This window comes from Chlamydotis macqueenii, chromosome Z, assembly GCF_036417535.1.
Source record: "Chlamydotis macqueenii isolate bChlMac1 chromosome Z, bChlMac1.mat, whole genome shotgun sequence".
Classification (NCBI taxonomy): Eukaryota; Metazoa; Chordata; class Aves; order Otidiformes; family Otididae; genus Chlamydotis; species Chlamydotis macqueenii.
Genome location: NC_141593.1, coordinates 50,865,765 through 51,009,126, shown reverse-complemented (window position 1 = coordinate 51,009,126; position 143,362 = coordinate 50,865,765). Strand labels below are relative to the sequence as shown.

General features: G+C 43.0%; 2 protein-coding genes across 7 annotated transcripts in view; one reads left to right on the top strand and one right to left on the bottom strand.

Annotated features, from left to right (window-relative positions):
- Nucleotides 1-43,174: 43,174 nt before the first annotated feature.
- ABCA1 (ATP binding cassette subfamily A member 1) lies at nt 43,175-136,483 on the top strand. 6 transcript variants are annotated; one of them, XM_086770229.1, is made up of 51 exons: nt 43,175-43,223; nt 43,583-43,661; nt 59,443-59,589; nt 63,550-63,643; nt 67,142-67,283; nt 68,172-68,293; nt 86,496-86,617; nt 90,568-90,759; nt 97,998-98,084; nt 102,588-102,825; nt 103,400-103,539; nt 104,229-104,345; nt 107,226-107,414; nt 108,294-108,499; nt 108,592-108,768; nt 109,365-109,587; nt 109,933-110,154; nt 110,784-110,988; nt 111,548-111,661; nt 112,147-112,318; nt 112,850-112,981; nt 113,490-113,629; nt 114,635-114,772; nt 115,301-115,521; nt 115,987-116,059; nt 116,604-116,806; nt 117,830-117,878; nt 118,794-118,907; nt 119,279-119,430; nt 119,873-119,997; nt 120,372-120,470; nt 121,672-121,861; nt 122,019-122,113; nt 122,520-122,552; nt 123,122-123,227; nt 123,946-124,020; nt 124,422-124,591; nt 125,268-125,445; nt 125,992-126,107; nt 126,202-126,346; nt 127,578-127,701; nt 128,307-128,436; nt 128,570-128,690; nt 128,880-128,942; nt 129,452-129,558; nt 129,991-130,132; nt 131,423-131,557; nt 132,303-132,406; nt 132,534-132,626; nt 132,802-133,045; nt 133,254-136,483. In XM_086770229.1, the coding sequence occupies exons 3-51, from the start codon at nt 59,524-59,526 to the stop codon at nt 133,392-133,394; spliced, it is 6,786 nt and encodes a 2,261-aa protein (XP_086626355.1). In that variant the 5' UTR covers nt 43,175-43,223; nt 43,583-43,661; nt 59,443-59,523; the 3' UTR covers nt 133,395-136,483. The 6 variants fall into 6 exon arrangements, with proteins under 6 accessions (XP_086626355.1, XP_086626357.1, XP_086626354.1 ...); XM_086770231.1 differs by lacking the exon at nt 43,583-43,661 and having other exon boundaries at nt 119,282-119,430; XM_086770228.1 differs by lacking the exon at nt 43,583-43,661.
- Nucleotides 136,484-138,123: 1,640 nt separating this feature from the next.
- The window catches only part of NIPSNAP3A (nipsnap homolog 3A), a 6,625-nt gene continuing 1,386 nt past the window's right edge, over nt 138,124-143,362 (bottom strand). Inside the window, exons 2-5 of the mRNA XM_010123552.2 lie at nt 141,277-141,438; nt 139,566-139,715; nt 139,094-139,180; nt 138,124-138,983 (exon numbers count right to left, since the gene is read on the bottom strand). Of these exons, the coding sequence (XP_010121854.1) occupies nt 138,907-138,983; nt 139,094-139,180; nt 139,566-139,715; nt 141,277-141,438 (476 nt within the window). The 3' untranslated portion in view covers nt 138,124-138,906. The remainder of the gene's footprint in view (nt 138,984-139,093; nt 139,181-139,565; nt 139,716-141,276; nt 141,439-143,362) is intronic.

The following is a 143,362-nucleotide window of genomic DNA, read 5'->3' as shown; positions in this document are numbered from 1 at the left end:
AGATGAAGGCAAGTAGGATTCCTCTTTCCTGGCTGCCTCAGAGGATCTGCATGGACACAGGGAAGGCAGTGCTGGGGAAAAGCACATCCAAGGGATTCTCCTGCAGACTGGGCACAGAAATACAACTGTTTTGGATAGTTCTGCCATGGGTAGTCTATGGAGTTTGGATTTTTTTTCAGACACAGAAGGTTTGGAAAATATTTACTGATTTGCTTTTAATCTGTATTTATATATTTTTAATATTGCATTAGGAAGAGATTTATTTTTAAAAATCTAACTCACTAAACATTCACTTGGGACTAGAAAGGTGAACAGGGATGGGTTAACTGCTTGTACTTATGTACATTGAATTCACGTGGTTTTCTGAACAGATGTAAAAATGTGAACCTGTGATGCTGGCCCCTTTAGATCCTGTTTATTGAATCAAAATAATTAGTTCCAGAAGCAGCAGAATTAATAAATCCTGGTTTCTTTGGATGGGCGTCTTACAGTTCCTTGATTTTTTAACAGTTATATCAAAGCTGCTTTGTCAACTCGCTCCTTAATAGACATCAGTAAATGGACTGCAGAGTGAGTTTTTCTGGTCAGTTAAGTATGGCTCTGACTAGAGCTTTCCAGTGGTTGGGGAACCGGTAGCATCTCTGTCCCATGTGCGTCCTTTGCTGTTAGTCACTGTTTAGTGCAGCCTTTCCCTTAGTAAACGTGCTGATAGAGTCACTCTGCCACCCATTCACCTATTTTCCTCAAATGTGAAGGAATACTGTATCTTTGTGATTGCTCTCTCTGTAAAGTTTGACTGTAATTGGACTATAGGTTCAGAAGTTATTAATGAAAAGACACACAACTGCAGCATGTGACTGCTGAAACACCATTTTCATAGGACGCCATGAGAATACATAGACCAACAGATGGGCAAACAGGGTTTCCTACTCATTTGGGCACACTTCCAACTTCAGCCCAGGGTTTCTTTGTCTTTCCAGGGCTCCACGTCCATGCCTTGATAAACTCAGCAGTGTGCTCTGGACTTGAGTGTTGTTAAAATTCACCCGTCCTTTCCCCATCACTTTGCACACCTGGTTGTCTGCAGCCTCTTTGGTCAGAACTTTGTTGCTGCTTCTAGAAGGAAAACTCTTGGGAGTCTTTGGTATCTGCAGGTGTATATCTCCAAGCAGAAGAGGCACACCAGACTCAGTCTGCAGGCAGCCTCCTCACAAAGTTGTCATTATGCAGCAGGTACACTGTCAAAGATACCAGGCAAGAATGTACAGAAAGGGAAGGGCATCTTGAATGTATTTGGTTGCAATGAGATTCCAGATAATTTTTGAGTAGAAGGTACCTCTTTAGCCCACATGTGCTTGAATATTTACATCCTTAAAATGTGATTACATTCTTCATTCATTTCCTAGTTCATGTGGAATAGGTGATACAGCTAGGAGAAGGTATATGTTGAGAGAAGATCAGTGTCGTCTTCTACAGTAGATACCAGGAACTTCTCATTAGTGTTTGTACAACTCACCATTCCTGTCTCCTGCTCGTCTTAGACATGGATAATAATAGGTATCATTGGGATTCTTATGGAGTGCAATTAAAACTTTGAAGATGTACATGTTTAACATTGTTTACAGTCCAGCTGGCAACAGGAAATGCCAGAAATTACATAAGCTCTCTAGGTATGAATAAGCTCCATGTAAGCATCTGCTTCTCTTCTTCATTATTTTTTTTGGCAGTACCTTGCACAATAAAGCTCTGATTCTGAGTGGGAATCAGTGGGGGTTGCCTGATTATACATGACATTACATGATAATCTGAACTGTTGGCATTTGTGTGTATCCATGGCCAGGGCTGTAGTTCCCTGTCTCCTTGGCACTGTCCTCATAGTATGGAAATAGGGAGAGAGACTTTTTCTCTGGACATTACATCTGTTATTTCCTTATTGTATCCTCTGAGGAAAAATAAATATAATCCAGACAAAGTACACATTTTCTGTCAAGGGAGAACATCAAAAGGCAGCAGCAAAATGAGCATTTTGCTGTGGTCCTCTCAACAAGGGAAAAGATATGCTGATGTTTGTCTGCTCATGGAGCATTGTTATAGGGAGAGGCATTAAAAAGAAATGTGATACAAAAACTGTAGGAACTGGTAAATGTTTGCCAGGACTGGATGATGTTTACCTGGGAGTTCCTAAGGAACCAAGGAATAAAATAGCTATGCTGGTGACAAAAATTATGCTTTATATCATTCAGAACAGCTGCTTGGCTAGAGAGTCGCCCATGTTATACTACTTTTCTGAGAAAAACAGTTAGAAGGAAATATTCTGAAGCAAATCATTAGAGATGGAATTATGTAGCATTGTGATGTGAACAGTATAATAGGGGGTGAAGTAGTCCTGCCTTTATAAATCATGCTTCTGAAGTAGATTTCTTAGGAAGACTAGTGGAGCAGATTCTTGTCTGCTAGGTTCCCAATCTGAAACAGCAAAGTCCCCAGGCTTCCGTGGTGTAAGGCCAAGGGAGCATGAAAAAAAACATTCATGATAAAAAGAAGTGAAGTTTTCTAAATAGGTTTTTTTAAGTGCCTTGTTAGAAGGTATTAAGAAAGGCTGAAATCCGCAGGCTGAGAAAGCTTTGAGAAGGATTAAAAATTGGTTATGAGTTAGAAAATAAAAGTCCCTTTGTCATTAAAGCAGCCAAACCTGCTGAGAATGCAGAATTATTTAAGGTAACCAAGACTACAGGAGAGTAGGAATGTTCTAGAAAGGCTAGGTAATAATATAGTATAATATTACTTCCCCTTCCTATGTTTCCCTTTCCTATGGCTGACTGCACACTCCTGCAGTTTCCCCTTGTGCCAGCACAGGCAGCCACACAGCCTTTATGAACAGTTTTGGCTCATTATAAAAAGAGAAAACTACTCCAGGAACAAAATCCAAATATAAATGGGGTGGACAAGTTCTGATTAAGGCTAGAAGGAAAGTGACCACAAGCAGCAGTAAAGGCAACCTATACATTACCTCCGGCTGCAAGCAAAATGGGATGGTTCTCAGAAGAAACCTTCTGAGAGGACATCTTATGTTGGTGCAAGGTGAGAATGGCATGATGTGGAGAATTTTCTTCAAGAGTCGTGTCTGCAGATATAAATTACTTCACAAGCTACATGGCTGAGGTCTGCCAACTTGTAACACATAGGTTAATGTGGATGAATACCAGAGGTGCCAATGATCCTCTGCCCTGCTCCTCTGCCTTGAAAGAGCCAAGATTGTCCTCCTGGTTTACATGTTCAAACTGCTTCAGAACTGCAGTTTGTTAGCTGCTTATGGCTTGTAGTATTAGCAATAATCAGGATATGCTGACAGTTACCAGCCCCAGCCAGGTGGTAGCCCTGTTTAACCATGGTAAGCGGCAACCATCACAGGTACACAGCTCTGACCACATAACTCCCAAATTTCATGCGCAACTGGGGAAAGGCACACTTTTATTTTAAACAAAGCTTTTATAAGATACATCTCCTGTAAGTTTGCATGGAGCCATTGACACTGATTTTTAAATACAAATTATTGAATGACAAATGGATGTTTATGTTTGAAGTAAGGTGGACCCAGACCTGCTTGTTAATCAGCAGGCAGGCAAAAAACAAGTATTGCTGCTGGTCCTTTTATCTGTGGGACGAGAATTTCACAAGCACTGAATTGGTAACAGACAGTGTTAAGCCATTCTCCAAAGACAACATTGATAAAAACAGCAAGTGGCACAGGATGAAAGCTCCATCCTTTCCTAGGCACTGAAAGATTAGCCAGTAGCCAACAGGGAAGTAGAACATCTTCCTCTGTATTGTCAGCTTTTATTGTGGCTCATGGCCTGAGTCATCCTGTTTAGAGCGAAATAATTGACAGACAAAAGACATGTCTTGTTTCTGGTGCTGTTCCACCCTTTCAGGATCGCAAGCCCTTTCATTAGAATGAATATGTTGATCAAAATCTCAGTTCTCTTTCTGTAATTAAATACTTCCTAGCAATAGCAGCCAAACTCATTGGGATATATTTCATATATTTCGCTGAACACATATTTTTTGTATGTTTTCCTGGAAATTTAAGAGTTTACAACAATACTAATGCTGGGGGAAAAAAAAAATGGACTTCATGCTTGAATAGAAATTCTGCAAGTTTTTTAAAAATCCCACACTGATAGCTTGGGTTTTAGGTTTCTTTTCTCTTTCTTAGCTTTACCATTCTGTATTCCTTATATGTAGAGAATAAAGAGCAAAACTCTAGTATCAAGGACCTGAAGCTGAAAAAATTAGCAAAAGTACTCTGATTTTCAAATGATGAGTATGTACATTTCACAGAGAGCCTAGTGACAGCTACATGTGATCATCAGCTCTGGAAAACTGTCCTTCATTCAGAGTTTTTAAAAAAAAGGACTTTATATTTAGGTCCATATACTTAAACACACAAATCAGACATGTTCATGCAACCTTCAGTGTCTTTGAATACAGTATTTGAGACAGTAACATCTAAACCTAATGGTGCATCTGGCTGAAATCCTTCCCCTTCCTCCTCCTCCCCTCCAATAAAAAATTGGCCAAAGTGCTGAATTAGGAACATGAGCAATTTGTGTGAAAGTGTTTCCTGCTTGAAATGTCTTGTGCTTAAAATTTATACTAATAACAATAACAACAAAAAAGAACCAGACACCTAAAGCCCTTTAAAGGCATTAAAAATTTGGTCAGTCATCTCATGTAATAACTTACATACAAGAAAGAGAGAAAGTATAGCAGCTGCGTTTGCTCACGCTTTCTTTCCGGCATTATGTAAATTCAATGTGAATGGTATCTGCCACATCCTGGATTAAACAAGGGTCTTGTGTACGGCAGATTGGACTAATCTTTTCTTCCAACATTTGCATAGCCCGAGGACAGGTGAGTGTCCCTGCAATTGTAAACAGTGTTTCCCATCAAAAGACAGATTGTTGAAAGTACGAAAGTGAATCACTGAGCTGATAAGTATTTGTTCCTTGCTTTAATAGTTTTGGCCTTTTTTTTTTTTGTAAAGAGTTTATGAACACTTGCAGACTATTGCCTGTAGAGGCTTTATTTTAAAGACATGGATTCAACACCAAAGATGATGAACGCAGCACCCACATCAAAAGGTAGTGATAATTTAGTCTTCCCAGTTTAGCTGAGGAGATGACAGCCATCTTCTGTTGAGACAGGACAATGGAAGAGGAAGTCTTCACAGCAAACAGCTGTGCAAATCAGTAGCTTCCAACACTCCTTATGACAATACTCTTCATGTGTAACTCAAAACATAGGTCACAAGGGTAGGTCACTCTGTTGGTATGTTCTTTTGAAAACAAGAACAACCAGCCAAAGCTCAGCTTTGGAAGATTATCAACAAAATGGGTGATGCCTTTATTTATAAGGTGTGTCTAGAACAAGGTCCAGATTTACGTGGGGTTACAGTAGTGTTAGCTCTTCTCCACATGAACGTTTCCCAGTGCAGTGTGTGTTCTTATGTCACACATGATGGTGATGCTGCATCACCCCTAGGTACTGATGGCAATTTGTTTTAAATTTCATTAGATGAATTAACGGAAGTTCATCATGGGGTAATAAACACAAAGGTGAGGATAGAGTTTCTCCCTGTCTTTTGGTTTGGGTTGAACCAGAGTGATTATTTCCCCAGCCTTTGGTGTCATCATCAAGCCAAAAACACTGGTAAAGTGCACATAAATAGCTATAATGTTGCTGGATGTAGGTCTGGTGGTATTGTTAATAACTACTTCATTAATAAAAACATAAAAATAAATCACAGAGAGATTGCAATTATATTTTTTTTCTTGGTGCTTTAATGCAAATTGCTTTGATTGAGAGAGAATAATGTGTTGTTCTTTTCCCAGGGAACCACAATTTCTCATTGAAGTTTCCCCAGACTTGAAAGATTCATGGACTCCTAGAGTAACTGAGGTAGAAAGGAAGCTCTGGAGCTCTTTGGTCTCATTTCTTGCTCAAAGCAGGTCAAGTTGCTCAGGGTCTTACCCAGTTGAGTTTTGAAGACGGGAGATCCCAAACACACCTCTCTGGGCCCCCTCTTCCAGGTGCTGACCACCTTCATAGTGAAAAGCGTTTCCTAATATCATATTAAGAGTTTCTCAGGCTGCAGCTTGTGCCTGTTACATCTCATCCTGTTGCCCTGCACTTTCATTCCAATGTACTTCACAGCCCTTATTGTAGACCAATGCAGGAGCCAGAGTCCTGGAAGGCAGCCATACATAAGCCATCCTTCCACTTTGCAAATAAGAGAGCTGATAAAGAACTTTCCTACAGTCCAGGCTTTTAGTTCAAATCAGACCTGGCATACTCTTTCACCTTCATGTAAATATGCTTTTTTTTTTTAACACTCTCTATAACCATTAAACTCCTCTTCAAGGCAAGCTTATTCTCCTTAATGCTACAGCTGTAGTCCATAAATCCCCACAGAAGACCCAGTTCCTCCTATAGGAGCTGAAGGAGATTGGGAGGAATTATTACTGCAGTGTATACTGTCAGTAGAACAGACTTAGACAAGTTTCAAATTCAGCCAACGTGCCAATGAGGACTTTCTGGCTTTAGAGTATTAATTTTTTTTTTAAACTTAAACAGACTCTGACATCCCTGAGTTTTAGGTCACTGGAGATCAAGAGGTTATGCCAGCAAAGTACTGCTATATGCTTGCCCTCTTTTTATATTCTTCCTTAGGTGCCTGCTACTGCCTTCTGGACACTGAGGGAGACAGAGCTCTGATGTAACTGGTGCAAGCATCCTTATGTTCTTCTGTTAACACACAGACTTGGAGACCTTCAAAGTTCTCATCTGAAAATTATGGCACAATGGCAAATCATCAGTTAGATTTTACTTATTTACTTAGAAATTCCAGATTGTCACTGAAATAAACCATCTTCTCACCAGACCAATACACTAGGTCATTCCACACTGAGCTAAAGCTAACCAGACTAGGACAATATATACATAAAAACCTTGACATTAACAGCTGTGGTCTACATTTCAGTATTTACCAGCTCAATAAGCGAGGAAATACCACACCAAGAGAAAAGTTACTAATAAGAAATGCCCTTTGAGTCTTATTGCTTTCACTTTGCTGCAGCAAACAACCCTCAGCGTGAAACTGGAGTTCTCTTTCCCTGCACAGGATTGTGATAAGCTCTGATATTGTCTTATCAAGGATGCAGTTCAAATGCTCTGAGACTTTCACTTCCTCTTCTAGCAGCACAATACATAGATCAGTCTTCTGCTGACTTTATTACAAAAGCATTTGAGGTCACTGCTCAAGTTCAGTATTAAGATAAGCTTGATGAAGTGTCGAGTCAGTTGACAATGGGAAGAGTTCTTGGCTGCATATCCTAGCTAGCTGCATCCAGCTCCTGGCCTTCAACTCAAGTGATGTAGAGTTATGTCCGCAGTTGCTGGAGATTCTAGACCAAGGGGGTCAAATGCACACTGCATAAGCATTGGATGTAGTGATGCCTCGTGGCCATAAGGCAGATACTGTTTTCTGTGGTGGTCAGTGTTTTTCCAGCCTGGCAGCATAGTGGTTTTTTAGCATGAAGCTGAAATGGTATATTGCATGCCTTTGGCTGTAGCATGAGGACATGCAGAGGTGTTCTGAGGGTGCAAAACTTTCTGGGATATGATTAAAAGATTATATATGGCAGACCTGATGCTGTCTTATCCAGGCTGCCTTTTGACCAGAGTGAGATACCTCCATGATTATGCTTAAGTCTTATATAAAAGGGAATTAATTTGCTATCTCAGAGTAAAAAAAAACCAACAAAACTCACAAACCCAACAACAAACCAACCAACCAACCAGAGAACCCTGCCAAAACAAAACAAAACAAATAAATACATTCCAGAGGATTACATAAACTAACATTTATTTAATGGAGATGTCAGGGAATCAGGATATGGAGTACACTAGGCAGCTGAGTAATTCAGTGTAGATGTGTACGATCAGAGTTATTCCAGATATTTTTATGGAAAGAGGAAACAAGGGGACAGTTACTGGATGAACAGACTTTCCCAGGAGACGATTTATAGACAGAAAAATATTTCAATTACTCACATTAATGTAAGGTTGAAAGCAAGGGTAACCCCTGGCAACATGAGACATAAACCAGTCGTCATGTGGCAGAGAACCAGAAGCAACACACCACACACCACAGAAGATCAAGGAAGCAGGGTTTTCCAGGGCTGTTCATAGGCAGGAGATAGTACTGGTCACCAGCATCCTTTTATGCCATTATAGGTGGAGTTAGGGTGCGTTAGCTTATAGACCTCAAGGCAGAGACACACTGAGACACTTGTTGGTTCATTTCATCCTTTGATGAAATGGGGGCCTGGATATGAGGCGGTCCCCACTTGTGCAAAATATTACTATCTGTGGTGCAAGAACTGCACCTAGAATGTGCAACGTATTGAAGGACTTAGATTGGTCACCCCTTGCTTAAAGCATTTGTAGGTAGAGGGGACCCAGGTTTTCAACTTCTTATCAATTATTCAAAGTAAAATTAATTCAACTTTTAAAATGGCATGTACAGAAATGGTTAAACTTACAAGTTTTACCAAAATGACCTTCTCAAGACAGATTCATCACTGTAAATAGTTCAAGACAAGCTAAAAACTTTGATTTAATTGTAAGAGAGTAGGAAGAGCTAAATATAGTATGTCTTGGGGGGGAAGTTTGTATTTTATTTTTTAACTTTGTAACCACCATTATCTCATGGATCACTTGCAGAATCATTTATCTTTGACATGTAGGCACAAACTGATCTTGTTGATCTCAGTAAAATGAACAAATCGGGTGATTAAAGATAATTGCATATTTCTGTCATTAAATGATTGTCTCTTAATAGAGCTGGTCAAATAACTCAGTGGAAAATTCTGTGGTGAAAAAAAAGTTATCAAAACTAAAAATTCCTGTCAGAATATATCCACTTCTGTACTGTATTTAGTTATGACAAATCTCCAGTTATTTGTGGATTAGTTATTTATTCTCTCCAGCTAATATTACTTTTATAAAGCTGTGAGTTTACTATTTGCTATAGATGTATTCATTATGAGTTTTTAATTTAGACATATTAAAGCAGCTTGAATATGCAGTACTTCTAAAACTGAAAAAGTGGAATAGCTGATAGCAGAATTAAATGCAAATAATAAGGTAGTGTTTATATTGGTCTATGTCAAACAAAAGACAGCTGTTAGACTTTGGCATACATTAAGATTGTATGTTTGCTTTTTAGAGACAGACCAAAATCTCCTTAGATAATAAGCTAAAGAATGAAAGTCATTATGGGAATATTAATTACTAATAGCCAAAAAAGCAAAGCTTGAAAGGAAAGATAGTTCCTAACTAAGCTTTGTCTGTATTTGTGACGTTTTCCTCACATGCATCCATTTTGTAAACCAAAAGAACCACCTCCAATTCAGAACTTCACTTAATACTTCATGCATAATGATTCATGGAGGAATATTAATACTAAACCACTGATATGGAAGATGCTGAATTTTGTGATGGTTGTGATTTTTTTTTGTTGTTTGCTCTTTTTCCTAAAGAAACTGTAAAAATCTCATCAACCTAGATTGTTGCTTCAGACCTTCTGCAGAGCAGTACGCCAAACTGCCCACATGTTGAGAGTTTACAGAGACAGTTTGGGGTTGAGTATGTGCCAATCCCTCTTCAGCTGTGAGCATGGAATCCTGCACCAAAATTCCTGTAGGCCTTTCCAGGGATATATGGTGTCAGTATTGATTTCTAGCCATTTTATTTAAAATTATTAAATCATTCAGTAGTTATCACTCATTATCACTCTAAAGTTTTCTATGTCTGGGCAACCAACATGGAATCTCTTGCAAGTCCCTGATTTTCAGAGGCTGGTGCAGATGTCACATCTCTGCAGAATTCTGCATAAATTCAGAGGTCTGGGTGTTAGTGTAATGCATGTCTGACACATGGCACTTCTGCAGATGTGCAGGGTCCAAGGGCTTGGAACTCACTACAAGTGTCCTGTTTGCTTTAGGGATAGGGTTAGAATTAACCCTTACAGGAAGGTCTTCAAAGTCTTCCTTTCATGGGGACTGTACCTTCTTTTAAATGCAATCAGCACTGGCAGATTACTTTGCCATGCTAAAAACTTGATTTCATTTTGCATAGGAAACCGAGATAATACATCCTGAACGGACAGAGGGGTCTCAGGAGTGAGCCTCACCTCACAGCTGAGGTGGGTTTTGTAGCCTTGCAGCCTCATAATGCAGTAGTGTGGTTGCTAATAACATGTTGCAGGATTTGCAGAGAGTTTGCAAGGCCTCAGGACTGAAGCTTGTCAGGCTTGCTTTGCTGGAAATTTTCTTGAATTTTCTGGTGTGACAACACAGGAGGTAATTTTACATTGGTTCAAAATTTTAGCAATATACCCCCTCATATGACTCTGCTTGATTTCCACTCTAGCTTTTTTCCTATACAGCATTATGCAGGAGGACTTCCTGTGACACTTAAGGTACAAATCAGAGTGTAAATACATATCTATTTGCTTCTCTTTGTCACTGGCTCTACCTACCTGAGTTTCCTCAGTTCTCCATTTAGTTGCCAGTAAATTCTGAATACTACCTGTTTGTGCATGAGTTTTTAAAGCATCACACACGGATTTAGTGCTTTGATTTCCACTAAAATTAATGGTTGTTGTGTGGCTAAAACACTGCATGAGAAATATGAACAAATTAAAATATGTCTGTCATCCTAAACATTCCATTTATTTTTTTTTTCAAATGTATATACAGCTAGAAAAAGACTGAGTATCACTGTTTCTTTTATGGGTTACTAGTAATAGTGAGAAGCTTTTACCACTTGTGGTCTGTCTTAATGGCATTTTTTTCTATGGAACATCTAAAAAAAAGTTGGTCTTTATGCTATTTCCAGTCTCATGCTGATCAAAAACAATAATAAAACCATTTATACAGAACTTGGGATATAACTGTCTGTACAATTATATATTCCTGTAGGATCTAGAGGGCTATTAAATCAAGTCCTCACAGTGCTAGCTGCTGTATAGAATAATAAGACAGCTAAAAGGGGATGAGTTGGATAGCAAAGATAGGTGTGAGGAAAAGTAAGGCACTGAAGTGACATCCATTGTGCCTTCTCAAGGCATGCAGTCTTGTGCTCTGTGTACTGACTTACCTTAGACAGCCCTACATTCCTAAATCTTTTCTCCTGAATACCAGAGCTGAATGAATAGCCAGGGCAAAGGAGAACTCCAGGAACATATCTTCAAAGTCTAAGAAAAACTACTTTTCAACATATTCAGAGTCGTTTTTTCATCACTTCCCAGAAACTTCCTCACAGTTAGATGTTCATAGAGTGACTAGTTGCAAAATCTATGATTCACTTATTTCCTAGAATGGAAAATTAAAAGCTTGTTCATAGCAGTTGTCCAGACTGTTCTCATAGAATATTAGTGGGCCTACTTACTCCTGATAGACATGGATAAACTTACTTTGATGCTCTACATGTGTACAAAATCAGAACTCTGTTATAATACCATAAACACAAGCCTGTGGTAGCTAAAATAACATTCTAGAGTCAGATATAAGATCTGAGACATATGTTCCTGTTGCTTAGTTACAGAAGTTCTCCAATAGAGAGAACAAACACGAAAATATAAATTGAATATTTATCAAATTAATCCTTGGCATTCATGCCACCTGCACCCCAGGTATTCAGGAGACAGTGAATAAAACTTCGAAATATTAAAATTACTACTGAGGGTTAATGACAGAAAATGTGCAGAAGCTGAGTTCATGAGCCTATTATTTGTTACAGAAACAAGGCTGACAGATGGCAAAAAAAGTACCATGAGTTGTTCTGTAGTGCTCCCTCTGGCTGACACTGGGAACTGTGGCTTCAGTTCAGGGGAAACACCTTTACAGCTGGAAAAGGGAAAATGACAGAAACTTAGATGAAGTGAAGGGCAAAATGTGAAAGATAATAAAACTTCCTGAAAAGCCTAAGGTGTTACTTTTCCTTGGAAATAAAAGCTTCTTAGATGATCTCAATGGGAGGTGACATTCAAACCCATTGAAATAGAACCTGTTCCAAGAGTAAACTTGACTGCACACACACAGGTCTTTAATGTATGATTAATGAGCCATGATAGACCAGTGATGCTGACACTGGCAGATGGAGATTTTTTTTAACAGAACTCCTTGAATAATGGTATGCCTGTGGTAAGTGCTGCAGAAAGGATTACATTTAGTTTAATGCAACTGGTCGTGAAAAGTGATAGGAATTTGCTTTAGGGGATTGACTCATTTACTCAGTGAAGGAAATTATCATAATCTATTTTTTTTTTATTTAGTATCCATAGACATGCCAAGACTTACCTGAGTGTAGGGCAAACCTATTTATATGCTTGAGACTTGTGAAATAAGCCAAGCACATGATGGGCCAGAAGAGAAGAAAACCACAAATTTATGGGAACTTGTTGTTCATGGAAACTCTGGAGTTTATGGTTAAGTGGCTCTTTTTCTGCCCACTTGATAAGCAGCCAGAGGCCCTGGCCCTGTTCTGGCATGCTTCTGTGCTGGCACCTGTAAAGGATTATGTTGGAGAAAAGAAGGTTATGTTCTGTGCAGGTAATTCCAGAATGCATATACATGAAATAGAAAAGTCTTGAGGGGCTGCAGCAAGGACCAGAGCTTCCTCATTATATTTTCTAGCAGGTTTTTTTTTTTGTTGTTGGTTTTGGTTTTGGTTTTTTTGATGTTTTGTTTGGAATATAAAGAGACTCATCTCAGCAGCACCAGGGCAGCACAAGAGGCACTTACACCATTCTTCCTGTTCTAGCCTTCTGATTCTCTACCCGTGATACAATTGTTCATTTCATTTTAAAAACCAGCAGCAGTGGCCAGATGTATCAATGCAACTCAGAAAGAAGCCAGAGGGCACAGGGGAGTCCTTCATAGCCTTGTTGCAGCAACATGCCGTCACTACATACCCTTCGTTTACATGCAAAAGCTTTACTACTCTTAATCTTACACCGTTCACCAGCTTGGTGAAGGCACTGGGTGAAGCCCTTAGCTGTTTGGACAACCGGTTATTGTCTTTGCAGCAAAGAAGTCTGATGGCGCCATTCAAAGCAAAGAGGTTTGGAAGCCTGAAGGAGAGTGGCTGAGACGAAGGCAAGGATATAGGTCAAGTGACTGTGGGATGCCACATGTGAGTCTAGCAAGTATAACCAGTCTCATCCTCTTCTGGAAACAGTTTGCCTTGGCTGTTTGGCTTCAACTCTTATTTCCACTGTGAGTTTAGAGTCTTTGAACTAAAGTTTTGCCTCAATCTCATAACATTTAAGGGATGATGCCTATCACTGTGGCACTCCTGAACTTCTTGGAGTAAACAGCTTTACGTTTCTAAAGGAGGATCAGGCAGCTGGCTGCAGGATGCCCTCAGTCTTTGGAATCACTCTGTGCAACAAAGCCACTGAGCCTTCTCCAAACTGTTCTCTCCATGAATCCTGTTTAGATTTCAAAAGGCTGTTCTTCTGGTTTGTTTGGAAAATCACATAGTAAGAAAAAACCCTAAAGGAAAGAGCTATTACCTTGACTTGGTAGGTCTCTGACTGAATCAGGATTGATATTAGAAAATGTTGCAGTAAATTTAGGGCTAAAATCTTGCCTGAGGTGAGATCAGGTGAACAGAGAGATTTAAAAGCCCCTGTTTCCATACTGCCTGGTGTGTTGCTACTGCAAAGGAGGCACTTCAAAAACTCTGGGCTACTAAACTAATTTTGGATTTCATTGTAGACGACAGCCTTTAAGATTCTGACAGCCTTTAGAGACAGATTAAAACCTCTGAGCAGTTATGTCAGTGAAGTCGTGTTGGTTCACCCACTGCAAAACTCCTTGAATGGTCCCATCACAATTTGCTGAAAGCACTCTCAAGATGGGCATCACGAGATGATCCTGCTAATACACTAGGAAGAACTACAGGAACACATTCTCTGAAATATCTCCATACCCAGGCTGGGGAACCATGTGTGCCTCTGGGTGAAAGGGCAGAGTGTTTAAGAGACTGAAGAGGTTGATAAGATCTTAGTGAGATTTTCCTTAACATTGCAATAGCTTTTAAAATTTGGCCTTTCATCTCTGGAAAATTCCTTATATTTGCACCTAACAGCTAGGTCCTAGTTCCAAAATGATGCCAGCATCTTTCAGAACCAGCTGTCTCTGCCCTCGCTACCATACATTACTTTGCAAACTAGATACCTTTTTTGGTTGTCTAATGCTGAAAACAGAATTTTGCATTTCCCTATTTCTGTGACTCAAGGCAGGAAGATCTGGTTCTGCCCTGTGGCTTCTTCCAGCACTTGTAAATGAAAGAGTTCTCCAATGGGGTTACTTCAGTTCAGAATCATTACCCAAATGCAGTGTGCTGCTTTATCGCCTAGCAAAACGCAGCCACTTCTAGGCTGAAATGGATGAAGTGTTTTAACAGCAGAGCACAGCGGATACCTGAAAATGTAAGGTATCTGAGTTAAAAAAAGAGAAACAGTCTGAACATCTGAGGGTAGCGCATGCCTTCTGCAACAGTCTGCCAGCAGCAGCTACAGCCAGAACCAATAGTAGCTCAATGGCAATTTATTTAAAAGCAGCAGTATTTGGGGGTTTTGTCAAGGAAGGATCAGGAAAAGCTAAGTCAGTTTAATAAGAACAAGCACACTCAGTGCAAGTGAGAGCTCCCAGTCTTCTGGGAACAACTTGAAAAGATCAGAGATGTAAAATGTGAGGAGCAGTTCCAGCAGAGCAGATACCTGCATGTTAGATCGATGAGGAGAAGCATGAAAGTACAGCTGCTTCTAACGCAGCAGGCATGTGAAGGTCAGGGAACTGGTGAATTCCCAGTGTGCAGTGGTCCTTAATATAACACATTTTGTGACTGTCAGACAGGACATTCTGGTAAGAGCTGAAGATAATCTAACAGAACAGCTGTAATTATGGTACAAATACTTCAGAGAAAAGGTAGAGACTTGTTTCCTTTTCTTGTTTCCTAGGTAATGCTAAAGTGAGCAGACATCTGGGATAAGCAAAGTCAGAGCAATGGAGACAGTTTTCTTACCATCTCCACTGCCATCCACTTTAGTTCGATTACTTGCATTTCAGTCTCATAGAATCATAGAATAGTTTGGGTTGTAAGGGACCTTTAAAGGTCATCTAATCCAAACCCCCTTTGGGGGGATCTAGCAGGGACCTCTCCAGCTAGATCAGGTTGCTCAAAGCCTCATTCAGCCTGGCCTTGAATGTTTCCAGGGATGGGACATCTGCCACCCCTCTGGGCAACCTGTTCCAGTGTTCCACCACTCTCACTGTAAAATAAAATAATTTCCTAATGTCTAATCTGAATCTACCTCCCTCTATTTTAAAACCATTACCCCTCGTCCTATCACAGCAGGCCCTGCTGAAGAGTTTCTCCTCATCTTTCCTGTAGGCCCCCTTTAGGTACTGGAAGGATCTAACTAGTCTCTTCCCTAAAAAGTACTGTGGTAGGTATCCATGCATGTGTAGGACTGGGAACACTGTACTTTTTTTTTTAAAAAAAAAGCAGATGTCTCAAGAGAGATGTAGCCAGTGGGCATCATAAGCTCTTTCTACACTGAACTCACTCGTAATGGGATGATTGTCTCAGCAAGTATGGACTGGGGGTAGGCTGAAGAAAATTAAGTGCAGGTGCTCACCAGACTCCACCTATTTATATCAGTCAGACTCCATCTATTCATAACAAACAACAAGATGACAGTTTTGCAGCTCTCCAGAATGGAACTATCTGTCTGTCTTCTTTTGTCAGCAGTACACTAGGGCTCTGTGTTAAATTTGAAACCTAATGATGGTGAGTCTGCTCTGCTGAGCTGACTGGAGTGTGGTTTTGAAATCTGGTTCACATTTTTTGAAACCATAAAAGACAAGGAACCCATGTAAGTTCTGGGTTATGACAGATGACCATGAAAGAAGAGTGTTGGCCTGCTAAGCCACTGCAAACTTCTAATGATCTTGGAGATACAGCTCCCTAAATAAAAGGGAGATTGGGTGAGAAAGCAGCAGTAGAGGGGATGGGTGTAGCTTCCCTAAGGTAAGAGCGATGCTCAGTTTCATCTAGTAGATTAAGGGGGAGAAATGTTTGAAGGTGGATGCTACTGTAGTAGTGTTGTTACACAGACGCATGGTGTGAGATTATAGCCCCTTCCTTATGTTTGCTACACATACAGGAGATTGTGGTCTGCAAGAGCTTAACCCAAGCACAAGTAGCAGATGCATGACTCACCCCGTTTTTGCTACAGAATTAGTTCTGTGCCTGTCTTGTGTCAGCCTGTTCTGTGAAACCACTTCCTTAATTTACTTTGTCTAGATGTCATGGCTTAATCACTCCATGTTGAAACCAATCCGGGGTTACAATAAGTCATTCACCTTTTGTTTGAAAGCAGGCTGCGTATGCAGAGTAAATTAGAGGCAAATCTTCAGCCTAGCATCCTTATGACTTAATAAAGAATAATGCTCTGTGTTGCGGAATACATTTACATTGTGTAGGACAGATTTGTTTAACAGCTCAGCACTAAAAAACTCCACAAAAATAAAATTGCCAGATTTCCCTTGCAGCAATCCCCACTGAGCAGTAGGTAGCTGCACATTTAGAGGCGTATGAAAAGAGCTGCACCCTCTCTCCTCCACTTCTCCTCTCCTTCTCATGATGCAGTGAGCAAGACTCAACAGGGGATGAGGAGCTAGCCTGTAAGTCTAGCACTTTTCAGCTGCTAGATAAGAAAAGATACTTGAATTTCATTTACATTAGGTATTCTTCTGCACACTTACTTACCTTTCTTTCTCATGCATTTCCAAATATTCTCCTGTGACTGCCTAGCTCAATTGTCAACATAAAGGACAGACATGTGAGTGCAGGTCACTCTTATATTCCAGGGGCCTGCCAAGTGCCAAAACCTGGAAAGACGCCTTTGTGCAAATAAAATCCTGTTTTATGACAGCTTTGTGAGGACCATGAAAGAGCAGGTGGGAGAGGAAGAAAAGCTCTCAGGGGTACTCAGGCAGTCTGTGACCCTGTGTATGTGGAAGGCCTAATTAGCTGGATGCTACAAAAGGCTGCTTGCAGCTGGCAGGAAGAATTGACTATTGGGAGGGAAGAAGCAAGAAGGGCTGTTTCCAGAGCAGCAGAAAATTTCTTGAGTTCTGAGGCTCAGACGCACAGCTTTGGACTGAAGGCACTGGGATCCTGTGAAGAAGAATGAGGCAAGATTAGGACCTGCTGAAGGCAACCGAATGACAGGTTTTATGTGTCAAATGGAGCAGATGATCTTTGCCTATGTGGCTAGAAAGCTGGAAGAAGTAGTGGCCTCTGTGGCACACGGTCTTGCAGCAGCTGTGGGCAGCCTACAACAAGCCTAGTAAAAGTACATAAAATAATGCTCAGTGAATCCTGTGTTTTCAAGAGTTTATCCTCAGATACCAAAGTGAGTAGCCGTGAAGTCTAACTTACAGATCAAGACTTCTCTCCTGCAGGGGTGAACCACTGAAGCTCAAAACAATTGCAAATTATCCTGTGGCTGTCTCAACTTTGGTCCTATTTGAAAAGGCCCAAAATTAGCTAATCTGTCTGAAAACACTGGCCTTTAGGTTCTTTAAGGTGGATTTGAGAGTGAATGGGCTAGCCAGGGGTGCGTGCAGAACACTGGACACAGAGATACCAGCTTCTGTCACTGGGAAGCACTCGCATGCTCACCGTTCTGTTCTCTGAGCCTGTGAGGTTTCTCCAGCCTGACACAGGGACTACCCAGAGTGGATTGGTTTTCCCTGTTTTCCCAGAAATGTGCTAAGCAAGGGGGAGCTGAGGCTAAAAATGAACTTGGAGAGCCACAAAACAAATGCCTGTTCTCCAGTTTCTGCCTCCACTTTTGGCCCACATGAAACAAAGCCAAACATATTTCAACCACTTCATTCTCACCAGTGTTTTCTCACCAGGAGAGCACTGAGTAGGTCTGGCCTCTGCCAGCTACAAAGAACACTCAAAAGCACAGTTAGTTTTTGAAGAATTCAGGTGGCTGAGAGCAGATATTTTCCTGTTGTCTTGTTTCAGGCATAAAAAGTGGGCAGGAAGAAGGGCAATGTCTGACCCTCAAAACAGAGTTTATCTCTCCAAGTATACTGCTTGCATCAGCCTCTCATGGCAGTAAGGAAAATGTGTGCCAACTCCATTTTGTCCCTGTCTGAATATTTGTGGAAAGCCTCTAACACTGAGAGAAGTCATAGCAGGAAAAGGTTTGTCGGAAGGCAAAACCAGCAGCACTACACTTAAGTAGCTGAAATGAGGCCTGATCCATCTTCAGGTGATGGAAACAAAGCTCTGCTTAAACTAAACTTACTGAATGGAGGGTCTGAGTTTAATGGGAGAGGCCAGGTCAGGCTTTTGTTATGTAAGAGGGATGACAGGTCCTAAATGGTAAAGTTGGGGTGCTACTTTACTGGTATCCAATTGGTAAACTTCAATTCTTAATGTTTGAGATTTTCATCAGTAACTGGGACCAGATCAACTCCTCTCTTACCAACTTTGATGAAAATTTAACCATAGATTCAGGGAGCAAAACAAGGTGAGCATTTGGAGAAGTGGCTGCCCAAATATTGTGCAAACTCAACACCAAATCAGTGCCTTGAAACAGAATGCCAGAATGTCTCCTATTTACCACCTTGGACTGAATTTAACATCAGCTGCTCCAGTGGCAGGAAAATGGCTTGTAAACACTTTAAACCAGAACTTTTTTTCAAATTGTACCATGAGGTATCCAGCATTTCTGAGAGTGCCGTAAAACAGAAATGGTATGCTTTTAGGAATGCTATTGTCCGACTGCCCGGACAAACATAAAAAGTATTGAAATAATACATTCTTTCCTTGCACACGTTGAAGGTTCATACCAAACTTATCTTTCCTTCTCTACTGAAATACACTTGCAGCCTCTCTGTGCTGTCCTCTACAACAGCTGTATTCTATTGTGGGAAAGCAGCATGTTCTGTGAGGTTAAATACATTTCTCTTCCTTAAGGACTGGGCCACACAGTCCACTTCTATCTGTAACTACTGTTCCTGGGGTTGTTCAGAGGCATCTGCAGAGAAGACTAGTATATCTAGGGAAAAGAAAAGCCAAGTGTATAGTGAGTTTTCATTAAAGAAGAAACAAGGTGACGTTAGTCTTGGAGAAATGTAGAGAGTCTCTCTACGCTTAAAACAGAAAATGGAAGAAATTCACATACATGTAGTTGAAACATAGACTTAGAAATCTACGGTGCTGAGCAATAGCATCATGTTTTCTGCATGTTATTACTGTCATCACACTCACTGCAGTTTAAGACAGATAGTTAGAGTTATATCAGATCATGTCCTCAGATTCAGTCAAATGTGTGTTTCAAGCCGAAATCTGCCTGACGATCTCTTTCACCTCGTGTTTACAAAAGGTGGAAGTGGTGACACAGGATAAACCCACTGAAGTTTTCACTCATGTAGTTTTATGTACAGCTGTAAAGCACCTGAAAAGTCCCTTGCGCTGCAGTTTTGTTTGGTTATAATACTCACTATCTCCTATCTCTGGGCATACTCAAAGCTCAAAAAATTAGTATTTACTAAACACCCGTGCTCATTGTGGTCTGTAAACTGTCATACAATTTGAAGCTTGCAGGAGCCGCAATAAATTATTCACAGTTTATGGGAATTAAATTCCAGAGGAGGCAGAGGAGATGAACACAAATTGTGAGATGCTGCAAGCCTCCCTCTATTGAGGCATCTGTGCTGTGCCATTCTTGACATTAACCACCCTCCTCCTGTTTCACAAAACAGAGGCCCCGTACAATGCTGTGAGGGGAAAAAAAGGAAAAAAGCTGGAGATTTCTCAGCTTTCTCGTGGGGACTCCAGGTTCCTTGCAGAGCTGTTTACAGAGCAGGCGGCTTCCCAGCCGTGGCACTCTGGTCCTGCCTGGGGCAGGATGCTGGTGCTGGGTCCCATCCCTTGCTCTTTGGCTGGCCCTGGGCATCCCTTCTCCCTGGCAAGGGTTCCAGTCATTGACCAGTGTCCACTAGGAAGCTGTGCAGGACTACGAATGCTAGCACCTCTGATGCTAATTTTTTTTTTATATATATATGTATGTATGTACTCTCTCATATATATATAATCAAGTACATTTTGTATATATATGAGAGTTGATGACTCTCTCTCACATGCTGCAAACAGTAATATGAAAACACAGCACCTGTCTGGGTTAGCACCCATATGAATTACCTAAATTCCTTGAATGAGATCATAAAAGAGATAGAAAGCAAGAAGTCTAAAGTGAAGCTATTTGGCCTCTTGTCTCTGTCACCCTGGAGGTCAAAAATCAGATAAAATACCCATAGATTTGTTGAAGTGACTAAATACCATCTTACCATTAGTAATAAAGGTCTGCAAAAATTAAGCCATAGATGAAAGGCAGGAGCAGCTTCTGCCCGCCTCAGTGCTTTGTGATCTGGAAGGCTGGGTTTTGTTTTTAATGGCAGTCACACATTGCAATTTAAGGGTGATTTATGTCTGAGGTGTGTGACAACACTTAATGCTTCTGCAGTGCCTATCAGCCGTACAGCTCCCCGCTGCTGGGGGGGGGGTAAGAAAGCTGTAGAAATACAGCAGCCGTGTCAGGGAGCTAAGTTTCGCTCCCTCCCTCACCCCCACCAGCAGCTGAGAGCACCCTCAACTGCGCGGACGGCTGCGGAGGGGCCGCAGGCCCGCAACGCCTTTGCGCTCCTCCAGCCGCCCGGGCCCCGGCGCGGCCGCCCGAGCTGACCGACAGGCGGGGCGCGGGGGGAAGGAGGGAGAGCGCTCCCGCGCATGCGCACGGCGCCGCCACGCATCCTGAGGGCGCCGACACCGAGTTACCTTTCCCCTACTTCGCCGCGGCGTGTATCGGCGGGGTAACTGTCGGTCAAGCGCTGGGCGCTCAGCGCGCCTGCGCCGTGTCCGCCTCCCCCACCCGAGACCCGGGCGCTGCTGCGGGGTGGGTGCATGCTGTATTTTCCGGCTGCTCCCCCCTCCCAACCCCCCTCCGCCTCTCACTCCCCCTCCCCCTCCTGCCGCCGCCGGGAGGTTCTGTGCGCGCCGGGCTCGCGCTGTGGCTGCCCGCGCGGGGTTACTGCCGGTCAGGGCGGGCGGGTGCGCGCCGGCGGCCCTCAGAGGGATACGGGGCAGGCGGGGGGGTGGGGAGGTTCCATGCCTCCGGTCCTTCCAAGGGATTTTTAGCGCGGAAGGATTACTTCTAATGAGGATTTTGATCTTGATTGAAGCTAAGTGCTCAAAAAGAGACTTGCGAAACCTGTAGGGCAGCGCCGAGCGTTTCTCCCTAAGCCGGCAGCACGTGAGGGAGGAAAGAGTGGGGAAAAACACCCCGATTTTCTGTAGGCTTTTTCTAGGAGCGAATGGAAGTGCTCGCTCGCTCTGGAGGAGCTGGGCACCTCGACAGCGTTTAAATGACAGCGCTGAGGCGTGCGGAGCCGTTTTTAAAGGAGCTAAAATAAAAGTTTTACGTTGCAGACGTGTTCACGGAGTCCAGAATCCCGCAGCCGGCGTGAATTTTGCGCTCGGAAGGTGCTGCGCACACACTTTTCCTAGGTATAACTGACACGGTCCCAGTTTGGCCTCTTGTATTTCTCCCGTAAATTCCCCCTGTGGCCGTTAAAAAGCGGGCGCGAGCCGCGTGTCCCCCTCCCCCTGCGGCGCGCAGCGACAGCACCGCCGCTCCCGTGTTCCGGGATGTGCGGTGAGGCTGCGGGGAGGGGGACCCTAACCAGCCCCTGAACTGAACCCTTGGGTTAGCCTTGTGGGTTTTTGGCTCAGTTTCAGGAATGTTTGCACCATCTTCCTGACACTGTAATCCCTTTTTTTCCTTTTTAACTGCCTTGAACAGCAGGATAGGCTCTCAAAGCACAACCCAGCAGTCTTCCCTTGGTCTAGCAGAGAACAAAACTGAGGGAAATTTAATGCTGCAGGAATTTGTAACATGATACACTTTCCCATTTTTTGTAGACCACTGCATAAAAGCAAGTTAAGTACAGTTTAACTGTCATTAAATAGCTACTATGTTCCTCCCCCCTGCCTTGTGGGGTTTTTTTTTTGGTGTTTTCTACTGGAATCCCACCCGTTGTCCCCTTGCAGAGTTTCTTCTCTCAATTTCTAAAGCACTGATTGATTCCTGTCTTCTTAGTACTCTGTTGTTACCAGGCTGCCGAGTAAACTTGTTTGCTGATCATCCCTATGCTGTACAAAGGCACAAATAAATTGAGGGGAAATATCTAGATTAAATAAATGAGGGAAGTGCGGTGGTAGGAAACCAACCATTTTATCACTTTTACAGCGTTTGAGGTTATTTCCTGTGCGCGCGCGCACACACACACACACCTCTGTGTCATCATCCCCACCTCCCCCCCAGCCTCCCCCTCCCCCTCCCCCCCCCTCCCGCCTCCCCCCTCCCCCGCCCCTTGTATTGCCCACACCAGTTGATGTACATAAATTTCCACCTGCATTTGTTATCTTTCACTTCAGGAGCATTTAAGGGAAACTGCACAAATGCTGTTTACTAAGTACTGAACTGTCTGGGGGCCCATTGTACATACCAGTGAATCTTCTGACTTCCTCATGAATACAAAGTTCACTAAAGGTATAATTTTTCTTTCTCTAGTGGAGTAATGATAATATGTTACTTACATTTATTCACACAATTTTATTATCTCTTGAATTTTGTAGTAGCTGTGGACTCACATATGTACTAGTGAAGAAAGAGGTTTTGTACTTTAAAGATAAAAGCAGTGTCAGCATGCTCAAGAGGACAGACTCATGAGCTAAGATGGGTTTAGATAAAATAATCTTTTGAAGAGTAGCATATCAGAGCTGGTATTGCAGTCCCTTCCAAAACAGCCTGCCTTCCATGGATGGTTTTCTGGATCTGTTCTTATGAGCGCTTGCACTTCCTGTGCTTCCTTTCCCGTCTTCCTTCTCCTCTGCCCTTGCTCTACAGGCCTTTGCCCCTCTACTTGTGACTTCACTGGGGACTCAGAGTTGCAGCCAGAAATCTCAGACCGTGGCATCGGAAAATGTTGTACTTCAGGCAAGAGCATCTCTCCTCATCTGTCTCACAGTGATTGTGTGTGGAAAGTGGATGGACACATACACAGCATTTTCAAGCAGCATTCCCATCCTGCTGTATTTTGAGATGGTTTTACATTCTAATCTGGACAGCTTAAAGTGGAAAAGAGTTGTTCTTGAAAAGGGTATTTTCTGCCCAAGGGTAGAAAGCTCGTGCTTCTGCGGTGTTTCTAACAAGACTGGACATGTCTCCCCAGCTTGGAAACTAAGCCAGTTGAGCTGGAATTTTATTGTAAACTGTATTGTCTTTAAAAATAGCAGAGATTTCCAATTCAGTTTCCTTGGAAGTATAATTGGAGCCTTATTTAATGGAATATTAATTGTAGCTTGCCTTGTCTGGCCTACAAGAACTCCAGTTGATACTGTGATGTAGGCCGAAAGAAACTCTCTAAGACTCATTTTGAAGTTTTAGAAAGCAGGCATTCTTTATTGCCACGCTGGGTGCACAGGGGATAGTTCCTCCTAGCGTGCATGCCAAATGTGGTTTCAGTCAAAGTTTTTATTGTCCTGTTACATACATAGGTAATAAGTTTTCCAAGAAAAAAAAAAGTATATTTTTTATTTTACATTAATCATTTTATATTTTATATTCATCACCTTTCCTGGAACTATTTGGCATATTTAAGTGTCCTTTGCACAGGTGTAGTGAAATGGGTCGGTGGTCCTCTGGGGGTCTTGTCTTGACTCATCGCTCTGCTTATAAATTTCTTAAGCTCCTTATCTTGGTTTCAGCTGGTGAGTGCTGTTTTATCTGTACTTCTTCAGGGTGTGCCAGTCACTGTTGCGAAAATCTTATCTTAGCACCTCCTGGAGCATCCTTTAAGGAGCTTTGTTTTGTCTCACATTAAATTTTACAACTCTGTCGTTCCCTTTCTCAACGTTAGTTTACATTTTCACACATTGTTAAGTTATTACAATTAGAGCACATCATCCATGAGCTAACTCTATCAATTTCCTCTTTTAGTCTGGTATCACAGTTACACCGCATGTTGGGACACCCTCATAAGTCCTGCACCATAAAGACAGCAGAACAACACCTTAAAGAACATCTTTAACTGTTCATTTTCAGCTTCCCTTTTAGAATTAGAAATTTAGGATTAGGAAGTAGGCTGTTCATCAGGGCCTGTTGCGATTGGACAAGGGGTAATGGTTTTAAAATAGAGGGAGGTAGATTTAGATTGGATATTAGGAAAAAATTTTTTACAATGAGGGTTGTAGAACACTGGAACAGGTTGCCCAGAGAGATGGTGGAAGCCCCATCCCTGGAAACATTCAAGGCCAGGCTGGATGAGGCTCTGAGCAAACTGATCTAGTCGGGGATGCAGGGGGGTTGGACTAGATGACCTTTGAAGGTCCCTTCCAACTCTAACCATTCTATGATTCTATGAAATATGGGAGTTTTTTGGTCAGATTTTTTTTCCCTATTAGCAGAAATATTGTTAGCCTCCTTGGGCATAGGTTAAGACTTCAGTCATGTAACTGGGATTTCATAAATAGATTTCTGAAATGATTTAATGAAATACTATGTGTGATAAATGAGGCAGGGTATGGAACTAAAAGAACTTAATTTTTTATAAGACTTTCACAGTCTGCAAATACAATGCGCCAGCTATGTGAAAAATGTTTGTATGCTGCAACAACTATTTTCATAGTTGGTGTTTACACAATACCTGATTACAGGCTGGAAGTCTTGTGTGTTACTGCCATGCAAAAAATAAAATGTTTGAATTATCACGCATAACAAATGATAATAAAGGCTTTTGCATGAAGTTGGAGGTAAGATCATAAAGCAAAGTATTGTGAAGAACACAAAGTAAAAAAAAAAAAGAGCATAGGTAGAAGTTAATTGTTGTACCACAATTTGAGTTCTCAGTTTCCTTGTTTTCAAAGGGATATTCAACATAGGATTAAACTAAGTAGTGACTGTTTCTCTGTATGTGTGAGAAATCTGGGTATTTTTCTCAACTGAGCTCACTTTAAATTTTCTTTAAATGCTCAGACTGTCTCCCGCAGGGTACACACAGGTGCTGCAGGCTAAGAGACTGACAAGCGCACATCCGCTTGCATTTGATTGCAAGAGTAGAGATTTCAAACAGAGTGGAGTTTTAGTTGTGGCCAGCTACTGTTTGGGTTTGTTAGCACAGTGATTGGCACTGGACAGGTCTGAAATAACAGTGAACTGCGGAAGCTTGGCTATGGAAATGTTGTACCTTTTTAATAATTCTTCTGTTAATACTGTGCAGCTTTTCTTTTGCATGCCAAAATGGTAACACACACTGATGAGCGCAATGAACAAGCTAAATTCTCTGGCACTAACTGTACCTTACAGCTTACAGATCACCACTGTCTCTAAACAGCCTTGTGCTCTGAGCAAAAGCCTTCCTATTGAAGATGTAACTCCCTTTGACTTCAAGAACTGCTCTGACTTCAATAACCTCTTCCTGTTTTATGGTTGAGAAATTTAGAGGTTTAATATTGAAAGAAAACAGACAAAAAAAAATCTCTGTAGCATGGCAATTTAAAAACACATAGTTCAATATTGAAACATGGGGATTCCAGTCCTCTACCTAGGAGAGCAAGCATGCTCATTTTTATTACAGCAAGAGCAGGATTATTGCTTTGCATCATATGCTGGTTATTACATTTTCCCTTCAGAGCCTGTACCATGATCTGGGCCCTATGCAAATAGCCATTATTTCTGTATAAAAGAAGTGCTGTTGTCTTTTCATGTGTAATTACCCATTAGCAATAACTCAAAGCCTCTGCCTGGGTCTGAGACCTGGCTTTCCAACCTCAGCTGGCTGAAGAGACTAACTAGAAGGCAGACAATAAATGCAGCTGTCTAGAAGTTAGGAAGACTGGGATATGGCTGGGATTTTTCTTTCCTATAAACATAATATTGTCTTGATAATTCTTCTGATTGCTATTAAAAAATAGAAATTGGCTGTTTCAGAGTTGAACTGAATACACCTCTAAATAATAGAGGCTGAATCACTGTTCTTTGAATTCATTCCAGAGCCTGCAATATAATATAGACTGAATCGAGCAGTCTCAAGCTTTCCCTTTGTTTCCATGATTTCAGTCTTTGTGACATTGGTCTGAAGTCGTCACAGCTTGTCTTACCTTTCCAGGGTCTGTATTAGTTCAGCTGTTCCTAAAGGAAATACTGGATAGGTGGAATGGAGGTAGAACGCCCATGCTACAGAAACACCATTTGAATTTTTAAGATTTGTGTGTTTAATGTATGTTTCTCCTTTTTCTATTCAGTTGTTGTGGAAGAGGGAGGATATCTATTGTTCCTGCTTTTATGTTACCTCATCATACAGCATATGAATCCTAATATTTGATATAGTCCAGATGCAGGACATGGGGCTTGGCTAGGAGGACTGTTTTCTATGCTAATGTCAGTGCCATTAAAAGAAAGGTGCAGCATATACATTTTTCCAGACCTGATACTGAGGGTGCTATGAACCCCAGTGGAAATGGGTGCAAGGAGTCTGGGTTGGGCTGCTGAACTGCACACTTGTGATCCTGTTTAATCAGGAATGTAGAGGTGCTCTAATCATGAGTAATTTTTGGTATTCTTGACTTATGACCGAAGCAGTTCTCTGAATTGTCCTCTAACATGTTAAGAAGTGTTACAGTAGACTACACAAACAGCCTTTCCAGTTGTGTCCCCCTTGGGGTCACCTGTAGCTTTGCAGAATGCAAGGCAAAATCCTTTTCCTGAAAATGAAAAAAAAAAAAGGGGGGAAGGGTTTTGTGGAGGTCTTTTGGTGCCAGCAAAACTTGTCTCACCTGAACATACCTCACGGAGGAAACTGATGCTTTTTCTGTGATTCCTGCTTATGAAGAAGGATACTGACTTCTGGCTAGGGATGTGGGTAATCTGTCAGAATGATTCTACACTGCCAGGAGGTTTTATTTCTGTTTTAATAGTAGCCATGCACACTTTGAAAGTGAAGTTCTGTCCAGTTTTAGTCTATAGGCACATCTTGAATTAAGTGATGCCCAAACCTTTGGTGGCAGTTGCATTTTGCCTTTTACAGCTCGATGTTTGTTCCATGTGTACACCAAACGAAAGCAATTTTTGCTTTGCTTTGTATTTCTCTGCCCATCCTAGGAAGCATTCAACTCATTTCTGCTCAGGCACTGTCAGAATAACAACAAAAAAAAGGCTGTTAAAAATAACAAAAAAAAAAATATCCCACCCAACAACAGCAGGATTCAAAATACCTTTGACTTTGCCTGGATGGTGGAGCCTCTGCTGCACTGTAGGAACTGTACTGCATCAGCAGGTGAGATCCCTGTGAGAGGGGGACAAGGACCTACAGCTCCAAACTCCAACTGCATCTCCTTCACCTTTAAAAACAGTGGCCTTGCCCAAGGCTTAAAAGGGCATGTGCAGATTAATAAAAGAGACATAAGTCATAGAATCATGGAATCCTAGAATGGCTAGGGTTGGAAGGGACCTTCAGAGGTCATCTAGTCCCACCCACCTGCAAGAAGCAGGGACATGATCAACTAGATCAGGTTGCTCAGAGCCTCATCCAACCTGACCTTGAATGTTTCCAGGGGTGGGGCATCCACCACCTCTGTGGGCAACCTGTTCCAGTGTTCCACCACCCTCATAAAAATTTTTTTCCTAATGTCTAATCTGAATCTACCTCCCTCTATTTTAAAACAATTACCCCTAGTCCTATCACAACAGGCCCTGCTGAACAGTTTCTCCTCATCCTTCCTCTAGGCTCCCGTTAGATACTAGAAGGCCATTATAAGGTCTCGCCGGAGCCTTCTCTTCTCCAGGCTGAACAGCCCCAACTCTCTCAGCCTGTCCTCATAGGAGAGATGCTCCAGCCCTCTGATCATCAAGTCTTTTAATTTCTTCCTGTAAGTTATTTGGAAGTTTCTCTTCACATTATTTTAAAGTTTCCTTTGTTTAGCCTGGGCAAAGTGTTTTTTGTTTGGAGTAAGGGTGTTTGTAAAGGAGAGACCTAAACCTATCTTCTTTTATACAGTGTTGAGGGATCTGCATTATGCATGGAGCTTAACCTGTACATAGCTTTCCTGGCAGAGGAAACCAGATGTTGTTCATAGTAATTCATACTAGACAGTTTCATGTGCATCTAAACACACATGAAAATCTCAGAATCACAGGGGCTAAGCATGGGACTCTTTAAGAAGTTGTTCTAGTCACAGTCTAGTGTTGGCAAAGGCGTTCAAGCTGAATCTTTTATTGCTTATGGATCACTTAGAAAGGCAGCCCCATGTGTAATGTGTGTGTGAAATCTGAGTCTACATACTTTGAAGCTGTTAGACGATTGTCATGATTCCAAACTTCTATTTAAAAAAGTAATAATGGGGAAAAACTCTTCAGTAGGGCTTGTTGTAATAGGACAAGGGATAATGGTTTTAAAATAGAGGGAGGTAGATTTAGATTAGGAAAATATTAGGAATTAGGATTTTTTTTTTTTTAAATGAGGGTGGTAGAACACTGGTAGATTGCCCAGAGAGGTGGTGATTGCCCCATCCCTGGAAACACTCAAGGCCAGGTTGGAGCAACCTGGTCTAGTTAAAGATGTCCCTGCTTCTTGCAGGGGGTTTGGCCTAGTTGACCTCTGAAGGTCCCTTCCATCCCTAACTGTTCTGTGACTCTCTCTATATATAAAAATACAATTAATGTAACTAGAAGTGGCTTTATCTATTTCAAATTGACCATCTTAGCTAGGAATGGAACTAGACTCTTCACTTGTGATGGGTACGCCAAGACCAAACAAGTGATGCCAGTTTTTATGATAATTTAACATATCCGTAGCCTAGTATTGTGTGTGTTTCTCTGGGTGAGAATGAAAACTTCTCCATAACTGATAGTGCTAGAAGAGGGATATTTTCAGAGTATGCTGTCATGTCTCAAAATTATCACCTTCCCACTGAGTATAGGTCTTTCTTTGTAGCCTTGTTTCAGGAAGGTTTAACTGCCTTAGTCAGTGTTAAATCAGAAAGGATGGGACAAGAAGTAGCAAAGGAAGAATGGTACGTCAAATTGGACAGAGAAGAGAAGAGCTGATGGGTAGACTAGCTGAGCTGAATGTACAGAGAGAAGAGCCAGACCAGTAAGAAGAGGTTGGTTGACGAAGAAGTCTTGAGGTGAGTTTTAGGAAAGAGAACAACAGGCAGCCAAAGGATTTTGCAGCACAGCATGGAAGAGGAAGTGAAACATCAGGAAAGCTTTGAAAATGCAATAACTTTGAAAATGTCATAGTTGTGTTGACAGCTGTCTGACTAACAGGAGAACCCACCTCATCAGTGCCTATGTGTGTGATACAGTGAGAGCCTTTGCCCAAGTTGTTTAGGAGCTAACCTTCCAGCAGTCAACCTACCACCTCTTTGGCAAGCTAAAGAATGATATCAAGAATAGATTACTATGAGTAATAACCATAACTTTGCAGGAAAGCTGTGGGTTTTTTTCTAGCTTTTTTTTTTTCACTGGTTCTTTCTGCATATTCAGCGTGTTCAGCGTACTTATCTTCACTGGGTCTCACAAGGCTGATCTGCATTGCACTGGATAGTCTTCCAGGAATCATTCCTGGGGCAATATTCACTCAAAGCTTGACCAAATAATAATTTGCTTCATGCACACTGAATGTGTCCAGAGAAGAAGAATAGTGCTCAGCTGTAAATTCACTTTCTTCCTTACCAAGAAGTAGCTTCCTTGTGTAGACCAGCTCTAAGTCAGTTTGTGTTTAAACTAGCGATATAATGGTCTATGCAGATGGAGGAATGCCTTACAGTAATTACACATATTTGCAGCATGTCCCAGCAATTCAACAATTTGCTGACTTGAAAAATCAAACTCTCAGTTTTTATGAGCCAGGCTTTCACGCTGATCTGCAGTGGTGTAATGTGACTGAGGGCACTGGAGGCACCCTGGTTTATCCTGTCAGAGAGTCTGGCTTCATGGGCTGCTGTTAACTAGCAAAGAATGTTTGTATGGGCTGGGGACAGAGAGAGATAAAGGAAGTCTTTTTTTTTTTTTTCTGTAGGGAAGAAGATAGGAGAAAAGTGTAAGGGAGGATGAGGTCTGAACTGGCATAGGCACTGAATCAGGTTAGTTATTCCGTGGAGATAATTCTCTCTGTCCAACATGGAAGCTTGTTGATACTTGCTTTTGTAGTACACTTTTCCTCAGGATAAATACGGATTAGGTGGTTTAGAAACCAGTCTCATCAAAGAGAAAAGAGATAAAACGGTGTGCTCCAAGTAGATTCTCACTCATGGGTAATTTGCATAGTTGTATTAACACCCAGCAGATGAGGATTTATCCATTTATTTAAAGCTCATTAATCATGTGAGTAATTAATTAAGCTTATGAGAATTTGAAAAACACAGACTTTGCTATGAGGGACTCCCTTTTAACCGTTTCTAATGTTGTCTTGCAGCTAGCCATAGGTGTGCAGGATTTGGATGTCATTTGTATGTGGCAGAAGAAAACTTTTCACACAGATTGGTTTGACAGAAGAGTTTCAGAAGCTTTTTCCTTTAATAAGTGCATGCAAGGCCCGTATTCTCTAATACAGCTCCATATAAATCAGTAGTATTATTGTAGCTGATGACACTGTAATCTCTAACCAGCAGAAAATACTGCCATCTTGATCCATGAATATACAAAAAGCCAAAATGAAGTTTACTCACAGTTTACCAACTGGACTTGGACTGATTTTGTAGGAGAGATAAGGGCTGATTTTGTCCTGTCCATGACTGGGGACTCTGCTTTATTTTGTATTTATATGGAGCTGAGCACAACTCAGCTTTGGTCTCCACTGATATAAAATAATCACTCCTCTGATGCAGAGCAGTAGGGAGGAACTTGACTCAAAGGTGAGTGACAGTAGTTTGTGGAAGTGTCAGAAGTGGGGTCACGTAGTGCATTGCTTCGCAGCACCTCTCTGCTGCACCATTATCTGGATGTACTGTTGCATTCAGTCTCTACTTCATGGCCATACCTGGCTCCAAGTTGGTTGGTGCATCTTGAAGAAAGGAGAAAGACCTGCCATCTGCTCTGTGCTGCTGGTGCCGAAACTCCACAGAATACTAACAGCAAGACAAAGCTTAGCTGCTGGCAGTCTCCATCTAGGAAGCTCCAGGGAGTGTAAGTGAAAAGATGCAAATACAAAACTGACTGTCTGCAAATCAGTCCCAGGAACAAAAAGCTGAAAGAAACAAGGTTTTGAGATTCTGAGGAAGGTATGGGTAAAATAAAAGTATGCAAGATTTGCCTACGTTGTAATAACTCATGGTATGTAAGGGAACATGTAGTTAAGTGCAAATTATATTACTGTTGATATTTGAAGACACAGCTCAAAGTTTAGTTGATGTTTTTCATAAAATCAGCCTTGCTTTTTCTTTTATTATCTTCACCAGATTTTTCCTCAGCAAATTATTTAGGCATGCGGGCCCACACATTCTCAGACCTTAGACACATGCCAGAAAATTGGTCAATAAGGATGTTCTTTTCTAAAATTGCAATATAAGGAGCAAAGTGCTTCTATTACTTGCTTATACTAAGCAGATTAATTCCATCCATCAAACAATTTTTTGTGCATGGCAGTTAAACAATCAAACAGGGAGAGCATCTACGAACAGCAGTGGGCCGGTGAAGTCTCTAGAGTCATTTCTGTTTGGTAGGGGAGCTAATAACTTCTGTACTCCTGGAAAATTTTGAAACCTGAAATGCAGTGGCTTGCATAAAGCTCTGCTAGCAGTGGCAGTACTGCCAATACGTTTACATTGACATTCCCAAGGTGGCTGATATGGTGCCTTGAAACTCTTGACTGCTGGTCTTCCTCTAAGCAGTTATATCATAGTGGTATTTTTGCTGTATGTTTTCCTGTGAGAACAAGGCTTCCAGCCATGGCACTGTAGTTGCTTTGACACCTCCTCCGTCTCCCCTGTGGCAATGTACGCAGATGAGCGTGTTTGTGATGCAGCATTATGCAGGTGTATTTTCTAGTTGCACTCTGTTCCTTTGTGGGGAGAGTAATGTGGAAAAACAGGGTGGGAAAATCCCTTAAGAAGTAATTTTCTGCACCATCTTTTTCCAAGGTACCATCAACTGAACTTAAACTTTTCCTGACAGAATAGATGGCCAGATTTCCCCAGAGTACTGCCACTAGCTGACACAGTGAGGGAATTAAAGATATATCAACATAAAGATAGTAGTCTAAATAAAAATGAATTCTTCCTTCATGCCATCACTCAGTGGTAGGTTGCAGTCAGTTTTTCAGATTGGCAGTATATAAGAAGGGTTATATTCCACTTGTAGACTTCAGGGTTTACCTGCTCTGGGGCAAGAGCAGCTCAGCTGCTTAATGCTCAGAGGATGCTCAGTTCTCCTTGAAAAATTACCCAAAGAAACCCCTGAAATAAAGAGCATTTCTTTTTTCTCTGGAAGCAGTTTGTTCTTGTGTAGGCAGGATCGGAATGCGTCCACAAATCTCAGCGGTGTTATTTGTTCACATGCAACAAGCAAATGAAGAACAAGCTAATCAAACAGAGCTGATAAAAATTGATAATTACTCTCTCAAAGCTCTGATTTGTGGTTGATACGAAAGTGAAAATTTTATTCTTTTTAGTGGCATTTCCTGTTTGTTTGCTGTCTTACACTTTTTTTCTAGTTCTTCCTAGCTTTTCTTCTTTTTCTTTTTTTTTACTTCCATTGAAAGGGTGGCAGCAAGGACAATGCAGAGAAAAAACGAAGAAGGTGGAGTCCTTTTGTGCTTGAGTTTAGGATAAGGAAAGATTCTTTTATTCTGTAGAGAGCAGATATTTTTTTTCATTCTTATTTTGCTAGGAAACCTATCTCCCATTTTAAAGGCCAGTTCTGGGGACAGAAAAGCTTCAGTGAATTTCCCAGGTAGCTCTACAACCTTGGTTCTATATGTGCAGCCTGAGATTTCCCAGCTATAATACCCTACAGCTTACATTGCCACATACGATCTTCTATGCAGGAATCTGTTCGGGGCACAGTGTGACCTCACTTGTGCAATGTTAAGTGCTTATATGTCTAAAGTGTAATTGCACAGGGAGGAGTTTTGCATAAGCTTTCTGTCATCAGAGGTTTATTTATCATGAATACTGGAGCATGTATAAACAGATCATTAATATTCCCTTTAAACAGTACCCTAATCATTGTGCTCAAATTTTGGAAGTAGAAGAGGAAAACAGGTAAGATATTGTGGCTCCAGAGCTCTCTCTCCAGAGTGTCCCAAAGAAATTCTAGCGATTATTGGCAGCTTTGAAGGTACTCATCAGTGAGAAGTTGACTCGATCTTTCATTAGAAATGAAAACAACCTAGGAAAATTAAGCCTGAATGCCCAAACTCAAAGATTTCAAAAGCAGTCTTGGAGAGCAAGAGCAAAATTCTGAACCTATTGCTTTGAGTGAATCTATTGTAAACAAGATCTCTTCTGTATGTTAATAGGCATCTGTGTAGTTTCTTGTCTTTTTAAGGCTGAACAGTGGTAGTGGAATGGGGAAGAGAAAAATGAATAATGAGCACATGGACCTGGTTCACTGTGAAATATACTTAGTGAAGAAACTGTGAATCTGAAGTTGAGCTACTGAAGTAACACCCAGTTAATTAGCCCAGTGTGTGTTTCAAGGGAATACAATCCTGCATGGATGGATGAGACTCAAAGCCCATCTAGTTCATCTCTAAATGCAGTCATAACCAGATGTGTTACAAAATGGCGTGTGAACGCTGAAGTAGCTCTACAAAGCTATTTTAACTCCTAACTCCCTATGATTAGCATAACATCATATATGAACTACTAAAAGCTCTAATGAAAAAAAGGTTTTTACAGAAATGAGATTGTATAGGTTTCCTATATATTTTCTTCATCATAGCTTCTTATGAGGTAACACTGTTTCTGGCACCTGTATTGCAATAATTTGTCAAGGTTATTCTTCATTGATTTTAATAAAGAAAATAGAATATACCAAAACCTAAATTCCCTGTTCATCTTCTGGCTAATGTTGGGAGAGCTTTTAATAATAGCACAGGAATTAAAATTGTCTTGTATTTATCTGTATGGTCTGCATCCCCTCCTCTTTGTGTACGTACGCATCAGTTTTCTCATGCCTTCCATTTCCTTATGTAGCTGTTTTGGAAACTAGCAGTTTGGGGCTAATTGCTAGGAATGATTTTCCCTGCAGATTTCTTTCTGGTAGACTACAATTATTTATTATGCCATACATCACCAAAGAGGAGCTCTGGAAATCTCAGTCAAAAAACTTGTCATAACTTCCTTTAGAAAGATGTGAAAGTCAACACTGATGAGCAGCTTAGAGAGGAAGCCTGGACAGAGATCACAGGATACAGCGATTGTAATAAAACTCTTTCCTGCATGTGCAGTAAGAAAGTGGACAAGTTATTACAGCTATCAAGAAAAACAACACAAACAGATATTGCATGTTCTGTAATTCTTATGGGGCTAATGCTGAAGACATTGCTTTTCCCAAGGAAAAGAAAATATTTTATTGGCTGCCAAGGAAAGGCCTGATTTAGTGGATCCTGACTTGGGAGAAAAATTACAGGAGTGTTCTGTTCCTTTTAAGCTAGTAGAGTTAGTAAAGCTAGCTAAATCCTGTACAGTTATATGTGATACTTTGAGTCCTAAGAAATGGAGGAGACACCTAATAAGAAGCTCCAGTTTTTATCAAAAGTTTTGCTAGCATGATCAGGAGCAAGTGTGGCAGGACAGAATCATAGAATCATAGAATCTTTAAGGTTGGAAAAGACCTCCAAGATCATCTAGTCCAACCATCAACCTAACACCACCTTGTCCACTAAACGATGTCCTGAAGTGCCACATCTACACTTTCTTTGAACACCTCCAGGGATGGTGACTCCATCTCCAAGGAATGAGTGTGTAAAGACTTGAGGACAGAGAAGTGGAGCTTGATTTTCTTGTCCTTCTCCAAAAGCAGAGTGCCTCCAAAGTGCTGCATTATTTCTGCTACACAGGCAGGTGGGAATGTGCTGAAGCAGAAGCATCAAAGTGAGAAGGAGGCCCTCTAAGCTGAAGAGAAACATAAATAACTTTGCAAAGGAGAGGCGTGATCTGGATAGTGAAGTCAGCAAGTTTTGATGCTAAAAAATAAAGAGATAGCATTTCACACTTGAGCATGCCACATGGGGATAAAGACAAAAACTGTCCAGGAACAATAAGAAATTACATAGCTTAGGTACTGGAGCCTCTGTGGAAATGTACGATAGACTGTGAGTCCACTGAATGCCCAGGAAGATTATTGATACCTGACCAGTGGCTGGACAGTCTCTAGCACCAGCACTGGAGGCAAGTTAAAGACAGCATTTGCAGCAACGGGATTAGTCTCTCCAGCTACCTGATAAGATCACACAGTAGTGGATGGGATGGATAGAAGGGCACCAGAAAAGGTTAAACCAAACCACATCCTCTTGCTGTAGATGCTGAAGAGCTAATTAACAGTCACAGGAAGATGCCTGTTCTTCTAAGACAAAATTAGCAGAATCAGGAACTGGCCCATCTCTGAGCCAAGAAGAGATTGTGTCTGCAGAGTAAGCTGGCTACACCCTAGATCTGGCCTCGGATGCCTGCAAGTAGGTAGAGAATGTAGAGGTAAAACCTGCTGGCTTGATAAAAAAGCTGGAAGAAGAAAAGCAAAGCTATTTCAACAGGGCAAAATGTAACATCTGGCAGAACTCAAAAACTACCTGCTTTTTTTTTGTGTAAAAGCACAGTGCAAAGCACACCTCAAACTGAAGAGGAAAACAAGTTAGGCTTTACAGAGCAGACTGCAGTGTCTGTAAGTAAGCATGGAAGTCAGCTGGCAATTCTGAGTAGCTATGGGAAGATTTGGATTTGAACAGAGATTCTTCATTCTGCAGTGTGATTTTGTCTTGATGTCTGGAGAAACTCAAGATTTGAAGATAGACCTTTAAAGCTTGATTGCAGAAGGTGCTTCTCCAGCGGTATGAAGAGAACAAAAGCAAAACCTAGTCTCAGTCCTATCTCTGGAAAAAGTCACTCCTGGAAAAGGAGGTATAAAAGAGGTGTTTCTTGCCTCCTGGAAGGCCAAGATGGCATGGACACTCAAAAGCTCAGTAATGGACACCCATGAGCTCAGTAGAGGCTGGGGATGGGAAAAGAGAAGGAAATGGTTCTGACTGAAAAAAAAAAAAAAAAAAAGGTGTGACTCCTTCTTTAAGGGCACTATAGTTCATGCCTGATAGGAGTCCTGTATCCTCCATTGTCACAGATGTGGAGATGCTGTCCTCGTGGAGGACTCCTCGTGGAGATCATGGAGAACCTCCTCCTGGAGGACTGAGGTACTCTTCTATCTCCATGCTGGAGGTTTGATGGGTACGGAGTGAGCAGGAGGAAGCTGCTGTGAGGCTGTAGAGCCTAAAAGCAGACCTTTGCTTTGGTGGAGGCCAAGGGGCTTGCTGGCCTTTATACTGCAGTGAGGCTGGGTAAATGAAACCTTCCAGGGCCTGAGGATGGCTTGCTCTGAGTGTAGCTCTTTTGTTAAGATTGCAGGTGAGGGACAGCATACTTTCCTCCATGGTCTCTGGTCATACTGATGCGGAAGTAGGCTGTACAGTTATGGAGCAGTCCCCTTCTCCATTTCCTCTGTTCTACGGGCTGGTTTTGAACACTTGACGGTGTATTTCCTTCCCTTCTTGAGTGTCATTATCTAATGAAGTAAAAACATAACTTCCTAAAACTGCTCCCCTTGACACTAAGATTTACACTGAATGCTGTTGTCTACAGCTCTAGAACTGTGAGTGAAAGAAGATTTGTTAATCAGGGATTGACTTTATCTACAGTTAAAATTTAGAGGGGGCACTGCCATCTTATGCAGTCAAATTCCCATGCGCACATCTCCACTGACTTCATGGAGCTACTCTAATACATGCTCCCTATGTAAACTGCTGAAGCTTTAGTAGTAAAAAGCCCGGTGCAGGAGTCCTTATTCAGGCCAAAGTTCCTCTGAGTTTCATGAGGACTGACTGATAAGGATTTTAAACAGTCAAATTTTGGTCTCTCTTAGATCATTGTTTACCAAAATAGCGTACTGCAACTGATATGAAGTGGCTGGCCACAAGGAAATTTTGGGAATGGACCTTTTTAAATTTACATCTTGGTTGGTGTGTTTTACACCAGTGAAGACTTGTCCATCAGTACCTCAACTGAGGTTAAAAAAACCACATTGCATCCTTTTATTTGTCTTTCTTCGCATTTGATCGGGTTCTATGTCTACTAGGCTTCAGTTCTGTTTTGTGATAAATTTTTACTTAATTGTTATTAAGTAGGGGATGTTATTATCATGAACATTTTCTGTGGGAGGTGAAGTGTAGAATTTTTAGAGCATGGGCTTTGTTCACACTGAACTTTTACATTCTGCATAGCTATCCATCCAATCACATTGCTTGCACAGAAACTCTAGCTCCTGCAGGCCAGTCTGTACCTGTAAAAGTTGTCTGACAATGCACATGTAATGAGCACTGAAATATTTCTGAAGGAGTTCTGGTTTGGGCTAATTTTTAAGAGAGAGACAATTGCACAGAGGAAGGTTGAAACGTTCACACAAAAATACATACCTGCTGCATGCCATTATAAAGTATACCTCTGTAGAATCTGAGAAAGGAAGAAACTTAATATAAAAATTAAAATGCTACCTTACATAAGCTTCCAGTATTTTAGTTGGCAACTCTACATATTTTCTTTGCTTTTCAAACTATAGGTTAGATACATAGTTGGGAAAATAAGCTTATTTCTGGCAAAGCCAAAGAATTTTTACCACCTAAGTATTTGGCTGCATGTGTATTTTACATCCAAAATGTAGTAATTTTGTTAACAATGAACCTTACAGCACCTTCCTGTATATAGATAACTGGAGATGTAATTTTGTGTGTATTTAATATTAAGTGTTTGTGAGAAATGACAAGGCTATGCTTGTGGCAATGGGCTCTCCTCCTAAAATAACAGCAGTTATTTGGCAACTAACCCTCACAAGAGATGGCTTTTAAATCACCCTTCTTAAAAATGAGATACGTTACTTAAGAAACGTTACCCACAACTGCTTATATCATGGCTTGCTCATATCTGAGATTCAGTATGTTTTATTTAAAAGACTTAGAAGCATCATGTTAATGACTGAAGGCAGTTTGAAACCTATGTTTGTATTGAAAGATGGAGGAAATGAGAGCAAGCTCTTTTGCCTTCAGCAGGCACTGGGACTGCAGTGGTCTTTGTCCAGAGAGCACTAACTTCCCAGATTCACTGCTCTGCATGGCAGAGATAAGCACTTCAAATGTTTCCCACTGCAGGGCACAGTGGAGGATGTAGGGGTTGTTAAACCTTAGCTAGTGCTTCTGTTGCTCTCTAGGTGGAACAACTAAACAGCAACTACCTGTTACCTGTTCCGTGGAGGTTTTTTTTTGTAAATAGAAGGATGGGAAGAAAAATGAGCATGGCAGGTTGCAGTAAACAGCATGATGCAGTCAGTTGTACTCACTGGGCTATAAACCAGGCTGGAGTGACTAATACCCATGTTAGGAAGTATAAGTGGAAGTTAGCATGCTCAGTGAGAGGTTATGTTGCTATAAAATAATAACAATGCAGTTACTTCTTACTAAAAGTTAAGAAGCTTCTTCCAGGAGGAGCTTATTAAAGCTGTCACCGTCCACTGACTCAAATATTGCAAATGAAGGGAGAGGGTAAAGCAAGACAGAGCAGATGCTTGAAATGCAGATGAACCTTCAGTGTGTACCCCAAAACAAGATAGCAAGGAATCTTGAAGCTATGGTTGTGCTACAAAACTGTCAAGGCATAGAAAAGAGGTGAGCAAAGCTCTTTGAAAAGTAATTTTCAGAATAGAAGTATTACTAATCTGCTGTCTTTCCTGTTTCCTGAACTTGATCCAAACTAGATAATCTAGGGTTAAAAACAGCTTGGATTTCCAGATGAAATATCTCAACAGCTGACTGCAAAAGGTGTATTAATCTGTGGCTTGCTTTATTGCTGAAATCTGTCTTGGACCTCCTCAGGTTAAGGCATTTCTCGATGTGATCAACGAAGCCCACAGTCCTCCCTAGTGTCTTGACGTTAGGAGCCATCAATCTTGCAGGCTCAACAATAGTGTGTTTTGCCTTATAGAAGTTACAAGTACAAGGAAACAACTTCCTCCTCAGCAAGAACATAGCGTGTTTTCCTATTTTCAGTTCCACCCCTTCATTGCACTACATGATGTCTTTTCCATGAATAGCAGTTTACATGTTCTCTGACCTCTCAATATCTGGAGTAGCTACAGTCCCTTTGCAGCTCTGTAGCTCTTCCCTTGCACCTAGCCTTGGACCCTCGTGTGGGCAGCTTGTTCGTACTCGCAAAAGGATATTGTAGTGAGAGAATCGGTTGAAGAAGATTAGCCTTTGGAAAAGAAGAAAGGATCAAGTCTAATCTGAAAGTGCACATCATTGGAACTGTCTATTAGGTGTACCTGGCAGGCTTTTAGTAGCAGGGGGCTGCAGGGGAGGAGGCCATGAACTGCTCTGTGCCAGTCACAGCTGCTTTCAGCCAGCTCTGAAAGGAATGAAAACAACCCACTGTATGCCTAAACCTCAGTTAATGAGAGCAGCACGTGGCAGCTCTGCTCAGACATGTTTAAGAAAGAGCAGCAGCCTCTAGGGCAGGATACATAGGAGGAGACGTGAGGAGGTCTGCAAGGAGATGGAGGAGGAGGAGGAAGTGGGGGAGACACATGGAGGGGAGAGATGCAGTCTTGGAAGGAGGCAGTCTATGCCAGAGCAGGAACGCTCTGGAGGGAATTGTGGTCCATGGAAGACCTGTGGCAAAGCAGGGCATCCCAGGAGGTGCTGTGGCCTGTGGAGAACCCCTTGTGAAGCAGAGGAAGAGTAAGAGGCAAGGAGCAGTGGAGGAAAATGAGTAAGAGGCAAGGATGAGCAGAAAGAAACCATTACGCACAGGACCTCAACTTCCCATATTGTCCAGTGCATCACAGAAGGAACTGGGAGGGAGTGAATATAACACCTATTGAAAGCAAGGGATATTGAGACTACGAATTGGGTAGGAGAGGTGCTTAACTGGAGGTGAGCTTGGGAAGGGAGGAGAAAAGGTCTTTCTGTAAGTGTTTACTGGCTTATGGTCTTCTTCCCCCCCCCCCCCCCCCCAAGATCTGAATCAGTAGTTGAAATTTTCTCTTAATTAGCAATAAATTAAATTAAGCAGAATTCCCTGATTGAGGCTCCTTTGCCTTCAAAGACCCACCTTCCACCGCACACGAAAGCCAACATAATGTTTGCTGTGGATGTAATGCCTGGGAGGTGGAGATGTATGTCTGAAAAATCTATAGGAGCTGCATGTGCTTATCCACTCTGAAAACTCAAGCCACCCAAGTACAAGTATAGTCAGTGGAGGAGATTGTTATTCTTAGAAACTACTCCCAGCGTGACTATTGACTTTGTGTTTGTACAGCCCAGCCATCGGATCTAACTGTGCCCCCTTCCCTTGTCATCCTTCTTGTACCATTTGTCAGGGTTTATCTCTCAGTGACCTGATGCCACTGTCATGCAACCTGGAGAACGCAAAGGCGGAGAAATGCTATCCAGCGGTGCACAAAGATGCGTTCCCACCATCCTACAGGTATTTTAACAGAGCAAACTAAATTAAATGCTCCGTTTGCTTCTCATGAACAACTGTGTATTAGCTGCTTTATTGGAAAGTGTTGTCCAATGCTTTAACAGTTGGCACAGATACCGATTTCTAGAATTTAAAAGATCCAGCCTTCCGACAATACTGAAAAACCCCACACTTTCTTTGGAGGAACCTGGTTTAAGGAGACACCAGTAACAAGGCAATTTTCAGCTCTTTGGTACTGAGGTAGTGCTGTTTCCACTGATGTCAGGTCACTAATTCTTTTGAAAACCTTACTCAGTATACACCGTTCTCTTTCAGACTCTTTACTATGTGGGATGAGCCCTAACACTCTGCTGTTAGTAAACAAAACGTACTCTTTCTCCCTGTGTTCTGAGTGAACATGTTGAAATTATTTATTTTACAATTTAGAATTACAATCCAGTAAATGTTTGGAAATGTGTGAGATGAAAGCTCTAGTATCTGGTGAAAAATAGACACTTGCATTTATACATTAAAGACTCAATTTTTATTTCAGTTTTACAACCACATGAAGGTACAACCAGAGTCTGCCCATTTAAGTCAGTGAAGTTACATAGCAGCTACGCTGGGGAAACCAAGATCAGCAGCCTCTTCATTTTGTCTAGCCCTGACGCTCTCTGTGAAATAGTGAGTGAAGGAAGACGCTTGAGTCACTGCTTAAATGAATGTGTCAGCTTTTATGCAGTGTAGAAGGGTCTGCATTATTAATTTGAATATTTACTGCTATCTGTGAGACTCCAGTGCATAGCATTATTTCAGATGACAATCCGTCCAAGCTCTCTGGAGTTTGCTTTCAGGTGTTTATATTTCTGTGCCACTCAAAGAAATACAATGGTGGTAGGCTCAGCATCGAAATACAAGTCAGGAAACTCGAAGATACTGTTCCCTCAGTAACCATGTATCATCCAGATTGCTCATAATAAGGCAAAGCATTAACAGTACGCATGATAGCATCAGCCACTTGGCTGCAGAAGAGCAGTGGCAGTGCATTATGTCTGTAGAGGGATCTGTAATGTAGAGTTGCCTGCTTTCTGTGCGTTACTTGTTTTCATTCACACAACATTTTATGCATTGAAAATGCATCGCTACACTTCCACAGATTGCACTCCTGCTATGTACCAAGCAAAAAAATTCAGAAGGTGTTGTGTGATAGGTGATACTTAAAGGGGAGGAGCCCCTTTTGGGAGGACAAGGAACTGTGACACCCTCAGCCATCTGAGAATTTGGTAATTGCTAAGATCAATAACACAAGCTGTTTCTCAGGTGGCTAAAACATGCTATCATTTATGGATTTTATGTTTGGAGCAAGTCATGTTGGGCACTGTGAACCTTTAAAAATAAATTGAGTTTTTTTTTTTTTTTTTAAGTTTGTGCATGGTTGTTAGTTTCTCCAAGGACTGACTGGACTGAATTCATCCTTATTTATGGGTAAGTATCAAAGCCTTAGCTTTCACGGTTCCTTGCCCTTTCCTTACCGTAAGTGACATGGGGGGCAAATTCCGGTCCTGTTCGAGTTGGTTATGAATGATGGACTCCTGCCAGGCCAGGGCTCTCGGTACGCCTTGTAGCCGGACGGCTGAGAGCTGTTTTGGGCTTTTTCTGCCCGGAATCCTTGGGAAGGGCTAGCCGTGGGGCAGGCGTGGCAGCCAAGTACGAGGGGCTGTGCTGCTTCTTACGCACTGGGGAGCGCGGGGTTCCTTGCAAAAAAGCAAAGTAGCTAGCCCACACCACCCGTGGCGGGGGAAGGGGGAAGCGGACACGGACAGCCCCAAAGTTTGTTTTTGGCTGCCATGTGCCCGCCCACATGCAAATCGCCGCGTCCCCGCCCTCCCCCCCCCCCCCCCCCCCCTTCCCCGGTCCCCAAACAGCAGCAGCTGCGGAGGGAAAACAAAGAAAAAAAAAAAACCGAGAAAGAGGGGGGAGAGAAAAGGAGAGAGGAAAAAGAAAGAGGGAAAGAGAAGAGACAAAAAGCAGACAGGACGCCAGAGGGAAGGGGAATAGCAGGCTCCCGGGCGGCCCCGTCGGTGGGAGGGGCAGCTCCGCGCCGCCCCTATAAGAGGCGCTGCGGGGCGCGGGCGCTCAGCAGCGGTAGCGGGGTGGTGCGGGCGCTGGTGGCTGAGCGGAGCGGGGGCCGCGGAGCGGAGCCGGAGCGGCGGCTCGGCTCGGCTCGGCTCGGCTCGGCTCGGCTCGCGCAGGACCGACGGCGGCTGCCGGCCGGGGAGGTAGGCGAGGCGAGGGGAGGACGCACCGGGGGCAGCTGTCGGGGGAGGCTTCCATGCTCCGCCCGGAGCAGGCGGCATAAAGCGAGAGGAAAAAAAACGAATAAGTGGGGATTTTTGTTATTGTGGGTGTTTGTTTTTGGGTGGTTTTTTTTTTTGTTGTTTGTTTGTTTAGGGTTTTTTTTGTTGTTGTTGTTTGGTTGGGTTTTTTTTTTTTTTTTTCCGGCGCGGTGCCGCTCGCTGTGCCCAGCGTGTCAGGAGCGTGGCTTGGAGGATGGCTTGCCGGGGATCCTGAAAGCGGCTAGTAGTGGGGCTTTTCTGTGTGTGTGCTTTTTTTTTTTTTAATCATTGTTTTCATTTAGCTTGTCCTGACCGAGGCGGCTCTGACTTGGCAGCGCTCGCGTGGGGCGGCTCACCTTTTCACCGGCTCTGCCAGCCCTGGTGGGTGCCAGAAGATAACGGGAGAGTTCCCATTCCCTTCGCTCCTCTGGGCATCCTGTGAAGTTGTGGGGTGAGAGAGGAGGGTCTTGGGATGAGGGGGAGTGCAAAAACAAAAAGATAGATCTTGCTGCTTTTACGATGGGCAGGAGGCTCGGATGCGTGCAGCAAATCTTTCTTCTGCATGCTGGACTGTTGTTAGGTTTGGACTGCTACGTAACAACCAGGTAATCAGCCTGTTACAGAATAATGTGCTTAGTTCTGTAAGTGTGCGACTACCCAGGTGCTTAAAATGTTTCGGGAAAGATACTCCAGTTATAAATGAGAAGTTCATATTCAGCAGTGTTTTTGTCTGTTTTAAACATAAACTAGGAGCATCCCCCTTCCGTCCCCCATCCATACTGTTGGGTTTGGAGATTTTGAGGTTGTACAAATAACTTACTCGAAGGATCAAAATTAATCTTAATGCGTTGGAATAGACCTTACTGAAGACAGAAGGATGTAAACATCTGCTTACATACTATGTTAAATTGAAACCTAAAGAAGGTTTGGACTTCTTGAAAACTATTGATATGGATTAACACATTAAAATTCAGTTTGGAGATGCCTTTGAAAATGAGTTGGTGCCTCTGCAGCGGGGAACAGCCATGTCTTGGGGATGTTCCATTAACAACAGATGGCCAAGCTTGCTGTCGAAAGGCTTTTGTACTTGAGCAATCTCACTCAATTTTGAAAGAGGGTCATGGTAATAAACACTGAGTGCAGATGCTTTTTGTACTTGGCCCTTGTGGTATAGCTTGCCTCACTAACAAGTGGGAATGGTGATGTGTGCTGAGGCTTTGCCATGACGCAGATCAGTGCATGATTCTGTGATGCCCTAGAAGGCTATTAAGCTAAACGTGTGCTATCTGGGATTCTGCAGTGTGTTACCAATATAACAGATACAAATCCTGTTGGTGAGTCTTTACAATTAGTTGTGCAAATTTGAATTTTAATGAATGTAAGAGCGGTATGTTCATTATCTGTATGGTCTGGACAAATAAGGGCAGGAGTCTGATGCCTTTACTTGTGATGGGGAGTGCCTTGATTCTCCTGTAATCAGGATTTGTTAGGGCTGGTTATAGTGAGAATTAAAAGTCAACTCTTTACAAAGTGTGGCTTAAAGTTCGGTGGCATGGGCACGAGAAATGTGTGATAGAACTTAAGATGAGCTTCTTAAACTGAGAATGTGTAGCTTTAAAAAAAAAAAAATTGACACTTTATGCTCACTGTAGGTGTTCTGAGGAGATATCTGCCAGCTTCTGGGTTGCAAGAGATCACAGTTGCTGCCATCTGGGGTTAGGGAGTAATAATCAAGCAGTTACCCCCAAGCATTCACAGTAACTTTCTCCTTATAAATTGCTGGTGAAGTACACTTAGCCATATAATATTTATGTGAAACAAACACCTTGGGTGCAGCTATGTGGAAGATATTGCCATTTACTGGACTCGTGGTAATCTTTTGGGTATCAATTCCAAATTCCCTCTGAATACAGCTGCATAGCAATGCAAGCAGGTATGCCGAAAGTTTCTTAATGGTTTCTTCACCTAGTGAGACCAAGGCATGTTTGTAAATCTGTTTGCCACAGGCAGCTGCTGATAAACTGTTTTTCTAATGCTAAGTGTGTTTTAAAAAATTAGTGTAACTCAGTGGTGGTGTTGTGAGTAGAGACTTGGTCAGGCACCAAATTGGACGTCTACCATCATGGTGTAGATAAGAGTGGCTCAGTGGCTCCTGCTGAAATGCTGAACTACATAAAAATAAATGCCATGAGCTTAAAAAAAGGTTGGTAAAATTATTATGGCCTTTGTTCCAGGAGTAGCTTTTTCTCTAGCGTTCCTTGAGCTGAACTTCCCTGTGGCTATATGAGAATGAAACAGTCTTTTGTGATCCAGGAATAAGCATCAGTGACTTTACTCAAGTGGCTCTGGACCTTCTATGCAGATTCTGGGCTGGAGCATGCAATGTCTCATGGTTAATCGAGTGTAATATACATGATTCAGAAAGCGAGTCTTCCTTTGTCTTCATCTCTGCAAACCTCTTGTCTCACCAGTGAGTTCATCTGTCAGAGTTAGACCCACAAAGGCAGAGCAGCAGGAAGATCAGTCCTGAACTCGTCTGTCTGTGGCCAGATGTGATCAGCTCTGCCAGTGTTTATCACATCTGTTGCACCATGCAGGCACAGCATTTCTTAGGGTGTGGTTTCTTCATAACTTTAATCCAGAGTAATTAAAGGTTGCTAGTGAGCTACTAATGGACCTGTTTCTTTCTCCCCTGACTGCCTGTTCTTTTTTTTTTTCCTCTCCTCATCAGTTTCATCCTCCTTGCTGGTGCTGGACTTCACCAGTCCAGGATGAGTAATTAAGAAAAAAATTCTTGCTTTTGCCTGGTGATTTTTCAGCAGCCTGTGTTCAGGGTCTTCTCATGGCTTTGAGCACTGGTACCAGCACAAAGATGATGACAGGAGCAGGGCAGAAAGGGAACCAAACTACCACTTTGTTTAACCTTGGAGCAAGCCCCCTTGGTGTTTATATAGGTCTCCTAGGCTGGGCAACACACCAAATCCTGAAATAAATCCAGAGGCCATGGCTGACCAAACATCAACATGTTTCCATTAGGGTAGTTAGTCTTGATGACTCCTGCTGTGAGAGTGGCTGGAGTCAGAACCTGCTGTTTAGTAAAACATTTTATACATATAACATTTGCCTTGTTCATCTGAGGCAGCTAGGACTCTACCCACTTTCTCCAGATCTAACATGGATCTAATTTACTCTCTTTGAGATTCTTGTGTTTATGCTAGCTGAGGATTTGAATCCTGAATGCTTGGAAGTTTTCTGTGTAGTTAACCAGCATGCTCATCTGCAGTTACTGATACTAAGAATGTAAATTAGAAATACCATGATAAGATTCTACTTGTAGTGTTCAAAGCCAAAATATTTCATATTCTGTAGCTACCTGTCTTGTATTTCTGTTGGTCGTACAAAAGTCTTACAGAGCAAGTCGGAAGAATTACCACAATTTGAGCTAATGACTGGAGTACTCTATTCTCTGCTTTTTCATCTATTTCTCTAAAGTAGGTAGCAGTAAAACCAGTCCTGTCTCTTTTAGCATTTGTCACCAAGGAAAAATCATGTGAGCTTGCCTCAGGGACCAGGAGCGAGACGGAGTAGGATGGAAAACTGTTGATGCAGCTTTCCTGACACAACAGGCTAACACTGTAGGAAAATTGGAAGCATTCAAATGTTTATTCGTTTGGTTATTGGTGAAAAAGCTTGATCACAGGTTACAAGAATGCACATTGGTTTGAATGGCATAAATATCCATGTACAAGCTGACCTTTTTCCTCTTCTGTTATTTTTCTGGAGGAGTGTTGCTTAGCAGAGCTCTCTCTAATGCACTAAGAGATCAGTTTGCATTATGCCAACTCTGTTAGGGAACAATCAGTATTAGACAGAAAAAGGAGAGCAAAAGACCTTTTCCAAGACTGTTCTGGTTTGTGCTAGATAGCAAGATCGTTCACTGGGGAAGAACAAACAAAGTCTGAGCCTCTGACCACACAGTTCAGAAATTGTTCTGAAGGTCTCGTTTCCTTTAGAGCAAACGGCAGGCAGGGCTGTGCGAAAGATGGAAGTAGCCAAAATCTGTTACCACCCTACTTGCTTGGCTCCCTGAAACAATCTGCAGTTTTGCTAACCTGTTTCCAAGTGAGTGGTTGTTATTGGGAGCAGGAGGGCAAACTGTGCAACAAATATTTGTTAACATTCTTGGTTGTTAGCCTTAGTAAAAGCCAAAATTCAGCCATGTGGAAGGTCTCAGAGGAGCAGTGGTGGTGTAGGTGAGAAGATCAGGACTAGGGACCAGGAGAACCTCGCTCCCAGCACCTGCACCTGTTGTCTTGTGATGACTTGACTCTGTTTCCTCTTACATGCTTTTACCATCATTATGACTCTGAGATAGCAAAAGTTTATACTCTTCATAGTAGAATTAAAAATATTTTTTCCTCACCTGCAGCAGGTAACGCATCTTTTTAAAGACTGTAGACTGTGTTGCTGGTTTCAGCAACCTGGATTTAAGTCCTAGGGTTTCAGGTGTAGCTTCTCTTCTGGGTAAGTTTTTGTGCCTTCAAAAGAAACAAGCAAATTATCATACATGTTCTTGTGTCTGAGAACTGTATGCATGAGGAATATACTGGTATTCTAGGGATCTGCTGATGCCTCTTTTCCTCATATTGTGATTATACTCCCATAACAAGAGTTTGGCTATAGCTGCTGGTGAAAGCAGAGTTAGGACCAAATTTGAATGAGTTAAAAAAAACCCCAGAACTCTCCTCATTCAAGCAATAAAGCAGCACCAACCTCTTCTGAGTGCAGATGCATGGACATTTAATTCTGATAGCAGTACTGGAATCAAAGTTCAAAATCTACTCCTCCTCTAAATGAAACATTCCTATTTAACAAACTAAATTGATCCTGCATTTGTATTTCTCTTCTACCAATGAGCAATATGCTTTTTATCTATTTTTTCTTTTGAAGTATTTTAAATATTTTAATTATTCTTTATCCTATTAAATCAGAGTAGTAGTTCTTACTGCTTTGCTTTCTGGCTGTCTCAAACCTATATTTAAATAATCATCCTAATGTAAGCAATAGGTGTTATTCTACTGTCTTTGGAGAGATCTAGATCCACTTCCTTCTAGCAAACTAATATCCTCACCTGTCCACTGTCTGTTTTCAGATTTCTTCAGATCTTTTCGTGGGTTGTTTTTTTTGTTCTCCTGATTGCTGTGTTTTCCAAAGCTTCATTCCCAGGTCTTGTTGACATGCTTTAAATATTCCATGCCACTATGTCTGTCTTATCAATTGTATTTGTGTATAAAATCAGACTTAATAGTAGTCAACTGGATTATTTGTGGGAGTAAGCTTTGACTCCAGTGGAAATTTCTTAGTGAGCACCATTAAGGATATCCTAAGCTCAGCAAAACAAAATGTATGTTTTAAATCTTACACCCATTAAAAAATTGCAAACCTTTTGTGTACATTTCTCTCTTGCAAGCTTGTTGCTTTTCCTTTTGTCGTTTTCTGCCACTTCTGCATGTGCCTGAAACACTTTCTGTTCTGAGTCATTTGGTTGAGATGGAGGAGACCACAGCTCTTCACCGCAGTCCTTCATATTGTTGGAGAAAACTAGTGGAGCTCTGTCCTGAATCCTTCTGCATCATGAGAGGTAGATGAGGACACAAACAAATTCTGTCATCCTTATCTCTTAGATCTGCCTGTGCATGATGTTAAAGTAGGCATGTGTTAGCCTGCTTTGCATGTCTAACTGTGCTGCTGACCCTAAGGATTGACGCTTCAGCAGTAGGGGTGTGGGTTGTACAGCTCAAGCTAAAGAATAAAGAATGTGTGGAACAACTGTTTCCTCTGTGGATCAGGTAAGATGGGGAAAGTTGGCACATGTTTCTGACTGTGCTCCTAGCTAGCTGTCCTGTGCCACACCTACTATAGCAGGCATGCAGGCTTCCTTCTTATGTGTGCCAATTGCTTTCATATTCTTCTGTGAATAATTTCAGAGGTAAGTGGTTGTTGAACTCTGTATCTATTGCCAAGATGGATCAGAAGTTCATTCCTCTTCATGGTTGACACTCACAGCTCTCAAAAGTACTTGGACATCTGTTTATCACTTTAGTGAATTACTGGCTTCCAAATCAGTTAGGTGGTAGCCATGTGGGCTCTGAGGTCTTACAAGCTTCCCTGTAGGCTATAAAGGATCAAACTCTGCTCAAGCTGACAATGGTTGCTAAATACTGCCTTTGCCAGCTTGTTGCTTTTTTTTTTGACAATGTAACTTCCTTTCATTGTGCTAAAGGCTTTTTCTTGGCTGATGTATTTTTCTGCATAGTTCAGGGATATTTGTTTCACCTGCTTTTACTTATACCTGTGCCACAGATATCAGTGCAATTGTGTAGATATCAAGCTTAGCAAACAGCTTATTGTTTATGCCAGTGAATCCCAAAGGCACCACTAGCATGTTTTCTACAGTATAAGCTGTGTTGTGTTCTGCTCTGTTACTGAACACACATGCTAGTTTATGGGCTGATGATCCCAAAGGGCAAAGATCAAGAGGAAAATAACAGTAAAGTTTCTTTGAATGTTATAGGACAGGCATACACCTCAAACTGCAGTTTTATCTTGTACTGGGTGTAGTTTGTGTCCTTGTCTTCTCCCAAGATGAAGAGCAAGCTACAAAAACAAGATGTAGGAGAAGACATTCCCTTCCAAAAAAAATTCTTATGAATGTGAACGCAAAGCTGCAAGGCTTACTGACTTTGCTCAACAGAAAATAGAAGCATCCCAGTGATGCTCCAGCCGCTAAGCAGTAGAATTGTGGAGCACCTATTAGTGTTACACTCGATTAAACCAGATCTGTGGCTGCATTGTCTAAAGTGATTCAATGACCCTGGGTGTGCTGGGAAAGGGGTGGTGGTGAAAAGTGTTTCTGGCCTAACAGCCTCTGAGCTGGTGGTTTTATTTTCCTAAACATTGGTGAGGCTGATTACTTCCTTGGGGAAGCCCTGCCTTCCTTCTCCTCCTGAGGGTTGCAAGCAAATAGAAAAGTACCTTTTGCAATGTGAAATACTTCACCCTTTTTCCTAGCTGCAAAGATAACATCCTTAAACGGCATGCGTCATCAGCTGGAAAAAGTAACTGAGGCTGTGTAACACAGCTTTTTGCAGACTGTGTACTGATGATACTATAGTTGCTGAGAGATCAAAGCTTAATGGCATGAATTGAGCTCAAATGTCGCAATTATTATTTTAGCAGGATGTTCTATTATTTCTAGTTCCACTAGAGAAGAGCTCATTCTTTGAGAGCCAAAAAAAAAAATCTGCTAATATGGACTATGGATTTTTGGACATTGGCCGTGATAAAGCAAATCAGCTTTTGTGTTTGCTTTTGCCAGAGAATGGACTAGATTTTGGCTTTTTTTTTTTTGTTATATGGGGAAAGTAGGGGACGTTTAGTGGAATGTCAAAAGTTGGCATGCTTTGTGTATTTCACAACCTTCCAGTGGAAGCTGAGCTTTTTGTAAAATAGATGGCTGCATTTAATCTTGAGTGTTATACTTGACATTTAAGCAATTCCTCTTGCTGAAGTGCATGTCAGTCTCTTGCATGTGCTCTCCTTTGAGTCGGTCCAGCTGTGGTGCATGCACACTCAACTTCTCCTGTTGCATTGGAGCTGTACTTGTTTTTGCCAACAAGCCTTTTGAACATGCTAGAAGTAATGAGAACCAGTTGTTGTGGCCAGTTTGGTAGGCAGACACTGCTCCCCTATGACCTGGGGCAGGTTTTCAAAACAGCTTGGCATATTGTGTCACACGGGAAGTTTATAAAACATCATCCATTTCTGAAAATCTGACTTGTAAATGTCTAAGGAGACACTGAGGACTTTGGAAATCTAGTCCAGTTTGTCTTATGGAGTACTTTTGTAAGCTAGCGCTTGACTCTTTGGGAAACTGTCCCATATGGTTTATTTCTGATTGGTAGGGATGGGCCCACCTGTGGCCCAGAAATACATCTTAGGAGCTAGACTTTGACAGAGGAGGGCAGATAAGTACTGTGAAGAGCTCAGGGCCAGAGATTTCAGTGCTCATTATGTTAGTTCTTTCAAAATGATCATCTAACCAGCTGTTCATAGTGGAGCACTCAGGAGGGTTCAGCGTGTAATATACTGACTTTTGAAAAATACGTTTGCTCAGTTCTAGTACTGCAGCTAGATACCTTTAGAAACCCCTTGTCATTTTGTCTAAATAGTTGGCAAGCCAGATTTCTGCCCTTAGCATCCCATGCCATTAGTTCCAACTCTTGCCAGAGCAAGATCCAGGCTCCCTTCTCTGTGTACCTCATGGAGCAGGCAGAACCCAGTACTGGGCTCAGGTTGCATCACTAATTGTTTTAATAGCATCAGTTAAAGCAGGTTGTGAGTAGGTGTTTTCTTGTTAGCTTGTGCTAAAAGAAGTCTTTTTCCACTAGTGGTGTCCAGTTTTTTTAGAGGTTGGGCCCCCTTATACAACAGAAGGAAGTAATTTATTCAGTGTTTTGTAGCTGTGTGCATGGTGCCTTAAGGACCCTGTGGATGAGTGGAATGCTGTATGTGTTGGTTTTGTCTGGATTAGAGGTGGCAGGTCTCTAGAGGTGTTCTGTGAGAACACTTCAGCTTCGTGATGTTCTGGCACTATCCTTAAATGTTAGTTTTGTACAACTTGATGTGCTCCTGAAGGAAGGAAAATGAGTCAAATTGGTTGAGGATTATCATGAAGCTGGATCTTAAAGTGCCTCTGTCATACAAGTCATTGTGATTTAGAGGGCAGATGGGTGGCCATGTTGAAAACAACATACTAGTTGCTTTCAGTATTAGTAAGCACTGGAGAACAAGGCCAGAACCTGTTTTACTACCAAACCCGAAGGCTGGGGTAGTCAGTGTGTGTAAAGTGATGTAAACTAGTAGAGGATCTTGCCAAGAACTGCCACCCAAATATTGTTGTTTGTGGTCCTAATTAAGTTCTTGCCTGTTGGCCCAGAAGCTCTCCAGTCACATTGCTAGTAACAAGGAGTTAGTGTAAACCCTGTGATGTGACCTGGGTGACTTTGAAGAGGAAAGCTCTGCTTGCTGAATGAATTTTTAGATGGAATGGGAAACCTGATGTCTGATACTCATTTGGCAAATGGAAGAGAGATGGAAGTCCTCTGTGGGGAGGTTATGAAATACTTGCTTTTAGTGTTTTTGCGGCTCCGCTGATAATGATCCTGTGTCCCAGGCAGCAGGCTCTAGGTTCAAAGCTCACACTTCTGCTGCTGATCCTGCATTGCTTGTGATTGCTGCCAAGTCTAGCAGTGCTTAAACCAGGAGACAGACGTGTGGGATCTGGTGGTTAAATTCTCATCTCTGCATTTGCTTTGCTTGTGGCCTCGGGTGAGTTGCTTGAACTCTGTGCTGCTAACACTTCTCGTAGTGCTTTTTTGTAACTTAGTTCAGGCTCTTCAGGTTAAAAGACTACTTTAAAAGAGCAATACTGTTACTCCTATAAAAGTGTCATTTTTTTTTGGTGGCAGTTTCCCCTCTTTTCTAGAGCTCTAGTACACGCCAGAAGATTTTTGACTTCTTGAAAGTTTTAGAGATGGGAATGTCAGACTTGCTTCTACAGGTTTTGCAAGCTTTCTGTGAGTTGCTTTGATCACAGAATGGGCATTACATCTGGTACTTTATGCGCTGTTTCTGCTGTGGATATTATCGCCAACTAGATCTCCAGCAGCAGGATAAAAAATTGATTGCATTTATCCACAGATGCTCTTTATCTAGCCTAATCTCAACAGAACTGGGATTAATGGTGTTTTTTCTCCTCCTTTGGACTCATTTGAGATTGCACAGATGCCAAGTGCTTTTGTCTTTCTGTGACTTGTGGGAGTTATGGTGAAGTATCTTCAAATACGTGTGCCTTAAGAGTTTTGTATGGCCTTGCATAGTCATAATGGATGTAGTTGTGTAAGAGTAAGTCACTTGGTTGTAGTTGCTATGCTGGAAGAAGTCAAATCCTGGTGCTCTCTAGAGAAGTGACCAAGATGCTAGACCTTGATTTGGAGGTGTGTATTTAATTCTGTACTCTTGGCTTAATCTGCACCTCTGTTATCCAAATGCCCATCCAAGCCACTAATTACCTAGTGGTTTGTCTTGGCTGAGCCAAAATGTCAGTTCATGAGGCAAACACTTCTGTCCTGCCTTGGTGTTGACAGATCTCCTGGGGACCTGCTCAACTGATGGCATATTGGAGCACTGGGGGACTTTGGCCTTGGATCTGGGCTTTGCAGAGTTGACATGGCATGTGATACTACTTATTCCACAAAGTGCAGCCTGATGCTGCCTTAAAGGAAATGAAATCTTAAGACATTTCTCAGCATTCCTGAAGAGGACTGTATTTCTGCTGAAATCTAGTGTTTGTGCTTCAGTTGCCCCATTTCTTCCAAAATGAGTCTTGTTTGACTGGATACATAGATGGGCAAAAGCTACTGGAGTTACAGCAGATGTATGACTCTTTGTCTAAGGCAGAATGCATAAAGTGCAGTACCAGATCTGCTCATGGGTATGAATCTAGATGCTAGATTCATACTTTCCATGGCTGCTTGGTCTTTGGAGAGCTGCCAGTGGTGGTAGCCTTTGTGATGTGGAAATCTGACCAAGAGAACAGGACAGGGGCCATTAACTGATTTCATGGAGGAACCTTCATCAACTAGTAAAAGCTTTTAGCTCTGCTGACCGGGACTGGGTTTGAGTAATTTCTGGAGACATAAATGGTCTATAGCCTATTGCCAGAATCCTGAAATGTTCTAGTCTCATAAAGTTTGATACGTTTGCTTTGTTCCATGTCTAAATAGTGATTTATTCTCTAGGGGAAAGGTTTTTTAACCCCCAAAAGAAAGCAAACAGCTGCATTGTTTGCAGAAAGCTGCTTTTGAAGGCTGTTTTATGTTTACTTAGTACAGACACCAGGCATGGGGGTGGGGAATTGATTCTTTGCCACTTGAGCTTTTGTCCTCTTTAAATCTACAGCTGTAAAAATACATGGCTTTGTATTTAAGATGGATTGGGTCTGGAGACTCTTGGCATACCAGCTAACGGACTTTTCAACAGCCATTCCACTTCCAGGTAGTGGGTAGTACTGATCTAAAAAGAAAGGATTGGTCAAAGTATGTGTTTCACTGTCAGCATTTTCAGAGGTTGCCCTATAGTCTAAATATCTCTTAAGATAAATTTTCTCAATTGCACATTGAGATGGAATTGCAGCGGTGTAGGTCTGGAGACCATGCAGGGTTTCTACAAGTCAGGGGGAAATGTCATGTGCGGGCAGCCTTCTACAGATGCAGGCCATGCAACAAATGTGTGGACCTTGTACTTTAATTGTGCTGGTGGATGTTGTGGCTGCTGGTCTCAATGTGTGGAGAAGGTCCTCACCTGGTGCTAGAACTTTGCTAAGAGCAAAGCAGAAATGCCAGGCCGGATCAGAAGGTACCTGCAAATTGCTCCTTCACCTTCTGCCCATGCTCTGTCATCCGCTGATTCTGGAGGCTGAAGAAGTGTTTTTGTAATTTTAAGGGTGACCTTCTCACTAGGAAGAGCCTGGGGGAAACTCTGTCAAAAGATCTGGGGAAGTATTTGGACATCTTTGTTACTTGATCCCTACTATATGTTTTTGTCTGGAATTGGGAAAACTTGAGACACTTAACAAATAGCATGTTAAGTGTGCACAAGTCTGAATGGTGTGTTGGTAGAGCATGTAGGACATCTGTGTACTGGTTCCTCACCATTTATTTGCTGGCGAAATACAAAATAACTTCTTCATCCTTACTTTTTCTTGGCTGGCTGGTTAACTGAATCCTTGTTGCTGTATTTGTGTTGCATAGGGCACGTGCCTGGATTCAAGATGTTGTTCCACAAATGCATAGCTTGTTTCAAATCTCCGACAGACCCTTCTGATGATATTTCTTTATTTGTGGTAAGATGGCAGTTCGAGTTTGCATCTGAGTTACTAGACAGCTGCCAGGTGTACCCCAAAGTTGTAGACAACTTGAGTCTCCCCTGCTCCTTGTGGTTTAAGCTGTGTGGTTGTATATGCTGGTGAAGACATGGAGAAATGCTGAAGAAGAGCTAGACAAAAATAGGCTTCTGAATGATGAGGTAAGCCTGATGGCTTAAAATGACTGTATATGCTGGTATCTCCTTCTACTGGAAAACTTGCAGTGTTCACACAATGAAAACATGGGATGTGTAAATTGGGTGTCAAAGACTTCTCTAGAACTAAGTTGCTCTACTTGTTGGAGTTGAATGAATTCTTCCTACTTTCACAGAGTAAATGCTTTATAAAAGCAAGAAATTGAACTTATAAAGGTCAAGTCCACGACTGGCAGGTATAAATCCCAATTTTCTTCAGCAAAGCTGTGGTACTTCACACCACAGATAAATTACACTACAGTGATGGTATTCGTGCAGCTTTTCTTCTAGGCAGAAATAGTATTGCTGCTTTAGATGGTCTAGTTAGGTGTCAGGAGTGATACCTGCTTTTGGCTCGCAACACTTACGTGCGACACAAAAGCCTGTATTGGATATTTGCTGGTGTTTGTGTGTTTTGGCACTGCGGTGCTAAATGGCAAGTTGGATTTCCCAGCTGCATTGAACTTCTCAGACTACTCTGAAAAGGAAATACAGGTGGACTTCAGCTGCATCTGAGCTAGGAGTGTTTGGTCTGTCAGTTTTCTGCATCTCTAGTTTACAGAGCCTTTTGTCAGCTGGAAGAATATCTGAAAGGGTGCTAACCTATTTTCCTCTGAGATTCTTAGTTCGCAGAGCATTTTCTGATGCATTAGTAGTTCCAGTGGACCTAGATAACTTGTATCAGCGGTGAACCAAATATGTCAGCCTCTGGCTCAAAATAGGAGGCAGCTCTAGGCATCAACAAATGTGTGTTACCAGTCTGTAAGAGATACCGGGGCAGAATATGTCTTCAAAGCTGTCACCCCAGCATGGCTGAAAAAGACTGGGCACACTTCAGATTCGGGTTGTGCTCTTGGTGAATAATCCAGTGTTAGGCTCTGTCCTCTAGCTTAATGTAAGGACTTCACTGGTAGTGCCTACATTTGGACCAGGTTTCCCAGTCTTCAGGTACAGTCTTACAAATCAGTGTTTTTGCTTCATTTGAAACTTGTACCCAGGCAAACTAGCCTTATTTGAAGGCCCACACATTCGCTTTCTTCCTGGTAAAGTTCAGCTGAACTCAGGAGAGCTGGAGTCCAAGTGGTAGACTGCAGCTGAGTCCTGGCTGCACAGGCTTCCGCTGACCAGCTGAAATGTGTTAAGCAATCAAATGTGTCCTTATCTCACTTCAGTTTGCTAGTAAAATGTGAACCCTACAACTTCTACAATGCAATATTTCTGTGTTCTGGATCCTTCAGACTGACTGCAATTGCAAGGGGGCAGTGTATGGATTTTTGCTGGTGTGGCTTAAACCAGCTACCCTGTGATTAGTTCAAACATCCCACAGGTTGCTTACAATTTTATTCTGCCTTTGTGCAGGGTATTAAGGCACAGGAGCTGGTTGTATTTCCATTGATGAGAATGCCAAAGGTCTCTTTGGCTCTCCCTGGAGCCCTTTCTGCACTCTTGTTGTGATACTTTATACCCATGGATTCTTTTGTTCTTTAGCTGTAATTGCCGGAAAGAATTGGAAAGTAGTTTGTTGCAGAGAGTTAACATTTTTTGTAGAGGGGAGAATATGGAGTGGGTACTCTGAACACCCTTCTGAAGATAAAATCTGTTGTGTTACTACTAGTGATTGTAAAAGGTTGTGAGGTCCCTTCCTCTCCTCTACTACTGTACGCCAAACTTGTCCTCTGGCTGCGGGGTTAGACTCAGGCAAAAGAGCTCATGTCTTGGTGTGCACTGGAGAATTCAGCAAAGCAAATGGAGATCTCTGACCCAGAGACCAATGTCCCTGAAGAAAAATGCTTGTAAAAAGCAATTCTCCTAGTGTTCTGTGAAGGATTTTTGCACCATGTTGTTCACAGAGCAGCTGTGCACAGCATGAGTAGCAGACTAGGTTGCTTAGTAGGATGAGTAAAAGCGTTTTTGCCAAATCCCCTGAATCCTGTGCATCTGGAGAGTGTACACAGGAGGGGTGATAATATTCCCTGTTTAGTTTCTTCTCTGATTTACATGTTAATTACAGCTTTAAATGTGTAATACTGACACACACAGGAGATATTGCAAAGCCCCCCTGTATCCAAGCCTCTGAGCAAAGGTACGCTTTGGGTCCCTGAGCGTGTGCACACAGTCCTCAGCATCCAGGGCTTGTCCTTTGAGACTGTCCACAAAGGATGGGTTTTTTCCCTGCTATGGGTATGCTATTAGCTTATCAAGCACCTTACTCTGAGCATGTCTGGGAACGCACTATCTACCAGCCAGATGTGCATGCAGCTAGAATATTAGTGTCGGGTGGTCCAACCAGCAGGAAGCACTGGGCAGGGGAGGAAGGTGCTCCTTTATGATCAGTTCAGCATCCCTCTGAAGACTAGCATCTGCAGAGGCCATGTCTGTGAATTACAGCAGTACCTAGCAGAAATTAATGAGCCCATGCTGCCTGTACGCTCAGCTCTCTGTGGGCTGACATGAGGTTCAATTTGTAGGTTTTTGTAGGCGTCTGTTATTATTCTTCGCTTCCCTGTACTGGCAGTAAGAAGCACTGTTGTCCTGTTTTAATACTACAGTGTAATTACCGGTAGAACTCGGGTGATAAGTTTAATTGTTTTTATTAGGTATGTTAGGGAAATTTTTTTTTGTAACAGACTTATATTATTAGAGACAAGTTTTTCTTAATCTGCAAGTCATTCTAATAGTGGAATTTACTTTTGGATGAGACTAGAAGGCCACAAGTGTTCATTAAATCAAAGCTTTTGTCCGGAATTGCCATTTATCATCTAGACTTACTCCAGCGTAGGACTGATTGGAGCATTTCCTGAGGAAGTCTTATGTTCCTAGCCCACTTATGCATTTTGTAACCTTTTCAATGCAGTTGGCAATCAGGCATGCAACTCTGAATCACTGGGCTAAGGTACTGGTATGTGGGGCACTAGAATCAAAACCATGTGTGTTCCCAGCTTAACAGATGTTGGGGGCAATGATTCTCTCACTATGTGTTTGAATAGGCTGCTAGCTGTCCACTTAACACTGAGCCTGTCAACAGATTGTATTCGAGTACATAAATCAGAATGTATTTGATGTGGATTAGCTAAACTCCTGTGTGGACGCTTGCTCAGAATGAAAATAATCTTAATATGAAGGGGCTTAAACTCAAAAGTAAATAAAGCTATGCCAAATTAATTCTGCAAAAAAAAAAGTTTAATGAAGTTTAATGTATTATAAGCTTACTTTTCCATTTGACTGAGTCTTTCTGGAAGTCTGTTTGTACCCGAGCCTACACCATGCTATTATTAATAGCCACCAAAGGGGCAAATGTGTTTTTCAGCCCTTTATACTTTCTCATGCTTTCACAAGGTGCATGCTGAATGCATCTAATTTGAAACAGTTGGAAGACCTGACAGTAACTCAACAGCAATTTTCCATTCGCTTTATCCAAATATGAATGGCTGCAGTGTCATTCTTAGTCACTTACCTTCAAGGAAATGGATGTTTCTCCCTTGCTTGTTAAGTGCATAGTATTTTCTCCTACAAGTGGTGGTGTTGACTGGACTTCAAAACAAAGCCTTTCCTAATTTGGCAGCAGGCTTTTCACCATTATGAAAGTAAATATGGAAAGAAGCTCTTAAAGAGTTGAATTGTACAGTTCACTTTCATTCGAAGTCAGCTTTCAAAGCCTACGATTTTTTCCCCCTTTCTGGGCTGTTCTTGCTCTTTGAATTTTTGGGCAGGAAGGAGCAAAATCACTGTCCTGCGGGTATTGCATTCTTTTGTTCCTTAGAGCTCTGACGTAAGAGACAGTCTGAATCTGAGCTTACTGCAACCCATGAAACTTGGCTGGAGTGCATGGGGTAAGAAGGCAGGGACGGGGAGTACCGTGAGGGGCTGCAGGGTTAGCTCACAGAGTACAGCATCTGCCTTTCCATGCCTTGTTGCCTTTTGTATTCTGACTGACATAGCTTTTCCCTTTCAACTCTTTTTGTATTTATTTTTTTCCTTCTAGTTAATGCCCAGCCACATCATCTCTGCTGTGTACTGCTGTTACTGCCGCACAAAGCGAGCTCCTAGGCTTTTCTGAAAGAAGATGGCTTTCTGGACGCAGCTGGGGTTGCTGCTATGGAAGAACTTCACCTACAGAAGAAGACAGACTGTAAGTATTAGCCAAAGGGCTTTTTGAGGCCTAAATTGTAGCCTTGTATCTTACTTTTCAAGCAAAACAGAAAAATTCTATATCTTGATGTTTTATGTCTACTAGCCCCTGGCAGAGCAACTGGTCTGCCTTTGGAAAGACCTGATTCAGACTGAAGAGTGGTGGGTGCACAGGAACCAGAGGGCTTGGAGGTGCTGAAGACTTCTGTCCTGAACCCAGTGTGAGAAAGTGTCAAAGTACTGAAACACTCATGTCAGACCAGGCAGAGAGAGGGTGCATGACTGCTGTGTGCAGCCAGGATGATGTAAACTGAAAATCTGTGCTATGATCAACTCCAGTCTGCAGGTGGGGCACTACCAGGCTGCAGGGATATGCACTTGGGTCTAAAAGCTTTTGAATTCTGCAAGCTGCGACAGCAGCAACTAAATTCTGCCACTTCCTAATGGCAGAAGTTTTGGAGGCACAGCAGGCATCTTCAGTTTCTTTAATCAGGGAAACACACCTAAGCCTTTTGTGTAACTGTACAACAGGAGGTGTAGTTTAAGTAACTGGCATGAGACATTTTCACATCAGTGTGGAGACTAATCCAAGCAACTGCTGTTTTTCTACCAAGGTGCATTCTTATTTGTTTCAGTGCTAGCCTCACCATCTGTTATCAGTGTGGGAATTTGCCTGTTCAGATAGACAATATGCAACAAGAATTTCTCCTTGTGGTGGCAGAGGCACAGGAGCATGAATCCAGTATGATGTTCTTAAGGTTCTTCTGCCTTTACATTAATGAGACCTCACAGGATGCTGTAACTCCTGCAGACAGCTAAAAGATGGAGAAAATGTGCTGTTACCCCTCCAGGGATTTAGGGAGTAACTGTGTTAGACAAGGGCATGTCCTGTACAACAAGCCTGTGCGGAAGGTCTGTTCTGTTAGATCTGACCTTGAGGAGGTATGAGTAGGGAATGTGAAGGGAACATGAGTTACTGAGGTGGTGAGTGGAAAGTGGTCTCTCTGATAAGCTTTCCGAACCCTGCAAATGTCAGGGTGCTTGCCAGCTGGCTGAGGCTGGGTTGTTTTAGAAACTTGGAGTCACAAGGGAGGAGAGGCTATCATATTCGCCACTGGAGACAGAGACAGTCTCCTGAAGTCTTTGCTCAGGTGTCTGAGGCTTGTTTTTGTAGGACTTGTGTCCAATGAATTCAGAGCTGGAATTAGTCCTTTCTTAAATAAAACGAAATAAAGGGGGTTCATGGCATCTTTGACTTTTCGTGTGTACCTCTGTGGCTACAGAGCTGCCAATGATGGCAAGAATTTGTGATTTGCGTGTTTTTTTTTTCTTTACTCCAGGAGTCTTAATCTCCTAGGACAGGACTGCTCAGCAAACAGGCTGTAGGCTGTGTCAGCCACAAGGAGTGAGGCTGTCTGGACATGTGGGCCACCATCCTAACCTTGCAAACAGCCACAAAATTTAGAAGGATGTTGCAATGGAGCTGGGGAAGGTAGTCTCAAAACTGGCTAGAGCTCCTAAAAAGATAATCTGTTCTCAGCTATTGCCCGTGTAACCCAGGCTCTTAGAGCTCAAAAGTCTCTTCCTTCCATACTACTGGAGATATTACTCTTGACCTCTCCCAAACTGCCTTTAGCAACTAGGGGAGCTCTGGGACATTGGTGGATCCTCTGGAGCAATGCTTAAACTAGTTAACCAGGAGGAGATTTGAGAAGAGATGAGTTTTACATTGAGAATGACTGACTACTTTTTTTTGTCACTTCCCTTCTGAAATTAATGCATCAGCTTTGAGAGTTACTTGAAGAGGCCCGAGTCTAGCATGGCATGTCCTGTCAAGAGCTGTAGGCTAACTTGCTGAGCAGCAGAGGTGTATTTAGATTGTTTGGCGATGCTACAAAAACATGGTAGGCTAAGCCTATGTCAGTGAAAAAGACCTTCTTGCTTGTACGTCTGTCATGATCTTTGATCTGCTCAGTTATTTCTTGGTACCTTCTGTCAGCTTCTGTATCTGCTTCCCATTAAGTAGCTGAAAGGGCATGAGACTGTTCATAGATAGTATTAGTCAATTCACAATGAAAGCATGAAACATTACTGGTCTCTGTGGGGTTCCTATATCTCTGGGGCTTTTCCCATTAGCTGTTCCCATTTGGACCTTACCTGAAGATGTCAGGAAGGGAAGGCTACTTAACAGAAAATGGCAGAAAAGTAGCAGAACATCTCAACATGCTGTTATTATGGGTGCAGAGTCATTCATCTGTTTGCTTTAGGAGACCAGTGTCCTTGAGCTGGGTGTGCTGGTGATAGTGCTCTCCTATTTGTACTCACTGAAGGTGTACCCCAGAAATAGTTTAATCCTTGCTCTTCTTCCCACAAAAAGTGCTTCTCTGCTTGGCTGCTGTGAGTTTGGGCTGCATTGCGAAAGCTGGGGTCAAAGCTCAGCCTGACGTGTGCAAGTCAAGCGTTACTTTGTACTGGACAACTTCCAACAGCACTGGAGTGGGGGGAAGGAGTTTATGGGGAGAGAGGAGGGAAGAAAAATGATGTTCAGGGGTCACTGTGTAAAAACATGTCTTGGATGTCCTTGCTGTCTTGCGAATGAGGAGACACCTGAAACTTGCATGAAGAGTCTGGTCAGCTGCTGGTAGCTCTCTGTATTGAATGGGGAGAGTAAAAGTGGGGAGAGTGGTTGACAGTGAGATGGGGTGATAGTCTGGTTAGTTGTTGCTTAACAGTTTTCCTGTTAACACAGTATAGATCTCAATATTTAATCATATCCTGTATCATCAGCTAACTGGTATAAATTGAACATACTTTGGGGACTAGCCACAGGAGCAGTTTATTCTGGGCCAAGAGCTACCTCTCAATTCACCTGCCATGTGCAGATGGGATGTTCCTCCTTCAACTCTAGACAGAACAGGAGTGGCAGAGGGGTTGGAGGTCTGGAGGTTCATTTCACTATTTACCAGACTGGTCTAGTAGTTGCACCACAAAAGTGGGTGACCAGACTTGATTTTTCAGTACGTGCTTAGCATGAACCTTAGTGAGACATGTCACATTTAGTATCTTTGTCCTCCTCTGCAAAGGCCAAAGTGGATGAAAAATGTTGTCACAGGAAGGTCAGGAAGCAGTAGGGGAAGGAACTTACTGACCTTTAGGAGCAAAAGGAATAGAGTTCAGTTGTTGGTGAATACCATAAGAGGCTGGCAAAGGAGTCCAAGCTCGCTATTGAAATGCTGCTGATGCATTGAGCTTGACCCCATGCAAGCCTCTGGTGCAGCAGTTGCCAGGTGTCTCACTAAGTAGCATTTCAGTGACTGCCATGATGCAGTGGTCGTCAGCTGTAAAGGTGCAATTTGATCAGTCCAAGCTGCATTCCCCCTTTTCTGTCCTCCCTGAGCCTGTCAGTCTGCAAAGTTAGACATGTTGGATGTGCAGATGTGTTAGCCACTGAGCTTCTACCCTGTGAGAATGGGATGCAAGTACTTCCCACTGCCTCTAAAATAAGAGGCCAAAAATTCAGCTCATTGCTGTGAAGATTTTTTTGGGAGGTTTCTTTCAGTCAGAGGATGAAAAGAACTATAAAAAGAAGCCAAAAATAGCCCTTAAGCACATCCAGTTTAGTCCCATAACTGGCACATATCAAGGAGAAAAGCCTGTAATTCTTTGCAGATTATCCTCTGAAGCTGAAGGAACAAACTTCTTAGTCCTGGAATGCATAGGAAAGCAAAGTGAGGCAGTGCTTGCAAAACAGTCTTGGCTTACAAGTGGACTGTACTGGAACCTCTGTCCTAGTGCCATGTGCGGCCTAACTCACTTTCTACAGTGCTTGGCAGGATAATTGAAACTTTCTTGAATTAAATCTCATCCTTTGCATGATGTTTGAATTATCTTTTCTGACTGCACTGGAACCTCTGTCCTGTATTTTGAATATGACATCTTAATACTTTGTCTTTGTTTCCAGTTCCAGCTGCTGATTGAAGTTGCCTGGCCTCTGTTTATCTTCTTTATCCTGATTTCTGTAAGACTTTCATATCCGCCCTACGAGCAGCATGAATGTAAGTACCAAACACAGCAGCTGCACATAGAATGGTGGTTGTTTCATTGTTAGAAGGTAATAATGCATCTAGCAAGACAGAAGGAGCAGGGGCAGTAGTTGCATACTTCAGTCAGAAACCCTCAGTAAAGTTTTAGTGGCTCCTTTCCTTCTACCTTGGGAACTGCAGTGTGTTCTGACATGTTAATGTTGCTCCAGGGCTGTACATTGCTGCTGTTCTTCTTGGTGTTTCTTGGTTTTTGCATTTCTAATGTATGAGCTGAGAATTTGCTGTGGACATGTGACAAGCCTCCAAAAGCCCTGCAGAACCCAAGTCTTATTTCTCATCCCTGATCTGTATGTGACTTAGCATAAAAAGAAAGCAGTGTTCAGATCTGTAAGAAAGCAATCTCATTTTCAGTCAGTAATGTGGGTTAATATATCACATTAAAGAGCACAAGAGCAATTCCATTCTTTCTAACATAAACTGTCAGCTCTGTAGTCAGTAGGTTCAGCAGTCATACATTTGCGTTGGGGAAAACTATTCTACTTTTCTCTTTACATCCTAAATGGGCACATTTCTGCATTTCTTTCAAAGGAAGCTTGTTCTTGCTCTGCAAATGACAATCTTTAGTCCTCTGTGTTAGTTGCCATTTGATTTAGGAAGCATGACTTGTTTGTTAGCAACATCCTTCGACTTAGTATGACTGGTGACAGCGTCATACTGCAATTGGCTGACTGTGGAAGAGCTCTTTGTTTATCTTTCCTTTGCCTGATTACTGCAAGTTAAGGGTCAGTACAGCATGATTCTAGATGCCACTCCGAAGTGTTTCATTCTTAACATGGGCAAAGAACTAGCTCTTACAGCACTTACCCTGTGGATCTTTGCAGTGTCTGGGGTGTTTTATACTGCTTGCTAGGCTTTCAAGCTATCAAGGATGCTTTCTAAGCTGAAGTGTTAATGTTTGCGGTTTCAATTACACTTCAGACACTGGTGCCATGTGTGGCCTAACTCACTTTCTACAGTGCTTGGCAGGATAATTGAAACTTTCTTGAATTAAATATCATCCTTTGCATGATGTTTGAATTATCTCTTCTGACTGAGTATTACAATGGTGTTAGGAGAGAGGTGTAATATGGACATGAAGCTGGAGAGAAGCAATAAATGGTCTGCTCAGCTGGTGTATAAAACTAGCAGCCTCAATTATAATTTGTCCCAGCTGTGGCAGTGCTGTATGTAAACTAAAAATCTAGCAAGAGCTGCATTTTCATAGAGCTGTCTAGCTGAGGCTTGTTAGTCATTAGCCTCCTTGTAAATACTTTGCTCTGGCACCCTGGTGTCACAAGCAGGGTTTTGAGTCTTTTACCTGCAGCCCTTTTTCCTTCCTCTTTATATTGGCTGATGTTGTTTTGTCTGCCTTCTCCCTGTGTTTTCATCAGAAATTGTGGTGTGTAGAGCATCTGGTAACTTATAAATTCACTTTTTATGGTTAATTCCTCTCTGTTTTTCTAAAACCTTCTGAGAACAGCTAACTATATTGTTTAAGTCTGGATTGGTTTCATTGAACATTCACTGATATGCTGACAGATGCGGATGTGTTGTATAGTGGTTTTGCTGAACTGTGAACAGAGATAGAAAGAAAGAAACCTTGAGTTCCTGGTGAACCCTGTGGCAACCCTGTGGATGCCTTGAGGGAAACAGGATTGTTATCTGTAGTGGCAGTCCTGTGTGCTGTTACGAAATGACTTGAAGGTAATGCCTGTTGATAGCAGTAACAGAGCTGCATGCAAGTGCTTTGTAGCCTCCAGATAACCTCAGTATTTTAATGGTGTCCTTTTTTAAACAAACAGACAAGATTTTCAGTTCTGTCTTCCTGTTTGAGGAAAAGAAGAACCAAGAATTGAGCCCTTCCAGTCAGGATTCTTTTAGCAGGTTGGCCTGATGTGAGGAGTCTTTTTCTGGAAACACGGGGGAAAATTCTGCTCACTCTTAAGTGATAGTTACATAGCTTTCACCAAACCGGCCAGAGAAGACATCTCAGATTGCTATTGAGCAAGATTGTTAACTTAAGACTTGTAGAGACTGACATTCTTTTCTGTTCCTGTGACCCTTTAATGTGCCCAAAAAGCACTTTATTTGGAGAAAAAGAATCTGACAGTGACTTTATTCCCTACTGAAAAGCTAGATGTTTGCAGCAATGTCGTTGAAAACAACGTGCTGTTATACTGTGTTTTCTCTGTAGCTCAGCTGACTTAAAACTTGCTCATTCCTTCTTTACTCTGAGAAACTGCTGTAACATGCATCACTGTATGTAAAAAAAGCTATAATGAGTTCTTGTGCTCCTTTCCTGTTTTCATATTGCTTTTAGTAGTTTATTTGAGTTCTTAGCCATGTTAAAATAAAAGGCGTGGAGGAGAGATGAGGTGCTTTTCTGGGGAGTTTTAGGAAAATAATCTGAAAGTCTTAAGATTTTTTTTTTCTCTCCCCTCTTACCCCCAAGCCCCTCTACAAAAAAAAAAGAAAAAAGCAAAATATAACAGAAGCCAGACAGCTGAAAAAAATAGCTTTTTAAAAAATTATTTTAAAAAGAGAACTGGAAACAAACAGTCCCTTGGGTACTGGTAACAATGAACACCTTTCTCCTGAACAGAGAACAGAGTCCTTGGCTGATAAGCTCGCAGTCATTCTTCAGCCACCTACCTTAACCAGCCTTGCTGCAGTTCAGCAGCTTTGACCTCTCTTCGTCCTGGAGGTTTGGTATCTCCATTGTAGCTGCAGAAGTAGGGAGCTAGAGCCCCGTGTGATTGCAAACGTGTTGCGAGGGTAAGGTGGGCACTAGAGTGGGAACTGTGCATCTCATGGTCAAAGCCTTCAGTAGCTGCTTTGAGTAGGTGTGAGAGATACTGATGAAAGGGTATAACCTTCCTCCCTGCTTTCCTCCCTAGCATAGGGGTGAGGAAGTGAATTCATTTGCAAAAAGCAGCCTAATGTCTCGAAGTAGTAGTATCAGTAAAAAGATTTAAAATGTGGCAGCAGGTGCTTAAATGTTTTAGGAACTTAAAGTTTTAAGACTATCTGGAAATCAAGCCAGTATGGGAGAGTGATGACAAACTTGCATGAGGGAAACCACTGTAGGCACCCACTCCACAGTTACTGACCCTTTGTTTAGTATTTACAGTGCATGTAACGGAGGTGAGGCTTTGGAGTTGTGTGCTGGTGGGTATTCCTCAGCAAGAAGTACTGTATCCTTGTCAGCATGGCCAAAAACAGTGGTGCAAAGGTGAGAGTAGCAAAAAGCTTCTCCTACAGGCTTAATAAGGTGTAGTTTTTAAGTGAAGGAGGCCAGAGCCCTGTTAAGAACTTAAGATGAGCTCACCTCTTCTTAATGTTGGCTGTTCTGCTCTCTCATAAGCAATTTGGGCAATAACCAGCACAGGATTAGCATTGCTCTCCAAATGTAATACTGTGTAGCAGTGGCTTGTATCTTGTGTTTGTCTCCTAATTCTTGTTCTGTTCTAGGTCACTTCCCAAACAAAGCTATGCCTTCAGCAGGAACCTTACCATGGATACAGGGGATCATCTGCAATGCCAACAACCCTTGTTTCCGCTACCCGACTCCTGGGGAATCCCCTGGTGTTGTTGGAAACTTCAATGCCTCCATGTGAGTCTACCTGCTTTTTCCTCATCTCTGTTCTTGGGGGAACATGTGGAAAAGGGATATTTGGAGGTTACCAGCTAGTTGTGTAACCATACACTATTGAGGGTTTTACTGTTTCTGCTGCCACTGGAGTACCGAGCTCTCCAGTTGCCAAGTTCTGAGGGACTAGTAGAGAGCTCGTAAGTGTGCGGTATCTCTGAGTCAAAGCAGTTAAAGTTGTTGGTGAGTGAAAAGCTATGCCTGGGCAAGGACTGGGTCTGTTGTCCTATCAGTTGTTCAGAATTTGGCACATAAGAAGGCAAGATGTAAGCTCTTTATTTCAGGGAGCCTTTTTTTCTGGTTAATGAACCTCTGAGATGGACAATGTAGTGTGAAAGGCAGTCAAAGAGGGGGTTTGGGGATAGTCTCTGACATGGTTTCCTTTATTACTGGCTAATGTGTGGCCAGAAAGCTCAATTTATGGACAATTTTTCCTTACACCCTGTGCTGTTTGCTGCATTCTTACTGTTAGGCTTAATGCAGAGCAAAATGTGTCTGCGACCTGGAGAAGCATTTAAAAGCAGGAAGGACATACTTAAATTATTGAGCTTCTAAGAGGAAGCAGTTTACAGGTAGCAGGAGGCCCTTTCTACCCAGTCTTAAATAAACACTTTCAAATGCATGGAGGTTTCCAATGTAATTTTGTTTGACCTTGCGTTGGCAGCCATCTTTTATAAGGCTCCGTGGATTGTTCCCAGGGTGGTCACTGAAGAAAGGGCTCATTATGCTGGAGAGGGCAGTGGCATAACTGAAAGTGACTGAAGTTTGGAATTGGGATGTAGAACTGTGTCTGTGGATGCTGGCTCACAGAGCTGATGACTGCTGGTTGTTTTTGTGTTTTCCCGTCACCAGTGTTTCCCGCCTGTTCTCAGATGCCAAGAGGTTACTCTTGTACAGCCAACAGGACACAAGTATAAAGGATGTCCAGAAGGTCCTGGGAAAACTGCGCAAGTTGGGAAATTCCTCTGGTTTAGGTAACGACATGGTAGAGAGAGCCTCTTACCTCTGGCATTTCGGGTCTGGCTAATTCTGCTTGTGTATAAATTTCTGAAATGTGCCATAATGGGAAGTTGTATGGTTACAATTTACAGCTTGTCAAACCCTTTCCAATCCTGCAGAAGTACCTTAAGCCTCTCCTGTATCGGAGCTTTGTGTACTCTTTAGCTTCTTCAGTGTAAGAGAAAGGCAATGCTCTGTAATGCCAAGAATAGCAGCTGTTTTGGATGTGAAACTACAATCCTCAGCTCACTGAAGTCAGTTAAAATGCTGACTTTCTCAAAGGAGTCTAAGTAGTGTGTGTTTTTGGAAAGCACTAGTTATTTTGCTGTTTTGTCAGTGGAGCAGTGAATGTAATATGGCTACAATTTTGTACTCTCTACCTTCCGAGCTCTGGAGGGAAGTGTGCTGGAAGGATGCAGATGAGGAAAAGCTGATGTTGGCTTCCAGTTTACAAACTCAAAGCTGATTATTATCTGATAATGAAGTCTCAGTTTTCCTTCTTGTTTTGTTTTTCATTTCCATGTAACTGTGTGGTGTAGGATACTTTATCCTCTGGTATTGTCTGGCAGGATTTTGAATGGCAGGACCTAAAGGAAAATGTTTTGTCCTGCAGGCTTGCACAGCCCCATTTGCTGTGAAAACTGAGAATCCTTCCATTTTTAGTTTGTGTGGGAAGGTCTGGTGTGCCTTCCTGTCCTGTGCAGATAAAAAAGTGACTAGTGTGACATCACATGAGCAGCTTGCAGCAGAGCTGGGACATGAAACAGCTCTGCCCAGTCTCAGGGAATCGGCAGGTCTCTCATTGTGGCTAGGTCTCTCTCACATAGCAGCTTGTTACAGTTTTTTGGGGTACTCTTCTCTTAAAGATTATTTCTCTTGGCTGCTGTATTAGTACTGCATGCTTCTACTGGAAGTGATGGAAAGTAACGGTTTAGAGAGAACTGCAGCAGGGAAATAGAGCACGGAACACAGCTATTGAGTGTCTTCACCTACAGCCTCTATCCAGGCACGTGGAGCTTTTTGAATGTGGGTGGTGTTTTAGTGTTTTGTGAAAGTTGTCCCTGGTTTTACAGTTGTGGTTCTTCCTAGCTTTCCATTAGTATGGCTCAGGCAGGCTGCAGGAAGAAAAATATCTGACCTGGTGTGGTGTGAATAGTCTCATGTCTGATGTGTCCTGAGCACACTTCTAAAGCAGAGATGGTAGGTTTGCATCCTTTTCTGTGTTGCTCAGAAGGATGCCGGTCAGTTTGAAATAATCTGTATAGTTAGCGACAGGTTGGCAGATTTGTGCTGGCTGTATGTACAAATGAAAACTGTGCAAGGGACTTGTCTTGGGTATATAATCCTCTCTCGTCTTCAGGGCTGTGCAGATTCCTGATGTGATCAGGTCTGCAGGTGTTAGTTATCTACTCACTTTATTTCAGCATTAGTTCACACTTGGCCTTGTATATAAGGGACACTCTTCCTTGCTAGGCTCAATATGCATATTACCAGGCTCCTTTTTTTTTTACTGAGAACTGGTAGGTGGCATTTTACTTGAATCTGTAGCAGTTTTAAGTAGGAGAGAATGCAGGGTGAACTGTTTGTGCAGAGATGGATACACAATGCACACAGCCAAAATGACCTAAGATGCCTATTTCCCAAGGACAAGGACAGATGTAATATTGTTTTTAATGGAGCTCTTCAAACCCTTGGTTTAGCTTAGTGGTCTTATGGGAACAAGTCCTTTCTGTCAGAACGACAGATGTTATTGTTTTACACTTTGTACCCACAGTAGTATCAGCATATCTTCCAAAGAGGGTAGATACTGTGTTTTGTGTTGAAACACGAAGTGAACATCAGACTTGGACACTTACAAAAAAAACTATCAAAGCCATAAGCTGAAGCTGTCATTGCTGGGAATGTTTGAGGGGGAGGAGTGATTCCAAGAAGCATTTTGCATAGGGAGTATTGTACAACTCGAAAAAACAGAAGGCTCATGTTTCTCTATACCATAAAGACTAGCGGACTAACTGCAGAAATAAGCCTGAGACTAGTAATTTTATTATAGAAACATGATATTTGATATTCCAAATGTGTAATAAGTCAAGCCGCTGTTTCACTAGAATGACAGACTGCCCATTGTTGGTAGGGCTTGTAGGGAACAAAGCCTGTTTGTCCTTTTCATGATGTGCTCATTTACAAAGCCTCCAGCTTGGGGGTCCCTACTGCCTACTCCTTGACTGTCTGATTCATTCTCTGACAGCATGAGTAAAAGAGCATCCTCTAATCTTACAAGTACATGTGTATTTGTGCTTAGCAGTACTCAGATCCCTGTGTAAGGAAGGGAACTATAGGTCAGCCCGTCAGCTGCTGTTGACAATGAGGTGCAAGATGCTTAAATCCTTTCCTCTCTGGGATGTTTCTTAGAGATTCTGGGGACCTAAGAAGACAGTAGAGTGGATGTGAGATGTAAGCACATCTCCAAACCTGAAACTGCTGCCTTTATACGTGGATTTCACCAAATAGCAGGAGGGCTAATTACCTGATGAGGTACTAATTGAAAAGATTTGTAATACTTCATCTGTTCCAGTTCTGGCCTGCATCTGGAGCCATGTGAATAAGTGGTGCAGCCAGATGCAGCTTTGCAGCTCATGTTTCCCCAGTGGGAGTGACTATATGCTCCCTACTGTGTGATGTGGGCTTTGCTGGAGTTCCTGCAGCTCCTTCCTCCTCTCTCACACTGGTGTGATGTCCTGTTTCCACACGAGCTTCCCACTGCTGGCTTTGAAACAGGCTTCAGGAGGTGACCTTGCATTACTAGCATACAGATTGGAGTTGTGGTGTAGACTTTGTTCTAGTGCTAGTCGTACAGAGCGTGCATGTCTGTTTTTGGCTTCAGATGTTTGAATCTGTTTACAGAGCATTTGCCAAGGTCCTTTCACTTCAAGCTTCCTTCAAACAACCCTCACAAACTAATGTTCAGGATGTGACTGTTAGCACTGTCTGGTCTGAAATTAGGTGTGTGCTGAACCCTGGGAAGAAGAGACTTGCAGATGGCAGAGTGCTTACACAGGTGCCTGCAAGTCAGCATCTTGGTTAAAGACAAAGTAGGACACTAAGATTTGGTTCAAACAGTGCTGTGTGCTCTGCCAGCAGGCTTTACCTCAGTCATTTCTTGATGAGATGGGAAATATTCACTCATAACAAGGCTGTTTGTCCAGGAGTTTGAGGAGTGGCTTCTGCTCTTTGCTGCTCAATGCTCCAGAAGAGCTCTCTGGAGGAGAAAGGGGAAGCTGTTATCAGTAGGGAACAGTGCGCCCTTGCTTCATGTAGCACCTTTTCGAGCCAGGATGGGGTACTAACTGATGGTGTGAGGGAGATTAGCACAGGCAGCTGTCATGCTGTAGGGGTGCTGCTGTTCTATGACCACTTTCAGCAAGCCCTGAATCTAATGTGCCAGCACACACGAACCTTAATATAATCGATTTTGCGGGCAGGTGCCAGGTGCCTTCTCCTTCCCAGCACTCGTTACATCTCTGTCCAGCAATGTCGCGAAGGTCTTCAGCACTCATGATTAGGCAGAGTGCAAATCAGAACAGAGTCCAAGACCTTGGTGATGGCACTTTCAAGAGCATTACATGGCTGCTGCGATTGCTGCCTGCAGTAGGTTTGGCTCACTGCTTGCGGGCACTGGATTTACAACTGGTCTCAATGCCATTTTAGCAGAGGATAAAGCATTAGCAAGAAATAAGCTTTGTTGCTGTTCTGAAAGCTGGAGGTACAGCTTGCTGTTGGCTCTGAGGCACACTTTCTTTATTTCTTCCTTTGCTCTATGTGATTCCCAAGTATTTTGTTCTGCAGTGCCATAAATCAACAGGTAAAATTAAAGCTGCCTTCTTTGGTTGTTGCTAACAGTTGCATATATAAGTCCGTCCAGCTGGTATTTACTTCATTGCTCTTAGTTTTCAGTGATCCCAAAGGGCATGTTTGTATTTTTCTTAAAACCAACCCAACTAAACAAAACCGAAGCAATGAAATAGGCAGAGAGAAATAAACATCATGTAGGAAAATATATCAGATCTTAGTCTATTATTCCATGTGTGCCCTACCTTTCCTAATTTTTTTCCCCGATTAGTACTGCTTGTGACATGGGAGAGACATTAGCAGGGTGGCATCCTCTGCCAATGTTGCATCCTACTACACAGACAGATGTTGGGAATGAAGAAGTCTGCAGCCTGTCTGCAGTGCTAATAGTGCTTCTTCTATTTTAACAGGTAAAGGATGATGGAGGGCTTGGGCTGAAGAGCAGCCTTGGGAAAGACTTTCTCTTGGTGTGCCCTGCTGTGTGATTATCAGGGTGCTCGGGGGAACAGGGTGTTGTACATGATCTGCCAGATGACATTAGGTGATGGCTAACTCCCTCCAGTGTCTTCTCCCTAACAGAGATGACTGCACACCCTCAAACTAAACATTCAAACTGATTCTTACACCTGCCTAGCTCTCCTTAAATAAGCTGATTTCTTCCCTCACTTCCCTTCAGAAGGATCCTAACAAAAACCAGCCAGGCTAGAATGAGGACTAACAAACTCCTATGTCCAGGTGGCCTTCACCCCTGGAAACACCTGCAGACACCAGTGGTGGCAAGGTGACATTTCTGCTATTGCATGGTTGCATGCAAGTATTAAACTGGATTCTCTGATTCTGTGTTCCATAGTGGTGCACAGTTCTCTGTCTTTCCTTTAGGCCGGGGAAGGTGTTGCCAAAAACACATCCCTGTGGTATCAGTGGAGAGATCTTGACTCATGAGGGTGGGTAGGAAGACTACTTTAACCTGTATTGAAAACAAAGTACTTATTTTGCATTAACTCTCAGCAGAACTCCCCAGGGCATTCCAGGCTGCTCCTTCCTCCCAGCCCAAAGCATCCTAGCCAGGAAGGGGAGCCTGGGACTGCATGGGAACTGATGTGGTGTCTGCTTCGGTCAGCTGCAGTGTTTTGGGATAGAGCAAGTGGAACACGCTGCCCATATGGGGTGCTTGGATTGCACGAAGTTTTGTAGTGTGCCATGTTGATCGGGCAGTTAGGAGATTCAGGTACACGTGGCAGTTTTCACACATTGGCCAAATTAGTTTTTTCTTCAAATTGGTGGATCTCTGAACAGGCACAGACCTGAGTGCCTTTAGATTTATTTATTTTTTAATAAGTGAATGGTTGTTGTGCAGGCAACTGCAGATCTTCTAGAAAAACATTTCCAAATCATTCTTGGAAGGGCACTTCAAGTCCCTTACTACAGATAGTGGACAAAGTCTTTGTGAGTTGAATGGGTCCACTTTTTTTTTTTTTTCCGTCCCAGACTGAAACTGGGAGGCTGATAGTCAAGGGATAGGCAAAGGTAGAGAAGACTTCCTGTGGCAGTGTAGGTCCCAAGTGGTGTGCTGGGCAGTTAGTTATGCAGCTTTTTATTAGTGAGGTGACATGATGTTTGCCAAGTTACACATTTGCACAGTTACCACTTTCTGCTTCTGTTTTCCTTAATATTTTGAAGCCAAAGATGAGATTAAAATAATAAAATCATATTGATAGAGGTTTAGGCATAAAGGTCTGCTGCAGCATTAAGCCTGTTGCCAGGAAAATCATACTTGTTTCCCGTGGGGCTGTCCATGGACTTCCAGAAACTTCTTTAAAAGTCTGTAACAGCATTGTTACTACATGACTTTGCTTAGAGGCTGAGATGGGTAAATAGATACCGCATAATGTGCATTGCTGTCTTCTGTTTCTGCAGAACTGGGCTTTGATGCTTGGTTTTGGTCTGAACTTCCCTTCTACTGAGGTGCTTTTGAAGACTGAGGTTTAGAATTATGCCAGCTTGGATTCTAGGTGTGTATGGATGTGGGAGGGAAAGACTGAAATCACTTTGAAAGTGGAATTGAAAGAAACCTATGTAGTGTTAAGTCTGGCCTTGCTGTGGTGTCTGCACTATGCTAGGTGACAGGAGCTTCAGAAAAACATTCTGAGAATCCTATCAGAGAAGGCTGTATGAACACTGTTTAAAAACACTTAAGGAGAATCGCAGAGATGTCATAGTTGATCTGCACTGGTGAAGGGCTGCATTGGCAGTTTGGTTGCTTTGAGATCAGCTGTCCTCATGGTGCCAGCTAATGGTTTGACTGCATGCAGGGAAGCCAACAGTGCCCATATCTACAATTAGCAACACAGCTATTCCAACAGATACCAAATCACTGTACCTTAAAGGCACTGTCTTTATCTTGCTTTTAACTTGTATAGATAAAGACACAGTGAAAAAGAAAACAAGAATTGCTTACTGTGCTTGTCGCAGTATAAGTAATATTGGCATGTGCTGCAGAAGCAGGAGAGTATTAATATGTTCTGGGTACTTTCTTCAGTTTCCTAACACTATTCAGCCTGGTCTGTCAACATTAACTTTTATTTTGAACCAGCTAGTAAACCAGAAGTAAACAATTACACCTTTATCTCCCAATATCTCTACCTTTTTGTATACAACCTTGTTAGTACAGCTTGTGAACTTGCTAACAGCTTGCTAATACCTGCATTATGTTGCCAAAAACTTATGCTCTCAGTGTTAACTTCAATTTACTTTTATTTTCTGTTTTCCATTCTGGCAAAATTTCTGTATTTGTTCTTGGTGACTTCTAATCTCAGAATCTGAAGAAATTGCCTGATTTGTGGAAGACTGTGCATACTTTATTTAAGCTACAATCTGAGATTGGTTGAGAGAGTGAGGCAGAGACTTTCCATGTTGAGCTTGGTGTTAGTAGTCCCCTAGGAAACTTGTACCACTGTCATCTGGTGAAAAGTTCAGTTTTCTCAGGGGATGTCCATGGGGCTGAGCTCTCATGAGAGTGGCTATTATGAAATTGCAACAGTTGGAAAAAACTCCATCCACTTCTGTGTCTGACTTGGTACTGAGGCCAGAGTGCCTAATTTAGGTCTGACCTCCTGTATCTCTCAAGTTAATATTCAGCTTTGGAGCCTTCTCTAACAATAATACATTTCAACTTCAGTGTGTGTTATGAACACTTATTACCTAATTTTTACAGCATTCCTGTGAGCTAAATAAACAAACAGCTGCCAAGGAACTGGAATGCTCATTCTGAAACACAGTAGGATCTGGCAGTTTTCAATGTAGTCAGGATGTAATAAAAGATGATTGCTTTGAAATACTATAGATGTTGAATCAAAGCTCACTTGTATGCAGGCAGGAGGGCAGAGCACTACTTGACTGACTTTTCTTTTTAAAAAAATCTATGGGAGTTCAATTTTTGTAGACAGTCTCTTTCATAGGAAACAGATGCAAAAAAAAAAATTTATTTTTGGTCAAATTGAACAATATATTCTACCTCCTTTGCTAAATTTCTTTGTGGCTTCAAACTACAGCATTCTTCACTTCCAGCCCTAGGGTGTTTTTTTTAGTGTCACTGTATTTTATCAAATAGTTGTTGTCTTAAGATGGGTTTTTGGTTCAAGTTACAATTTTTATGCTTGTACCATGCTTTGGTTAGGTTTGTGTGGCATAAGATCCTCAGCTGATGAAAAATTGGTGTAACTCATCTATTAGCTGAAGATCTTGCCCTAGCTTTTTTTCATGCTGACCTGGCAGCACTAAGCTATATGTGGAGGAGGCTCAGGCTGATCTGTGACACGCATCTATAAACAGACAAAGTTACTTTCCACATCTAATTTAGTTCCAGTTTTGAGGATGGTGCAATAAAAGACCCTTTCAAGGGATTTTAAATAAAGACCCTTTGTGAGTGTGGGGTTTTTTTGTTTTTTGGTTTTTTTCCTACTCTCTGAACCTTTCTGTTCTAAACATGTCTTTTCAGAAGCAAATACTACCTGATTTAGTCCTTAGATGCATTTTTGGTTTACACTGACAGAAGGTTTGTGTGACAGCTTGCATGACTTTGCACCAGACAGCCAGAATTTAATAAGCATAAACTACTATGTCTCAGAAGGTCCTTTCCTGTAGTTCATCTGTTTTAGCAAGTGCAGCTGAAACATAACTGAACTATATCTAAAGTGGACTGAGCATATGTATATGGCAGAAGGGGATTTGCTGATGGGGGCAAAGACAGCTTACTGCAGAGACAGCAGTATCTCAAGTCTGAGTGCCTGTTCTGACTTGTGCCAACCAGCTGCTTAGGAAAGCAGCAGCTGTTCTCTACTCAACAAAATGCTGCTTCAGAACAGTTGTGCTTTGCCATTGAGACAAGATGTGGGCATGAAAATGTGCTATCCTAACAACTTTCCTCACAGCAAAGGCACAGCTATGTGACATCACGGTCAGCAGCCATCAGATATCCCTGTTCCCAGATACTGTTGCCCTGCTCTGTTCACATACTTGCCCATTGCCCATCAGGTGGGAAGAAGTGTGCTGTGAAGCCAGAGAACAGAAATCAAGACAATGAAGTAGCTCTTTAAGACCACTTCACCTACCTGGTCCCTTTCCTTCCTTTTTCATATTATCTCTTGCTGTTACCTGAAGAAAGTGCAAAGTGTCTTAGCAATGCATCCATATAAATAACACACAGACCTCCCCAGCAGTACACATTCAGTTTACACTCAGTTTTCTTTGGGTTAACTGCGCTGCTTTGGGACTCTGGTGCACAGGACCAGGTTCTTAAAGCAAGAAGAGGCACTGCTCTTTTCTGTCTCTAGTAGTAAAGTTCCTGTCCTCCATGTGGACACAGGTATTGGTGCAAGTACTCCAAGGTGTATTTTCAGCTAGCAAGTTACGTTAGTACTGAAGGGAAGGAATGGTCAGTGTATTGACAGTCCAGAAGAACACCAACCTGATGTTGGATGGTTCTAACCTGAGGAGGATGAGCTCCTCAGACTACCACAGCAGGGTCTGTTGAGAGCATCCTGATGTGAACAGCAGTATGGTGTTCCACTTAACATACAAGAGACATGATTTCTAGCTAAGACTTTATGGGAATTTGTTTGGGCAATGTGTATCTAATAACATCTGCTTTTCAGTCTTTCCCAAACACAGAGAAAATTCTTTAATTATTTTGAAGTGCTGTTACTCAACAGGCAGATTTATACTAGTGGAGGGGTTGAATGGTTGTAAAGGTTGCCCTAAACTAGGCAGAGAAAATGTAATCTCTTGTTTTAGTGCTGGAGCTTGATTTCCTGCCCCGTGCCTCGTGGTCACCCCCCTGCTCTTCCTTTGGACTTAAGTCTCAAAAGCAAAACCAAATTACTCTCCACAAGGATCATTTTCAAATTACCATCAAAATTGAAACATAGGGAGCAATCATCAGAGGTTGAAATAATTTAGATGTATTTAGATGTAATTTAGGTATGTTTTCAGCATAAGTAGATAGTGTTTCTGCTTAAACTAATTGGACTATGATAGTTGGCTTATCCTTGTTCATCTTTAACATTGTTTCCTACCTCTTGGGTTGATATGACCCTTTTTCTGGAGGTGACTTTTGCTGTTACGTGCTAGATAAGCTGCACTGGGACTTGGCACTAAATCCAGAAGTAACAGGTCTTCCTGAATGTAGGGGAAGCAAGACCCACTATTATCTGCTGACTGCAGACTTGATATTTTGTTAAACTTTGAAAGAAGTCTGATGTGAGTCACGTTCCCCAAATCTGTAACAAGTGAGAGGAAGGGAGCTGTTGTCAGGGTGAGGCTTCACACACAAAGAAGGAGAGGCTTTTTCTCTTCTCAGCGGCCTTTATATGCAAGGCTAAACAAACGTAAGTACAGGACAGTCAGGACGCTTTGATCCTGGGCAGCTCTGCCTGTCATTTTGCTTGGGGTTCATCGTTGTCTATACCATTTTTGTGGGAGAAGCCTTTCAAACTAGATAGCTGGTGCTGTGATAAGTTTCAAGTAGCATGATATTGCTGGAGTGGTTCTGCCGGCTTGGTTTGGGACTTTGAAATGGTTCTGATATAGGAGTCTTCTGTTTTTGTTTGAACCAGCAATTTTGCAGATGCTTGCTCACATAGCCAGCTCATGAAAACCGTTCTGCTGCTAGTAACGGTCATTTGATTAAAATGTCCAGTCCTGCGTTTTCCTGTGACTTGAATTTCCACTGAGTTTAAAGTCACTTGCTCAGGTACAAGGAGTTTTGGATGAGGTTCTCTTTGGTCACAGCTCGTACTTTCAACTTTTGCTTAGCTCCATGCTTTTTAATAGCATGATGTCATTCCTTATATGCTTACACCAGTGTTTGCCATTAAAATAGTGGTATGTGGCTGGATGTAACCGTGGCATTTGGTTTCCAGTCTGTCTAGTGATGATTTTTTTTAATGTATTTTACTCTGAGATGATGGTTTGAAACATAGAAAATCTCTGTATTATCTAGGGTATAATGTTCCTAGTGCAGTCCAAATCCAATCTTAACAGCAAGTCCTTTCTTTCTGCCTTTTTGGAAGCACTTCTCTTTCTCTGAGTTGGATTTTACCTTTAGAGACTTTCTGCATAGCCTGTACCAGCCTTAAATGTGTTCTGTATACTACTCCTGAATATAATTTTGTTCTAATAATGAAGTATTGTATCTGGTCAGATCTGAGGTTAATCGTCTCTATTGGCTGACAGGCCAATTCAAAGGCTCAGAATTTTGCAGTTTGTCCTTATTTTGTGAAAACTAGCAGAAGAGCAACCTGATCTAGTCGGGGATGTCCCTGCTTCTTGCAGGAGGGTTCGACTAGATGACCTTTGAAGGTCCCTTCCAACTCTAACCACTCCATGATTGTAAGAATTTTCAACCAGTTATACCTGGTTGAAACCTCTGTGCAGTCTGGAGCTCAGGATTTGCTTCTTAGAGCAAGGTAGTGAAGATATTTAGGATGTTTCCTTTAAGCTTGCTTCATTTTTTGTACTGTTAGAAGCCTGAATAAATTTATTTCTGTTTTTTTTCATTGGCAAGCTGTATTTCACAGTTTTCTGAGCTGATAACATAATTTGGCTTGCAGGAGGGGAAGACATGAGAACCTGTCTTCTGTGGTGTTACACAGGGCCTAGGAAGGTGGTTGGGTGCATCCCTTCGTAGACAGAAGCTCTTCAGGCTGTGTTTGCTGGCAGGACTGCTGGTGACCAGCCTGTGGCTTTTGCTTCTGTGCTTTGTGTCTTTGCTTTTTGATGTAGAGTCTTTCTGTTGTCACGTGTGTCATACAGGAGGGGGGCCTGATGGTGTTTGGAACTTGAAGTCCTACCATAGAGAGGTATGAGCCATGTGTTTGCTCATGACTTTCCATGCCAGGCTGGAGGTGGGATCTTGGCCGGCTTAAGTGGGCTCTGCATCCTTGAAGAAAACGTACCCTCAGTGAAGGCTAACCAAGGACTGATCTCTTGGGCGTGTACCAGTACACAGTGTCAGCTGTACTTTGTGCCAGAGTGATTGTGCTGGCCACTATTTTTAAAGCTCTTCTGAGCAAAACTGGTGACTTATAGAGGAATGGAGATGATACCAGTCCCAAGATGTGAGGAAAGGCCTGGGCATGTTGTGCAATGTTTCCCTTTCTCCCAGGAGAGATCTTAACTCCTGGAGAGGGATGGCAGGCTGCCTCCTTGCTACTCATGTCACTGCTTGACATGACAGATACATGAAGATGATGGGCTCTGGTTAAGTGGGTCCTCACTTGGGTATTATCTGATGTTTGCAAAGGCAGCACTGTTACATGTCTGATGGACACAGAGCAGAGAGCTGTAACCTGCCATAAAAACAGATCAAGCCATGGCTGCAGAAGGAGCAACATTTCTTGTATTTTCACAGTAGCTGATCCTGCATAACAGGCCTGCTGAGGTACTTGATTGCTTGATGGCAAATCAGGATATGACTGTCCAGCTTGTTCAGAGGACAGTTTTAGCTCCTAGTGTCAGTAGGGATACAGGCAGCTCAAAGCTATTCCCACCACACAGAGGAAAGAGTGCCTTATAGGAAAAGGAGAATTAAAACATAGTAATTACTTTTAAAAAATAATTTTAAAATGTTATTTTATCGTACTTTCTGGACATATTGTCCAAAATTAGGAATATAATGAGGGCAGATAAAAACTTGCTGCCTTGGCAAGCCCAGCACTGGCCCACCTGAAAGGTTAGTTTTTTCACATTGTAGATTGGGATCACTGACTCAGCAGAGTACAATGCTTTAACAGGCTTCGACATTAGGAGATTGCCATTTTCTCTGTATGATCGTCAATTCAAGTCATTCAGTCTTTGGTTCCACTACTGAACTCACTTGAAAGCCCATATTTTTTTTATGGGAAGCAACTTTAGACACCTTTTGTCTATAAATCATGGTGATGGGTAATAATTGTTAAAGTCAGTTAAGGTGTTCAAGTGCACCCATCATGTATTCCTGAGGAGTACTTCCCAGATACTTCATTGAAAAATTAATATAAAATTCCAGTCTGCAAGGTAATTCTGCAGTAGCAGTTGGTTTGCCTGCCTGTCCTTTCACTGTTTGAAGGTTTGCTGAATGCTAAGGTAAGTTTCTAGCTGGAGCCCTGGTAGTGGTCACATGTGCTACCAGTCAATGCTTTCAGCTGCTGGATCTGAAGCTCCAGCTCTTGGTCTCAGCTTTAACCCCTTCATGTGCTTGTGTCTTGCAAAGACTCCTGTTGCTGGGAGTATGGCGAGTGAACACACGATGCCCTGGGTGAAGCAGCCCTGTGTGACCGGGGAGCTTTGTGACCTTTTCCTCTGGTCATACCCAGGTGCTGTGGAGTGGCGTTGCACAGGCTCGACAGCCAGCTGTGCAATCAGACTGGTGTGGGTGTCTGCATTGCTGCCCTTGAGTGAGAGTGCTGTAGAGGTGCAGCACACTCACTTCCCTTGCTACAGAAGTGCAGTTTTACCTGAGTTGGGGAACTGGGAGCTGTGAATCTGAACTCTTTGTGCAGGAAAAAGAAAATGCCTTATTTGCTCACTTGCCACTCTCCCTTGCTTTGCTCCTTCTGTTGTCCTGGTGGAGACAGATAGCTCTGATACTGTGCTAGGAACACATTTGTCTTTCTTGACTCTTTTGGGCACTTGTGGAAACCTGCTGACTCTGAAGAACAAAGCTAAAGCTCCTCATGCCCCATCCCGTCTCACCCTTTCATCTTGTTGTGATGCCTTAATACTGCTTTGTGAAAACAATTGAGTTGCCCTATGAGCAGTCTCTGTGATGAGAAGTAAAGGGTCATAGTCTAACACCCGCCTCTCTATTGCCTTGATGCTTGGCTGAGAGGAATACAGGCTTAGCTGAAGGCTAGTAAATCTTCCATGCAAGGGATATACAGAAAATAACATAATTGTTTTCTGCCTTGCACATTCCATCAGTAGGGAGTGAAATACCCTGAAGATAGTCATGTTTGTAGATGGGACATGCTGTTCTGCTTTCCTCTTAGCTTCTGAATTAACTTAACATGAATCCCCTTTTTACCCTTCCTTCACCCAGTTCCTTGTAGGGACTTAGAACATGTGAAACTGAGAAGTAAACAGTAGATCTAACTGTCACTGAGTTTGCTAGTTTTGAAATGGCTGAAAATCTGGTTTATCGTAGATTATGGGCATAAGCCTTTTGGGCAGAAACCCCACAAATTGAAGTCAGACCTGGTGAGCTTTGTACTCTCTGCTGGATTGGAATATGTTGAAATACCACTTGCGTGCCTGTTATTTTTAGAAGGCAGTGTTCAGGATATGAAAACTGTAGCCACAATTTCCGTGGGGTTTTGGTTTTCTATCCTATTGTTTAATTTTAAAAGACACTGCACCATTAAGTTTCTGGAGGAAGGTATGAGCCCTCTGTGCTTCCAAGTGAAGCAAGAAATAATGGGAGAGAAGTTTGAGGAAAATAGTCTTGTTCTGTAACCTGTCCCCCCAGGCTTTTTTGTCCCACTTGTCTATGGATCTTCTGAGCATTGCTGGAAATAGTTAAAACTTATTGTGGGACCTGTTATGGTCATACTTGTAGAAACATCTGCAAATGAAAACTGGTTCCCAACTGTGGCTTCTCTTTCTCTTTACTGCATTGAGCCACCTTTTGAGCTTATGAAAGTAACTGGTGATGTATTTCACCAGAATGAGAACACTAAAAGCCTGACTGTGGAGAACATATGGACCATATACATTTTTTTTTCACCCCACAATCAGTGCTTCGATTCTGATCTGTATGGAACAAACTCCACATAGCACTGACTTGCTATTTCTTATAATGAATATTTTTTGGTTTGCTGTTTCATTTAACCCATAATGTAGCAAGCATGGAGGTTCTGTTTTTCTTCATCTGATTCATGTGAATGTCTTCGGCTCTGAGTAGTGTTTTTTTTTTTTTTTTCCTATTGTCACAATGATTTGATTTTTAAGCAAGATCAGCCTAGCTCTGTGCTCAGACATGAAGTTGCTGGAAAAGGTTGAGCTGTCAGCAGAATGTATACCTTTAAAATATTTAAAACAGCATGTCAGTTCTAGAGGAGATGTTCCACAATCTGAAAATCATGAGTTTCTGGTTTCCATGCCCAGAATTCAGCTTGCAAGGTTGGTTTGAACTATGTGGAAATGAAGAACAGCTGTGCCTTCTGTGGAGTCAGTATCTGTGAAATGCTGCTATATGCAATTGTCTAATCTTGACCTGTGACTTCAGAGAGGAAGGGTGGCTTTGTGGTTAAGGCACAAGACCTCCAGCTCTGGGAGCTTTTGGTTCTGCTGGAGTCTTCCTTACATGACTGTAGGAAGGACCTGCTGTTACTGCCTTGGGGTCAGGACTAAAACTGTAAAAGTAGTCTACCATGAGAACGAGCTACCTTAGTATTTCTTCTGCAGATGTGCATCCCACTACTGAATCGCGGAGATAGTTCACATCAGATCTGACTGTCTTTGAGCGTGGTTGCTCAATCTGACCTCATGTTCATCTCCACATTTGTGCGTGGGGCTTGTCTTGGTTGCTGGGACCTGAGGTTTCGACCAAGAGGACGTACCCTATGGTGGTGGTGAGGGAAGCCTGTGGCACTGCAGCTCCCCTGGTTTTCTGTTGAAGATGAAGGGGAGGGGGAAGGAGAGGCTGCATGTCCACGTCAGCAGAAGTATGTGGAGAGACTTCTCCCTGATGTGCTGTCCGGATGCTGCAGCTGCATTGCTCTGTGCCAGCCAGCTTGCAATAGTTGACCGTCTCTCTTGATCAGTCTCAGGTGTCAGAGAAGATGCGTGAGTTAAATCATGTTTGAGCTGATACATTTTTGCCTCACAGTTTTCAGTAACTTGATAGTGTGTCTGAACTTCTATGGCAGGAAAATATTCCAGTAGTAGGCCTGTGGTTGTAAAATCTGTTCTTCCACCTCAGATGTTTGCATTATTAAATAAGTTTGGTATTAGCCTTCAAAAGACTTGCCTGTTTCTTCTGTTTTCTGTTTTTGGAGGAGCTCTTTTAACTAATGCTTTTGTATTTCCTTAGGCCCTGTTGGGCAAGCAGTCTTGGAGGAGAACGGCTGTTTTCAAGGGGAAAACTCTTGTCTTTTTGAAGTATCCAGGGCAGGAATTTAGAGTGATAGCAGTGTCTGGTGCTTTTCTGTGCAAGTCATTACACATGCTTCTATGATTGAGCAGGATTGTGTAAGACACTGAGCCACAAGTGCTGGAAGTAGGACCACATAGGGTAGGGCACGGTAAGAAATGCATGGTAAGAAGGGCTGGCTATTTCCCTAGGGCACTGCAGTGGGACCATTATGTTAGGATTCAGTGCCTTGGTCTCGCAGAGATTGCATGTGTGGTCTTGGGCAGTCAAGGGTTATGACCAGTGAGCACGAGTCCATGACCAGCTGGCTGGACGCCAAGCATTGTCCCACAAGCAGTTTTGGTAACTTTATGTTCTGTTCCCTTCGTGTTTTCATCCAAATGATGATGAAAACTTCTTCAGACGTTTGTAGGAGTTGCCCTGGAAGGCAGCTTCAATTTTCAGTAAATTCTACTGCTGACCAAGTCTGAAAATGCTTGGTGTGACAAAAGGGCAGGGGAGAAATCCCTTGTCAATGCTGGGCTGGTTAATTACAGCTGTGGAAGATGGCAGGCTTTTTATTACTCCCTGTCATGATTACAGACAGGCCAGCAGGAATCCTAAGGTAGTTCAGGTTGCTTTCCTGCAATTAGCCATAGAATATGTCCAAGAAAATCCTGCTTCCGTATGGCAAAAAAAACCCCGAACCAAACCCCCAAACAAAAAAGCCTAGGCAAACCCAAAAGCCAAAGAACAAGGAAACAGAAAAGTAGGAGAATCATTGCTTGCTTACATTTCTTTAAAAGGTATGTGGCCCTTTAAGACAAGCTTGAAAAATATTTTAAATGAGGACAGATTAAATGAAAAAGCTTGCAAACATCTGATCTCTGCATGCCAGTGTGCCTTCAGCCAGCTACCCCTTTGTCCGTTGTGAGTTTCTGAACTGTTGATGATCTCACCAAAAAAATAAACAAGCTGCAGAAGTGTTTAGGGAGTTCTGTGCATTTAGGAATTAACCAAGGAATCAGGGCAAGGGGAGTTTTTCCTCTAGTTGTGGTAAAGCAGGGTGCTTTAGCCTCTGCTGGAAAGAAAAGGACGTTTTTATGTTATTGCAGGAGTTGGCTCTTCCCAGCCTTTCCCCAGGCTGGGAGAGGGGATGGCAGTTGATTTCGGTGGTGGGGTGCAGTGGGGAGTTAATGTGGTCAAAATCAGTATGTTGCTGCATGGTCCTGCTGGGGAGGAGGGCAAGGGGGAAACTTTCGTCCCAAAGTAACCTCTGCGTCGCCTCAGCAGAGGAGGGTGATTTACTTTTTCGTGTGGAACAAAAAGGCAACAGGGAATTTGTAACTGGATATGTAGACGAGAGAGCAATGACCGTCAGTAACCCCTGCATGCTTCGTGCTGCAAGAGGAGAGCGCGTGGCTTCCTCCCCACGCCAGCTGCTCTGTCAGGCTCCGGCCCTGGGAAGCAGAAGTGGCACCCGAACTGCCAGCCTCACTGTTACTGCCGGTGGCACCCTGAGTGCCCAGTATGCTTTTTCCTGAGGGTTGGGTTTTCTTGAGGGTGTCACCTGCCAAGCTGAGCAAAAACCATGAAAAAGGGGAAAAAAAAAAATCTTCTATTATAGTTGTTCCTTGTAGGAGGGAGAAGGTACAAACTCTTGGGGGTTTGCATTGCTTTCCCTTTAGAGCTCATTGTTTTCCACTGTTTGTCGTGGACTGTGACATCCTCTCTTCCTAGAGCAGAAAAAGCAGCAGGATACCTAGCTGGGTGACTTTGCTTAGCCTGGAAATCTTCACCACCTTAAATCCTATGAGACTTGCTCTCTCAGCTCCTTCTGGCATAGCTGCTTTCCTCATTGCTGCTTATGTAAGCGTAGTAAAGATAGAATTGTCCTTTCTTTTCTTAAAAAAAAAAAAAAACAAAACACAACCGAAAAGAACCCAAAACTGTGAGGTTCAGTTGCTTAAGCTCCAGGTTTGTGAACTTCATAATAGGGTACATGGATTATAATTTAAAAATGGTTCCCCACTGTTGTGTCTGAGATACAAATTTGTTTTAAAGCCAAGAGCTGGGACACTGATGGCTTCAGAAGGCGAAGCTTTTGAGAAAGAAAATGGAATTAAAAAGCATTTGCAGAAATTTTGCCGAGTGGTTAAGATTGCCTCCTGGATCTGCATGTGATTCTGTATCGTATCTGTGTGCCTGCATGTGTCAGACTTTGAAATTTATGTTATCTACTATGATAATAATAGTAGATACTATGGTATCTACTATTAATACAAATACAGGCTAGTAAATCCCTCAGTAGTCTGTGCACCAGCTCAGTCTTGTGTTCAGTAACAACACAGATTAAGTGAAGCTGAGTCTTTGTGCAAGGCTAATGCTGGGGTAGGTTTTATCCCAGGTCAGGGGAGCAGCTTCGTGTGCCTTACTGCTTCTGTGTCTGTATGTGCAAATTGAGCTGAAGTAATGATGTTAAAAGGAGTTGGTTTTAAAGGTTCTTTATTTTTTTTGAGATCAAGACATCATGGATTGCCATCTCTGAAAGCTGCCAAATTTCAGAGCACTTTGCCAGTAGCTCTTCTTTTCCCTTTGTCCTGTGATTTGTGTAATTCCCTCTCCCCCACTAGTCAGCTTTGCTTTTCCTGTTCAGAGCTCTCACATGAGTTTCCTTTTGGCTTTGCCCTGACCAGAATGTTGCTTGTTTTGTCACTTTCCAGACTTGAAACTTCGGGATTTCCTGGTTGACAATGAGACATTCTCAGACTTCCTCCATCATAATGTGTCCATGCCATCATCTGCGGTAGAGGAGCTACTGGATGCAGAGGTCAACCTCCAGCAGGTAAAGAGCACTTTCAACTGCTAACATAATGCTTGTCTATTGTTTGTTTAACCATTGTGCCAGGATCCACAGTGCAGGACCCCTCTGTGCTAGATGTTGTACAATCACAGAGGAAAATGTAATCCCTGCTTCTCTCTTCCCTTTTGCACTCAATTTACTGTCGTCTTTGGTTGAAAGCTGTAAAGGGACTCTGAGACCTACATGCAAATGTTTTGATCTGTGTGAGAAAATAGCCTAGTACCCTTCAGGCTAAATATAATTTCTTTTTTCCTGTTGTTTTTTTTTTAATCCAAGTAAAACATTAATTAGGTTGCTAGTGCTGTTCAAACTGTTTTACTTTGATTAGAAATAAAAATGGCATGGTTTTCTGGGCACTCAGTATGGGCTGGAGCAGGGTTTCTGTGTGTTGCTCTGCCTTAGGTTCCTGTGCCATGGAAGAAGGGGTGCTTTCCCATCTGTGGCTGCCTTTTGAAGATAGACAGTAAACTTGTATGTTATGTAGTACAAGAGAGTCTTGATCTCAGATTAAAGTCCTCAGTGCTCCCATGATTGCCTTCATAAACATAGGTAACGGTGACAGAGGACTGGAGCCCCTATCTTGGGGTGGCTGTCTGCTGTTTTCAAGCTCAGAACACGTTTTTTGCTAGACTGGATGAATTGGTCCACCAGCATCCTTTCTAATGCGGAAGGCGGGACTGGTTGCCTCAGACTTCAGAGGAATGCCTGTGGTTCTCTTAAGGCAGTGCAGCAGGTGATGTGCAAGAGGAGGAGGAAATCCATTCTGCTTCCCAACTCCAGATCAGATCTTTTGTTTGGAGTTGATGAGTAGTCCTTTCAGACTTTGTTTTCATGTCTTAGAGATATTGTCCACCTTTGCACACATTGTCTTGTTCTTCACTGAATTCTGTCAAGCCATCTGTCATTCTCGCTAAGCTGATAGAAGGATTTTTCAAAGAGGCAAAAAGCTAGCTCTGACATTGCGTTGTGTCACTGCCATAATATATAGGTTGTATATGGCAAAGCCAGTGGAAGGAGAAGAAAAGCTTAGCTTTTATGTACATAACATCTGAAGGGTGGTGAAGGGGTAGTCACTTGACTAGTTCTCACTTAAATGCTTGAAGCTTTATTCTTGTTTGTAGAATTCTTGTGCTGATTCTGCCAGGCCACTGAAAGTTGTTTAATCTTAACAGTGGCTTGTGCTCTGGGATGGCAGGAAGAGCTAATCTAAGCAACAAAGCAGTCACCTACAGAGGAGGACAGTGGCGTACCAAATCTTTCTTTAACTACTGTTCTAATACAGATAATAACTGAGAGACAGAGCCCTTTCTTCCTGTAGGATGACACTATCTGACTCACAAAATGGTCCCCTTTGATTTTGCTGGAGATCTGGGGTGGAGATCTAACCTCACTACTGAGCTGCATGGTGACTGCAGTTTTAATAGGAAATAGTTGTTTGGTCTCTGACTGTGTGAGTGGGTCGCAACTTAATTCACAAGATCCTATAGAAGGCCCTATTCAGAGTATGCAAACCTCTCATGGCAAATACAGCTGCCCTCTGCAATCTGTTCATGTCCTGTGGTTGTTTGGCAAGCCCAGAAGTTTTGGGTTCAGGTTCCTTACTTTATTTGCAAACAAGTAAGGAACTGAGATCACCAAGGAAATGGGACTGTTGTGCACTGGTGTTACTGTAGTGACAGTACTCCAGCATGCCAAGCAGAGTCGTGTATCCAGCATACTGAATGCAATGCAAATACATAAAAATGGCTAAGGCCTTGTCTTCATGGGTATGTTGGTTCCTGGGGCAGAGTGGCTCAACCTTGTGTTTCTCGGATAGTGGCAGATGTGCTCAGAAGGGTGTTGGGTTTGGAAGGAGCCTGGATAAGCAGTTTGCAGGCAGCTATCTAATAGTCTAGTGTGCTGCTGTTGTCCAGGAACAGCCAGACAGCTGTAATGTGGCTTGAATGGCAGGAGTAGGTCCTGTTCCTGAAAAAGCTGCAGGAGCACGGTGAGGTCCTGGGCCAGGGCTGCAGCATGACACATTGAATGGCAGTAAGAAGTGAATGTTAATGGCTGGGGCATACGCTGCCTGGAACAAATCTCCCTGTTTCATGCAGCAGGGACAGTCCCAGGAGAGAATGATGTGACATGTGAGAATGAAACAGTCACTTCTAACTCTTTTTGGACTGGCATTTTGAGAGTCCTTGGGGGACTTAATGTGCCATTTAGAATATAATTGCCTGTTGGAGACACTGTGGCTTGAAATGGTTGCAGAGAATTGACTTGGTGTGACTGGGTGTTTTAGTTTGGGGGAGTAGTCAGGCAGGGCCTTTGTTCTAGCTTCACGTGCTGTGGACCTCACTGTTTGGAAAGAGCAGCTTTTCTCCAAAAGCCCTTAGAATCCAAGTGGAAAACGTGGACAGAGGTGGAAGGATAGTTCACCTTCACTTTTTTGAATTAGCACCGAGGCACTGAGAGACAATCCTTTTTGTATATCCACACAGTGAAGCTGCTTTAGACTGATCTTAGATCTGCTGAGGGTCATTCCAATGCCACAGGAATATCTCCTTTTCAGCATGGCTACAATGGTGGTAGTATCTCTGCTGGCAAAAAAAAAACCCCACTGAAACTTTTTCAAAAGGCCAGCTTTTTTGATGCGAGACCTATACCACTCATTCAGCTGATCATCCAGCATGGAAACATCCTATTTTTGGTGTATGGATGCAGACTAAAGTTAAAGGATTGCACAAGTGTTGCATTATAAATCTTTTTCCTCTCCAGTCAGTTCCATCTGCTTGTTTTCTGAGTATAGTGTATTTTCCCCCTCGATTGTTGATGTCCTTTTGGTTTAGAAAGAAGATTTTCAGACTTACCAGCGTGATTCAGGAGCTGTTAACTCTTCTGGGATGTAGATCAATCCTCTTAGTTTTTGCTCAAAGCTGGGCAATGCATGCTGGGTATTACAAAAGAACAGAATGAAGAAATGAATTGTAAAGCTGTTGTTCACTGTGCATTTACAATAAAATTGTTCCTTCTGTCTAGCCTCAAGGCAAACAAAAAATTCTTTACAACGGGACATTCTGTATTTTCCTTGTGTTTATCACCTTTGTGAAGTGTCCACCTGTTTGACATGCACCTGTTCGTTGTTCAGCACACCTAAATCATGTAACTGGCCTTATTAAAAGAAACTAGGCCATGTATGATTCTATCAGGTCTAAAAGGGACTGGTGATAATTCAGGTGGATTTTGTGCGTTTCTGTCATTAATAAGGTGGTTGCTTGTGGATTAGGAAACATTATCAACAAGCAAACCATCACCTTAAGTGAAATATAGCTGTGAAAGAAGACTCTAGGATCTTATCTCTTGTATGTTGCAACCAGTAAGATAATTGGTTTCATTTGTACATTATCTGTCCCAAAACACTACAAAAAGTTTCTCTCAGCAATTGGTAAAGAGATACTTCAGAGCTAAGGGAGAAGGTGATCCTGATCCAGAACAGCACAGACAATGTCTGGTAGATCTGTCTAAGGAGTTTGGGACATGGGTCTCTTGCTCTTCACATACATTTGCCAGACTTGTGTCCGGTCACAAGCCTTCTTTTGCCTCTGTGGCTCAGTTCCCAGAAGACTGAAGGTTGGGCAATATGTGTACCATTGGCTGGAGGAAATGGCTGCTGTGGGAGGACAGGATCACTGCTGCTCTGTGAATGTGTGTGAAGAAATTGAGAGAGACCTGCCTTCCTCAGGATTTCTTCCCCACATGCTTAGCAGGGAAACATGTTTTTCTTGGAATTGAGTTGGACATGGGTCAGGGCTGTGCAACTTATAGAGAAAAATGCTCTCTTACCTCTATCTGGAAGTGTTATGAATAGTTAGTTTTGTCTAGGCTATAATGAATTTTGTGCTATGAATCTTACATGAAGAGAGACTGCCATGCTTTCCCCACTTTTCCAGGTCATGATGTCTGGTTACCGAATGCGACTGCGAGATCTCTGCAATAGCTCAATGCTGTTTCAATTTCTTACAATCCAAAATCAGACAGCGGCCATGGACTCTGAAGCCTTCATGTGTACCTTGCCGAAGGAAAAACTCCAGGCAGCTGAACAAGCCTTCCGTGCTAACCTGAATCCTTTGAAGCCCCTTCAGGTGAGTCTGCTGTGAGAAGCTATTGTTCACTTTTGTCATTTTCTAGGGCTTTCAGTCTAGGAACTCATCCCTGCATTTCCAGAGTGAGCTGTTCATTGGCAGTAAGAAAGAAGAGATGATCTTTATCACTGGAGCGTGAACAACATTGCTGCTTCCTGTCATTCTTACCCTTCCTGTTGCAGCGCAGTAGTTGTGGACCATAAATGTGTGTGGTCTGCAGTTCAGTCTGTCAAGAGGAAAGTATTTATACCGTGTAGTAACAAACAAGTTCTTAGTTGTCCCTGTGTTTTGGTCTGATGTTGTATCTTGGCTGGAATGAGCCCAAATATTAGACCTGTGCTGAGTGCTAAAACCATCACCCTCTGCCCTTACAATGGGCCCACTGAGTGCAGAAGTTTCTAGCCAGTGGCAGGCCACAACCTTTGAGTAGGTCTGATTCATACAAAGAAGAATCAAGTTTTAAAGCCCCATTTCAAAGATTGACCAACTGAATGGGTTTTGGAGCAAGAATTCAATGAACTTCAGGAAAATACATTATTTAGGGAGTAATTGGAGACTGGAGCAGACTTAGCTGTTTGTCTGGGTGACTTCAGTGATGTTTTGTTGTAGGTCCACAATATTGGGTAAAATACAAAAGTTTGAGGAAGTTAGTGCTGCAAATATCAGTAGAGAGAAGAAGGGACCACAGAACCCACTCTGTTAGCCACTAAAACAAACACTCTGTCTACTGTGGAAGAAACAAACACTTTGGCTGTGTGAGTTTCCAAATTTGATGAGCCTTTTAGGACCAAAAGTCATGTACCACGTACTTGGCTTTGTCCCCAGCTGAAGAGGGTTGTTATCAAGTACTGGAGTCATATTACTTTCTGCACAGTGTAGAGCAGTCAGTTGCTTCTCTCCACAGCTCTCCTTCTGTTTTCTACTTGTCCTCAGTCTGCATTTTTTCTTTCCTGCTGGAAGAGCAAGATAATCATAAGCATTAAGAGCTGAAGTGAGGTAACAGCACTGAAATTGTCCCCATAACAAAGATGTGCTGTTTGAAAAGGAATGGCTATAAACAGTTTCTTGTGTGAAGTTAGATGTATATGCATGCATTTACTTCGATTCATAGATGCTAGAATTTTGGGGACTCAAGAGGATGAAAATAGCTGGCTATAGTACAACTAAGTATTGGTGTTCTGGGCCCTCTGGAGATTGTCTTGCATTTCTCATTTATGGAAGGCTCTACAACTTAGCTGACAGAAGCAGGTACTGAGTGTATCTGTGTTGTTACATCTATATTTATTGTTTGTTGGTGAAAGCAAGCCACTCTGTGCCACTTGGTGACAATAAAGTAGATTAAGATGTGCAATTTTGGGAGACTTCTGAAAAGCTGGCTTATTATCTTGACTTCAGAAGGCAAAAAGCTCAAGTGCTGAAGCCAGCAGTTCTAAATGTGCTGTGTATTATACACTGTCTTGTAAAGCTCCACAGTTCTCTTCAGAAAAATGTCACAGGCTGCCCTCTAGTTAAGCTAGTAATGCATCAGTGAGTGAAATAAAAACCAACTGGCTTCAATGTGGGCAGGCAAAATGAATACATTAACTCTAGGATCATGACCAACACGTTTGAAACTTAGTGTCTTTGAAGGCTAAAAAGTGCCTTGACCTGCAATAACATCTTTGAACAAAGAGGGAACTTTCTATTCATGAACAAAGGAGGCTTTTGACATAACTTATCATTAAAGGCACTGTAGATCAAGTCTTGGGCATGCACACTGAAGCTAGCATGCGCCATATCTACTACAGAGCCTGTAAACCAATGCCAACAATTTGCCCAGAGATTTATTTTTAAGTTATTTGCTTAATCCCTTTGTACTTCACAGCATGGCATTTCAGTAAGTAACAGTAGGGGACAAATCAAATGCAGGAACAATAGCAATTTGCAGACAGGTTTTTGGCTCATGTAATGGGACCTAGGCTCCACAGGTTGCGGCATTCTGTGATATGTGGAGAAGCAGCATCTTAATATGATGAAGTCAGTACAATTGGGGTGAAAAGGACTTGCAACTGTGTGCAAGAACTGTGTGAATTCAACACAAAGGGCCTGAATAATAAAATGGGAGGTTTTACTACTCAGGTATCTGAACGGTAGAGTGGCTATAGCTTCTTAAACTATCTTAATCCAGAAGACTCAGGCCAGCGTCCACTTGCTTGTTCCTGCCTACGTGCATTCCTGTTTGTTCCGTCTGCAAGATGATGCAGTAAACTGCATCACAGAATTGATCCTGGGTTGGAAGTGACTGACCTGATTGTGTGCTTATGAAAACATTTGTGCTGAAACATGAAGGGGCAAGCGCAAGTGTGTGTGGGCTGAGACTCTGACATCAACACCTGCTTCTGCTGGCTTAAAGTGTGTGTGCATTTGCAGCCTGAGGGAAACTGTAAGTGTTCTAGGTAACTCACAGCAAAACAGTAATTATTAGCAAATTATGGACAGAGTACGGTTTTAAAAAGGAAGTTGAAGAGCATGCATGGTGAAATGCATAAGCTCTAAATGTCACAGCACTGTTAAGGAAATTTTTCAAAAAGAAGGGGAAAAAATAAACCCTTTTCTTCACATATCTGCTCATCAGTTCTATCCAGAACAGCTTGAGCATTGCCCAAAGTGCAATAGTACAGTTAAGACAAATAAAGACTTGAAATTAAAATTTTCCACTAGGATTTCTAGCTCTGCCACTGATCATTCGTATTACTTCAATTTAGCTTGCTCTGTAGGATGAGAACATAGAGCTAAGCACAGAAAGGCATGGTAGGGAGGTTAAAGTGTGTCTTTTTCTTATATAAGAACAGATTTGAGGTGGGCTGTTTAGGTCAAAATCTAGCAGAATATCTGGGAGTGATCACAGGCAGAGGGCCAGCTTTCCTTCTTGACTGAGTATTCGCTCCACTAGAAGCAACAACTATTTCAAAAAGCCAAATTCCCTTTTCCAGGTCCCATGTCTTAATCTTCACCCATTCTCTTGAACCCTTTTTGGCCAACGATACGTACTGCGCAGCATAGGAGACATCTTGTACAAACTCTTTGTGGACACATCTTCTCGAGGTTTACCTTGCCTTGGGTGTAGTCAATGACACTGTGAGGCAGGAGAAGCTGGTTTGAGAACAGCAGTGAAACAATACCTCTAACTGCATGCACACAAATCTCCTTTTCAGCTTTCTTCTTGTGCTAGGCCAGCAGTTGTCCTGTAGAAGAACTACACAGTTTGGGAAAACGTACAGGCACCTCTAGTTAACAAGAGCAATGGCAGTAAGTCAGAGGTGTCCCACTGGACTGGGGGTGTGATGGGTGGGGACTGTTTTATTTCACCAAAAAAAAACCTGTCTGTGGCACAGCTTTCCCTTTGCAAATCTCCCCACTTTTGAAAACTGTTTGGGGGCAGGGTTAAATGACAAAGACAATTCACATTGGTCTTGTAGGATTTAATCTCTGCAGTGCTGCTTAAGAAGGGCTTTGCCACACTCACTTCCAGTGGTGTGGGTCTGTAATAAGCCATAAATATGTTGTGGCTTGTGTACTGTAGTGGTCCTTGAAGGACTGTGGGGTAGGCATATGAAAATATGTTTTTCTCCGTTTGTAATATGGGTGACATTTTGTCATATGGTTAGCATGAACTAAGCATTGAATAATAAATGCATTGAAGTTGAAAAATGGCTTTAGAAAAGGTCTCTTAATGTAAATACATGCTGCAACTGAACTTGTGGCTTTCCTTGCTCTTTTTAGAGCATTTTCAGTCAAGCACAATGATATCATGCTTTTAAGCAGCTGTGCTTTGGGACTTCCACTCCCAGGAAACAAAAGCAGAAGCTTAAAGCACATGATTTTTCTGCAAAGTTCAGTGTAAAGTTTCTGCTAAGATCAGTATAAATTTGTAATAACTATTTCAAAGCAAACAGGGCAGAGTGGTCTCATTAGGCAGAAACAATTAGCTGTGTGATGTAGACAGTAGCTGAATTTTGTTATGACCTCCAAACACTTCAAACACCTGCATTCTCCTGCATGTTAAAGAAAGAGTCATCCATCCCTTCTTGCAGGAGCTGACAGGTGAACTTATTCAAGGCTTATCTTGACTGTACAGTCAACTTTAGGTATCTCAAATATTTATTTCTATTTCAAGTTTTATATCATGCACATACAAACAGAATCCATTCAGTGCAATCTATATCTCAAGAGTGTTGTGGTGTTGGCTGCCCCAAAAGACAAGTCTAGATGAAGGTATGACTTGCCAGCCAGTAACGCAGTAGTTGTACAGGGCAATTCTGTTCAAAACCTCCTAGAACTTTGTCTTTCTGCAGTTTGCCTAGAGAGGACAGGTGACTTTTTTGCTGTATTTCACCAGAAAATAAGTCATTGCTCTCCCTGCCCAAGATTTAGTGCAGATGCCTACGAAAGACACTCTACTGGTGGGTCCAATCTTACTGGAGCTGCCCTGAATCTAGAGGCTCTTATAAATGTAATTAACTACTTTAAGTGAGCTACTGCAAAGAGTTGTCTTCCAGGGAAATTAATAATATGCTAATCTGTACAAAGAATACAGGCCCTTCGTGACTGATTTTTGTCATTGTCTCTGGAGATGTGACTTGTGAGAGGCTGCCTAAGTGGGCTTTAGGATGCAAAGAGTGGTGGTAAAGACAGCAAAATTTCCTCTGTAGCCATGGCATCCTTGCAAGCTCCAGTGAGAAATGAATTTGGAGTGTTGTGAACTTGTTAGGGAATAAAGGGCTGGGTAGTAAGGCATGAAAGAATAGGTGAGTTCTCCCCACGTTTCAGGTTAAGATTTGTAATCTCCTTGAATCACGTAAGGCTTGCGTACTGGGTCAGACCAAAGTCCTGTTCAGCTCAATGTCCCATGAGTGCAAGTTCATCAGTGGCTCATAATGGAGGCATGTGAAAGAATGCAGGTGTGAGGCGAGCGTACAATAACCCTTCCTCAATGTAATGTCCTATTCTTCAGTAGCTTGCAACTCAGACTTTCTCAGCTGCTACTGGGATCTTGGTGTTTAATAGCACTTGGTATGCTTTTTTTTACTTGAATGAGCTCTCCTAAGTCTTTCTCAAACACCCATTAAGTTTTGGTACCTTCAGCACTGCACAGTATTTGCAGAAGTTATCTGTTTTGACTCAGTTCTGTGTGCAGTAGCTCCTTTAGTCTGTTTTAAACTGATCTTTTTACTGTAGTCCTGTATGATGAGACGCAGTGAGTACTCATCCCCTGTTCCTATTCTCCGTCCCACATGTAATTCTACAGACCTCTGTCATAACCTCTGTTTGTCATTACAGGTCCCATTGGAAGAACTGTCGTCTATTGTTCTTCCTTCGGAAGCTGTTCTTATCTTGAATCATACTTGTGCCTTTTTTCTGTACTTACATTCCTTCAGTGATGGAGGACACAAAATTGCACATAGCACTTGAGAACTGGGATTGCACCATGGATTTATATTGATGTTGATGCATCTTATCACTCTAGCTCTAAGATCTCACTTTCCAACTGGCAGTAACTAGTTCAGAGCCATCAAATGGTATCTTAACGCGAAACTGTCTTCTCCCTATGTACTTTTCTTTGCAGCACTGAATTTTGTCTGGCACTTTGTAACGGTGTGTCAGCATGAGGCCTTTCACTAATCCCTTGCAATTGGCTTTTGACTTTTCACTGTTCTAAACCAATTAATATCATCAGAAAACTCTTCCTCATCCACCCTGTTCCTGAATAACCTCTGAATGCAGTGCACAAAATAAATCTGTCTAGAGCTTGATGAGGTATATGGAGCTGAACAAGCACGTCTGCTGTTATGCAGACCCTAGGACTTTCTGCCTCATCTTGTTACTGAAGTGGCAGTGCAGTTATGGAGCTTTGATATTTGCTGACTATGTTTCTTTCAAGAAGGTCCTAGCCTGTGGGGAGTTTGAATTGCTTTTCCTTTAGCCTTAATGATGTGTTTTGATTTGTCTGAACCTTAAGGACTGTGTTTAGTAGAATCCATAGAAGTTATCAAGACCCTCTCTGAATTTGCAGCTGGCTCTGGCACAAGCCCTAACTGTGCACTGAGAAAAGTTAACTGGGTCTTAAATGTACTGGCAGATCAGTGGAATGGTGCCCATTTACACCAGCTAACACTGACCAGGTCTTATCACTCTCCAGCAAATCAGCTAGGACATGTGAAACCCTCCAGGCTTTGCTTCCAGAAATCACCCCAGGAAAAATGTGAAAATTAAAGCTTCAGCCCAAAAGATGTGCATGCAAATGAAGGGCCTAAGCTGTTCCTCTGTATGTCACAATGCTGTAACTTTAGCATGTTTTCAAATGCTGCAATGTCTAGCTGCTAGCATGAGTTCTTAGGAATTCATTCTAATCCTTATTCCCAAAAGAAAGATTGTGTCCAAATGTTTCCCATGCAAGATAATCCAGATATGTGAACAGAAGGGAAAGAACCCCACAAGCCATAATCCAGGCCCACCAGTTACATGTAGAGCAAATGGAAACAAGGAGTTGTCTTGTGTGACTCCCTGCCTAGAGCAAATTGTTTTCTGAAAGCTCTGCCTTCCACTTCTGGAAACCTGTCAGTCTTTCTCTTGTGATGATGGTGAGCGTCAGCTGTTTCATGGTGATAGAGTTGGGTTTTCTGCTTCAATGGAAGCTGGTAGTTTTAAAATACACCCTTGGTTTAGATAAAAAAAACTTCAAGGCCTGATGGGAGGACTTGAGTGGTGAAGATGATGTACACTGCAGGAGGAGTTCTCTATGTCTGAGCTGGTATCTGTGAAGTCCCACTTGAAAGCTTGTGTCTACTAACTGTTCTTTTCCTCCCCTGTGTAGACTTTGCATCTCCTCCTTAGGACTTGCAGGATTTCACGTCTATCCACATGCTGTTCTGTAGGTTGTGCTTGTTTTGTGACCTGGGGTGCAAGTCATCCTTTGCACTGTAAGTGTATACGCATGTATTTAGTATTTTATTGAGATAGCTCTGGTTATGGCATCTGCATACCTAACCCGTGAGGAAGAAAAGAGGTGTTCCTATTGCATTGTGAGGCATTGAAGGCCAGGTTATTTTAAGCTCAAGGTTGCCCAGAAAGCCTGTCTTCCCTATCAGGCACTTTGCCATGTAAACAGTCTTTACTACTCTTTACAAGAATGTTTACAAGAGTTTTAATTTGTTTGTGCTTTACAGTAACTTCTAGTTTCCTTCTCTCTCTTGCTGCAGAGACGAATTTCTTTAAATTCCTCCTTGCATGATCTGTCAGAAACCGTGGAAGCTTTGAGAGAGAGCCTTGGGAAGCTTATTAAAGAGGTAAGGAGTGCATTCGCATCAGTAGAACATATCACTGTGGTTACTGACTTAGCCTGCAATGAAGTACAAGAAGCACAGATCTCCTTGGTACAACTCAAAGTCAAATCACTGGCTTGTTTTGAAACTTCTCCCCATCTTACAGCCGTTCTCCCAGTGTCAGTAGAGGCAGCACACACTTTGCAGTCCTGTTGGCACTTCAAGTTACAAATATCATAGGAGTTTATCAGGTATGTGGCTAAAGATTGAGTCCTCATCGGAGGAGCAGGAATTAAGACATTTTCTGGGGCGTTTGGCTTCTCGGCAGTGGCACAACTGTTTGGCTTGCGGTACGTCTGCTGCCTAGCAGTGCCTTGCAAATTCCATGTGGAGGTTTGCCTCCTTTCTAGTTTTTTCACTCAGTTGCCAGCCATGTCAGGGTTGTTACTTGGTTGTATCTACTGGTCACTGGCTGTGGTGAAGGTATGGCATGTGGAAGAGATATTGTGGCTCTTCTAATCTAAATGAGTAGTTATACTGTCTGCTCTTTGTCTAACTGACTTTTTGGGGCAGAGATTTGTTTTCCGGTCTTTGTGGGGCAGTCAGTGCAATGGCATCACAACACTGCCTGAGAAAGGCTCTGGCAAAACATAAATAGCTATTTGTAGAGACAAAGTGACATTGTAGAGACTGCAAGCATTTGTTTTTGCAGGTGAAATGATGGATTAAGAAAAGCCCTGCATGCCTAGCATGAGTCAGAAGTCCAAAACTGGGGTGGTTTTTTTGAGCCAGAAACTTGTTATTTGCTTTTTGGCTGACTATGACTTCAAAGTGCTGCTACTAGGCAAAAACATTCTCTCCCTGAAGCAGAAATCACAACTAAACTAAACAATGCCGCTGCCTCCTCCCCTTTGCTAGTCTTCTGCCTTCACATCAGAGCGAGAGAGCTCAGAGCCGTGAACGGTAGTAACCTCCGAGAGCACGCACAAGAGTGGGTCACTTCAGGTTAGCACGTGCTCCACTCTCACGGAAGGGTTGCTGCCAGGAGCCAGCACCATGCCAGCCAACAATTCCTGGCACGCCTCCCTCCCCGAGTCCCACAGCCTGCCGCCGGGTCCCATTTACAGTGAAATTAAGATGATTCCAGGATCAGCTTCAGTTAAGACCCCGGCAGAGCTCTTGCTGCTAGCAGGGAGGCTGCCTTCCAGAGTTTGATTACAGCTGTTTCCCGTTACGTCACTTAAGCTTGCCTTTTTTTTTTGTCTGGGATAAAAATAATTGAAACCGTGTGATGTTCAGTTTGCTGATGTGGCCAAAAGTGTCCCAGGGTAATGTGCCTTTTGCTTGGCAGCTGTTTTGGGTAGGACTACCTTTTATTCTGCCTTATTGCTGTGCAAACAAAGGCAGCTTTTTCCTCTGCATACAGCGTGAGCTGTTCCAGATGGCTTGACCGAAAGTTACTTCTTATTGTCTGACAGGCTGATTTCTGTGTGAAAAGGAGGGACTTGCTCCCTTGTTTTGAAGGGCAGCGGCTTGGGGGAGTGGAGAGAACTATTGTTTGTACCATGTCTAGGAGCCTTTCTAGCAAGGAATTTCAATTAGAAAATGGTCTGAGCAAAATATTTCTCTGAGTATGGGGATTGATGGGATCTATGTCCCTGTGCTCTTTAAATGATTAAACACCAAGAGCAAGGGCAACCATTAAGAAGCACTCAGAGAGCCAGGTCAAATGTCTGGGAGAATAAATAGCTCAATAACCCTTCACGCGTGAGACCCTTGTTTCCAGGGGTGTGAACAGAGCAACTCTGGATGACAATTTTAGAGTTGTTGGTGTCAAAGATGGAACAAAGCTCCTTGTTCAAACTGTTTTAAAATTATATGTAAAAATGTATTTGCTAATGTAATCCCTCTGTGAGGGGTTAACGCATCATACATTTACAGGAATTAGCTGCACTTCCTATTTGTGTACCTTTCCTGTCGCTATGGTACTTTAGCTAACGCAGTTGACTTTTTGCTGAGGAAAAATCAGCTGTTTTACCTAAGGTACCAAAAACTCCCCAAGGGGTCCCTTTGAATTGGACACTGGAACTACCACACCTGAAACGCAGCCTTGGCCATTTGGGTGAGGAATCATCAAATCCAAAAAGCCACATAAGCATGTGTAATCAACAAAAGCTGTTGTGTGGCTTTTTTTTTTCCGTTTTTTTTTTTTCATTCATGTCTCATGGTGCCGGTGTCCTGTCAGTCACCCTAAACCTATGGAGCCAAATTGAGTGGCACCAGGGTGCAGACAAAGGCAGTAGAGAGGAAATGAAAGGACACTTGAAGCAGTCGCTCTGGACACATGTACTGGATCCCCAGGCTTTAGCTGTTCTCACAGCTGTCTTCCGTCATATCAATGTCATGTGTTTTCAGGCAGCTAAAAATAGAGGCTCCTTGAGTGTGTGACACATAGTAGCTGTTGTTTAGCATTAAGAATTTTTGTCCAGATGTTGGCATGTCTAAAGCATTCACAGTGCTACAGATGAACAACCAGGGTAAGGTTTGCCTCTCAGTGTAAGGCCAGAGACTCTGGGGTGTGCTTTCCTTGGGTGAATTTGGATTTAATTGCTCCAGCACACCATCGCTTTCTGCACTGTTGCTGGCTGGCTTTGCCAGCTGCCCTAGACATTGGTTATCTGCATTTTATTTAAACAGAGGTGACAGACCCAATACACGGTGAGCAAAACTGGCAGATGGTCTTTAACTCTTGCCATTGTCTCTGGAAGCAGGGCAGTTGGGCTACAGCATCTAAAGTTGTCTCTGAGATGCAACTGATGAGCAGTTACAAACAGGTGTCTCTGCAGCTCTGCTTGCCCTTATTAGTGCATGTTGCTCTTCTGGGCAGCACAGCAAGAACATCCAAATTAATGTCACCTGACAGTACCAGTCAAGGAATCAGATCAAATGCTAGAAAATATTTTAAAAGGGATAGAGAACCAGCTGTAAGATGCTACCGTGACATTATATAAAACTGTAGATTGTCCTCCTGTTTGATATGAGATACAATTCTAGGCTGTTCTTTTCCAAAGAAAGGATAGCAGAACTGGAAAAAGCTCAGGGAAGGGCAATTAGGACTCTTAGAAGTGGAAAGGCTTTCACAGAAGGAACAAGGGAATAGGCTGGGGCTGGGACTTGTCAGCTTGGAAAAGAGATGAGCTGGGGATATGGCAGAGATCTATAGAGTTGAGTGGCCCAGAAAAAAGAGAGAGATTGAATGTTCACTGTCTCTTCCAGTGCAAAAAACATGGCACCAAATGGAGTTAACTATAGCTAAGTTAAGGTGAGGGGAGAGAACATTCTTTCCAGTGATGTGCCGGATGTTAAATAGTTGTGGATGCTCAAAACTCCTAAGAGTTTACCATGGAAAAAAATCATTGAGGGTTAGGAAATGGAAATTCCCTAAGCTGGAAATAAATGGAAGCTGGAAAGTTACTTGGGGGAAATATCCTACATTCTTGCCCTTGCCTTACTTTTTCCTAACATCCACCTATTGTCACCATCACAGAGCTTACTGAGGTAAACAGACTTCTAGTCTGTATGGATACATCTCTGCTGATGTTCTTACATCTCCAGACAGGGAGTCTGAGAGCAATGTTTGAGTGTAGCATGAAACCAGTGTTGTGGAGGTGCATTGCTTTTTCTGTTGTGGTGATCTTGGCCATGCTTCTGAGTATGGCAACATTAATGCAATGAGTGTCTCAGGCTGAGCGCCTGGTGCTTTTCTTCATGACATATTGCACGTAGATGCTTATGCCTGACAAATAAGTCTGGAGATACCAATCATCCTGGCCAGTTGTGCGTTGTCACCTTGAGCCTGGTGTCAGGCCGGCTGGGCAGGAGAAGGCTCCTTGCTGTGGCTGGCTGCGTGCACAGCTCATGCTGTGATCAGGCTCTAGGCTGTGGCTGGGTTTGTTTTCAAGAGTTTTCTGAGAATGTTATTGCAACAGGGCAGGGAGGTGCTGGGGTAAGGATAAGAGATACCTATTTAGGAGGAGGTCAAACTGACTGCCTGGTGTAATTCAGTGGAGGCTTGCTGCCCTTGGTGGAGTTGTGCCAGGTGATGCTACTGGGGCCTGTAGCTCATCCAGCCTGTATCCCATGAGCTACACTCTGTCTTCTGACTCAGTGCACCCCAGTGCAGCTGATGGTGGGGCTCCACTGGAATGTGAACCATTGTGCAACAAGGAAGAGAGGAAACTCCCACGTGAGAGGACATGTAGGGTAGGAATCGCATACAGCACTGGAGGAGAAAACTTAAGAATAAAGAGCTTGGCAAGGCCACATTCTTTGTGCATGCACAGAAGAGACTTTCCTCTACATTCTCCTACTGTGCTTTCCTTGGTCTTTGATGTTGATGTTGCATTCAAGACGATTCTCATTTGTTCAAAAACAGATATGTGATTTGAAAAAGAGTGGCAAGATCTTCTCCTTTCACTAATCCTGTTCCTATCCCTGCTTCCACTTTTCTCCCACCTACCCCTTCAGTTGCTGAGCATGAAGAGCTGGAGTGATATGAGACAAGAGGTGATGTTCCTAACCAATGTGAATGCCTCAGACTCCTCTACACAGATCTACCAGGCTGTGTCACGCATTGTGTGTGGCCATCCCGAAGGTGGAGGGCTCAAAATTAAATCCCTTAACTGGTATGAGGATAACAATTACAAAGCACTGTTTGGAGGCAACAGCACTGAAGATGAAGCTAACTTCTATGATAACTCCACAAGTAAGTGTAACCCTGGCGTGGCCTAAGGCCCCATCTGCTTCGTAGTTGTCATCACTAGTGTTTCCCAGACTTCCTTACATGTCCCGAGGGGCAGCATACCTTCTGCTGTTTCAGAAAGGCATGCATGTGCTGCCTCCTGCACATGCCCTTAAGGCCAGTGAGGATATCAACATGCACGGGGTTCTCAGGGGCCTTGTCCACGGAAGGCTATGCAGAGGACCTCCTTCATGGGGAGAAGGAGCACAGTCATGTGCAGCCTTTGGAAATCTGACCTTTTCTGGACAAATTTTGCTTGTGCCATGCGTCGGGGCTGTGGGAATGGTGCAGAACTAGCAGTGTGGCTCGTAATGCTGGAAGCTACATGTGTGCTCCATGTTTGCTGGGTGGACCATGGAAGCTTGGTCTGAAAGGGGCTTTTTGTAGAGCTTTGCAGTTAAAGAAGGGTTTTTGTTGTCTGACAAATGCTGCGCTTTCAGCTGTGACTGTCCTTAAAGCCCACACAAGTAGAGGGCATATGCCTTCCACAATTGTCACCATGCTGTTCAGCTACTCACCCTTGTCCTGTCCTCCTCAGCACCCTACTGCAATGAGCTGATGAAGAACCTGGAATCCAGCCCGCTTTCCAAGATTATCTGGAGGGCTTTGAAACCCTTGCTCATTGGGAAAGTCTTGTACACTCCAGACACACCAGCCATAAGGAAGGTCATGGCTGAGGTAACTCTAGCCCTATCTTCTGATATGTGGAGTGAGGTATGTTCTCTGTCTGTGCAGCTTAGCTACTCTGTGTTAAATCTGGCCCAAACACAAGCTTAGAAAGGACTGCCTGCAAAGCACAGCCTCCCAAATCTCTCATTTCCATGCACTTGCTGTGGAAGGCTCAAGGAGAAAAGGCCAGGCTGAACTATTTTTCTAGACTTGGCTGGAAGCTTTCCTGGTGGTGCTCTTTGATTGTCTGCAGGCTTTGCATCTCTGATGTGGAGTGGGGAAGAACTTGATAAGCCTTTAAGTGTCCTTCTTCTCTTCCACTGCAGGCTAGTCAGTGGGTTCTTAATCATTTCCGATTGTGGTTTGCCTAATGTGCTGTCTAATTCCCCGAGCTCCCTCAGCAAGATTCTTCTAGCACATCGGGAGGGGCTGCCTCTGTGTTCCCTTCATCTCCAAGGCAGAGTCATCCTCCACCAAGCCTTGAAAGGCAGTACTCAGCCACAGGCATCCACAGTCCCTACTGTTGTTTTCCTTCAAAGTGCACTTAATTTTCCCTGTTCTGGTCCTTATGAAGCTGAGCTGCTGTTTGAATATAAGCAATACTCAGTACTTCACTTGACAGGTCAATGCACCCTCTTAGCCTGCACGGGATCTCTGCCAGCTTTTGGAAATAACCTTCCTCTCCTTTTTGCCGACAGGTGAACAGGACGTTCCAGGAGCTGAGTGTGTTTCGTGACCTCGGGGGGATGTGGGAGGAGATAAGCCCAAAGATTTGGACATTTATGGAAAGTAGTCAGGAAATGGATCTCATTCGGGTCAGTATGCTGTCCTTGCCAGAACCACCACTGTAGTCTTCTGCAATAAGTGATGAAATATTTATTTTAGTGCTTCAGTGCTGAGCTGTGCAGATAAATAATATGGATGGGACCCTTTCTTGAAACACATTGTGATTGTGCCAATCTTGCATTATGCTTGGCATTCCTTCCTTCATGTAACAACCTGCTGCAAAGAGTAGCAGTGCATGTTTAATGTCCATTTCTAATCTGCCTCTTTGGGGAAATGGGCTGTTTCTTCCACGATTGCTGCCATAATGCAATACGAGTCTCTGGCTTGGGGTATTTTTGCCAACTGGGGACCTGTTGGGTTGGTGACATGTTCAGCTCCCTGGGCACTTCTCAACAACAGTGCTCTCATGACAGCAGCAAAGCAAGCCGTCGTATATCTAGATCAGATCCTGGGAGGTGCCAGGTGGCCTCAGACCCCATTGTGTACAATAGGAATCGAATGTTTATCATGCTAGAACTGGACCTAGATGCCTGGCAGTAATTTGGCACAAGTCTTGTAAAAACTTAATTTGGAGTTGCATAGTACACTTAATTTAGTAATACTCAGATGCTCATGGGAGAAGAGCAAACATCACCCTACGGCTGATTGCTTCATAAAGTGCCATGCTTTCTAGACCCTGAAGAAGGGGCTGGGAGTCTTGTTCAGGTTTGACAGGCTTTCTGCTAGCCTGTTGGCTCCCTGGAGCGTTGTGCCAGGTGTTAGACCTGCATCTGCTGAAGTGGCTTAGTTCACTGTTCCTTCCCTCAGGTGCAGCTCTGAGGGGTGGATCTTTGCATCCTGTGCTGATGTCTTTGGAAGCACAATGATGTAAAGCACTTTTCCTGCGCTGTCTGCAAGGCAGCTGGTTGAGTATCGTAGGGCAGCTGTTATACAGAGGCTTCCCTGGGTCTTTTGAGCCTTGGAGTTCATTCCTTGTTCACCCCAATGTAATGCTGTGCTAAATAGTTTCTAACTTTCCCTGTTGCACTTCCCTATCAACATGACATACTAGAGGGTCAGAGACATAATTTTCAACATTCCCATGCATCAGGGATTTGAGAATCAGGGCCACCAACAGTATATTGAACTGTTTGCAGAGAGTGCAGGTAGAAAATCAAGGCTTGGATGTTGGTTTGCAGTCGTGTCCTTTGAAAAATGAATGTTGCTGCATTTTTTTAAATTTGTTTTTAAGCTAGCCTTGGGCTTTTCTGCTTTTGTATTTTATGCTTCTTATTAACCCTGCTGGCTCAGGTAGTTAATTCTTGATCTTCCCAGCAGTCTAGTCTCCTCCTCTGTATTGCGCAGTAGCAGGGGTTCGTATGTTATCACCTGTTGAGTTCACAAAAGCAGGAGTACTTCTCTGTCAAAGCCTGGGAAGCTCTCAGGCAGCATCCTGTTCAGTTTAGAGGTGCAGCAGCAATCACTTGTACATGAATAGGCTGAAACATAGAGTTGCCTGTTTGTGGCTTCTTTCAAGGGGAAGTCGATCCTTTGCTGTTTGTTAGCCACAGAGGCTGCAATGCTGCTGGATGACTGCTATCACCTCCCAGCTTTCTGGGTTGTGCAATGTTTGGTGTATTGCTTCCTGCTGAAGAAGAGGAAGGTGCTTTGCTTGCCCATCTCTGGCACTTCCAGCTTGATGCTAACACAGCTGCTAACTTCAAGGAGGACAACATGTGTCCCTGGAGTTAAGGAGCTTTAATGTTGCCACTGAACATGATGAGGCTGAGCCCCTTCCCTGCTGGCAAGGTGCCCTTCCTGCTGGGAAGGGTGAGGTGAGCCAACCTTGGGAGATCAAATGTGAAGAGAGCACAGTGTAGCTGATCCCTGTTTGCTCAGATTTCCCTTTTGCACGTTGCTTGGCCTGCTGTTTTCCCAGTTCGCAATGCTGTTTTTGTTAACTGTGTGACCCATTACTTTCTGGTTTGCTGGTAACAGCAGAGTGTTGGGAAGCTTCTCACCTCTTTGTTCCATTCTTTGTTCTGGCAGAAAATCTATTTCCTGTTTTATTAGTTAGGATTTTTACATTTTTCTCTTATGCAGAGTGTTTTGTTCTCTCCCCTACTTCAGTTCAACTGTGTTCTTTACAATTAATGCTTCCCTCCTGCCTGCCCTTATATTGTCTATTCAGAGGACTGTTTTTTGCTTGAATGCCAGGTGCTTCTTCCTGGACTGCACTCGTGTCGGGTGTTGTGCATACTTGTAGCAGGGCAATAGCCCGTCCTCAGAAAGCTAGCAGCTAAGCCAGGTGAAAAAAGCACTATCCCAGATAAGAGAACAGAGAAGCAGGACAGCTATGGCTGTACAGGGCTGCTTCAGCCAGCCCTGATAGCGCAATAGGAAAATATGTAAGAAAAGCCAGCTGGCCTCTGGCGCTGGTATTTCTGCTCAGCACTGTTACAGTTCAGCCTCCAGCCACGGCACAGCCCTTATCCATCCCAGCCAGGAGCAGAAGATTTTTCTGAGAGCGGTTAGCCGAGCTTGGCAACCACCATCAGCCAAATGCATTTCTCCTGAAGGCACACTTCTCTCTTCCCTGCTTTGCTGATGCAAGACCTGATTTGCAGTGTGGGATGCAGTGCTGTGCGTGGCTCTCTGCTGCCCTCTCCTTGGGAAACGAGTGGCGGGACGTGGAGGCGGCCAGCCAGCCTGCAAAGCACACCCCATAGTGTATACTGGGGGGAGGCACATTCTTTGCAATGGGAGGGTAAGAGGAAGGACCCCACCATTCTGATCTTCTCGGTATGGCAGAGGGACTCTCCCTGCACCTTTTCAAAAGGCATTTTTCCCAGTAGTACTCATTTTCATGAAGAGAGAAGATCTAACAATTCTCAACAACTATTTCTCCTTTGAAAACAAAATATCTGCAGACACTGCTGAAAGGCAAGGCTCTCTGGGACCTGCACTTGCCATCTTCGAACTGGACAGTGGAGGACGTTGCCCGTTTCCTGTCAAACCATCCAGAGGACTTTGGGACAGCAAATGGTTCTGTATATACCTGGGTGGATGCCTTCAATGAGACAGACAGGGCTATCCAGACCATCTCTCGCTTCATGGAGGTGAGATCCTACCTAGTGTGAGCAAGGAGCTGGGGGAGGGCAGCAGCTTGGTCTCCACTGTGTGGTGGGGTGTTCCTGGAAAGGGAAGACAGATGTTCCTCGGTCCATTTTCTGTAAGTGACTAGGCTTTAGTAGGGCTGAGTGCACAGCACGTTAGAAAACACCATTTATTCAGATGCCTAAATATAGATACAGGAACCTAACTGTAGGCCTTGCTCTTGAAGCTCTTGCTTTGGCCGTTGCATGTGGTTTCCCACCCTGTTGTTACTGAGTGACTGAGAGCTGCTGCTTGCTTCAGCAGAGTAACAGCGCATATTTTGATCTGGGGTTTTAGCTGGGGACTGTGGTGAAGCTTGCAGCTGTTTTAAGCCGAGGAAGACATAGAGAATAAAGGAATTTGTTTTACTTGTTACTTGATCATCTTGGCAGATGGGTGCAAACAGAAGCAGACCTTAGCCTGTCAGGGGCCTGGTGCAGAGCCTTCGGGTCTCTCCACTGATTTTTAGAGGCTTTGAATCAGACCTAGTTTATTGGTAACAGAGCAAATAACACTATCTATAGAAACTGATGCTTGGGTAGGATTCTATAGCTAATGTTACAATGCTACCTAACCTCTTTTCAACAAAGTACCTTTACTGGGCTATTTCTCAGTGATATATTTGACTGACACGTTACCATCAAGCAGGAAAACATGATATCTCTAGTAACTTGCTGGGCTACCATAAGCCATTGCAAAATAGCTGAACACTGCAGCCTTTTATTTGGCACGGTGTTACCATTGCACTGTTTTCTTTTTTCTTCTCCCTCCCAAATCTAAACAAAGTACATTCTGGTTTGGTAACTTATCCCATAAATGCTTCCGAATTTGTCCCTGTCTAGTGTGTCAACTTGGACAAACTGGAGCCTGTGGCCACAGAAGTCCGGCTTATAAACAAATCATTGGAGCTTCTGGATGAAAGGAGGTTCTGGGCTGGCATAGTCTTCACTGAAGTAGCTCCTAACAGCATAGAGCTCCCTCAACATGTGAAATACAAGATACGCATGGACATTGATAATGTGGAAAGGACCAACAAGATCAAGGATGCGTGAGTTCTGACATGCTGCTTTAGGAACAACTTTTTATGGGGGATGCAATGATGAGGATTTTTAAAGGAAAGGTCTTGTTCCCTCGGTACAGGTACTGGGATCCTGGTCCTCGTGCTGATCCCTTTGAGGACATGCGCTATGTTTGGGGAGGCTTTGCCTACCTGCAGGATGTGGTGGAACAGGCCATCATCAGAGTGCAGACAGGCACGGAGAAGACGACAGGCGTTTATGTGCAGCAGATGCCCTATCCGTGTTATGTGGATGACATGTATGTATCCAGGCTGCTTTGAAAGCTCCCGGGAGGATCATGGCTTGGGAAGCATGGGCTCTTGTCACTTCTCAGGCATGGCTTATAGCCCTACTATCAGTTGGGTAGCAGTCTCCCTAGTGTTCCTAATCCCTGGAATTAGGACACTTGCATGGAGGATTTAGAATCTGTAATGACTCACAGAGTCCTTCCTAGGAGGAGGACTGTGTGTACAGGACTTTCAAATATGGAGTACATTCCTGAGATGTGCCCATGTCCCCAAACTCAATACAGGCAAAAACAGCACTGGAGAAAAAAGCAGAGACCTAGGCATGGGCGAGTGGAAAGAGGACAGTTGAGAGCAGTCCCGACGGAAGGCAGGTCTCTGCACTCGCTTTTCCACTGAGTGACCGTTGCGACTCCAGCTCCCACTATGGGCTGGTGATGTGCTCTAGGCCCATCAGCCTCATCCTGTGCTGATCCTCTCGTGCTGTGCACATGGGCTGCTTTGTGCAGCGGAGCCTTAGCCATCATCGTGCTCTGCTAGCCCTTGAATGGTACCTGAAGTCGCACTGATGTTTCTCACTCTGTTTCCCTGGCTCCTTTCCTTCTCTCAGATTTCTGCGTGTAATGAGCCGCTCCATGCCTCTCTTCATGACTCTAGCCTGGATCTACTCAGTGGCTGTGATAATTAAGGGCATTGTGTATGAGAAAGAAGCCCGGCTGAAGGAAACAATGAGGATTATGGGACTTGACAACGGCATCCTTTGGTTAAGCTGGTTTATTAGCAGCCTCATCCCTCTCCTGATGAGTGCAGGCCTGCTGGTGCTGATCCTTAAGGTGAGTTGACCAGTTTGATCTATGGCAGCAGAATCTAGAGCCTTGAGAGCATGCTCAGTAGTGGTCTGCACTGGCACACTGTGGAGGGGTAGTTTGTGAGTATGGGTTTACCAGCAATGTTTTGGAACAAAACGGGGCTGAGTGGCTGGAAAGAGTGGGAGGGGCTGTAGTAGATTCAGTGCTTTTGAAAAGGTGCCTCTTGTACTGCACCACTTCTGGGAAGGCTGTTGTGCAAACTCCAGCAAGCTCAGCCTCCCCTGAGCAGCAGCTCTGCAAACCTACTTGTACAAGAGCCATCTTAGAGTGCCCTTTCAAAGCCTGGTGTACCTGTTTTTTTCCTGCCAGATGGGGAATCTGCTGCCTTACAGCGACCCTAGCGTGGTGTTTGTTTTCCTCTCGATCTTCGGTGTTGTGACCATCCTCCAGTGCTTCCTCATCAGCACCATATTCTCCAGGGCCAACTTGGCAGCTGCCTGTGGGGGCATTATCTACTTCACACTGTACCTGCCTTATGTGCTGTGTGTGGCCTGGCAGGACTACATCAGCTTCTCACTCAAGATCTTTGCGGTGAGTCTTGCAAAAACTCTCCTGGGTACTGGGCCTCCACTAGTATGGCACTCAGCAGCTCTCTAGCTGGACACTAATAACAAGGGACAGAGGTGGCAATGGGAGGATGACTTTCCAGTGTAAGAGGCTGTTAGGACTGGGCTTGATGAAGAGGTTGACTGAACCTGTTAGGAGCTGCTGGGAGGGGGCTGGCTTTGATATTAGAAGTAGTTCAGCCAGACCAAGCCACCTTGATCTCTGTATGCCTCGATACTGTATCACCAGATATGCAGGCTGAAGAAATCAACTGCCTTTCCTCTGCAAAGCACTTCTTACCTGTCTGGAGAGGGTGGCTGTTAGTGATCTCTTCCCTCACCTAAGGGTCCAAAGAGCAAAGGAAAGAAATAGGGAAGCAAAGAATTCTGGGGGGTGGTCCAGCAGACTTCAGGCCTTTCTTGCTTGTTGGAACCAAGACTGAGTCTACCACTTCCTTTCTGCAAATATGGTGATGTTTTTTGGACACTTGGCTTTTCCTGTAAGGCTTCTGTACCATCTCCCTGTACCATGTCCCCACTTGTGCTAGAGCTGAGCTGCCCAGTTGAAGAGTACTTGTGAAAAACTGAATGCATGTTCATGTTTCACATTTGCAGAGCCTGTTGTCTCCAGTAGCCTTTGGCTTTGGTTGTGAGTACTTTGCACTGTTTGAGGAGCAAGGAGTTGGTGTTCAGTGGGACAACTTCTTTGAGAGCCCATTGGAAGAAGATGGCTTTAGCATCACCACATCTGCTGTCATGATGTTGTTCGACACCTTCCTGTATGGGGTCATGACCTGGTACATTGAGTCTGTCTTCCCAGGTGAGGTTTGCTTCTGAGGGAGGATCATGTCTTCACACTTATAAATGGATCCTTTCACCCTGCTCGTTTGCCAAGGTGCAAATTGGGCCCATTTTTAAGCAGAGCTGCAGAAAGGTCTTGGAGGAAAATCAGACTAGCATTACAGTAAGGTTGTTGCTGTGACTGTTGTCAGCACAGAGGCTGTGCCCCATTGTGGCAATGGCTGAGCTACTTCCAGAAGCATTGCTGCATCTGTTGCTACTGTTGCTGCATCTCAGCTATTCCCTTCTCTGAACTGCTAAGTCCACAGACCCTGCCGCAAAGGAGGAGTTGAGAGTATCAGCAGCACATGTGGCTGCTGAGCACCTTCCAGCACAGGGCTTTTAGCCCTAAAGTGAAGCTTGGGGAAAGATATCATTTACTCCCAAAGTCTGGCAGTGTCTTCATCACATAAGATCTTTTCTTAGTCCTGCCTGGCCTAGGGGCTTACTAGGGATGGAGTAATTCTCTTTTTGTCCTGAAAGCTAGTATGAGAAAAGGGATAGATTCAGGCAGGCTCATGCAATGCTTTTCTCTTTAGGCCAGTATGGGATTCCTAGGCCCTGGTACTTTCCTTTTACGAAGTCCTATTGGTTTGGTGAGGAACCACAGGACAGGCAGCACCCTCATCTTGATCAGAAGGGGCCTTCGGAAGGTAAGCAGTAGACACAGACATATTGCCTTTCTTTCTGCAATGTAGTGGTATAGTCTGCCTTTTTGAAAGGAGAGTCCGAGAACAGCTGGACTGGCATGGCTAAGGTGAAATTGGTTATCCCTTTGTTATCACATTTTGAGTATGCTGATCAGGTGGGTGTATAAAAACCCATAAACCCATGGTACTTTACCCTCTTAAGTGCAGGTGGGTACTCCAGCCTCATGGAGTTGAGAATTCCTCCCATTTGTGCTGACCCTGGTGACACTGGAGACCTCTAGCTCCTCGATGAGCCCAGTAGAGGGGAAAAGAGCTAAAGGACAACTTCTGTGGGGAGGTTCCTGTCCCTGAGGAAGAAAATTCTTCATATAGCTTATTTCTCCTTGGATCTCCACTGACTTAAGGGAATGCGATGTTTGTTAGAACTCCAACACAGCTGGTATTAAAACCTACCATATTGCTCTCTACTTTGCTCTGTTTTCTTTCAGTCTGCAAGGAGGAAGAGCCTATGCATCTGAGCCTTGGTGTTTCTATCCAAAACCTGGTCAAGGTTTATCGTGATGGCAAGAAAGTTGCTGTAGATGGTCTTACACTGAACTTCTATGAAGGACAAATCACCTCCTTTCTGGGACACAATGGAGCAGGGAAAACCACTACCATGTAAGAACAAAATAATGCTTTAAGACAGTGGGAGAAGTAACTCTGAAAACTGTGGTTCCTATCAATGTGGCAGAGGTAGCTGTACAACTGCAGTGTGCAAGCTGGTGCAGACTAGGATGCTCCACTGATTTCTGTGGAGCTCTGCTAATATACACTAGTGCAGCTGCCTCAGAAGATGAAGGGCTGAAACTAGAGGTAGCTCAGGTTGAGGCTGTGCTGAATTAAACTGCTAGCAGTATTTTTTTGTAATGCTGTTTGTAATTCTGACTTACCAGTGCAAGGAGACAGGTTGGGACTGAAAAGATGAGAAGCTTTTAGAGGGAAAAAAATACTTCCTTCAAGCAGAGTCATGTGGATGTTCTTTGATCACAGTTAAAGCCATTGGAACTGATTGTTTTATCTACTAGTGAAATGTTTCTGACTGTGGCGGTTCCACAGGGCTTCCACCTACTCTTAGTTCATCCATCCTGGCATGTGCAGCAGCCATTTCCTAGTGGTGGAACTTGCTTATCTGTTCTGTTTGTCCTTCAGGTCCATCTTGACTGGCTTGTTCCCCCCAACCTTGGGTACAGCCTTCATCCTGGGCAAAGATATCCGCTCTGAGCTCAGCACCATCAGGCAGAACCTGGGTGTCTGTCCACAACACAATGTGCTGTTTGACTTGTGAGTAGTATCTGTGAGACACAGGGCTGGTGTTACCCAACAGGTGTTTGAATTCTTTAGGAGACAGTAGTGTACTTTCAGCTAGGACAGTCCTATCTTTATCTATGTGCATGGTGTGAGATAATGGGGTGATGTGAGATTGGTACAAGTATGTTATGCTTGTTAGCACGATTGTATGTACCTGTGAACTGTCAGCAAGAGTCTATATTTTCACCTTTCACTTCTCTTTAAAGAAATCTACTCTATTAAACTTAACTAAACTAAAATGTTTCCCCAGTGCCTAGTGATTTGGGATGATTGGGGTACTCGGTCAACTACCTGTAGAGGATTATGTATGTTAGTGCTGCATAGCCACACCCTGAAATCAGGCCCAAGCTGAGCACAGCCAGTCTGTAGCTCCTTCTTGAAACCTTGGCCTTAAAACATGTTTTCCTGAGCAAACAAATGCAAGAAGTGAATCCCAGCATGGTGCTCTCACCTGTGCCCTGAGCCTACTCCTGTTCCCTAGGCTGACTGTGGAGGAGCACATCTGGTTCTACGCGCGGCTCAAAGGCCTGCCAGAAAAGAAGGTGAAAGAGGAGATGGAGCAGATGGCAATGGATGTCGGTTTGCCTCACAAACTGAAAGCTAGGACAAGCAAACTCTCTGGTAGGTTCAGTTGCTTTCACATTTCTCAGCTGCTTCCTCAGCCCCAGAAAAAATCTCTTGGGTTTCACAGAGGCTGCATCATGGACCTTGGTTGGATCCTCTAATTAAATACCACAAAACTAAACACTTAAGGAAATCAGCTATTTATTAAGTACCTAATCAGTATATCTTAGTGAACTTAATCTTGTATTATCCTATGCTGTCTAATGACCATGACAAGTCACTCACTTTCTCTTGAGTGTTTTGTACTTGTTTCCATCATGATATTAATATGTGTTCTGCAAATGCTTGACTAGTGTGTATTGATTTTATGGGTTTAAGTGAGAGTGGCTCAGACCATAATCTCAGTCTCTTGCTGTTTGTGAACTGTATGTATATTTCTTATGCTACTTCTGCTTCTTCAGTTGGTGTCCTGGAGTGTCCTCCCCTTTTGTTCATGAATTGCAGGATTCCTCTGTCGGTCTGTTACCAAAGAGTTGAGGGACTGAGACTCCTTTGTTTTTGACTTAACTGTCAGCACAGACTGCACATTTGACCTTGGGAAGGGAGAGCAGATGGCCACAGGTTGGCTTTTAATATTGAAGAGTATTTTAGTATATAATTCCTTGCTGTTGCCTCTGGCACGTTTCCACAGGATGAGTTTCTCTTGGGGACCTGTATCTGCAGCTGAAGCTCTGGAGACCTCTGCTCCAGATCCTCGAACATGGTTAGGCCTCCAAGCTGGCAACTGCAACTTGCTAACTGTCAATGTTGAGATTGTATGATTCACTTATGGAAGGACTTGCAAGGTGTGATTTCCTGTAGTAGGAGGAGAGTTGAACTTCACTGAGGGAAGACCATCCAGGTGATGGGACTCTGAAGGCCTGAAACAGTAGCAGTGCTTGGTCTTCTCAGTGTGCAATTCTGCTTTCTCTCATAAAGCTCATTATCCACTGTGCTGCAGCTACTGCTGTTCCCCTCATCTCTGCCTCAGCCTGAACACCTCTTTCTTCTTGTACCTGTCAGGTGGCATGCAGAGGAAGCTCTCAGTTGCCTTAGCCTTTGTTGGTGGCTCCAAGGTTGTCATTCTGGATGAACCTACAGCTGGGGTGGATCCTTATTCTCGCAGAGGGATATGGGAATTGCTTCTGAAGTATCGGCAAGGTATGTGATGTTTTTTTCTACTCCTAATGAATGTGTCATGGAAAGCAAAAGAAAATCCATTTGATTCACGACTGTTCCCAAAATAACAATGTGGTTTTGCAAATCTAGTGTGGCTTGCACTGTGTAAGGAACAAAGGCATGCAGGACAAGGTTGTTCTGACCTCTTACCTGTCCTCTTTTCTCATCTTGTTCAAATCAAAGCTCGTGAACAAAGTTCCTCACTGGGTTGTGAGGGCAGTTAAAGTACGAAGTTCACCTTGCTATGGAGCAGTGTCCTGTTCTGCTCTGTGCAACCAGCTGATGTGAAATTAACCTGTCTTTGCTGAGCATGAGAAGAGCTTGCAGAGAGCAGGGAAAATAAACCCATGACAGCAGTTGTGAGCCTTTTCCATATGGCTAGCCTTGCTCAAAGCAGCCTGGACTTGTGGCATCAGCCTCCCATCCAACTTCATGGCAAGATTCAAATGATTGTGACTTTGGCTTGGGAACATGGGTATACCAGCAATGTCTTCCCTTGCTTTCTTTCAGGCCGCACTATCATTCTCTCCACACATCACATGGATGAGGCCGACATTCTAGGGGACCGGATTGCCATCATTTCTCATGGCAAGCTCTGCTGTGTTGGCTCTTCTCTCTTCCTGAAGAACCAGCTGGGAACAGGCTATTATTTGACCCTGGTCAAGAAGGATGTGGATTCCTCTCTGAGCTCCTGCCGAAACAGCAGCAGCACAGTGTCCTATCTGAAAAAGGTACAGCTGAACATTCCTGCTCATCTTCATTCTTCCTTCAGGAAATCTTAGGCTTTGGGAAGCAGAAGCTAAGATTTTACATGGTAAAATATCTCAAGGAGAAATCTCTTTTTAAATGAAGTGTTACTTGCTTTTCTAGGTACTATACCAGATCATGTCTGGTTACATTATTGCATGGGACTTACATCTCCATTATAGTTTCTTTCAATCACAGTGGTCCAGAGCTGATCAGAAGATATAAAATAGATGAAGTGAACAATTTTGTAACACTCGCTTCTATTATTGTGGCCTCTTACTCTTATTTCAGCCCTTTGCAGTGATAATGTTGCCATTACTTTCTGACTCCTCTGTGCGGTATCCACCATGTTGCAGCATCTGATTGGAGTTACCTAGACTGTAGCATCTGGTGGGCTCCTTTTTGATTAAACAGGAGAGAACAATGGTTGTCTTCTCTTTTGTGACCAGGATGACAGTGTCTCCCAGAGCAGCTCTGACGCTGGCCTTGGCAGTGACCATGAAAGTGACACACTGACAATAGGTGAGACTTGGAAAAGAACCGAAAATTCAGTCCCAGTGCTGACATTGCTCTGTCTTTGACCTTGGACAGCTGCCTTAATCTTGTGCCCCTGTGTAGCTACAGTCTTGGGACAATTACTAAATTCACAGAGATTACATTTTTAAATCCATAAATATTGGAGCATTTTTCTTTAGTGAGCTATTTTGAGTTCAAGCTGTCCCGAGATTTAATAACCAAGCTAATGTAGTTGCTAGGCCTGTTAACAATATGTAATGCTTACTAATGAACTGTGCATCAATGACTTGCAGGGCTGCCAGTAGCATGTAAAACCTCTCCCAAATTCTGCAAATGTAAATAAAACGAATAGCCAGGCTTGGATCCAGGCTTTCGTGCGAGCTTGTGTTAAATGTAAAAAGAAACCAGACTTTCCATGGAAATTAGTTTCTTTCTAGAGATGTCCCGTTTTCCCTTCTTTCCTTCCAGCAAGGTTTTTCAGACTGAGCTTTTCTTTCCAAATAATAAGCAGCAACAAGCAAGCACCATCTTTTCCTTTTGTTTCTTCTAGATGTCTCTGCAATTTCAAATCTCATTACAAAACATGTTCCTGAGGCCAGACTGGTGGAGGACATTGGCCATGAATTAACCTATGTCTTGCCATACAAGGCTGCTAAAGAGGGAGCTTTCGTGGAGCTCTTCCATGAAATTGATGACCGTCTCTCTGATCTTGGCATTTCCAGCTATGGGATCTCTGAAACCACACTGGAGGAGGTGAGCGAGCTCTCCTTTGACTTAAATTCAGCAAAATGAATCATGGCAGAAAAAAGAACGAGATGGAATCTTGTCTCTTACTGTAAACATTTATTGTGGAACAGGCAGCTTTGTGTTCCTCTCCAAAATGGATTGTCTTCTGTCCTGCTTAAGTGTGTGCTCATAGAAGCATGCAATAAAAACTGAAATATAGCACAGGCTGGCATAGATTGTTCCTTTGTACTCAGTTGCACTTTGCTGTTGTCTGAAAGTTGGCCCCCAGTTTGGCTTCTAGTGACTGTGTAAACACGTTTGAGATATTTTTAGGGATGCTTTGTGTTGCACTTAACTGAAAACGTACATTTCAGTACTGGAGACTGTACAGTACAGAAATGACTTAAATGTATGTCCTTGTCAGGGATGTTTTTAGGATTTGTTCTTTGTGGCTGTCTTCCAACTGACAAATTTCTTTCTTTTATCACAGACATGCCATGTGCTTTATCCCCTGTTTATGTGAAGTGTCTCTTTTTTTTTTCTCCTGTAAGAGTTACAAAGGAAAGTGAAACTATGGTATTGTCACTTATTGAGGTTGCCCTCAATGGCTTCCCATAGCTGTGAAGGCCTTTGCTGCTATCTGCAATTTAAAATTTTTTTTAATGGTTTAGGAGAGTCCATGGGACAAGCTCCACGAAGGTGCCTATTCAAGCATGAACAGGAGTATGAGCACTGTCAGACTAGGAGGAAAATGGGATTCCCCACATTTAGTACCCAGATCTTTATCTGAGACATAGGAAAGGTCTTGTGTTTGAGATGCATTGAGAACTGACATTGGAAAGGGGGAACATCTGGTTCGTGGTTACAGACTGGTTCCTGGAAGCAGAGAAGCCACAAAATTTGTGTCCCCATCATGCAGAGGATAAACCCTATATCCTCTGTTCTTGTGCTGCATATGTCAGTCTTGTGCTGTCTCCTGGCATCTCCTGAAGCAGTCTTCACAATATCACTCCCCTTCTAATTTCCAGTACATTTATAATTGCTTTTCAGATCTTCCTGAAAGTGGCTGATGATAGTGGTGTGGATGCAGAAACCTCAGGTAGGTGTAGTTGTCTCCTACAATGTTGAAGGGAACTTCAGGGGGAGGTACTCTTTCATATGGTGTTTGTGGCTGACCAAGGCTTGATATTTCCAGAGTGAAATCTCAGTGCAGGCCTTAGCTCCCAGGGGAAAAGTGTTTAGTGGGTATATCAAATGAGAAGCATTCCTGAGCTTGGGCAAGTGGGCCTTGGGCAAGTGGGTGACCTTTGTGTGTGGCAGCATGTCCAACTATATGGTGACACATGCTAAAGTGTGACAGGCCCTGTTTCAGACTGAACTGGAGCTCTGCTGTGCTAATAATTTTAATACTCTAAAATAGCTGTTCTTAGTGTACTTAATGTATGTGTTTTTTATATACTGTTAACTTCTATTGACTTAATGGTAGCATGTTTCTTTGATATAGTGGAGAGTTTCTGGTGTTTGAGTGTATTGTGAATTACTTGACTGACACTATTGTCTGCTCTGAGGAATAGGGAGAACTCTTGACAGGGTCAGACTGCAGCAGGGACCAAATGTCTTTCTCTTTCTGAGGGCAACTCACAGCTCTAAGAGCTTGTCAGTATTTCCTGATAAACTAGTGCTAGCAAATTGCACTTGTAGTCATAGACATATTAAGTGAGAGTTTTCTTACAGCAAGAGCAGCCTGCAGTTTCCATAGCTAAATGAAAAAGAAAAAGCATCCAGTGCACTGGAAGAAGCTTCTAAGGTAGCACACAAATGGTGCATAAAACATGTGACCCTTGCAGAGTGACAGTCTTGGTTTTACTTTTACCTGCACTGACATCACTCCATATCAGCTCCTCAGTTTGCAAATTGAAGACATGTAAAATGAAAACGATATTGCTTTAGTTTTTCTGGGCTAATTGGAGATTAACTGAAGTAGTTCAGCTAATCATAACTGCATTGTTTTCAGATGGGACATTGCCAGCTAGAAGGAACAGGCGTGTTTTTGGAGACAGACAGAGCTGCCTTCGTCCATTTACAGAAGATGATGCATTTGATCCTAATGATTCAGACATAGATCCAGGTATTGCTCGGGCTTAAGCCTCTTCTCTTCTTGTGGACACTCTTTCATATTATAAATACTGCAGATCATAAGACTGAGACTGCCAAAGGGGTGGTGGTTTATTTACCTTTAGGAGTAGAGGGTAGTGCAGTATGCACAGCCTGCTGAATCCTCCCGTCAAGGCTCAGAGAGATAAGGGAGAAAATGTGTTCATGTGAATTTCTGTTGCTATCTCTGGTCACCACTCTCCCTCTTTTTTTTTTTTTTTTTTTTTTTTTTTTTTTTTTTTTTAAAATGAGTGAGAGTAGCTGGTCACCCTGTGACTCCAGCACAGAATTGTCCAGAGAACATCTCTGTGAGCTTCTGAATGAGGGTCATTTTTTTCTTGCTAGCAGAATCCAGAGAGACAGACCTTCTCAGTGGCATGGATGGGAAAGGATCCTACCAGATGAAGGGCTGGAAGCTCACCCAGCAGCAGTTCATGGCTCTGTTGTGGAAGAGGCTGCTCATTGCTAAGAGAAGCCGGAAGGGCTTCTTTGCTCAGGTGAGAGCACCCGACATGTGCAAGGTCCCTCAGTGGGGACACCTCTGGACCATGCATTATAATCAGAGTTGAAGGCGGGCGGAAAACCTTAAGGGAATACAGATGACCAAAACTGGTCTTCACTGCACATCTGAGCAAAAGGAGGCCTGTGCAAGTGAAAGGAGTTACGTGATAACCAAGTGGTTGCAGTATGCTGGCAGACCAAGGATACAGCTGAGGTTCAAATCCAAATTTGGCCTTGAGAGCAGCATTTGGAAGCTGAATACTCTGCATCCCAAGTGAGTGCCCTGATTGAATGCCAGGATAGGTCTTGTATTGGAGTCTAGCAATGCCTTAGTGTAAATAGCAAAGGCCTTTGATCTGCTAAGTGACTCACGTGTAGTTCTTGATGCCTCTGGGAACATTGCTTTAAAATGGGCTTGATCTTTCCTTGCAATTTCAGATTGTGCTGCCAGCTGTCTTTGTGTGTATTGCTCTCATGTTCAGCCTGATCGTTCCTCCCTTTGGGAAGTATCCCAGCCTGGAGTTACAGCCCTGGATGTATGATGAGCAGTACACTTTTATTAGGTATGTTTCTTGTGGTATAGAAATGGTGTTAAATCCTACAATTCCGTTCTTTTCTGAAAATGTGAGTTACTGAGTTCCTTAATGTCGGCTTTGTATTTAGCTCAGAAGCACATTTTAATAGTGTCCTGCTATTTTCTTTTTAGACCTCTAAATGCCAACTCTAACTACTGGCAAGTCCGTATCCATTTCTGAATGGTGCTGTGACTCTAGTAATACTATACACAATGAGCAGGAGCGTGTGTGTGCGCTCCTAGGTCAAGCATTCTTCAAAGGGAAATCTCCACCTATATCCTTTTCCTGAGTTCTTTCACTGTGCTCTCAGCCTTTCTCTGCTGCTGCACTGACCTGATGGTGTTTCTCTGCTGTACCCATAGCAATGATGCTCCAGAAGATGCAGGCACTCAGAGGCTTTTGGATGCCCTTCTTGATAAGCCTGGTTTTGGGACACGCTGTATGCAGGGACACTCCATCCCGTAAGTAGAACAACGGGCTGGGAACATGAAACCCCACCCCGGCTTCTGGTCACCCAGTAGATTTAGCCAGCTTTAAGGAATGATAGGCATGCATGGTCAGAGCAGGATTTAAGGCAAAAGAGTTGCACTTAAATTCAGTTTTTCTGCTCAGGACCTTTTAGAAAGTTACTAGCCCTCAGTATGGTGAAGGAGTGAGGTTTTGGTACATGTCCTTATTGACAGAGATGGAAAGGAGACAGTTTCTCCTTCACGTTACTGTTTAATGCTGAACGCAGAAAAGGACCTAGTCATGTTGCTGTATGTTGTTGACTGTAGCTATTCCCATTCCATAATCTTCTGTTTCTAGCTGCCCTAGAAACCTAGGTTAGCACCTCTACAAACACCAGCAGAAAGAGTGCGGAGCCAGACAGCATTGGTGGTGTTTCCTAGCTCTGCTACTGGTGTACTGCGTGCCCTTGGGCAAATCACTGAACATCCAGACTGTCAGTGCAGAAGGGGTATACAAAGTCCAGGATGGTGTGTGTTTAGCCTGGAGGAACTGCAGATCATGTTCACAGGATGAGGGGGACTGGGGCCAGGGGCCCTATGTGCTGAGCAGTGGTGGAAAGTAAGCTGTATCCTGCAAAAGAGACACAGGAGCTGGATTACTTTGCCCATGGGGCACGGGGAGGAGACTGCCTGCTGATGCTTCCCTGGGGAAGAGCAGTATTCTGGTGCCCCAAAGGCAGAAATGTCATCCAATAAATGACTGTCAGCCATGATCTTAAAATCATAAACTTTTCAATCAAGTTGGAAGAGACCCATAGGAATCATGGGGTCCAACTCCCTGCTCCTCACAGGACTACTTAAAACTAAACTGTATGACTAAGAGCATCATCCAGATGCTCCTCAAACTCCGTGTGTTGGGACTCACTGAAATAAAGCACTTGCATGCTTTATGTGAATGAGTGAATGAGAAGAAGGGAGTGTCCAGCACTACTCAGTCTTGGCCCACCTCAGTCTCTTTAGCACTGGGATCTGTTAGAAGCTGCAGAGCCTGGTCTGTTGCTATGAGCTGTTTGTCTCAGTGAGGTCAGGCTACTTTGAAAAACAGCCTGCCTCTTCTGGGGACTGTGATGTCTGTTATGATGGCCTTTGCTTACCTTTAAGTAGTTTTTCTTTTTTAAAAAACTGCGTTTGCCTTGCCTCTTTCCTGATGCAGAGACACTCCTTGCGCCGTGGGACAGAGGGAATGGACCACCGCTTCAGTCCCAGACTCAGTCTTGGACATCTTCTTGAAAGGCAACTGGAGCATGGAGAACCCTTCCCCATCTTGTGAGTGCAGCAATGAGAAGATCAAGAAGATGCTGCCTGTGTGCCCCGCTGGTGCAGGCGGGCTGCCACCTCCACAGGTAGGAGGAAGATCAGTGATGCATCCCTGCCATGAGGGATGCTCCTGGAGGGCAGACTGGTTGGGGTGATTCTTGCATGCAGTTCTGCACACAGTATGTTTCACTTGGCACCTGCATTTTCTGATGGGCATTTTTCTGTGTTCCCCGGTAACGTCAGCGAGAGCAAGACACTGCTGACATCCTCCAGAATCTAACAGGCCGCAATATATCAGACTACCTAGTGAAGACCTATGTGCAGATCATTGGGAAAAGGTAGCTATGGAACACAACCTCTCCCTTCCCTCCCTACTAGATGCTGGTTGCTTTATTCTGAGTGCTGCACAGATCAGGTGAATAGACCTGGGCAACCCAAACTCTTCAACAGTGGCCCAGACCCACTCAGCTCCTCAGATTGTCCTGATCCACAGCAAGTGGTTTTTCTGCCTCATTACTGACACTGTGGCAGCTCTGAGAGGGGTGTCCCAAGCCTTGCAGGCAGAGTACGGGGAAAATCTGGGCACCATCTCTAGGGATTACACAGAAGAGAAGTGGCGGGACATATGGCAGATGTGAGAGGCTTTTGCACTCTTTTCCCTGGCTGTGTACTTGTGGCCCTGGTAGGTCTCTTTCTCATCTTGTTTCACATGTTACATATTGGCTTTCTTTTCATTCTCTACAGCTTAAAGAATAAGATCTGGGTGAATGAGTTCAGGTAAGTTACTGCCTTTTCTTTAGCTTGTATGTGTCCACTAACCCTTGAGTACTGCATTAAGCAGGACAGACCCACCCCACCTGGCACGTTTTTTTTTATATGACTCTTAATGCCAAATGTTGAGGGAGCATGTTTAAGGATAAACTGGGACAACCCCTACTCACAGCACTGGAAAGTATGCCTGTCTTATGTGGAAAGCAGTATTGCCTTGAAAAGATGTGCAGGACCAGCCTACTGATATTCCATCGTGAGAGGTGCTGTTCTTCCAACCAAGGGAAACATGATGTCCTGCTTTGCCTGCAGTGGCAGCAGAGGTTAGCTGCATTCATTAAATGGAACAGCACACTGAGCAGTCATAAGATGGTGTTAATCCCAGAAACAAGGAGTAGGAGACATCATGGCTAAGCAGCAGTGCAGGAAGGTCAAAGTCATGCCTTCTTGTATGAGTGGAGACACTTGCCTTGAATATAGTGCAGGAAGAGGAGACATCTGGGTGGGAGGAGCAGTGGCATTTTCTGGAGGTCAGTGGGTAGTCAGGTCTTAGCATCACTTTCTAAATGAACTTTCAGGTATGGTGGCTTTTCCTTGGGAGCCAGCAGTTCCCTCATGCTTCCTCCAAGCCATGAAGTCACTGATGCCATTAAGCAGGTGAAGAAAATCTTGGAGCTAGCACAGGTGAGTAGCTGTCCCCCATAAACCCAGGATGTACTAATATCAGAGTCCTGTTACTTAGGAGATGACTTGGAAGCCATAAAATGAGGAGCATGTGTGTGTTAGCTGTGTCCAGTGGCTTCTCCCCATTGCCTCTGAGCTTGGGTCTCCTAGGGTGGTGTCTGGGAGCAGCAGAAGGCTTGGGGACACGCTCAGCTGAGGCTTACACAGTGCATGTTGCTCATGTGAGTTCGGCCCAACACCAGTTGCAAGCCAGTGGGGATTTACAAACACCAGTGAGTGTTTTGTGGTAGGATAGGGTGGGCTGTCTCAAGGAATTAACAAATGGTTACCATTTCCTTCAAAACCTCAGTTGAGCTCTCCTGTGCTGAGTCTGCCTTGGCTCAGAAGAGAATTGGGCCACTGCTTTCTTCTGAGACTACCTGTGGGCTGCAGTGTCTCTGAAGGTTGCCTTCAACCCTGGTTAATACTTCTGGCTGGGAAAAAGAGGAATCCTAAGGCTGAGCTTTCTCACTGGTGGGTCTGCAGAAAGGAAAGGGAGGAGGAAAGCTGTGGATCCTCAGCCTTCTTACCACCTCCAGCTTGGCAGATACAGGCTGCAGAATAGAATGAAAACAGTCAAGAGCTGTGAAAAACATAGTGTGATCCCAGCTAGACTCCAGGACATGAATAGAAGTATTCTGAGAGGGGAATTAACTGTCTCTTTGCTTGCTGTTTACAGGGGAGTTCTGGAGATCGGTTTCTCAACAGCTTGTCAAGTTTTATGAAAGGCCTGGATACAAAGAATAATGTGAAGGTAAATTAACCAATCCTCACTGCTGTGCCTGCTGTTTGAAGCTCTGGTAACCTGGAGTTATTTTTAGTTAAAGTCCCAGCAGTTTGCCTTGGACAACTGTGCAAACCAGAGTGCTCTGCATTGGCTAATGGAGCAAATGCAGCTTGTATTCTTGTGGTTTTCCCCAGAATATGTTTCTCCTTTGGACTCTAGCCCTAAGGCTCAGAAGGAGGTCAGTGCTAGCGTAGCCTCTTTTGGTTATTGATCCAATTGTATGTTCTGTCCCTGAGCAAACTACTTGGAAGGATGTGGAAAGAAATTCCATGCTCTTAGTAGAGGAAGAGATGTTCTGAAGGGCTCAGGAGCCTGTTGGGTAGCTGAGGTATCTGGTGTCTTTCTAATGCTGATGTGATCTCTTGCAGGTGTGGTTCAACAACAAGGGCTGGCATGCCATTGCCTCCTTCCTGAATGTGATCAACAACGCCATCCTTCGGGCCAACCTGCAGCAGGGCAAAAACCCTAGTGCTTACGGAATCACTGCCTTCAATCACCCACTCAACCTCACCAAGCAACAGCTCTCTGAAGTAGCCCTGTAAGTCCTGACTTGAACACAGATGGGTGTGGGCTCATCAGCTACTAACTACCAGAAAGAGGCAACATGGGAGGTGTTAGCCTCATTGCTGGACATTCAGTGGCCTGTGGCATTTGAGCTCTAATGTGCTGGCCTTATTTTCAGTGTTCTAGGCAGGTGGCAATGTGTACTGTTGAGCACTTGCTGTTGAGCAGCACTGCTGTGCAAGCTTTCTATATCTCTGTCCCTGGAAGCAGCAGTTTCCAAGAACCTGCTTGGAACCTTCATAAGCTGTCTGCAGATACATCCTTCAAATCTTAGAGCAGTGGCAGATGAGAGTCAGGTGTGTTAAAACAACACAAAAAAGGACAAACTCCCAACAACCGCAAGAAATGCATTAAGTGGGAAACAGAGGTAGTGGTAAGGAAGGCAGAAAGCAGTCTATGCTGAAGTTACCAACCAATCTCCAGTTTTTGGTTCTGTCCTTGAGATGCCAACAGGCTGTGTATGTTCCCTTTGTTATATGGCTGGAGAAAAACTGTGGAGTTAAGACAGCCTGATGTGGTCATCTGTTAACCTGCAGAACAAAAACGGCAGAAGGAAAAACTATTTCTGCACTGTCCTGCATGAGCTGCCTCATGTCATCTCAAAGCAGCCAGCATCAGCATACAAACGCTTTGTTTTCCTTTTTCTCCAGGATGACCACCTCTGTGGATGTTTTAGTCTCCATCTGTGTGATCTTTGCCATGTCCTTTGTTCCTGCCAGCTTTGTGGTCTTCCTTATCCAGGAACGTGTCAGCAAAGCTAAACACTTGCAGTTCATCAGTGGTGTGAAGCCTGTGATCTACTGGCTGGCCAACTTTGTCTGGGATATGGTAAGGACTTTGTGACTGTGCTAAACTGTCCTTCATTCTGTGTTTGTAGGGTGTCCATTGCACTGAAGTGCAAAGTTCAGTTGCGGCTAGTGGGCATCGCATTAATTCAGTGAATGACAGCTGTGTCTATGACTTCTGTGTTTACTCTCTTGGGGCAGTGGTTCACCTCAGTGGGATAAGGAACGCTGAACAGAGGATGGGGAACACAACCATAAGCTCCATTATCAGCATTTACTATGTTACTTTAAAATACCTGCCCCAAAATGTTTGCTTATATAGCCCCTTGTTCTGCTGTGTTCAGGTTTTAAGCTGTGATGTTGAGAACCTCTGAGAGTCTATTGACTATGTCTAGAGGAACCGAAAAGTGTAAATTCATGTGTTCTACATTGTACTTCATTCATATGACACTCCTAAGAATCTCCCATTGGAAACAGCTTTGGGAACACTGAAGAGTGTTAAAAACCATTGGTTCAGAGCAGAAAGTCACCTTTCATTTTTTTTTTGTCATCTGGAAACAAATCTAAAGCCATATTTTTCACCTTTCAGTGCAACTACATTGTTCCAGCCACATTAGTGATCATCATCTTCATCTGCTTCCAGCAGAAGTCCTATGTATCCTCCTCCAACTTGCCTGTGTTGGCTCTCCTTCTGTTTCTCTATGGGTAAGGGATTTCTTACTAGAAGGATGACTGGAGGAAGGAAGGCTTTTAGACTCAGAAGGTGCTTACTTGATGTTGCTGCCTTTCCTTTTGCCAGGTGGTCCATCACCCCTCTCATGTATCCAGCCTCTTTCGTGTTCAAAATCCCCAGCACAGCGTATGTTGTTCTGACCAGCGTCAATCTCTTCATTGGCATCAATGGTAGCGTGGCCACCTTTGTCCTGGAGCTCTTCACCAACAATGTATGTTGCCTCAGAAGCTTCTAACTGTCTTGTGCTACTAACGATCTAGTTCTGTGTTGGTGCCATGTTACTTTTAGCAGACAGTTCTCCACAAAGGCTAACCTCCAGCATGTACACATTAGCTACTGCAGCGGTTTAAACACAGATTCTGATGGAAATTGGTTGAAGCCCACTTCAGCAATGTTCACAGAATAGTTACAGTGGGAAGGGACCTCTGGAGATTGTCTAATCCAACCTCTGAGCAGGGTTGACTAGAGCAGGTTGCTCAGGGCCATCAGGTTTTGAACATTTCCAGGGATAGAGACTCCACAGTGTGTCTGGGGCAACCTCTTGCAGTTCTGAATCACTCTTAAGGGGGAAAAAAAAATCTTATATTCAAATGGAATTTCCTGTATGTTCTCCAGAAGGGGCAGTTTCTGTCTACTACGGGCCATTTCAAGCATTCAAGCATTTAGTTGCCTTCAGTTTTGCCTCCTGTGGTACATATCTCTCTGACTATATTTGGAGCTTACATACTTCAATTTTTCCAAAGCCAGATGCCTACTGGAAAAGGTGCAAGTTCCTCTCATGCCTATATGCAATACAAGATAGCTTAGCAGGCATTGTTTGACCCACACTGGTGTGAAATATTCTGTGTGGGAAGAGGTTGAGGATACCCTGTGGGAGTTACCTGTTGGCATGCTGTAGGCATAAGGAGGCAGTCCTTGATGATGGTTCCTTTTGTTACAAGGCCTTTTTTTAGCTCAATAAAAATGTGTACATGCTTTAAGATAAGTGCCTGGCGGAACAGGAACCTCTTCTCAGGTTGCTGTCAGTCCAGCCCGTGGGCTAAGCCAACTGGAAGACAGCAAAGGGAAAGGACTAGAGCCTCCAATATGGGATAGAGAGGGGCTACCCCCAGCCTCTGAGATAACCAGGAAAGTTGTGCTTGCAAACACTGGTTTTCTCAACCCGTAGCCTTTCTGCATGTTATAATTTGCAGGCAGTGCCTTTTAGACTGTGAGCATGTGGAGGAATCTCTCCTTCAGTGTGGTTTGCTTGTATTAATAGCATCTTGAGCAATACAACGACACTGACTGTCCAGAGGAGGCATGGCACTGGCTCTCAGGAGAGCACTTCTAATCCTTGAATTTTTGTGAGGTTGCAGTGTTGGGGGAGGGAGAGGTCTGTCACAACATGGGTCACACTTGGCATCTGCTTAGATGGCTCACTGGCACTTCTGTCTTAACAGAAGCTGAACAACATCAATGACATCCTGAAGTCTGTCTTCCTCATCTTTCCCCACTTCTGCCTCGGGAGGGGACTCATTGACATGGTGAAAAACCAAGCCATGGCTGATGCTCTGGAGAGGTTTGGTAAGTGAAACTGTGTGTCACAGGGACAGTGACCTGAATTGAACAGGGAAAGCTTGAGTCTGCTCCAGATGAGCACTCTTTGCTCCTCTGACTTTTCAGGAACTGAGGTGCAGTATTTGCAGCACAGATCTGATTGAAGCTGGCACATCTCCACAGCTGTCCTCTTTAAGTTGTTATAAGGACTGAAGGGGGCCTGGCAGATAGATCCTCAGAGTCTTGAGTTAAAGCCATTAAGTAAAAACTGTATGGAGAGAATCATTAGGCCAAGTGTAAGGAGTGGTTGAGATTATGGAAAGCTGGATTTCTTTTTTTTTTCTGGGGTGCAGATGTCAGGCCTGAGTCACAGTCTTTCTGTGATTCACTAAGATTTTGGGAAGGTGGGCCAGCTCTTCTTTGGCAGATTAAATTTTCTGGGCCTGAGTCCCAACTTTTTCCGCAGTGCCTGCAGCCACAACTGGCCCCTTGTGTGGCCTATCCCTTCCTTCCTCCCACTGGCTGCTGTCCCGTTGCCCTAGGGCCCAGCTTGGTGAGCCCTGCAGGAAGAAATGCTAGCCCACTCCAGTTGCTCTAGAAGGGTGACTGTGCTGTTCATCTCCTTTTGGCAGGAGAAAATCGTTTCGTTTCCCCTCTGTCATGGGACCTGGTGGGAAGGAACCTCTTTGCCATGGCAGTAGAGGGTGTTGTCTTCTTCCTCATCACAGTGCTCATCCAGTACAGGTTCTTCATCAAACCCAGGTAGGTGGTCTGCTTTACTTCAGCACTGCAGGCAGGTGAAGTTTTCACTGGTGTCTCCCAAGAAGTGGGGAGATTATTAACTATGGAGGCCCTGTCATCTTCTGTTAAAGCTTTATCGTGTTGCTCTCTCCAGGCCTGTCTATGCCAAGCTGCCTCCTGTGAATGATGAAGATGAGGATGTAAATAGAGAGAGACAGAGGATAATTAGTGGAGGAGGACAGAGTGACATCCTGGAAATCAAGGAGCTAACCAAGGTGACAGAAAAGTTCTGCATTCCTAAGACTTGTTGACACACCACCGTGGAGTTCACCAGAAGCCTCGTTTAGAGGAATTTAGTGGGATCAAATCTGGTGCATGTTTGGAGTGTTGAATATGTATAATTACAGTTCCAATTATAGTTCTCTTTGACATTTACCTTCTCATTCTTTTTCTTCTGGTTTCAGATTTACAGAATGAAGAGAAAGCCAGCAGTTGATAGGATCTGTGTTGGAATCCCCCCTGGAGAGGTAAGCTTCTCTGTCAAATTCATCGCTTTGCTCTAACTGTAGTATTTAAGAGCAATAGATAAATGGTGGGGTAAAATCAGAAACAGATGATGTTCATATTACATCCAAGGACACTGCCTGGAAGTTGAAGCAGTTTCTATTTCTGTCTCTCTGTGCCTTTGAAGAAGATACTGAAGTCTCAGTGTCTGGAACCAGAGGCTGAACGCTGGTACCCTCTAAGGTTTGGCACAGATACTGTGGTGGCACTGCACCAAGGTGACACCACAGTTTGTTCATTTTCCAAGCCTAAAGATTTATACTTAAAATGAAAGTCCAGAAGTTTTGGGTTTTTTTGGTGCGTGTTTTTTGTTTTGTTGTTTGTTTGTTTTTTGTTTTTAAATGCACTGAAAACTACCACGAGCTGTCCTGAGGGTCAAGTTTGTTCCCTCCCATCTTGTCAGTGCTGGAAACAATGCAGCTGAATTCTGTTCTCAAACACACTGTACTCATCTACTCTTTTATATCCTTAGTGCTTTGGACTCCTGGGAGTAAATGGTGCTGGCAAGTCATCCACTTTCAAGATGCTAACTGGTGATACAGATGTGACAGGAGGAGAAGCTTTCCTCAAAGGAAACAGGTGAAAGCCCATGCATCATTCTTCTGCTTTATGTCAAAGCAGGTCCCTTGCTACTTTCTCCTTCAGCTTTCACAGTCTTTTGTTCCACTTCCAACAAGTCTAAACTCTGCCCCACTTTTCCTTTTTTCAGTTCCTGATATCTGTTTCAGCCCTTTGCTGAGTCTGGTAAAGTACTTCAGTGGCTTAGGAAAATTGGTTTAGTCTGATAGTAACTTCTGAATATCTGCCCTCTCATGTTTAAATGTCATATTTAAAAAAGAAGGGGAGGAGAGGGAGAGAGAGAAAAGAGAATTTGACAAAGATGGACTTCTAGAATCCTGTATTTTTGTTAGTCTAGTGATTCCAAAACCACCGCTTCACTTTCCTCCTTTTAACGCCTAAAATAGCAGTATGTACTTGTGAATCCCAACAAAGGGTTTTTTTCTTTTACAGTATCTTGTCCAACATCCAAGAAGCCCATCAGAACATGGGCTACTGTCCACAGTTTGATGCTATTAATGAACTGCTGACAGGGCGAGAGCATTTGGAATTCTTCGCGCTCCTGAGAGGTGTTCCAGAGAAAGAAGTCTGCAAGGTAAATGAAACACTGTAGTACCCACCCCAGTGACCAACTGTTCGTTGCTTATGTGCACGTTCCCTGCAACACATTCAATGCCATAGTATGAAGCTGCTGAAGATACTGTATGGTGAAACCTGCCCCCCTTTTCTTCCAGCGCGAACCGAAGTTGCTGTGGTTTTCCAGTGCTGCCTAGAAAAGTGTACTAAATGGCAGGGCAGATATTTTGGGTCCTGCTTTCTCATAGTGGATGTGCTTCTCCGTTGAATGACCTTTCCTTTAAAAGTTGAAGGGCTGTGGAGCTGCAGGCCACGCAGAACCTCACCTGCTGTGAAAAGTTAATTCTTCAAAGTCACAGGGAGCAAGTAGGCTACAGTTTAACAGAAGGCTCATGCTGGCTGTTAACATCTTTCTGGTTAATCACATTGCATCGTTAAAATGCTGCTATTTCCACATTCAGACATGGAGTTACACTAACTGTCTTTAGGCAATTAATGACAGCTGCCAGTACTGTACAGCACCCTTGTCAGTGCTGCTTCCTTGAGTTAACAGCAGTTTTCAGTATGTGAGTCCTGGGTGCTGCAGAACAGGAACTGCTGTAGGTAGGAAGATGACATCTGTGTCCAGTGCTTTGGGTAGGGCCAGTCTGGTGCCTAGGGTGTGTCCAGATAGCTTGAATCCCTCTTTTCAGAGTACTGATGATGGGTGAATACTGCAAGCTCCTTTGCAGGTTGCTGGCAAGTTCCTCTGTGTGATATTTCCAGCAGTCCTATATAAAAAGGGACCCAGTTCTGGGTGTGATCTGAGTAGCAGCTGAATCTCTTCCTCCTAACAGTTTTTAGTCCCGGGACAATAATGTCTGCCTCTTGGCACCAGTAGTAATACTCCTGAATAACAAACCAGATCCTCCCTAGCTGTCTGAAGAGCTAAGATGAACTACAGTGGGACTGCTGTGTGACCATAGTGACGGTGCTCCTGCTGCAAGCCCACAGCAACTGGGAAGCTAGCTAAAGCCAGCGCTGTGAAGAGTGCTACACTGGTGGTTAATGTGGCTCAACTGACGCTGAACTCATGCTCACTGGTGAATAAGCTGCAGCCATTTGATTTTCTGGCCTCCCGGGGCGGGATTGTATATATCGTGATCTAGAGGTGAATGGGCTATTTCAAAACCTGTATCTGTGCCATGCTTGATCCTCAGAGGAGTGGCCTCTCTCAAAAATGTTTTTAGAGCCAAAGCTCCTAGAGAGAGACTCTTTGTGTAGGTTTTGCTGTGCTTGATTCAAAATGATATTGTGCTGTCTCTTGTAGGTTGGTGAGTGGGCGATTCGGAAACTGGGCCTTGTGAAATACGGAGAAAAATATGCTGGGAATTACAGTGGAGGGAACAGGCGCAAGCTCTCCACAGCCATTGCCCTCATTGGAGGGCCACCTGTGGTGTTCCTGGTGAGTCTGCAGCCTTTGGTCATTAGTCTTTTCCTTGGAAAACAGAAAAATCAGGTTCAAATGAAGACTAGATACACCACCAACTAATGTTTAAAGACATTATTAGTCACTTAAACATAACAAAGAGCACATGGAAATAAAAGATTCTCTGTTGAAATGTAGGTGCAAGCTATAATGTGCCTCCAGGCTTCTATTTCTGAAAAGTCATTGGGAAAGTGGAGGTCTCAAACACAATGCCAAACTGCTAGCAGTTTAGCATCTTCACCACCTTAGTACTGCTGCAAAGATTTCTGTACATACAGAAAAATAACAGCCTTCCTCCTGGACACAAGCAAATCTTACTATGCAGGAGAATTAGTCTTGTGTTTTTAGTAATTTAATGAAAACTTGAAATAAATATTTTAGGAATCTTTATATTAAAGTCAAGGACAAACCTTAGGATTACTAAAGTTCATGGTGCAGGAGAAAGTAGTCTAGTGCTAATTGACAAGCTAATATAACAAGTTCTTGTTTTAGAACTTGATATTTCTACATGTTGAAATTGTACAATAAGCAGTCCTTCTCAGTTCTGAAAAAGATGTTTGCTACTTTAAAATTTGGAGGATAAATCACATCTCAATTTGGAAAATGAATCAAACTTGCTTATTTTCAACTTTTCCAGTATGCATAATCAGAATGGACAGGTCATTTCAAAGACGAGGTCAGTAGAATGTAACAGCATAACTTTTTTGTATGTATTTTGCAGGATGAGCCAACAACAGGGATGGATCCCAAAGCACGTCGTTTCTTGTGGAACTGTGCTCTGAGTGTAATCAAAGAGGGGAGATCAGTGGTGCTCACATCTCACAGGTGAGTAGCAGCCCAGTTGTATCATACCCTGACTTCTGCATCTACCAGAGCTGGATGCTAAACTTCACTTGGTTGCTGTGCCATTCACTGCTGCTTGCAGTGCTAATGAAGTTACTTCTGCCTACAGCATGGAAGAATGTGAAGCGCTCTGCACTCGAATGGCGATAATGGTCAATGGGCGATTCAGGTGTCTCGGCAGCGTCCAGCATCTAAAGAACAGGTAGCTATTTTCTTCTCAGTTTCACCACAGAGTTGTCTGCATTTTTAGGGAGATGCAGTTAGACTTAATTCCTTATTGCAGCATTCCCATTGCTATTCTGCCTACAGGAAATGCTGTATTTCAAGCTGCACTTCTGTTTCAAAGGTGCCTAACTCTTGTGCCCTTTTGTTTATAGGTTTGGAGATGGTTACACTATAGTGGTGAGAATTGCAGGGGCAAACCCAGACCTGAAGCCTGTGGAGGAGTTCTTTGGGCATGCCTTCCCTGGAAGTGTCCTGAAGGAAAAGCATCGGAATATGCTGCAGTACCAGCTTCCCTCTTCACCATCCTCCCTGGCCAGAATATTCAGTATTCTCTCCCAGAACAAAAAGAGACTTCACATAGAAGACTACTCCGTTTCTCAGACCACACTTGACCAAGTAAGTTTTTAGTAGCCTGTCTGCCAAGATCTGCTTCATGCAGAGGTAGGAATAAATTCACCAATTTACTGGACCTGTCTTTTAAGGGCATTTCAGCAGAGTAGAGTACTGAATCCAAGGACTAGTTCAGGAAACTTAGTGTATAAAATGCCCTGAATTAATGAAAATCCAGGGTGATGTGTGACATGGCCTCTTTTTTTTCTTGTAGGTATTTGTAAATTTTGCTAAGGACCAAAGTGATGACGACCACACTAAGGACCTGTCATTGCACAAAAACCAGACTGTGGTAGACATTGCAATCCTTAATTCCTTCCTGCAAGATGAGAAGGTAAAAGAAAGTTGTGTGTGAGCCAATTTCAGCAAAGAAATTAGAAGCAGAATACGAACTTCCTTTTCCTGGAACAGGATACTCCCGAAGAAGCTAGAGGAAGAGAAACTGGACACTCTACTGATAACCATTCAATGCAATGCAATTCAATGCAATGAAAACAAAATTCCTTTACAGGGGCAGTGCCTCGTGGAGTCGTCTTGTACTGTTCTCAAATGAAAGACTTGAACTTAGCTCATTACCGTATAACTCTGAAGCTGTGGTAAAGCACCCACCAGATGCTGTGGGCTTTCAATTATACTGTATCTTGTCTGGTACAGTATGTTTTTACAAGGGTTGCAAAAATAGTTCATCAAGGAATCATGGCCAGTGGTTATTTATAGATGTTTGACATGCATGTTTTAGTCTTTAAAACAGTCATGTCAGGAGTGGGTATTTCCTGGTGCAACATCCATTGCTGGCAATGAATGCACCAAGACAGTGGCAAGAAAAGTCACCACCAATGTTGTAGCCTTAGGTTGTGAAAACTTACCTGACCAGCTGCTGTTCCTAGATGGTGTAGGTCAGTTGGTGACAAACGTCGGGCCACAAAGTAGATGGGATGGCAAGAGACAGGCTGCCATATCAATACATCTCCGTCAGTAAGTGGTGATGTGCAGAACTGTGAACCCTGCACATGCACAGGATTGTCCCACCAGCATCACAACCAGTAACCTACTGTGACTAGGTTTTTGTGTAGTTAAGTACTCTCATGCTCCTTCGAGGTACTGCAGCAGCTGCATGAACACCTAGTTAGGAGGAGGTGGGTGAGAAGCAGACCTAGGGTTTGGACCACAGCAGCAAACTCAGTAGTTGTACAAGCTGCTAATACCAAGAGCAAATTCTAAATCATGAGATGTTACTCAGATATGTAATATCTGCTCTTTAACCCCTGCTTTGCACCAGAAAGGTACCCATCATCTGAAGTTACTGCTAGCACAAGCATGTTGCCATTTCTGGCTTTGCCAGATAAAACTAGAAATGGGATGTAGATTTTTTCTTTTTTTTTAACAGTATTATTTATGACTTTAGGTAGGTAGCATAATTAGGGATTGAAAGTGCTTTCAGTTGATCTTTGTAGCCATAGTATTTCTTTACCTTATGCCTGCGATGCTATGCTCTCATTCTGTCCATTCAGCAATAGCAACGTTCAGTGATCTGACAGAGTTCCGGACTCTACCAATCAGCTGCTATCTGCAATTATTGCAAGTTGTTCACATAAAATTTTCCTGTTTGGAAACTGGTGTAACATAAGATTAATGTGTAAGTTTCTGCTTCTGTTGTGCAGTGTAGTTTTAGTCATTAGGTGATCCCTAACTGGAGAATACACCCTTATTATACATGTGACAAATTGCTTCAGTAAATATCCCCTTCAGGAACAAGATAAATGAAAATAGTAGTGCTACAGTTACATCAGTCAATTTAAAAAGTTTTACAAAGCCAAAATAACATTAGGCAGGATATTATATGGTAAGAACAACCAATTATTGTTCACATTGTACAACAGTCATGGGAGAGTATGCTTTCATTAATACACTTATGGGCTCCTCTGTCTTGCTTTTATGTTCAGAAATAAGTTCAGTAATGTGGTTTGAACCCAAGTACAGTTCCTGGGCTATTCCTTTGTCATGCCTCCACCTTAAATACCCGTACAGGTTCTCTTACTAGTTCTTGATACCACTCCGCCATGAATCAGTCACGGACCATTTTCTTCTGTGAATGCCCACAGCAGCCCAACAAACAGTGGAGAGGCTGGCATGAGCCTGAAGAAGGTTGATTACATATTTCCAGGTATACTTGGTAACACTGACCAATTCAACGTTTTTAATACACAGTTAAATATTTACCACAAGTTCCCAGTCCCTGGTGTGTCCTGCCTCTGGATAAAGTAAGAGCTTACTACATGCTCTGCTGAAGTGCCTTTTTCATACTTTTTTTTTTTAAATCTGTATAATAAATTGCTAAGGGGATTGAGAAAGGAGTGTAATGGGGATTGGTATACCTCACTTAAAACATGCTTTGTTATTACCTTTATGGCATCGTCGCCCTTTGGGGATTACTTACAGGGTGATGAATACATCAGACTTCCAGGTGCAGAAAAGTTACTAAACAGCTGAGCTACAGCCATGACTTCTCTATAACAGGCTGCAGCTATGTTACAGTATCATTGTAACAAATAGCATGTACTGAAGGCTTAGCACTGCTAAAAAATCACTATTACAAATCAGCATTAAGTCACCAAAGTGAAGGGCTTAAGTTTTGCACTGCACCAAACTAGTGCATATAGAACTAGAATGAGATCTAGGAGGATTCAGATTTGGTCCTGAAAGGGCTGTGGTTTGCTCTTTGTAACTGCTCATGTAAATGATTAATTTAGCAGGAAACAGTCACATCATAATCCTCTTTCCTTAGCCCACCAAAAAGATTCTTGATTGCTATTGCCCTGTGACTGTCACGCTTGTACAAAGTCTGCTACCTGTAACACAATGTTACAGTAAACATGGATATTAACTGAACTATTGCATGACTGATTTGTACTGAACAGACAGCATCTCCCATATGAAGATTTGTCATGGAATAAGTTCAGACAGCCACTAATTTACTCTTTTAAGTGTGTGTTGGGGAAAAATCACTAGTCATGTACAGTATATGAACCACTCTAGATAATGAAACTGCACTGAGGTGTTAACTTATTGTAAACTTCATTACTGTTGACATGTTGCATCCCTCTTTGTAGTGCATTTGTATTTCAGTAAGGAGTTGCATTTTCCCCATGGTTAAATCACCACTTTATGCTTATCCTTCCCTCCTGAATAATAGTTGGTCCTTCATTCCAAGCACTTTATGCTATCTGTAATGGGATCTATTTTTGCACTGGAATATCTGTTAACTTTGCAAAAATCTAGAGAGATTTCACAAATGAAATTTCTAAGTTAAATCCTTAAATGAACATTTTCATTAAATGCAAAAAAAGTATATATATTTGTATTTGCTAATAACTGTTATGTGAAGTATTAAAAGGCACTCTAATTGCCTTGTATTCAGTAAAAAATAAAGCTGTTATGGCACCACTGGTCTTCAAAGTATCATTTTTGGAAATGTTATTTTAGCAGCTGTTGTTCTGCCCAGTTTTGTTTTGTTGTGAACCTTGATGTACAAGCAAGTTCCAGAGTCTCTACAAATGGAGCACATTCTCTTTTCAGGGAGTGAGGTTGTGCAAGATTTGAAAGGCAAGTGCTACTTTAAGCTTCTGAAGGTAGTAAATAAAAAGGTCTCCAGCAAATACTGAAAAAAGTGATTGGTATAACTTTCAAATCCAGCTGCAGAGCATAACAAACTTACTTGGATGTTTAAATACCAACTTATGTACCTGCCTCTAAATGTTTCCATTATAGAGACCTGGCAACTTGCAACTATTGGTAACTGTTCCTCCTCTTTGCTAAAAATACCCTGTAACTGTTTTCACTGACAAATTAAAATGGTATGTTTGAGTATAACAAATCTGAAGTACTCTAAACTTAGCTAATCCTTAGTTAATATCAAATTAAAGGAAGATCATTCAAGTTAATACAAGGTTGATTTTGCACAGCAGTTTACAAATGAAAGTAGAGTAATGGTCCAATTGGTCAAAGGAAAACTGATTTTAAAATTTTGCCTTCTACTGCCATTAGTCCCACTGTCAAACAATTAAGTTCCAGAACCCAATCAATTCTTGAAGTTACATTTATGAGGAAAATTAAACCTGAGATAAGAAGCCAATTAAAACTTCCTTGGTTTTCTGTTTTAATCTAGTATCCAGCTGGTGCTCTGGGTAATCTGCCTGATTTATCAACCTCTTGTCAGAAAACAACAAACTATGGAAGAAAGCACATCTTCTTTACTCTCAATGCTAATGACAAGGAAAATAGTTTTACTAAAATAAAAATTCTACCTCTCTATTTCAGTAAAGATTAAAAAAAATTTTGCATTCATTTGGGAAAAAATAATCATATTAATTCCCTGTCCCATTTTTCAGCCTATGTTTTTGTTACTTTAAAAAAACAGTCTTTGAGTTAACTGCCATAAGGCAACATTATGCATTATCTTGGTAGTGATGGTTTATCAGCCATTTATATCTTTAAAAGTTTATTTCTAAAATGTAAGAAAGTGGTCTTTGTAAGTAGTGCTTGTTTCATGCTGAGAATGCTAAAGATAGCTCTGTTGGAGAGAAGAGACTGAAGATTTGGGTATAGGAGCTTGGACCTGTTATAGTCCCTTTCTACAATAGCTGGATCCCATTCATGCACCTTGGATACCAGCATAATTGCTTACAGCTGTTTTTTTGTGCTTTCCATGAGATCTTGATGCACTTCACAGATGCAATAATCATCACTAGGCAGGCTGCACAAAGATGCTTCTGCAGAGATGTGAAATCAATGGCTGATTGCAGATCAGTGATTAACCTTTTGGGAAAGCCTCCCAAGCACTCAGCTGGTTAGTGACCTTTCAGTTGCTGAAGAGGGTGCTTTGTACCACTCTCGACAAAACACTAGTTTGACTTCTCAGCCTGTGAGCCCTCTCCCCTGCTGCTCTTCACTCTAACTTACTGGCTTTAAAGCAACTATTATAAAGACTGTTGTTGCCCAAAATGTAAGACTTGCTGAATGCTGTACTTGGAGAACAAGGTTTATCATTTAAAAAAAGTAAGAGCTTGAGCTGTAAACACTAAAAATACATGCTTTATCTAAATTTATTTAGCTTTTAACAGTCTGGCAAAAAGCATTTCAAAGATAGAAGCATGTGTAGATAGTTGATTTTAACTACATAGTCAATAAGGGCTACTCCAATTTCAACACCCTAAACAAATATTAAAATACTGAAGGCAAAGTATTATGTAGGTAATCCACAGTTCTGATGAAGCTGTTTACTGAACAAAAAAGGAAAGGGCTGAAGTGAACTATGCAAGTGAATAGTGAATAAATGCTTTTCTTATGGCAGAGTTCATTGGGACCTACTACCTGACCAGCTTCACTGCAGCACTTCCTAGGGGCATTTCCAGCTGCACTGATGTTCTACATTGCTGGGCAATGCCCCCAGATGACAGATACGTGGGGGCATTCCTTCTTAAACCAGTATGCAATAGCCAAGATATGATAATTACAAGAGTTGCTAAAGTATGTTATGAAAATGATACCAGCCCTGAGCTGTAATGCTGGAAAAGAAAACGCTTAACTCACTAGGTTTGGTAAGTGATCTAGCTATGCATAAGTGATACAGCTCAAGTTCTTTTTCCTGGGGATGTCGAACACCACCATAACTTCTATTCAGCAATTGCTAGCAGGGTGCAAAATTTTACTGATTTACATTGCTAGTGATCAGCATTTTACATCCATTTATTGTAAACTGAAGAACAGTTGGTTCAATTCATGAGGGTATGATGATCCATATGACAGTACTTGCTGACAGCACTTCCATCTTGACCTCTTTTGCGACCAGTTACATCCTTAGAGGAAACTCACTTCAGTGGTGAGCATTGCAGAGGAATCAGGAGCACGTTTTGCTGGGACTCCAAGAATCTGACACTGTCCCGCACTGAAATAAAACACATATTTAATTAAGACAGCAATCCAAAGGGAAATAATACTTTTCTCGGCATGGATGTAGGTAACACTAGTGAGTGCTCTGGATCTATCATCTCTTACCAGCTGCTACCACTCTGGCATCTTCATGGGCGCTGTGCCTTCCCGCTGCCCGGTGATCTGGGCTCTCGTTCCACCAGATCACATGGACTGAGAAAGTAGAAATAAAGACAGCTGAGTACTGTTATACTGCAATACAACATGTACTGTAAGTCTTAGCAACCTGCCTTCACTTGTTAGATGCCTTACAGTTAGCAGAAACAATTCTCCACGCAAGTATGTTGTGGGATGATCCTTTGCTGAGCTTTTAAAAGGTTTTATTCTTTAATATGAGAACTGAGTCTTCTAAGCTAGCAGCAACTGGCTTAAGCCTATAACCCAATACCCAAAGCTGGGTTCAAGGACTGTTTACAGGACTTCAGTGAATCACACCAATGTCTTCATCAAGCCAGCCAATCCAGATCCAAGTCAAGGGCTTGCCCCTCTCCCTCCACCCCTTCCCATACCAAAGTCTGTGTCCAAAATTGCGTAGTACCTGTGTTAAGTAATCCATACTCTGTGTGGAAAACACCAATCAGCTTGGTGTAGCCTGTGTTGACATGCGCGTTGATTGCAGCTTGAAATGCTTCACCCCACAATGCTGGCCCACCAGGCTTCATCTGGAAAGTAACCCATTCATATACTCCTGGAAGAAAAACCAAAGATTACCTCGAGGGAGGAAACACAAATTAATATGCTGGTTCTCAAACAGTGTGTCATGGTCATGGCATATTTATTGTGAAATCAGTACTACAATTCCCTGACATTTGGAGTCAGCAGGACATGAAACTGCCTCTTCATCCCAGCATGCACAACATCCAGGACCCCATAAGAGCACACACAAGTGACTTGCTAATTGGAGCCAGTTCAAGTGCAAATGTAAGCACCTGGACCCTGAGGAACCGAAGACTTCACAAAAAGCCCAACTTAGCATTTTCACTGTTGCCTGGAAATTTGGGGAGATCCAGACTACTTTGCAGAAATCACAAATACTCATACATGTTTGTGGGATTTGGACAGCTAGTTGAACGACGCAAGGTAGCCTTTTCTAAGACTGGCAATATTTTCTGGCATTGAAGTGGTTTATGACATTATAAACCCCTTTGACTCCTGGCAATTGGTCCCAGCAAGATCTGAAAGCATAGCCAACAGACTAGGACTAGCTTAGCATATCTGCTGTGCCAAACAATCTCCCTTGTTTGTAGACAAATAGCACGATTTGCCAAAAAACTCCAGTCCTGCTAGAAGACACGTTATCCTTCTTTGCATTCAGGTGCAAATTTATTTGCACTCTAGATCACAATTCCTAACATTTTAATGGGAAGCCATATGAAAAGCCATACACTTGCCATATGGCAATGTATGTCTGGTCTCATTCTCCAGCAACAGGCTGGAGATAAACTGAAGTAGGAACAAAGTGTTTGAAAAGTCAGCTCTCCAGTTTTAAGCGAAAACTGGACTGCTTTCAAATTCAATATTAACAGCATAAAATTCAGATCACAGGGAAATAAAGAACAAAGATTACTGTATGTATGCACATGCTGAGGGCTAAAGCGAGGCTTGTTTGACGTCACTCCATGCAACAAAGTCTGCAAATGTCCATAAACTGGTGAACAATCAATACTGTTAATACCACGTTTGCTACAGAGAGGATTAAAATACATCAGGACAGGATGCCGACACTTAATCTGTGATTGTTACAAAGTATGCTTGACTTGCATATATCTTTAAGACGTAGAGATTATTTTTTGGGGTTTTTTTCTTTAAAATATTAGGCGAAAAAAAAACAGTAACATGGAAGCAAAGTGATAAAAGTGAAAAGCCTCTGTGAAAGAGAACAATCATTGTCTTTAGTGGCTCCAGGAAGTGCCCTCTCATGGACAGATGTACAAAGCAAGTCTGAGATGACTGCTCTGACCACTACTATGGCATTGCCATTTTGTATGTTCATTTAGGCAATTCACGCACCTCTTTCTTTACAACCTTAATGATCAGGGCTCTAATCAGCTACTAATGTAAGTTAGTGCAAAATTCTTCTTAAAAACTTTGTCCCTCATCTGTGTTATGTCACCTTTCCCACATGTGGGTATGTACATGCAACTGTTACATAACGGGTTATAAAACCATGTAATACCTGGTTTAAACTTTAAGCCATTTTTTGTTAGTGCATCAGTAATTTTCATCAGCAAAACAGAAGATAAGCTCACCCCCTTCTTTTGGAGGCTTCCCAAGTTGACACCAGGGTACCAGATAAGCAACCTCATTGTGCTGCCTTTCTACCAAGGCGAGAGCTGGGGAGAGGAATTTTCCCTGCCAGTCTTTGTCATTGGCTAGTGCATGCCGAACTGCTGTTCTGTGGGCAAAATTATCTGTAAGAAAGGAAGGGAGAGGAAAAAAAAACAAAACAAAACAAAACAAACCACAAAAAAAAAAACCTATGAAAAAATGCACTTAATGTCACATCAGAATCAATCAAAATATATAATTACAAGGAGGCAAGCTGCACTTACATAGGTTGAAAATTGCTTTTTTTTTTTTTTAAACAGCTTATTAGCTGAAAGCAGATGGGGTAAGTTTCCTTTAAATTCTGAAAAAACATCTTTTCTTTAGCTCTCAAATTTAAATGGTTTCAAGCCAAACCAATTTTCCAATAAAGTTTATAAAAAAGTTAAAATACATTAACCAATGTTACTGTTAAGAAAGATTCATGTATGACATTCACATATATGCCACATACTGGATGTGGCAACAGTTACCAAGGATAAGGAGATTTGGAGAAAGCACAGTAGATAAGGAAGTGAAGTAGAAAACAAAATTCAGAAGGAATATTAACCTACGAAGAGAAAATTAAGAAAAACATGAGTTTTGGTTTATATAAAATGACATTAAAATTACAAGTGTAGAAGTAACAGTGTTTTATGTAACTGAATAAGTGTTTGCTTGTTCAGTTACATTAAAAGTTATTAAATGCCCAAAATGTAAACCTTTTCTTCTTTTTTTTTTTTTAATTAAAAACAAATCCACTGAATTAAGAGCATCTGAATTTCAACTGGTTAGGCTGCAGTGGCATCTTAAGCAATATGTTTATGCAGACAGCTTTCAATAATATATGAGAAAAATCCAGCATCTGAGAATGGGAGAATCTTGAGAAATATCAGTATCTTGAGACCAATTAAAAAATAGAGCAATTATTTTTACTTACTAAAATGATATAAGCAAGGGTCTGACAAATCGAGGAGAAAGGATGTTGCACCTTACACATGTAAACACCATTAGGAAACAAAGAAAAATCGCAGGTTTTTCCTTAGTTTTCCATTTTAAAAGTTTCTCATAGATTATGGGACGAAATGGGAGATCTGGTTTCCCAGGACATAGAGAAGGCTGAGGTACTCAATGACTTTTTTTGTCTCTGTCTTCAGCAGGAAGCGCTTTAGCCACATAGGCCAAAAAGGCAAAAGGCAGGGACTGGGAGAATGAAGAACTGTAGGAGAAGATCAGGTTTGAGACCATCTAAAGAACCTGAAGGTGCACAAGTGCACGGAACCTGATGAGAAGACATCTGCAGATCTTGAGGGAACTGGCAGATGAAGATGCCAAGTCACTGTCCATCACATTTGAGAAGTCATGGCAGTCCGGTGAGGCTCCAAATGACTGGAAAAGGGGAAATATAACCCCCATTTTTAAAAAGGGAAACAAGGAAGACGTGGGGAACTACAGGCCGGTCAGCCTCACCTCTGTGCCTGGCAAGGTCATGGAGCAGATCCTCCTGGAAACCATGCTAAAGCAGATGGAAAATAAGGAGGTGATTTGTGACAGCCAACATGACTTCACTAAGTGCAAATTGTGCCTGACAAATTTGGTGGCCTTCTATGATGGAGTTACAGCAACGGTGGACAAGGGACAACTGACTGACATCATCTACCTGGACTTGTGCAAAGCATTTGACACTGGCCCACACGACATCCTTCTCTCTAAGCTGGAGAGATATGGACTTGACAGATGGACCACTCGGCAGATAAGGAATTGGCTGGATGGCTGCACTCAAAGAGTGGTGGTCAACAGCTTGATGTCCAAGTGGAGACCAGTGACAAGTGGCATTCCTCAGGGGTCGGTATTGGGACCAGCCCTGTTTAACATCTTTGTCAGCCACACGGACAGTGGGATGGAGTGCACCCTCAGCAAGTTCACCGATAACACCATGCTGTGTGGTGCTGTCAACACATGGGATGGAATGGATACCATCCAGAGGAACCTTGACAGGCTGGAGAGGTGGGCCCGTGCAAACCTCATCAA

Excerpts from the sequence above, each read along its gene's own strand:
- ABCA1 (XM_086770228.1), top strand. The coding sequence starts at position 59,524 with ATGGCTTTCTGGACGCAGCTGGGGTTGCTGCTATGGAAGAACTTCACC. Across the intron at positions 86,618-90,567 it reads CAGAGGTCAACCTCCAGCAG|GTCATGATGTCTGGTTACCG; the intron begins GTAAAGAGCACT and ends CCACTTTTCCAG. Across the intron at positions 132,407-132,533 it reads GTGGTGCTCACATCTCACAG|CATGGAAGAATGTGAAGCGC; the intron begins GTGAGTAGCAGC and ends TTCTGCCTACAG.